The 118650-nt window shown below is 36.0% G+C and overlaps 4 protein-coding genes across 10 annotated transcripts in view; 2 read left to right on the top strand and 2 right to left on the bottom strand.

Annotated features, from left to right (window-relative positions):
* Positions 1-4906: 4906 nt before the first annotated feature.
* LOC138320694 (zinc finger protein 236-like) lies at positions 4907-36760 on the bottom strand. 5 transcript variants are annotated; one of them, XM_069263861.1, is made up of 9 exons: positions 36580-36717; positions 25452-25503; positions 23368-23520; positions 16240-17177; positions 15113-15496; positions 12506-14772; positions 11947-12095; positions 11340-11423; positions 4907-10926 (listed from the first exon to the last, which is right to left on the bottom strand). In XM_069263861.1, the coding sequence occupies exons 3-9, from the start codon at positions 23411-23413 to the stop codon at positions 10673-10675; spliced, it is 4122 nt and encodes a 1373-aa protein (XP_069119962.1). In that variant the 5' UTR covers positions 23414-23520; positions 25452-25503; positions 36580-36717; the 3' UTR covers positions 4907-10672. The 5 variants fall into 5 exon arrangements, with proteins under 5 accessions (XP_069119962.1, XP_069119961.1, XP_069119960.1 ...); XM_069263860.1 differs by lacking the exon at positions 25452-25503 and having other exon boundaries at positions 36580-36716; XM_069263859.1 differs by lacking the exons at positions 23368-23520; positions 25452-25503 and having other exon boundaries at positions 36580-36760.
* On the top strand, positions 36761-80786 carry LOC138320696 (aspartate--tRNA ligase, cytoplasmic-like). Of its 2 annotated transcripts, none has more exons than XM_069263863.1 (15): positions 36761-36942; positions 56603-56708; positions 57781-57943; positions 58602-58704; positions 59582-59684; positions 60068-60145; positions 68730-68898; positions 69131-69265; positions 69589-69736; positions 69850-69918; positions 70238-70358; positions 71421-71501; positions 71882-71993; positions 77988-78059; positions 78979-80786. In XM_069263863.1, exons 1-15 carry the CDS (start codon positions 36914-36916, stop codon positions 79068-79070), a joined length of 1581 nt encoding a protein of 526 aa, XP_069119964.1. In that variant the 5' UTR covers positions 36761-36913; the 3' UTR covers positions 79071-80786. The 2 variants fall into 2 exon arrangements, with proteins under 2 accessions (XP_069119964.1, XP_069119965.1); XM_069263864.1 differs by lacking the exon at positions 36761-36942 and adding an exon at positions 51019-51138.
* A 1964-nt stretch (positions 80787-82750) lies between these two features.
* Positions 82751-104182, bottom strand: LOC138320693 (neurexin-4-like). Its single transcript, XM_069263857.1, has 24 exons — positions 104073-104182; positions 102570-102722; positions 100676-100866; positions 99052-99193; positions 98427-98639; positions 98008-98186; positions 96232-96405; positions 95876-96037; positions 95348-95429; positions 93475-93630; positions 93180-93315; positions 92637-92743; positions 92223-92348; positions 91291-91503; positions 90744-91040; positions 90212-90397; positions 89744-89965; positions 89214-89456; positions 88622-88807; positions 87082-87224; positions 86785-86878; positions 85837-85959; positions 84874-85026; positions 82751-84689 (listed from the first exon to the last, which is right to left on the bottom strand). Exons 1-24 carry the CDS (start codon positions 104143-104145, stop codon positions 84499-84501), a joined length of 3945 nt encoding a protein of 1314 aa, XP_069119958.1. The 5' UTR covers positions 104146-104182; the 3' UTR covers positions 82751-84498.
* Positions 104183-108246: 4064 nt separating this feature from the next.
* LOC138320692 (alkylglycerol monooxygenase-like) overlaps positions 108247-118650 on the top strand; it is a 15541-nt gene continuing 5137 nt past the window's right edge. For both annotated transcript variants that reach the window (XM_069263855.1, XM_069263856.1), the window contains exons 1-7: positions 108247-108429; positions 110745-110872; positions 111947-112098; positions 112431-112534; positions 114893-114988; positions 115390-115522; positions 116991-117070. In XM_069263855.1, the coding sequence (XP_069119956.1) occupies positions 108316-108429; positions 110745-110872; positions 111947-112098; positions 112431-112534; positions 114893-114988; positions 115390-115522; positions 116991-117070 (807 nt within the window). In that variant the 5' untranslated portion in view covers positions 108247-108315. The remainder of the gene's footprint in view (positions 108430-110744; positions 110873-111946; positions 112099-112430; positions 112535-114892; positions 114989-115389; positions 115523-116990; positions 117071-118650) is intronic.

Below are 118650 nucleotides of genomic sequence, written 5' to 3'. Positions count from 1 at the left end.
GTACGTGAATGTACAGTGAAACTGAAGATTCGGCTAGATGGATTCTAGCTACAGCTGGACATCCAAAAGCTGCATAATATGAAGGATCGATCGTTTGCTGACATCGGAGGCAAAATGCCTTGTATCAAACAGCATAGATGCGATACTAAAGGAAACAAAGTGTTTAAAATGCACACTTGTCTGATTTGTGGGTGCTAGAGCCAACGGTGCTTCACATGGGATAGAGATGGTACATATGAAGAGGTAATTTCTATAATTGCGGAGCATTGATGATGAAAAAGCAGAAGGAAAAGGCGAACAGACAGGCGCAGTGACAGTGTCCATGTCAAAACTCGCTTTGGTTCTGGCTTCTGGAAGGATTTCAAGTTGCATTTTTGGAGTAGAGTAGAAATTTGCACGTATCTTGGAAGTTTATATGTGTGGTCAGGCGCACAATTTTCCTTCGTGATTATACAAGAAAGCGTTACAGCGTGCTAATGGAATCATTGGAATAAATGTTTGCGCCACTGAGCCAGGTTGAATTGCATGTACAGAGTTCAGCCGCCAGAGAAGTCAAAGACTACAGCCCCTCAGAAATAGGCAAGGCGAGCCAGACATATCATACAACTTCTAGAGAGATTAAAGACATACTGACTAAAGAACAATTAATTCATCGATTCGCATAAGAACAAAGCAGTCGCTATTCGCCTCACAGTAGGGCTGGGGTATTCTGCAAAGTATAGCAATGGTGTAAAGAAACGTGGTCATTTGAAAGCAGCGAATGCAACGAAAACCTCTAAGATGACACAGATATGCGTTAGACGAATAAAGCTATGCGGGAGATATGCGAAAAGTTAAATCAGTTGCAAAAGGATATGACCCAAATGAAGGTAAACACCGGCTTAGTGAGACTACTAAAAGCACTATGACATGGAAGATAAAGACATCACAAAGAAAACGAGTCATGTGAAAAGGCGGTGTACAACATTGAAGAGGAAAATATCTTTAAGCAGGAACTGTGATAGAAGTTTAGACAATACCAAGCCGATAGCAAATTGTTTGCAAACGTGCGAAGATATGAGAACGCATGTTGCGCCTTCAATTAGTGTAAGCTCGGCTAAGTAGCCAAGGAACCGGGTTGTATGTTAAAGAGAATGTGTTTGAAACTTGCGCGACTTTCCTGATCTACACAGTAGCCTCTTGATCCAAACCTCTCGAGTACATTTATACAAACGCCTACCGTTGGGTAAAAGGCCAGATCTCTCTAAAATCACATACCTGGCGTCAGCAGTCGGAGGTAGTGACATGGTACTTTCGAGAAAAGAACTCTTGCTGTTGCACTCGACGACCAACAGTTCAGATTGGGCATGTTTCACGGGCATATGGTACTGCTATTGATGTAAATTGAGAAATAATAAATAATAGGCCAAACAACACTGCACTTGTCTTCCATGGAGTTGCTTCTGGGCATCATTTGGATGCTTTAGTCTTACTCCTCTTGAGAAAGTTACCGTTTCACCCCGATCAGAATTTATATGTCCTGGACCAGTGTTGGAAACTGAGGGGATAAGGTATCGTTGAACTACCTAGTAAAGAGATTGCACAGGTTAATCGGTTCTTGAATTTGTGCCGCCGGAGTATAATTTGAACAGAGGCTGCAGCACACAACCCTTGACCAGGACTCAGGATGTTTGAAAGTGGAGGTGGATTAGAGCGATAGAAAAAAGACTGTGTTTGCGATAAGAAAAAGAATGTTTCAATTCCGATTGATGCCATTTGGTTTGTGTATCCACAACTTTCTAAAGGCCAATGGAGATGGTCCATGTAGGATAGAAAATGGCAAAGGCTTGTATACGTCGAGCATGTTATCATAATTGGGAAAAACGTTTGAGAATATGACGACGCAACGGTCTTCGACAGACAGCAAGCAGCTGGCTTGAAACTCACAGCGAAAAAGTAATGGCTGTTTGCAAAGCTTGTATACTTCCTGGGTCACATTGTTACCTAAGAAGAAATAGCCACTGACCCGAAAAGGTGAATCATCAACACATAGGCTACAAATGTAAGATCATTCTTTGGACTCTGTAGATATTACAGAAGATCTATCTGTTAGTTTTTGCCATAGCTAAATGCTTTCATTGCATAACTGAAAAGGGTAAGGAATTCATCTAGACAGACGAATATGTTCCCATTCTCACTAACTCAGACTTTACAAAAAATGTCTTGTATAACCTTTCAGGAGATTGACAATAAGGGAAGAATGATATTATATTCTATATGCAAGTTGCACATTGTCTAGAGCGGAGCTATACTGTGCCGTACGGAAAGAACTTTTAGTCATTGTAACTTTCGTGGAGATATTACTCCATAATCTCTACAGGGAAAGTAAAAGGAACATTCCATGGGTTTCTTTCGTTCAAGATTCCAGAAGGAAAATTTGCTAGGAGGAAAGAGATACGAAAAATGATACAAAGCATAGACCCGGGGGATGTTACAGATTTACAACCACCATAACTATTTATCAAAGATGAAGTCAATATTTGTAATTCATTAAATACCTGTAACAGGTTTGAAGGATTTGAGACCAGAATTGGGTTGAAATAACCTACTAGTTAAGATATTGAGAATTGAATATTACATCAATGATTGTGCTTTTAACTCCAGGACAGGATGCCGTGTAGGTTAAGAAACATATTGGACTCTTTTCCACTGCACGTCATCGTCCGGGACTCTAATCCTCTCTTCCGATTGGGTAGCTGTAGTGGTTAAGGTGGACATCCTTCCATGAGGTCTTACACATCAGGTCACTTTGATGGAGTTGTTACATGTAAGGTGGACATCCTTCCACAAGCTCTACATATCAGATCACTTTGGTGGATATCCTTCCACTAGCTCTACACATCAGGTCACTAAGGTGGACTGGTTAAGGTGGACATCCCACCACTAGCTCTACATATCAGGTCACTTTGGTGTAGTGGTTAAGGTGGACATCCCACCACTAGCTCTAGATATCAGGTCACTTTGGTGGAGTGGTTTAGGTGGACATCCTTCCACTAGCTCTACATATCAGGTCACTTTGGTGTAGTGGTTAAGGTGGACATCCCACCACTAGCTCTAGATATCAGGTCACTTTGGTGGAGTGGTTTAGGTGGACATCCTTCCACTAGCTCTACATATCGGCTCACTTTGGTAGAGTGGTTAAGGTGGAAATCTTTACATTCGCTCTACATATCAGGTCACTTTGGTAGAGTGATTATGGTGGACATCCTTCCACTAGATCTACATATCAGGTCACTTTGGTGTAGTGGTTAAGGTGGACATCCCACCACTAGCTCTACATATCAGATCACTTTGGTGTAGTGGTTAAGGTGGATATCCTTCCACTAGCTCTACACATCAGGTCAATTTTCGTAGAGTGATTATGGTGGACATCCTTCCACTAGCTCTACAGATCAGGTCACTTTGGTGGACTGGTTAAGGTGGACATCCCACCACTAGCTCTACATATCAGATCACTTTGGTGGAGTGATTATGGTGGACATCCTTCCACTAGCTCTACATATCAGGTCACTTTGGTGGAGTGGTTTAGGTGGACATCCCACCACTATCTCTACATATCAGATCACTTTGGTGTAGTGGTTAAGGTGGATATCCTTCCACTAGCTCTACACATCAGGTCACTTTGGTGGACTGGTTAAGGTGGACATCCCACCACTAGCTCTACAGATCAGGTCACTTTGGTGGACTGGTTAAGGTGGACATCCCACCACTAGCTCTACATATCAGATCACTTTGGTGGAGTGATTATGGTGGACATCCTTCCACTAGCTCTAGATATCAGGTCACTTTGGTGGAGTGGTTTAGGTGGACATCCCACCACTATCTCTACATATCAGGTCACTTTGGTGGACTGGTTAAGGTGGACATCCCACCACTAGCTCTACATATCAGATCACTTTGGTGGAGTGGTTAAGGTGGACATCCTTACACTAGATCTAAATATCAGGTCACTTTGGTGGACATCCTTCCACTAGCTCTACATATCGGCTCACTTTGGTGGAGTGGTTAAGGTGGAGATCTTTACACTCGCTCTAGATATCAGGTCACTTTGGTTAACTGGTTAAGGTGGACATCCTTCCACTAGCTCTACATATCAGGTCACTTTGGTAGAGTGGTTAAGGTGGAGATCTTTACACTAGCTCTACATATCAGGTCACTTTGGTAGAGTGATTATGGTGGACATCCCACCACTAGCTCTACACATCAGGTCACTTTGGTAGAGTGATTATGGTGGACATCCTTCCACTAGCTCTACAGATCAGGTCACTAAGGTGGACTGGTTAAGGTGGACATCCCACCACTATCTCTACATATCAGGTCACTTTGGTGAAGTGTTTAAGGTGGACATCCTTCCACTAGCTCTACAGATCAGGTCACTTTGGTGGAGTGGTTAAGGTGGACATCCTTTCAATGGCTCTACATATCAGGCCACTTCATTCAGTAATGGAAAAAAATTTGTTTTGAAGTTAAGATAAAAGTTTGATCACAATGACCTGTTTCATACACACTATCTCACCTACATCACGCATCAAGTTCATTATTCAAATAAGAACCAGATTCTTTCCATCCTACAGAAGGATTTGCAATCTATTCCCTGATTATGCCCCACCAATCTGGCCGTTCGACTCCTGGAGGCCCATGGTAAACATATTTCAGACAAAATTAGTTCCCCATTCTCCAAGGATGCTTCAGGTCTTTGGTAACAATCTTCTTCATTATCCATGACTACACACATGAAAGTAGGAAATATGGATGAACAGTGTTCCATGGCATTGCTAGGTGAATTAAAATGTTTTTGAATTTAAAGGACCAACATGTTTTGATAGACACATACTCATATTAATCAAAGAAAACAAAGACTATAGTATTTCTATTGGTTAAAACATTTATTGAAATTAGTGTATAAGCATGATTTGGCTTAACATCATTCATTGATATTCAGAGGTAGAAAAATCTCTTTTTTTTTCAAACTGTTTGAAAATGAATGGACAGAGGTATGTAATAGAATAGAGAGGACAGACTAAACCGTTCATGTGCGGTATCGCCCTCTATAGTGTTATAGACACACTGTCCACATCAGCTAGTTATCTTCATCAAATGATCAACTTAAAACCTACTGGATTTGGATACATGACATGTATAGTACAAACTGTTTTACCCTTGTACCAACTTCTAAATTTTCAAGAGTGGTCAATGATTGGAACTAAATAATGCACACAATTTTCTTAAATAATTTTAAGAAAATTATAAAGTGGAGATCCACAGTTGCTTCCACTGAGCTCAACTCTACACTTGGTAAGTGTAGCATAGTGTAGAGCAACCAACCATGGATCTCCTGTGATGGAGATATTTATGCAAAGGTACACTCCTTTGAAGGTCAAACATGTGGTAAAAGATAATGATTATAGTAGAAGCTAGTTTGTGGACAATGTGACTATACTGTGTACAATTGGATATCCAAGGAATTCCTGACTGTATAACGGACTAAGGTTCTGATCAATGTAAAACCCTGTCTGATGCGAGACAACCAATAAAACTCATGCTAATAAAAATATGTAAAAAAAAAAAAGATGTTAAAATACTAATGGATAATTAATCGTGCAAGATACAGAAATTAATTAAGAAACATTTCAAAAATTTGAAACAAGTTATAAAATCCTCTATAGTACAGCATGCATGTATGCTTTACATTTAGTTTATGGCAAAGGGGAACCAACTATACATTTTAATTAGCAACTTTTCATTTCAAATAGGGAAAACAAAGAGAAAAGAACCATGATTAAAGGTGCACTTTTATCACATGAAAATAAAGGCATTTATGTATATAAAGATAGTATAGTACAATCATATTTCAGGAATGTTTTTTATTTGAGTCAAATCAGTTCTTTACACCATTGTTGATACTTTTTAGGATCCATGATTAGTCAATAGCTAATCAACACTTGCTATTTCTTTTCTTTAAATCTGTTATTTCATTTTTGTACATCTCCTTATACAACAATGGTGTAAAGAATGACATAAGTACTAATAGTTATTCATCACTAGAATATAATATATATACACAGTTCTAACGTACAAATGACCTTTATAAATCTGTATATGTAAACAGGTCACTGACGTCATCCTATTTAGATGTCACAATAAATGTAGAATTATGCTGTCTCTGTACTTAGTAGTGAAGTAGATCTGCAGCAACAAACCAACTAAGGAATTTAGTAAAAACAAGAAGAAAACCAAAATCTATGAAGATCATCATTTCAATTTACCCTCAATAAAAACAATCATGGACTCTTTGCTCAAAAAAGATAGAATTGAAAACCTGGTGTATTTGGTTGTAATCTTTTGTTAGTGTGGTTAATGTTGAAGTGATATAGAAAATGAAATTTCATTGGCGATGATGATGAATTTGATATGATACATACAAACTGTAATCTTCTCAAAATAAACATTCATATTCAATAATATCTTTATATTACAAAATATCATTTTGGAAATGTTTTCTCTTATACCCATTTCAAAACCACATGTACTCAAACTTGTAATAACAGATCATTCCAATGAGAGGACGTCATCCTGCTCCTTTCCAGAACAAAATTCATAATTAATAACTTTGTATTACCTTGCAAATTAATTATAAAGTGAAAACAAAAAATTGATGGACTCAACTATGACAGAACTTAATATTTTTATCACAGCACAACTTCATCATTCAACAGTTTTGTTTATTTACAAAGACCAAATACTAAAACAGTAAGTCTTTGCATCAAAATTCAGCATATGTAATGATTGGTTCAAGATCATAAGAAAAACAAATTAATGTGTTAATAAGTTTTCTGTGCTTTGATTTTTTTATCAAATAATTTCAAATGTTTTCCATTTACACATGCTTCCAAAACATGCTACTGGGTAAGTTCCTGAATCACAGTACAAGAAGGGATCAGAGCTTTCCTGAGAGGTGTCAAGTCTGACTTCATGGTTGAATTGTTTCTGTATATAAACATCTTCTGAAGATTAAACACAACTACACTGTCCTAGTACTATGTAGATATAATACAATAATTTACAGAATAAAACTCAACAATAAAACCTGATAATTACTGAATATTAACTTTTCCATACTATACATACCAATAGTATTAACACAATCTCTTATCTGAACAATACCCGATTAAATACATTCCTTTAGTCACTGTAACCGCAATACTAAGTCCATGGAGGAAGAGAGAGATCCACAGTTTTGCTGGTAACCTTGAACTCTCATTTAACAATTTATTAAGTTTCTTGACAAAAAGTGGAATGGCCTAATTCAACTATCTGTCTACAACCAACTATTCCCTTGGTTCTGTAATATAAATCACTACCCATAACAGTGTTAATCTATTTACAATTATAGACTATATAAACATAACTTGTACAACATGATTTTTTATAACAATATTTGATATACAATTTTTCCCATAACAGCTCTTCATACTTTAATATGTAAAAAGGGCCAATTCATGATCAATTAATTTTGTTCCCTATAGAGAAAATTGGATTGGTTTATTTTGTTTAACATCCTGCTAACAACAATAATCGTCAGTAAGGTTTATTGGGTATTAGAGGCAAAGGAAAGATAGCTAACATTTTTCTTCTCTGTATAATGTATTTTTTTATCAACATTCTTTCAAGTAATTTTTTTATCTCTTACAATGCTTACTTTCTACTGAAGTTTAAGTAATAAACCCTGGAAACTATATATTACTACAATCAATAGAAGTTTATCAAATTTAAATTGGAACTATGGTACAATGTATTTCAATTTCAAAATCCTTATTATCAAATGGCTTATTGTGGCTGCATACAGCTAGAGATTTCTATTATTGTGAAAATGCATTTTTAGAATTTTTAGTTGATTTGCTATTTTGATACAGTCAAACATAAACAAATTCCCAAACTGTGAAAGAGTATCTAAAGTCTAACTACTTGCAATATTTTCAGTCTTAGAAGATACATTTATACATATTCATCAATCACAACTAAATTTAACTACTTTTATGTACAGAAATATACAATTGATTTCATTATCAGGCGTTTTAGCAGTGATGATTATATTCTTTCTCAAAAAAAAAATTAAAAAAAAAATTAACAAAACAAGTTGGTACAACATGATTAATATAGGTATATAAAGAATTTATTGAGAACTACACTAAATCAACGTATTGTATATAGATATATATTGACAGGAATAAACAAAATACAGTTGTGAATGTTTACTCTTTCACAGGAATTACAAACCAACAATTAACAGACATCACATAATCTACATAAACTCTGTGGATAATAAAACAATTCATATAATTCATAATAACACGAGCTGAACGACACAAAAACATTGTTCCCCACCGCATGGTGTGCGAGGTTCATGTCAACAGAAAGGAATAAACTGTAGTGTATTTAATGATTCCCAAATCAAGACTATGGAACCCTTTCATAAACTGGCCTCTTAATTCATAATCTATAATTTATCCCAATATTTCCATCGATTTCTATGAATGCAATATATACATTTCAAATTCTTTGATTCACCAAATATTTCATATGAACATTTTAATTCAGAGTGTTGGAGATTGCTTCCGTTACACAGACAATGTGCTGCAGGCTTCCATACAAAAAATGGATGCTCACTTTCAGGTAATACTATTATTTAGTCTATATTAAATCAGTAATTTAATGTAAGAAATATAATAACTTGACTGCTTTCTCACAAAACACATATTAACAGATATTCAAACAAATGGAATGCTCAAATTACACGAGTTTAAAAAATGGTTCTATGCCAACTCAACGTCTCCTTTCCCCAAATCAGCCTTGGTTCAACAGTGTAAACAATTAACACACAATTAATATAAACAGGAGACAGCCATTTGGAACTGTCATTAGATTTTTCAAAAACTACTGCTAATAACAAAGTAATAAATCAACAAATTTGTAACAAAACTTGGTCCTTCTTTTCACCAATATAGAAATAGTAAGATGGTCCCAGAAAAATTGAAATCACAATGCCCTCAACAAATAATTGTCTTTGAAATAACCAACATCTTTCACAGGAGGAAAAAAAACCAATACAACAACAATGCTGTAATCATACTTATTTTAGTGGTAGTTTTTTAAGCGCTGTGTCTTAAATTTTGTAAAAAGGGCATTTCCAGTATTAACCACCGAATTTCGCTATACTGATATCTGCGCTAATAAACCATAGTCAACATATTTAGCATTTGTGCTAAAATTTGAGCAAGGTAAAATAAGTACCGGTATGCTTTCAGTATTTGGTCCTGTTGATAACTATGTCAGTTTTCTCTTTATATCAGCTATTTCAATAAGGAGAAATTTAATTCATAACTTCAACAAATATTGCAATCAGAATGAATAGCTTTTGGAATATTGTTTTTGACATCTATCAAAGAGGAATGGTGAACATTGGTCCCTCAGGAATAAAAATGAAAATGTTTATCATCTACACAATTGGAGTTTTAAAATTGCATTATATTATCTCCACTGTATTCTTGTGGAAGGTAATGGATGAGTGGGTAAGAAAAAGGGGATACAGAATGACTGAAAAAGTTTAATACAAAGTTTGAAGAAAATTATTTATACAGAATTGATGTGATAGATTTTATGCAGAACATCTAAAAGACTTCAAAAGTTGAAATATCTGTATTTCAATTATTTTTCGTGTAATTAGTTGGGAGAAAAATATAAAATCTACAGAAATCAATTGTTCTACAAAAGGCCCTTGTCTGGAAGAGAGTGATTTTACTGGACAAACAGTTAGGCATATTCCATTGTTTAACATAAAGTACTGCACTTGTCATAATCGTATGTAGCCATAATATTTATGTACATATATATCTTGATATCATCAATTTGTATTTACAAAATATCTGTATAGTATTTAAAAGAATAAATGGTCCACATCATCATATAAAACAATAATATGTCAACAAAAACATAGCAAATTCACAAAATTAAATTGAGCATGCTTTTTTCACATAATATTGGACCCACAATTTTAACCATTGGTCCCAATGAAACAATGCCTCAGTTAAAATATCCCACCGCAGCAACATGCATTGGACAAAAGTCACTCTCTCCACTTCAGTAGCATACATCAGACATTTCAAATAAACATGTCCAATAGTGGTAAAAAATTAATAAAACCTCTTCCAATTCCTCACCTCTGTTAACAAAGCTGTCAATGTTTTATTCAAGAGTCTCTATTCCTCATATTTGGAGTAGTCTTGATTGTATAATATGTTAATCAATCTCATACTCATATGGTTCCGTTTTCAGCAAAAGACATCAACTAAGGAATAGCAAACAATTTTCCGTTATTCCATATCACCAGTTTGTGTGATAGTAATCAGTAATCCATCAACTTTCTGATCCTTACAATGTTCTATTTCACCTTTGCGTATTACAAAGTTACCTCCCTTGTAGGTAACACTTTTGATATCATTATTTTGTTTTCTCTGAAAAGTATCATGTAACGCTAGCACAATCAATAACAACCCACAAGGGCGGATAACTCTGTAATATACAAATACAGACTTCTGCGGAGGTATTTTTGTAAGGATCTGACGGAGGTGAGTGTTTAGGCCTCCAAACCAACATTTTCTAGTTTGGAGGTAGCATAGAAGTCTGAAGTATCCTCTAACTTTGTAACTTTCACGATACAATTTCCATCGAGATGTTTCTCCAGGTTTTTCTGTGTGACAAAGCCCTCGCCACAGTGCCTACACTCATTGCGAGACTTGAGGATGTGAATTTGGGACTTCATGTGACGGTTCAGATCAGACTGGGTTACTCCCTTGTAGTTACATACCTTGCAGCAGAACTCACGTATACCTGTCAAATAGATTCAGTAAATCTGATCTTAAAAAAAAATATCAATGGTGTATATAATTTAATTTTTGATGTCTAAAGTTTTCTAAAAACATTTTTTTAGATTAAACCTTGACACTGAATTGTTCTAGATTGAAAAAAATGTTTTGAGAAATAAGTTACTTTTATCATAGTCATAGATATCATGGTAGATTGCTGTACAATTGTAATGTTGTAATAAGATTTACTGTACAGACAAAATGGTATCAACATGTACTGATCTAAACGCAGACATGAAAGCCTTGTTTGGAACAATCATATCTCAAAGAATTTTCCTGTGTCAGAAGGTTTGAAAGAACTTACATATTGATTACAGGTAAGAGTGTATAACAATTGTCTTATTAATGCAATAAAACCTGGATTCCAACCAAACCTACCTTGATGTCGCATCATATGGACCTTGAGTTGACTGTTGGTACGGGCAAAGTAGTCACAGTATTTACACTTGTATGGTCGGATATCTGTCAACAAAAATATACTTTAAATCAAAAATTAATCAAAACAACTACGTGTTATATATTACAATGTTAGACCCGGGACTAGTATTACTTGTACTTTTGGTAACAGTAAATCTTATTGTAGTCATTTATATCGATGACACTAAGGTTTAAGTCAAAGAAATCTAGGAATACTTTCCTTTCTACTGATTCAGATGAAGAAATTGTATAGAACTTAGTGTTGCTATTAATATTGATCCAATTAATGATTATGTCAGATGATAGAACTTCGCCGTGTTTCATGAACATTCCTTATCTTTAGGAATTCCTTAACTTAAAATTCCCTATAGGAAAGCAATACAGGGGTTAAGAAAAAAGTCTTAATTTAAGGAGCCTTCCTTAAAATCTGTAATGCTTTCCTTAGATTTAGTTAAGAAATTCCTTACATTAAGAAATGCTCATTAAACTGGGCCCTGAGTATCACTAGTATCACTTCTACTTTAACCAAGAAAACAAACTGCTGTTAATACATCAGTAGTGATCATACCTTCATGGAAGTCCATATGTCTGTTGATGTCAGAGTAGGAGAGAAAGTCTTTACTACAGAATGGACATCTATATACTACACGGCCATCTGTCAATGTCATTGGCTTACAAACTTTATCCCTGTTTACCGGTGCATTCACAATTGGCAGTCTAAAAGGAGGAAACCAATGTGTGATTGTAAACATAATTAAACAAGGGAAACCATCAAATGATATCCCTTTGAAGAACATAAAGAATTCAACTTTAAATTTAAAAAAGAAAAAAGAGAAAAAAAAAAGAAAAAAAAGAATTCAACTGATCAGCTGTATGTAAAACCAAATACTTCAGTTTTCTATATGAAGTCGATATTTTCTCTTAAATAACACCATAATCTTTTGTTCAGTGCATTTTTATTTGATTTCATTTATCTATCATTTAATGGGAAAATACATACTCACTAATATTTCTTTTATCTAAAAATGAACTAATTTTACTACATTAATGTCATATATGGTGTTCCATAAGATGAAATTGCAATCTGTTTGTGTATATTGATATTTTCTATATTTATGAAAACATACCTTGAGTGTGTTCGAGAAAGCGAGGTAACTTTACGTCCATCAGCAGATATCTGGCTCCAAGCGTAGCCCGGGACTGAGGTACACGAGGTAGGTGTTTCATTTGGAGACCACTGAACCCGAGGAAATCCAACGAGCGTATCTCTGTCACTACCCTCAGTGTTAGAAGGCGACGGTTCCGATGACATTGGAGTGGAGCTGTCCAAGGGAACAGAGTCCTTGGCTGGAATTTGATTGGGTGAGTTGGCAACTTGCACCATGCCAATAATATTGCCAGGAATTGGAGAAGGGAAGGCAGAGTTAGAGAGAAGCATCATAGGTTGAGGCTGACCGGTGGTAGCTCCACTAGCACTGGTCAGTATCATCTGCTGACCAGGGTTCATCACAAACTGTGCCACAGGGGTATTAGGATTGACAATGTTAGGTGCTGAATTAGTTGTAGGAGGCACATCAGGTTGAGGGGACAATGGTTCCTGTTTGATCTGTACACCACCCGGCAGTTCTACACTTCCAGGTAAGGCTGCTAGATTTGCTCCAGCTGCCTCACCGTTGATGAGGAGTCGGGTAGGAATTGGGATTGGAACATGTGCCACAGTTGATGCAGGGGGAGGAATGGATATTTGTAAAGGTGGTGGTGGTGGGATAGAAGCGTTTTGGAGTTTGACAGGCTGAGATGATTTGCGCTTGGACTTGCTTATTTCCTTTGCTAGTGACCGTTTGGATAATACTGGAGCAACAATTCCATCTTGGCTGTTGGCTTCACTACTCTCTTCTGAGTCTCGTTCGGACCAGACATCCAAAAGACGTGGACCAGCATCAACCTCAGGGTCATCATCTGGTCCACAAGGCATCACAACAGTAACATCTTCTTGTATACCTTCTTTGATGAGTAACTCTCGAGCTCTTTCCTCCTGTGACTGGCGTGGTGTGTTGTCAGCCTCAGGCTTTGAACTTGTCTTTTTACTGAGGAGGTTGGACAGCAGTGAATGTTTGGTAGAGGCTTTGATATGAGGTTTAACAGTATGGCTGTTGTCCTGGAGACCGTGAAACATGGATAAATGTTGACGCAGAGCTGTGAACTCCATAAAGCCCTTCCCACACTCCTGACAATAGCACTGTTTATGTCCACTGTGTATCTTGATATGTTTGAGTAGGGAAATCTCCCGGTGGAATGATTTACGACACACTAGGCATACATACGAACCATTGCTGTTTTTTCGATATTTCAATCCACGCCAGAAGCGACACAACATATCATTATCACGCTCTTCTGAATCTTTCTTGAATATATCCTCATCGTCTATCTTGCTTTCGATGGGCGATGAACTGCCTTCCCTCTCATCACTATTCTCATCATTCCCCTCTGACTTCACCTGAATTCCTGAATCCATGTCTGAGTTAGATGTATCATTGTCCGCATCATTATTCTTACACTGATTCTCTTGTCTCCTACTTGCATGGTCCACCTCTGAGGGATGCTTTTTTCTAATATGCTGCATCACTTGGTTCTTAAACCAAAATGAGGCCTTACATAACTGGCACTGAAAAATCACTATATCTTTTTCAAAATGCATTGACAAGTGGCACTGCACCTTACTCAGGTAGTTAAACACCTTACCACATAAGTAACACTTGTACAGACTCATGTCTTTCCCAGTGGTAAGGTTGACTCCATCCAGCCGCGTGATCAGCACTGTCTCGTTACGGATACTGATTCTATTTTTAGTGAAATGAGACCCGTGAATGATCTCCGCCCCAACCATACTGGATCCATCTTTGATCATCTGTGTAATGTCTGGCGGGTCCAAATTGTCAGTGTCAATAGGCTGGTCCTTACATTCATCCATCATGTCAGAATCACCCTGTTCCATCATCACTTGACTTCCGTTTGCTAACTTATGTTTGAACAATCCTGTTGATTCATCTAACTCTACTTCACCATCTTGGAATGAGTTTGAGTAACCACAACTGTAGAAGACTTTATTTCCGTTCTCTATCGGGTAATTGTCCAAAGTTGGAATGGAGGAGGTTTCATCAGAGTCATCATCTTCATCAGCTTCCACAGAGTTATTGGAACTCGAAGGCTTTGGAGTAACATTGTTGCTAACATTCTGATTAGCCATTTTTGTAGCAATAGTGTGTAGATTTGTTTGTTTTTTCAGACGAAGGAAGCGTTCCTCCAGCCCTGGACTGAGCTCTATGTCAAATCCGTGAGCAGATTTCTTATGGTAGAGCATACTGTTCTTGGCACGAAATGGTTTTCCACAGACCTATAACAAATACATTTTACATTATTTTTACGCTTCTAGTTATCTTAAAATTGGGTAAAAGAAAAATAAAATCAAATAATTTTCATAATTGATCTCCTGGACCTTCTTTATTGAAAAAGAGTAAATACTGAAATGGTGAAGATCTGGTTAATTAAAGCTTACCTTATTTTGTTAATATTGGGAATAATTACAGGTTATGTTAATACCCGGTATGTGAATTTTTTTTGTCTTTTTGTCAAAGTGTCCCACAATATCTTAATTACTTGTCTATTGGTCAAAGTTCTGTTGACCAGTTTTCACTATAAAATACTTATATAACTAATATATATTAATTACTTACATCACACTTGAAGGGTCGTTCCCCGGTGTGGCACATCATGTGTCGTTTAAGGTCGCTGGGCTTCAGACAGAGTTTTCCACATACATAGCAAGTGCGGTCACTCTGACTCTCCACATCAGCTCCACTCTCTGGACTTGTGCTGGAATCCTTCCCATCCTGTCTGGTCATACCATCCATTAGGGTAACATCTGGTGAGTCCTCCGACTTAAATCGCTTCGTTCCATCTGGAGAGATGAGCTCAGCTCGAAGCTGATCCATCTCCAGTTTCCGTTTCCTCATGAGTGAGTACTTTTGAGATATGTTACTGTTTTCACTCTTGATGCCATGATGCATAAACTGGTGGTATTGAAGGCTACGCTTTGCTTTAAACATACGACTGCACATCTGAAATTCAGAAAAACATTCATTACTTTTATAATATTACTTCAATTACTGTTTCTTTATCAAGAATGCTTCAAAATTAATGTTTTCTATAGTTCAAAATGGTTTTAAATTATTCCTAGTAACTTCTACAGTCATGGGTGAGGACGACCTCCCTTGTGTATTCCTTCTTTGCATATTAGAGTTAGCTCCCTTGCTGGTAGGTATCGATTGTTCCTTCATTATTTTATGAGAAAATTCACAAATTTTCTCCGAAAAGTACGACATTACACTCGCAAACACTTGACATCACAATCAATGCCTACCTGCAAGAGCAGATGACTCTGTAATATACAAATACAGAATAAGTTAGGTGAGCGATATTATGTTGGGGAGACATCATGAATCTTTTTGTTTGTGTTCCTATATATAGCACTGAAGATTTGTTGTCTATGTTATAATGCTATCACTGCTCAGCCATATAAGTCAATGTTAAAATGCTATCACTACTCAGCTATATAGTTCAAGCTGACAGAAATATACAGCCACAACATCCACACAGCGGACCTGTAAGAGGAGAGAAAAAAAAGACGGCCTGACATGGGTTTTAACTTGTGACCCTCGGAACAACAGTTGGTTGCTCTACTGATTGGGGTACCAGGTCGCTGGCGATCAACCCGTCCCAGAAAAACACTCCTAGTAAATCAAAGAATCCTGATTACAGGCTATATGATGAAACCACAAGGTTGGGTATAACTAAGACTTACCATGCATTTGAATGGACGTTCCCCAGTGTGTTTACGGATATGTCGCTGAAGATCTGCTGGACTTTTCTTGACCACTGAACAGAAGTTACATGTCCTGTCCTTCAGAGAGGAGCTATATCCTTTACTAAGAGTTTCCTCCCTTTGGCTGTCAACTTCCTTCTTGGTTTCTCCCTCGTCGCTTGCTTCATCAATACACAGTTGTCCTTCGTCCTCCTCTAATTCCATACCTTCACCATCCTCTTTTTCACTTTCATTGTTTTCTGATAGGTTATCATCTTGGTCAGCATGCTGTAGTTCTACACTGGAATCAGTTTTAATATCTTTTTCACTAGCATTGTCCTTCTCTTCCATATCTTCCTCTGTCCTTCTTTTGTCCATACTTTCGACATCTGACCGATCACCTTTACCACTTTCATTGACAGTCTCCTTACCTGAAGTATTTTTAGAACTGTCTATTTCCTTTTTAATTGTTTTGACAATATCTAACTGCTTAGATTCAGTTTCAGAATCCATCCTTTGTTCAGTCATTTGGTCCTCAGACTTCAAATCTTTAACTATGTTATCCGTGGAACCCTCACCATCAGGAATGTTTTCAGTACTATCTACATTTCCATCCTCGGACTCATTTTCATTTTCGTCTGACTCATCACTATCTCTCTCATTCCTTATATCCTCCTCTTCTTCCTTGTCTTCATCTACACTTCTCTCGCTGATTTCATCTTCCACAGAATTTTCTTTCTCTTTCTTTTGTTTCTCTTTCTCAGTCTTCTTTGGGGTGATGTAACCTGGAGTTTTACCCGAAGGAGGAGCACCTTTACTACGAGTTACTCTAGTTGTGCGCAATGGTGTTACAATGTTCCCATTGTCATCCGAAATAGCCTTTTTGTGAATTGAAGATTTTCTTGTAGATTTTGTGGGGCTTTCATCTTCTTCTTCACCTGAAAACCACAAATATAATGTCTTAATGACTTTTCAAACTTGAAAGTAGTATATGTAAAGCCATTTCAATAGCAGAATCAGCATACATTCTTATCATGCACATGTTGCCTCAGTAACACAACTTTGTATTAGTATAAATTTATATAATGCAGACCATGTGTAAACGAGCCAATGGACCAGGTGTTGTACTGCAGTGTACTAGAACAATAGAACAGATGATATTCATGCAAATGCCCACTACCTACAGGCCAAGATGTCCAAGTAGATCGCCATCATGATTTATTGATCAAAATTGGACTTTATAAACAAATCATGCCCACAGCAAGATTCACAACCAGTATAAAGTATTTATAAAATTCTACTATAACAATACTCTATTCAGAAGATTCACTCCCAATATTTAGCTGTGGGTCTTAATTGTGACAAACATCCTTATCTCAACATTAAGTTTTCACTCTAAGTGTCATAATAGTACTACTCTGCAGAACGGTCTAGGTGTCATCATAGCAATACTTTGCAGAACTGAGAAAACATCATACAACATATGTACATAATACTTATAATACTCATTAGGACACTTGTGAGGGTAAATTGTCTTTTATGGCATGTTTTGAAATTCAATTTAAGAAATGACTAGATTATAGAGTTAAAGCATAATACCTCTCTTCACCGATTAAGTTGTTAAAGCTTAATACCTCTCTTCACTGATTAAGTTGTTTAATAACAAATTATCTCTATTTATTGATCCTGATAATCACTTTACAGCTTATATACATTTATATTAGCTACTTATTTACTTGCATACTTCATAGTTTTATAACTTGCCAGTCTTTAGATAACAATAATGGTTTACTTAGTTTTTTATGTGTCATAAATATATCAAAGAATTTTAGCTATTTTATCAATGTTATCTCAAAAAAATAATTTTCTCTGAAAATCAAAGAATCATAATCAAGCCCTATGCCTATTTATATAACAAAGGAGTTAATATAACTTTTGCTTTACCTCCCTTAACCTTCACATAGTCAATTTAAAACAATTTAATCAGCTGACATGATTTTTCTCTATTTTGTTTACCCAAAGTTAGAAAATCATTGGAATTATGTGTCTCACAGTGTAGGTGACAATAATGTTAAAATAGCCAAGAGGCAGAAAGATCCATTAGATGCTTAATAAGCGAGTGTTAATTACTCATTATGTGACCTGCATAATTGATCTGCCCCATTTCCAGCCTCTTATCTCAATGTATTCGTCAATACCGTAACAGTATTATGGCAGTTATTTCCCCAGTAAATTAGCTCCCCCCCTCCCCCTCAACACCCTCCCTTCCAATGCATATATGCATACCAGATCAATTAATCACTGGACCAGGACCTGAACATGTCAGACACACTTGATTGAACACTTAAGTGGCAACTATAAACTCGTAATGAATCAATTAGGGGGAAAACAGTAAAAGGCTTTAACTTTTTTGCTGAAAATTGTGACTTAGTTGGTAAATAATGTTATTCTAGCTGGTATGTTTTTTTTTTTACTTTCTTTGCATAACTTTCATGACAGTATTATAGCATATTTTCATTACTTGTTTCAAAATTGAAAAAGGATAGTTGTATCTGCAAGGGAGCAAATTTGGTCATTAAAAAAAAATAAATAAAAGTACATTGTATATAATTATATATAATGTACCTGGTGGTTTGTCATTATAACCTTAATGAAGGAATATGGTGACAATTAAAATTCCAATATAATTCTTCTAAACTTACATATATAAATCAATTAATACTTAACATTTTAGCATGATAAAACCAATGGATAGTAATGTAATACGTAGTCCTCAGCTGGTACTGTATGTTTTTATTATGTACATACACCAGTACCATCAATTGTTTTACCTTTGATTTTTGAGGTTTGAAGCACATGTCCAAAAATTAGATCATGATTGAGTATTACGTAAAAGTATTACTATTTATAATGTAAAGTTCCATATTTAAACATTAATTCTGTGAGACAAAAACTACCATTAATATTTTTAGTGAGTTAATCCAACATGATCATTTATAAGGTTTCCCTCTACATGTCTCAAGATTGAATACATAAATAACTTGCATACTGCAGGTCATGTACACAGTTGAAAACAGCATTTCTGATACATGTAAAAAACACTTAACAGTATCTGTCACACAGGTAAACACAAGGGAAACACAGGTATTAGTGTACATGTGTATATATAATGTTACAGCTCATATATATAACATAGGTTTACCTGGAGTGGAGACCAGAGATGTGCCATTTTTTCTCCATTGGTCTGATGTAGGTGAAAAGGACATGTTTAGCTGTGGCCAAGTTGTACATACAGAAATGCCTCACGTGTCACATGAAATTCTATATATAACCCAGCATGAGAACAGGTTCTTTTCTGAATGTCTGACCACTGAATGACCAGCTATTGACCAGTCCTGGCTAACATTGTACGTGTAAAACGTTAGACTAGCCTCGGGTCACGCTGTGCGTCTCCACAATCACATGGCCGTGTATAAACACACATACCTGGTCGACCCAAGGCTTAGAATGCATACCTGGTATATACAATATAAACCAACACGTATACCTCGTGGCTAAACCAACTTGAGACTATCTAGGGGGTCATGTGACTTGCATTCCCTGTCAAATTCTCGGCCCCGCAGGCATGACTATAGAGCGCTAGCATGCAAAGACACGCATCATGCACACGGTCAATAGAGCTAGTCCTACCTGTACTGGCTGATCTGCCGTGTGTGTGCGTGTCACCAGGTATGCCTGACGAATACCTGAACCCCAATTACTTGGCCAAACCATGGGAATCCGGCCTGGTCACTCATTCTGATTTTCCACAGATCATGGGAGCTTGAATGGACTGTACTGGTCACTTAGTGGTCACTTAATGGAGAAAAAAGATATTCCCCATCCCTCCAGTATGAAGTATGATAAGTTCATGGATGTGAATAAAACATTTCATTTGACATCAACTTTTAGTAAAATTTGTGTTAGCACACTTCCTGCCTTTTCTTATATCTGAAATCTAACCTCTGCATGCATGCATGCATGTGTATTGTGTGGCGGGTTTATGGTTGTTAAACTATTCGTGTGTATGTGTGTTTACTGACCTTGTGCCCGATTTGAGGGTCGTTTATGTACCTATGGGTCGATTTTAATCTTGTCCTGCTAGCAGGGTACATTGTAAGCCAGTGACTAACTCATGTGTGTATACACGACCATTGTGCGATCAGAGTACAGGTATTTATACATGGGTGTGAGAATACCTATACGGCCCACCTGATTGAGCTAGATCTAGGTTATATACACCCGCCGTACACCACTATACCAGAGATACGGCTTTCAAAACCTGATCATGCATTTCCCATCCTAGAAGGACAGGTTTGCCTGATCAGACAAACATGTGATTTCAGAATTTCACAATATTGCTGTGTTTTAACAGCGGGAATAAAGTTAGCATAGAGGCACAAGAAATCATCATTCAAGTCAAGTTACAATGCACCAATACAAATTTCTCAATCTGATCAGCAGAACTATACTAGTTTAACATCATCATTCAACATTGGATTTAATAATTACAATAGGAACAATTTTTGGACTGATAAACTTCTTATTCAACTCTCGCGTCTTTTCAAACAAAACAGTCTTCAAGTTTGCTTTTTGAACTTATGTTCTTAACAATTTTTTTACTGCTATATGAATGCCAATCCAACATCATACAATTATTGTAATATACCTAAAATATGCGTTGAATACCCTTCCATATCTCATTCATTTGCATGAACTTTTTTTAAATGCAATATAAACTATTGCATCTTCTTAATATCTGTGCCCTTCACTTTGAACTTTAATCAAAATCAGTATCTTTTTAGGCAATATAATATCCACCAATACAAATTTTGTTTATCACAAACAACATACACAAATTAGCCGGTATGATGCCCATGACAAAATTCCCAATATGGGAACCCATTTCATTTCTGTCTCCAAGGACGCACTCTAGTACACTTCTTTTTATGAATGGGATTTGTAGTTTGAGGCCAGCGTTTATAATTAATGGGCGTAACTCTTCAGCCATTCAGCAAAGTTTAACAGTACAATTAACACCTTATTTGGAAGACTGTATGGAGACAGTAAATATTTTTGAAGTCTGAAGGTCAACCTTTCTAGGATAGTTATATAAAGTGTTTTCTAATACACAGTGGTCTCCTTGTAAAATCAATGTCTCTTTTGTGACCTCTTTCAAACATCTTTTGTTGATCTGATGACTATAGGTATCTCAATTTAAAATAAAATAATTTGTTCCTTTTCAAGCTGAAGTATCTTCATGGACCTCCTCAGTTTCATTAATAAATACCAGACATAATAAATAAGCCTAATTTCTACAGCATATATATATATATATATATATATATTCACATAGTCCTTGTACAAATCGCATCCGAAATTAAATATAAATCAATTAAAATAAGAAATGTATTTAAATATTTTTTGTAAACAATAACAGAATCTGACTTAGCAGAGGAAAAGGAAGGACTTTGCTTTATAGCAGTAGCTCACTTGATTGTATTTAGTGAGATACACAGCGGACAGTCATAATGGTCAGTCTTCCTGTTGGTTAGTCTGACCATTAGTACACAAGTTGCCTGTGGCCATCAAACACACACGTCCATTTCACAATCCAGGAAGAAACTGCTGATATGACTAACCATGCATAGCTATTTACTGTATGTAGATATATATATATTTCAACTGTGCTGTAGATATTTCAGACTTGCTGCCTATATTCTGTTATATGTATAAAAGCATTAATTTTCACAATAAATATTCATTTTCTCTCTCTCTATTTTTTATTGTAAATAATGCACTAAAACTAACCGAAGACTTTTTAACTTGATTGAGGCCAACTTTATCCTTATATTTTGACTATAAACAGTATTTTTAAAAAAAAATTAAAATCTCTGTAATACAAGGATTACATTAAAATAATTAAAACCTTGATCTGCTTATATATTCAGAATTCCTAGGAATAATTACTCTTTTTAGCATGCATTTCATTTAAGATAACAAGAATAATTATTGCATTAAATTCTCAAAATATTCCCCTTGCACTTATCATTAATTAAATGATTACATATACATAAATCATTTACAAAATCATAGGTTTATAAACTTACCAGACTTGACCTGCCAATTACTTTGACCACCTGTGTTGGTCATCTGTGGTGATCATCATATAAATAGCTTATTAATTTGTAGATAGGTAGCTCCAGTCCGTTAGTTTTACAGCCTATGTTACCTCCATGCCAAATGGACAGGTCTACATTTAATCTACTTAGGTCAGTGTGTGTGGACACTGGTCAAGCAGGTAGATATCATATTATGTAACATGAAAGGTGTACAGGTAAACCACACACATGTACAGGTGTGAGTATGCTATAGTTCAGGTATATCTACCAGCCAATCCCCAAGGCTATATATAGATCATTACATTTTCCAAGATTTCATCCACAGGACTGGAAAAGATTATCATCTCTACAAATAGATGAAGCCAGAAGGAAGTTTAAATTCGAAGAAAAATTGAACTGAACTAATTATGTCAAAATCATAAAATAACAGTGAAACTTTGTTTGGGAACCTTGTTGAACCTTAGTTGTAGTACATGTAATTTTTTATATTAGTTCTTTAAAATGACTTTTGTAAGTGTCAAAGGAACCAGTTGGGGAATAAGAGATGGTGCAAGGCACTAAATACCTTTAGTAGAATGTTTGAATATCACACTAGTGACATTATTATCTGTTAATTATAAAGTTAATGACCTTCATTATAGACCTTGATGCCCCATCACTTTCAGCTTTACAGGTAACACTGACCACTAACGGACAGGTAAAATTCTCTATGGGGGTGGTTATACACCTGAACACATGTATTGTTCTGCTCTCACGTGTCAACAAGCCTTCAACCTGACATCCCCATAATCCAAATCTGACTCATCCAAATCAAAAGGTAGTTGAGTCCATTGTATGGATGTGGGGGCTAAATGAGCTACACAACACTACTGACGCTGTTGACACATTTCACACAGAGAGAAGGTTCCAAATACTTGATGAAATGGAATGTTTTCAATGACCTAGGGAAACATTTCTTGCAAATTACCTGTTGGTGCCCCATTCTTGCTATGCATGATTGAGGATACCTGCATACCAGAGGGGTCTAAGTCACCTATACTGAACACTGTCAGGTCAACTTCCTATAATGTTGTCAAGAAATGTGTGGGCTTTAAGGACCCTAGATGTTAAGTCTCAAGACCTGTTAAAAGAAAAGGAAATTATTGTAAAATTCACCTAAAGTACTTTATTAATACTGGTGGATTTTAATATTGTTTATTTTTGCTTTAACTAAAAAATATAAATAAATACCGGTAGTTCAAAAATGTCACATATTGTACAAAATTTACTTGACAAGAAACACTGTACCGTTAAGTTTGCAAGAAAATTTAATTTCAATTTACACAAAAAAAAAAAAAAAAAATCTGGATCAAAACCTGTGTACTATTATAAGACTCTTTCATATGTGGATATGAAGGATAGGGATATTCTACCCGAGGGTCACAAAATGTAGTAAAACCCGAGGCTTGCCGAGGGTTTTGCAACATTTTGTGATCCCGAGGGTAGAATATCCCTATCCTTCATATCCACTTATGAAAGAGTATTTTTCTTTCATACCACGACGTTTTACTGCAATTTTACAACTATAATATCCCGCCATTTTGAAATAAATTCGAAGAAATCCACGACTGGAAGTCAATTTCCATACATGAAAAATTACGTGATATTTTCAACACAAATTCCGTTGCTTGCATCTTTTATAGTAAAACCAGTCAATTTTGTGGAAAAAAAGTTAAAATTTTACCGAGGAAATAGAGATTTTGTTGACGCCGTGACGTCACGAGGCTTTATTGCATGGGTAGCCATGCAATACAGCCTCAGGCGACATGAGTGTATTGCCCTAGACCAGCCAGTATTACACGTGTAGGTATGAAAGAAAATAGTTTCTAGTACAACGAAATATATGGAAACTTAAAGACATTCAGAACTATTATCCCTTTTTAATTAGATCTAACATTAATTCAATGCTTATTTTTGTAGTTAAACAAAAACAAAACAACAAACGTAATATAGTTTAAAAGAATGTGGCTTTTCATTTTGTTGTTATATATATCATTTAAATGACACGAAAAAATGTCTTTCAATATATTTTCCCTTGATCACTGAACACTAAAAGCACAAGTTATTATTTATTTCAATACAATTGAGCAGTAATATTGAAGCCAATTCAAGATTTGCACCAGAAATTGAAATGTCGAATCTTCCCTCTTTGTCCAATTTTCTTCCCCTTAAATCCAATAAAGAAACACAATTAAAATTTAACTGATGCATCTTTGCTACACTAAGATTTCACTATGACAGAGAGAACGCTACATAGGAGAAGTGATGTGATGCACTTTTACAGCTTAACCACAATTATGAATCAGTAATACTGGTTATTTCTGAACAAGTTGCCTGAATTTGACACATTATACTAGCTGATTATTTTTTTTCTAATCCTTGCAGTTAATGCACTTTTTTATTGAACAAATATCCTGGACTAGCAAAACATCAACCTAGCTGTCTTTCTTTTGTTGCTACATTTATACCATTCAACAAAATTTTCAAATTCAGTAACCTAGCTGACTTATGGACTCTGAAAATATTTTGCTTGCTGCATGTTCATTGAAGCATCTAAAAATATTTTTTAACCAATCGAGAGTAAAAGAACATGATTGTAAAGCTTATATGGCCACAAATTACACATTTTTGTTGTTTTATATCCTACTTTAAACTTGCTATCCAGAAGTGGAGGGGTAGAGATAGTGATTGATAATGTGAAGGGACACCCTAATCACTCAGACAACGCCTTAAATTACCCCTTTTTAAACAAGAGATCCCAGAGGGATCTTGGCCCCCACCAAAAGAATGATCTAGATTCTCACGCTACCCATTTGCATTTTCGTTATTAACAAATCTATCTTGGTAATTGCGAAAATAAGTTCATTTTTATTCGCAAAAAATGCTAAGTTTTCTTCATTCGCCCAATATCCAATCACACTGACACGAGCTCCAACATCGTTGACATTTGTATGCACAACTTAATTTCAATCCACTTTCCCTCCTGTTGTTTATCGACTACTTTTTCCTTACATGCTTTTGTTGTAGACCCTCTTTTTTCAGTCACGTTGCTTTCGTAGCAAGTCTAAAACAATCGATAAGTAAATCAGTTACGATAACATATATGTTTTAATGTTGAAGGAATGTCAAGTAACACATGATGGAGTGTGGTCTAACGAATAATCAGGATTTGTATGTAATGTGCTTTTTAATTGATGCATACAAGACATTCTTTAGCATTTCGAAGTGATTTAATATTTTTCATTAAGAAATGCTGCGAATGCACATTTTGCTAAAAGAAATTCTTATTTGCAACAGAGAACAAACTCGTTTTCGCAACTTTTGCTAAGCAAACCAGAAAGCAACCGCAAGCCCAGCACCATTATCTACATGTCTAAAAGTCTTTTAAGCTACAATACTGCAGCTAGTCTGACAAATGACAAGAGTGATCTTTTCTCTGCTTTTCAAGCTTCATCGTCGGAGACCCACGGGTGATCGCACTACACTACACTTATCACCCATGGGCAAACTCCAGGTAAAATCGTCGTAGGTAATTTATATGCATGAATAATTTGATTGGTTCCAGTACAGTTTTGCGATGGGAATTCATCCAATCAGAGTAAGGGTTATGTACAGTATACAGCAGCACAACAAAGTTGACCAACACTTGCACCTGGCGAATGTTTGGGTTCACGATACTGTGAGCGCAGGAGCGGTGTATACACGTGTGTGTATGGGCCAGGTAAACTATAAACAAAAGCGTAGTTAGCTTCTTTCATAACAGTTTAGGACTTTATTAGGTATTTCTGTAATAATATCATGCTTTATTTGGGCAGAAATAGGTATTTTCATTGGAGTGTTTTATACTAATAGTCTTATAATGTTATTAGGTATAATGTAATAATTAGGGCATACGTATGTTTTAGCTCAACGTCATGGAGCCAACACCGCCTTGACCTACATATTGTAACCAGATACAGCTGGTTATCACTCACCGTGGTCAACAACTCCATTCTACCCTTGATGTCATACCTCCACACTCACCATACTGCCATGACATATGTGGTCATAAGAGATAGTTTTGGAAGATAGAGATCTGTATGATTTGTCCTTGATCGTTTTTATACAAAACTCACATGTTATTTATGGGCGCCGCCATTTTTTGTTTATCTTTAAGCTAATAAAACAGCCTTCATTCTGAAGAGTTCCGAACTATATATCGAGTATTCTAACTGGTCAATTCTAGTGTGTGAATTAGCATATTTTACGACGATTTTACGAGGAGTTTGCCCACAGGTGATAAGTGTAGCGTAGTGTAGTGCGATCACTCGTGAGTCTGCGACAATGTTTAAGCTTATAAATATCAAAATCTAAGATGGCAGCCTTGTCGATAATATCATCTTGTTGACTAATCGGTCCCAAAATGCAATATGCAAAACTAGAGCCATAGGGGAACCTACATATGAAATTTGAGACAGATCCCTTCTGTACTTTTTGAGAAATAGTGGTAACAAACTTCATGCAACTATCTAAATCCAAGATGGTGGCCAATTGGCCATCTTGTTAACTGATCCATCCAAAAATGAAATATGCACAACTAGTGCCCTTGAGGAAATTTGAGATGGATCCCTTCAGTAATTTTTGAAAAATAACAGTACCAAACTTTTACAAACCATTACAGTATAACATCACTGATGTTGACATGATAACATCAACTAATCACCGTCAAAATGGCTGATATCTACCTTGTGGATTAGATTGTCATTGATAAATGGTTTTCCTGGTCTTACTAAAACAATGTTAATGCATAGACCCCAATGAGTTAATAATGTTAATATAAGAATTAAACTATCTTTGTTATGGAATCTATGGTCTACCAGGTATATTCTATATAGATGTCAGAGCTTTGCAATCATCTAATAAGGCGCTAGTACAAATCCTGAAGATTATCTGCAAAGCTCTTGCAATTATATATAATATATATATATATATACAGTGGACCCTTGATAATCCGGACACCTTCGTTCCCAGCCTAAACCGTCCGGATTACGAGTTCTGTGTTCTTCGTCAATTAAATTGACACGTACGAGTTACTCCCCTTGACCTTGTAATCGATGATAGGCTTTTATGTAATGTATGTGTATTACGATTAATACTTCGTTTGTTATGTTTTATAGGTATTTTTATATTATTACATTAAGAATATTAAATAAACGTATTTCTTTTTCAAAAGACAAAACCTAAAGCCATTGTTAATTGTGTACTATGTATGCATATAGCTAGGTAGCCCACCCTTGATCTGTCGTACGGCAAATTGCCTAACAAAGGATCAATATCATCTACGTTCTTGGCATAAACAAGAGATCCCAGAGGGATCTTGGCGCCCACCAAAGAATGATCTATGTCTGACAATGGAAAGAGGGATCTTTTCCCTGCTTTTCAAACTTTTTCAAACACACTACATATAAAATTTGAAACAGATCGCTATAGTACTTTCTAAGACATAGTGGTAACAAACTTCAACAATGAAATCTAAGATGGCGGCCAGTTGCCATCTTGTTTACTGATCAGTGCCGAAAGGCATTATGGATCAGTCCTTAAATGTACTATGCACAACTAGGGTACAAGGGGAAACTATGCATGGAATTTGAGAAAGATCCCTTCAGTACTTTTTGAGAAATATTGATAACAAACTTTAACTATCAAAATCCAAGATGGCCGTCAGTCGGTCATCTTGTTTCCGATCGGTCCCAAAATGCAATATGCACAATTAGGGTCCTAGGGGAACCTGTATATGAAATTTGAGAAAGATCCCTTAAGCACTTTTTGAGAAATAGTGGTAACAAACTTTAACCATTAAAATCCAAGATGGCCGCCTGTCGACCATCTTGTTGACCAGTCGGTCCCAAAATGCAATATGCACAACTAAGGTCCTAGGGGAACCTATATATGAAATTTGAGAAAGATCCCTTCAGTACTTTTTGAGAAATAGCGGTAACAAACTTTAACTATCAAAATCCAAGATGGCTGCCTGGCGGCCATCTTGTTCACCGATCGGTCCCAAAATGCAACATGCACAACTAGGGCCCTAGGGGAACCTATATATGAAATTTGAGAAAGATCCCTTCAGTACTTTTTGAGAAATAGCGGTAACAAACTTTAACTATCAAATTACAAGATGGCCGCCTGTCGGCCATCTTGTTCACCGATCGGTCCCAAAATGCAACATGCACAACTAGGGTCCTAGGGGAACCTATATATGAAATTTGAGAAAGATCCCTTCAGCACTTTTTGAGAAATAGCGGTAACAAACTTTAACTATCAAAATCAAAGATGGCCGCCTGTCGGCCATCTTGTTGACCGATCGGTCCCAAAATGCAATATGCACAACGAGGGTCCTAAGGGAACCGACATATGAAATTTGAGAAAGATCCCTTCAGTACTTTCTGAGAAATAGCGGTAACAAGAATTGTTAACGGACGGACGGACGGACGGACGGACGGACGGACCACGGACCACGGACGAAAGGCGATTTGAATAGCCCACCATCTGATGATGGTGGGCTAAAAACTATAACAACAAATAGTTGTGAACATTTTATGAACTCATATAATTGTTATTTTGTATATTTTAATGACCATTTCTACAAGTCTTCAATTGCTTTCTGATTTACAAACGTGTATAACAACCACGCGCCCGTTCACGCCTAACTTCATGCACAATGTCACACACGTGTAAATGGCATGTAGCCTTCATATCTTATACCACAGACGATGAATTCGAATATATTCACATACATTTAAAAATCTTATTAATTTTGTGAGTATAATCTCACTATATTGTATTCGATACTCATAGCGATATATTCTGCATGCGAAACAAATAAGGTATCTTTAGCATATGTACCTGTACTCAAGCTCAAAATGCATGTTTAAAAGCGTGTGGCTAAAAACATATTGCGTATCTCAATTATAACACTGAAGTTTGATCTCCTATAGAAAACCAATGAACCGTTACATGACTGCATGTACCCGTGTGAAAGGTGTTCAGGTAAACGCCCGTGGCTATGACCTGGCAGCCGTCGTTATGACAACCCACTCAGTGTCAAGTGATAGTGTGTATTGTACACATGACTGTAGCTGGCCTTGGATTTTTTCCGCATGTGTTGACAACAAATTGTCCGGATTATTGCGGGAATTTACTAACTAAAAATTAAATTCCGTTCCCAAAATGGAGTTCCGGAATCGGAATACGAATTTCCGGACTAGTGAGTATAAATAACGTTACGGAAATTCGTTCCCTGACATTTCGGTTCGGATTGTGAGTTTTCCGGACTATCGGCGTCCGGATTATCCAGCAACCGATACAATGATAAATACCGGTACAAACCACTACATATCCATTATCGGCATACCAATCCAGCCGCAGTGGCCCACATATTACCACAAGCCCTCCCCCTCTGGGATGCGGGTTCGTGGGATGCGGGTTTTAATCCCATGTGGGGCAGTTGCCAGATACTGACCGCTGGCCAGTGGTTTTTCTCCGGGTACTCTGGCTTTCCTCCACCAACAAACCTGGCACGTCCTTACATGACCCTGGCTGTTAATAGGACGTAAAAATAAACAAACCAAACCAAACAAACCCAGCCCTAGTCGTGGCAGCCACCATAAATTTGAGATTAAACCGAAAAAATAACAACACTTGGTTTGGACCACGTCAGTATTGTTTCAGGCAAGTTTATCTCACTGGTAGAATTTGAGTAGAAGAACTTTTGAAATGCGTTTTCAAGGTAGCTGTACAGCTATCATTGATTTCAGGTTAACTCGAAAAAACAACAATACTTAGTCTGGACCATGTCGCAGGCCAGTTTCTTTTGAAAAGATCTTATTAGGCAATATTCTGTGAGGCTGTTTGGATATAACCACTACAATCTGGAACTTGAAAAGAAACCTTGTTTTACAGAAACCATACCTTGCTGTAGTGATTTTTTGAATAAAATGTTGCAAAATAAAGCAACTAAATGGCACTAACTAATGAATGGCAGATATAATGTATAGTGTTGTATATCACCAGCAGGACCATACAAAGTTTTATCTCATCACCTTATCTTTGAGAGCACCTGCATTTCACCTGAGCCTTTCCCACGTGTACAATCTCCACAGATGATAAAACAGTACTATACTCTGTACCACATGCATGCATACGCATACAGCTGGTGCACTTAGCTCCGAAAAGCTAACAGACTTCTGCTTTCATTTTGTGAGATATATATATGTCTTTTGGTTTTTAAACTTGCAGTTTAATAGTTATTTGGAATTTTGAAATACTTTCATGATTATGATTATATTGAAATTGATTGAGCCAAAAATCATTCCTGCTATATATAAAGTGGTACTTCAATCTAATAGTAGCTCAGATAATATTAGTTCCATCAGTAACACTGTTGTTGTAATCATGGCCACGTTTGATGATTTTTTTATTCTATTTTACATCTTATTAACAGCAGCCAGAGGTATTTAAGGGAATAAAGAAAATGCAAGTAAGTCAGTACCTGAAAACTGCCCAATGTGCAATTCAAACTTTAAACTCTGATGTGGAGGGTTCTGGTAATATGTTTAAACTGCCTCTTGTTTGATGGATTCAGTTATAAATATATTTACAATGTACCGTATTTCACCGCAAATAAGACCCCCCTCCCAGAGAAGAAATAAAGGTCAAAAGTGGTGAGGGGTCTTATTTGCGGACAACCCGCCTGATAACATCGATCTATGAGGTCGCCATCTTGGATTTTTTAATGTCCTGTCATCGTTGTAACAGTCGTATGACAGATGGGTAATAGCAAGATGTTCAAGTATTTATAATAATAATGAAGACGCATGAGTAAAATTAAATCAAATGTTATGACAAATTAAAATATAACTTGTTAAACAATATTAGGGCAGTTGTAACGTAAGTCTGAAAGGAACGCACATTTTTGCAAGAGTCACGCGGACATTCACCAATGAATCAAAACGAAGAAACAGCATCATAAGCAATGTCATTTTAATCTAGAAGTTTTAATAATCGTATTGTTATTTTAAAATATTCAAATTAGGTTATTGTTTACGATCACAACTACATCTCCGTCTTAGTAAACAAGTGAATCAATCGCCGTGAATCGGAAGGACGATCGCCGTTCAGACTCAGGCCTAGGCCTATTTAAAATTCACTGCAAAAGTTTACATATCAAATTTGTTTATAGACAGAAGAATTTACGTACATTTGTCTCAGTCAAATGAGCAAACGATCGTGATTTAACTTCAACGTGCCGACATGCACTGATGCAGTTGTTTGTAACATCGTACACACATGTGTAGGAAAATGGCGCCGGGTTGAAGCCATACTTTCACATTTTCACACCGGGTCGTGTTTGGGAATTTGATCGGTATTGCTATTGATACGACGATAGTTTTTGATAATATTTCAGATATTAATCCAAGTATTAACTGCATTAAAACATCGTAGCAAGTATTTTTGTATCCAGAGTAAAAATACGAAACTTTGCGGCTAATCATATTATACTGACTGCGTAAACAAAACATGGCGGCCGAAAAGTAAAGCATGGTTTCTCCAACTGATCGTGAACTACAGGTACGTTACGTTCACAAATAAACATATTTGAAACTGTAAATGCCTTAAGTAGATGTTTTAGGTAATGATTGTATTAAGTTAGAATCCACGAGTGCAGAAACGATCTGCATCAATGACGAATATCTTTGCCGATGCATGTAAAAAATGACAAGCCGTACGAACACTAAAACGTGTTGAAGTGTTCATGGAAACAAATATCGGCGTATTTTGTTGAAAATAGCCTCCGATTAAATATAAGCACTGTTCACATTTCGTAGTTATTGATAATTAAATTAAATCACCCGTGAATTAACTTGAATTAAATGACAAAAATAACAAGCACACAAACAGTTCTTTACTACGTGATTTTTCTATGCCGATAAAATAAACAAAAAAAAAGTTCCGATACAAAGTCATTTTGGTGATATTTTTAATTACTCCATTGCTCAAATCCATCATCCAGTAAACTGAAAAATTGGTGGGGGGTCTTATTTGCAGACATCCCCCCTAAGTCTGAAAATGTGTCAAAATAGGTGGGGGGTCTTATTTGCGGGAGGGGAAAATCTTGTTCGGTCCGGCTTACTCACAGTCCGTGCCGGTCTGAATGTCCGACCATTTTTTTTCAACTTTCGCAATGTCTGCCGAGGGACAAAAAAAAAGGTCTTTATAGCCAGGTGGTGTTACAGCATATAAAATTGGAAGTGTGAACGATCAAACATATAAACATATGTACCGTCTGTTGAGTGAGCAGAATACCTGTATATAACATTTGACCCCGTCAACATCGACTAACAAGCAATCTGATTGGTTGGGGGCAGAGCTACGCTTGTACAGAGAATTCGGCAGTCAAGTTTACACAGAACTTTATAAATAAAGTTACCCATGTGGTATTTTTTTACATTAAAGTAGAACGATGTTCAATCAAATAAAACAATAAATTCTTTCATATTGGGTTGATTTCTTATTATCAATCCAGCATTTTATATTGACTTAAAAGAGTTCTTCTGTTATTCATCAGTTTGATCACAGCCAGTCAATTTCCACATTTAATTACACATATCCACACTGGCTGAAATACTGCGAGGTCTGACGGTTCGGAATGTCGGCAAGGGCATTAATGATGGCCAGTTCGGTGAACACAAGCTTGATATCCAATATGGCCCGTAACATCCTTTCACTCCTGTGGTGGTGAAATCCACAGTTATCAGTATTACAACATCACCTCAGACAAAAACAAGGTTTCCAAAATCATTTCGTTGGCGCAAGGCTTCGTCAAAAAAAAAGTCCACCATCACCAATGCATTAGATGCACCTGAGAGTGAGATAACGTCAAAGTAAATTATCCAAACCTAAATAGCCATTCACCGTAGATACTCATGTGCTCGCTTCCCAACTTCACTGTATCCACGTTCTCTGTTACCGGCTGTTGCCACAACTGACACCTCGTCAAAAATGTGCATTGTTCAGGGCGATAGTTCATTAAAGTTGCCAGAAAATGCATTTCAATATCTCCGTACTTAGGTCGTAATGTTTCTGTTGGAATTCGCGATAAAACTTTGTACGACATGCAGAGATTTTTACAAATTACCGAATTAATACTTGACATATCATACAGGGCACGTTGTCGTTGTTACACACGCCATTTTCGTGCAGTTTATCATGTATTTCACGGCAGTAAATACTTGGTCTCTTATATTTTTGTAATTCAATAAATTTTATGACTTCATCAGTCACTTTCAGCATGGTGGTCAGATCTGCTTGCCATTTTTGCAGCTAGAACATGTGCTCGTCTGTATCACATGCTGCAACTACTTCACACTAGGGCTGAAACGATTAGTCGAATAATCGGAAGCGATTAGATTATTGAAGCTAATCGCTGATAATCGATTAAAGAATTTATTAATCGTTAATCGTAACATGCATAGCCAGTGCATTGTAAGCTGACTAAGCACGTTGACAGATCATGGATTTCTGAGTAAGCCATGCCGACTGGAGTCTTTAGGTACATGTTTTGAACTCAACAAAGCATATATGATGTGAGAAATACTTGTTAAATTAAGTCTCTGTGGAAGTTAAAGTCATTAATCAATGAAAAAGTGGATATCATGAGAAAGCTTGCAACACGCTGTTCGCCAATTTTCACTAGCGATCGACTCCATGTTGTTACGTCACGGAGGCCTAATCGCCGCCGGGACACTCGGGAGTGGAAGGAGCAGTAATCTTGAACATTTTAATTTTACTATTGCATGTGTTTATCATATAAAAGAATGTTTTTGTTCATATTCTAATTGAAGATAAGAGTTGTTGATTTATTTTTTTGATCACGGAAATAAAAAGTTCATTGACGAAAATTTGGTCATGTCGCTCCGTGGCGATCCAGATTTGGTTGATTAGTCATACGTGTGAAGGTCACATCAAAACAGCGGGTTAGCAGACTTGATATAAACAATGTTACGGAAGACGATACAGGAATGGAATTCAGAGCTTATTTGGGATAAAATACGTTTGTTTTGTCAATAAATCTATTCTTATTTGTTGGTAGGCTTATATTATATAAGGCATGTCCTCTGTCATATTGTACAGTAGGTGTTATTATTAGTTGATAACAAAACATGGCGGACGTTTTCAGTAGTCATGCAGTAGCCTAGTTGCCTTCAATTCAAACGATTAATCGATTAGTAATCGATTACATGTGACCGAATAATCGAATACAAAAATTACTAATCGTTTCAGCCCTACTTCACACACATGTGTGATTTATGCAAATTTTTTTTGTCGGGGACCGTGTCAGCCTGTTTACCATCAGCCAATCAAAAAATGCGTATCAAATCAGCATAAGATTGTTTTAGCCGGCGATTGAGTGAAATGATGTGTGGTATACATGTATGATAGTTTGATCGTTCACACTCGAATTTTATTCGCTGTAATACACAGGTAAAATTGTGTTGAATTTGATAGTTGGGACCCCAAAAATATTTTTAACAGGTGGTCATTATACAGAAGTGGTCGCTTAGGCAGGTTTGACTGTAATTAGTATACCAAGGACAGGACAAGTTTTTTCTTTTTGTTTTGGTGATAGGCTTAGTAGATCGTAGAGCTATGAACTTCATTTTTTACAGAAGGTTATAAATTTCAGAAGAAACAAATTGAATATTAAAATAGATGTATAGTCGTGTGCCAAAAGTCTTCGTAATTTTTATTTTTTCCCTATATATTCTATGTATTTTCACATTTTTTCTTAGGTTTTTCCTGATCTCATCTAAGCGTGGATTTTAATCAAATTTGGCAGACTTGTAGAAAATTATCTACACTTTCAGCTAATAATATTTACATAATTTTTACTTTGTGCACTTTTTGAGAAAACCGTATTTCATTACCACGCAATACTTTTTCGTTGCCATTTTGGTAAAACAAAGAAGGAAATGATGTCATAAGTGTAAGTAGTGCACAAAAAAGATATATATTTTGAAAACAAAATATCGAAAAATTATACAAATATATTATGAGCTGAAAGTGTAGATAATTCTCTACAAGTATGCCAAAATTGAGTAAAATCTGCCAATAGACGAGATAAGGAAAAATCAAAGAAAAAATGTAAAAATACATAGAATATATAGGGAAAAATAAAAATTACGAAGACTTTTGGCACGTTACTGTGTCTGTAATATACTTGGAATTTTACCTACTATTAGTTCCCACATTGGTAAAACATCCCTCTTATCAAAAATGTTAAGAAACATGCTAATTACTGAATTAGTTATAATAACAAACTAACTATGTATTCATGCAATCGCTGCTCTTTCTTATTTGTGCATGCTTAGTATCAGGAATATGGAGTGGGACTTATGAAACTTAATTTATCCAATGTTTCACAAAATTATTGGCATATAACAAAGTAAATCAATGGTAAAGGTAATTACCAAAAGAATTGTTTCTAAAACTTTCAAGTTAATTACATTACTTTATTTAAAATTCAAAATTGTAAGAATTAAAAAAATAAACCAATGGGTTTTGCATTTGAAATGATTGCCAAGACATTTTATAGCATACGAAAAGCTATGAACACTTTAGCTAAAATGTTTACTCAAACTCGTTTAAAAATAGATTTGCTTCTGTGATAAAAATCCATAGTATTTAATTAGCATGCCGAGGCGTGCGTATGCACGTTTGTGCGGTTGTCACGTTGGTCTGGTACCATGAAACAGCTAAACACAAGCCTACAGGTAGGTATCACAGCTGACAACCACTGACCTAGCCTAGTGTGTCACCACTGACCTCGTTCACGACGGCGCACTACTAACATGCATGGAGCGGTCTGCGATCGCGCGCATTTAGCAACAATAAAGTGTCAAGCAATGGAAGAAAAATCGATTAAAAAATCAATCTGGAACTATTGAGAACATTTGTTTTGTTTCCAACCACCAGTTTCACCATCACGTCATGCGCGCACGCGTAATCTACATGCATGGCAAAGCAGATCACACCCAACACGAAGCAGACAACTTTAACCACTGACAGAGCGTAAATAGCAAATATCAATAAAAACACTTACTGCAAAGGTGTTGGGGCTTTGATTGTTTTCTTCTCGACGACTTCGGCATTTTGATTTGTTATGATGACAGATCTGAGGTACGGAGCAAGTGTTAAGTCAGGTAAACACACACACAGCTGAGTTGGCCTCGTCTCCCACCACCGTCGTCTTCTCCATGTTGTCAACTGCATGCTGGGATTGTGTTAGCACGTGTGCACGAGACCGGATATTTCACGTATTGTCAGGTGCTTGCGTGAGAGAGTCACGTTTACGGTATATAGTTAACTATCTACCTGTGCTAGGCCTATGTGCTATGTTAAACGCGTAAGCACTTGTCACACACATACACAGCCACATGGAGAATACAGAGGGAAACCAAGCCGGGTGAGCATTTATTCATTACACACGCAAATAGAGTCACGTGCATATCGACTGATCTGTCAGAAAACAAATGTTAAACAGTCGAATATAGCTGTGATAAATACTTAAAAGGTTCATTATCGAGTTGACCTGGTAAGGCCTATATTGAAATTGATGTAGGATGATGAAATAGTTCAACGTGGACAACTTGTTTTGTTTGGAGGAAAGGAGGGGGGGGGGGTGTTAGTTGTTTTGTTTGTTGTGTTATGGTCAGATTGAAATTGTACTAGCAGGACGGACTACCAAATGTGTTGGTTGGCGTGCAGGGTTGTGGGTCTGTAAGGGAAGGAGGTTAGGGGGTATTCCTCTGGTAAGTTTTTGTTAGAGGTGATGGTGGAACCAGAGGTGTAAGTTATGGATACTTACAGAATCTACATACTTATAAAAAAGTTTAGGCATTGTTTTGACTATAATATATATTGCGATCAACAGTATTGATCTGATAACAGAACCGTGATATCTAGATTATCAGTGATATATTGTGAAAATAAAATTAATTTAATTTGGTAGGGTCACTTGCTCAATCGCAAGCGGAAAATTAGTTAAGAATAGAATAGTATACCAGTAACCATATACAGTATGTTTTAACCTTAAACTTGTTGTTTTCTTCAAATAAAAGGAAGAAAAAGATAAACACATTTCAAAGTTCTGAATGTGGCTGTATGTTATTTTCTTTTTAAACAGGGACACTACACTATATTGCACAACTCACTTGTCTGTCAGTAATATATGTCACTAGATCCGATTATAATGACATATATTGACTAACGAGTATATATACCTATGCTTTTGGTTTTAAACATAAAATTTGAGAAATGCATTTAGATATTTGAAATTATCGTGATAATGAGGTAAAACAGTATAAAGATAATATATTAATAATCTGATATAAAAGGCCGAAATAAATTCAAAGTAAGATAAAAAATCATTTCTATGGAATATATATTCAGCCCCTATAGGGCCTTCTTCAGTCCAAAATAACACTTAACACAACGTGTTCGTCTACATGTTTGTTTACATCTATTTTGCGCAGGTATGAAATGTCTCGGCCCGTTTGATGTATATGGCAGGATATTTCGACCCAACATGCTATGTGCACTAAATCAACCCCAGTCTGTTTAAACAACAGTTATAACCACAAGATAATTTATCAGATTGACTCTTGTAGCCATATACATAACACTGACGCATCAAAAGGGATATTATATACAATCACATGCACGGTCATTACCGTCAAAACGTCGGATGTATCAGTTTTTTTGAGGTGGCAATCAAAATTGCAGTCGAAATGTCTGACAATCGACTAAGGGTATGTTATTGTTTTGAGACAACTCGTACCTCACACTTCGCTGTAAACATATTTTCTATCACATCAATCTAATAAAATACAGATTCCCATTATCATTACGTTTGATAAAAGGATCAGAGAAAATCCCACCAGGGTCCATGTGACCCTTGATAACGGCCAAATTAAACAAATTGCTGCCTGCTGAAATATTGACAGTGACAAAGTCATCTCGCCCCAAGAGCACAACATAGCTTACCATATATGTACACTGGGACGAAATGTCGTTTTCACTTGATGCAACAAGAAATAAGAAATATTCATGTAATGATTTGGTTCATTATGATAGTTTGTATCTAGCAACTTACCAGGTACTTGAAATACTAAGCCACAAAAATTACATCAAATTAAAATCAAACGTTAGTGTTTTCTTTTGGTGATGTATGTATATACATCTCATCTAAACAAAAACAAAAATTTAACAACATACAATGTAGATAAAAGTTTGGCATAAAATAACTTAAAATGTGTGATATAAAGTTACAGTAAAATATCAAATGTAATATCAAGTAAGAATCAAATATGTGTATTCTTGATTTTTATGTCTATTATTCTGAAATGGTTATAAGCCTCATTGAAAAATATTTAAACCATATGAACTTCATCATGTGGCTAATATCATAAAGAAAAAATATTTAACTATAAAGAAAAGATAGACTTTATTAAAGATGCTCCACCGCCGACAGAGCATAAATGATATTCATCATTTGAACAATAATAGGTGTTTAATCGTGTATATATATGTCTAATTAACACAAAAAATAATATAAAATAGCTTATTTTGCTTTTGGTGCATGCGCAATCAGTCCTTCATTCCATATAGGATATAGTTCTAAAAAGTCACAAGGAATTTTTTCGGGATGCAATTAATTATTTTTCATATTTTTAACTTAAAGTAAAATTAGAAGCTCAAACTTTTCAATGGTGGTAATGGTGTAAAGTAAGTAACTTTTGTAACTGAAGAAAAATACTAAATAGTCTGCTCCTGTTTTTGATAGTGAAAAAATACCATTTGTCAGCGGTGGAGCATCTTTAAGTTATTTATTTATCATTTAGCTTCTGAGTGAATTCATAATTTAGAGTACAATTCGGACTAAGAGTACATTAAAACTTGCACATATTTTGGAAACAAACCAGTTTTAATGGAAATTAGATTTGTTGGTACTTTTTACTGATATATATGTCAGAAAAGCCCACTGTAGTAAAATGTATGTGAAATGTTCAATCGCCATTACACATAGCCTTGTATGCCGAACCCTGACCCTTGCCTGTTGTGTAGTAAAGATTTTTTTAGTTAGAACTACTCAAATCACTCTTACAGTTGTGTTAACATTATATTATTAGATGCATATTCTTGTCTAAAAATAACTTCATCAACTCCTCAGTGGTTATGCATTGCATTTGTTTAACGTGCGTAACTTTGACTCGGGTAAAGGTACAGCATACATGTTGTACCTGCTTAATCATATTGATCAATGATTTGAAATTTCAATGGTATTAATCAAAATACTTAACAATGGTGTGGAATTTGTCACTATTTCTGGTCATTTGTTTCATAAGGAATGTAGAACAATACATTTATGTTATATTTTGCTTTGTGGTTACGTAATGAATTAGCCTCACTGAATTGTCCCTTTAAGAACTATGCATTTAATTTGAAAAGGCATTATCTGTTTGTAAAAGCAACAGAAAATTATGTCAACTGTCCTAGGACATTTAAAAAGTTACCTGATTAATCATTAAAGATATATTGCTATTTGTTATACATTTATATATCTTACAAGTAATTTTATAGTGATTTGTGTGCTAAAAATCTTATAGCACTTCAGCTTATGATGCCAGTATTCATTGCATACATCCTACGTACATACATGTAAATGTAAGCCAGTAAGGAGTGAAAATTAAACATTCATGTTCATGGATGAGTTGTTGTTGAGTCATACAGAACAGTTTTATAGACATCTTAAATATAGAGGGTCCTTGTGTACATTTGAAAATGAAATGGTTCCTAGGTTAGGGTAAAGAGTCTACACGCTTTTAGAGTGTTTTACACTGATCACAACTAACTCAACTGTAACACAATTTATGATTCTTCTCAGCATGTCTCACAAGGCTTAACATATTTGACCAAAAATGGGTGTCTTTAATAAGGGGGCCCCTGCCATTTTTTTAGGGTGCTCCCACCATAGGTCATAGTGACCTATTGCAATAAGCCTTTTGTCTGCCGTCGTCCATTGTGCGACGTCTGTCTGTAAACAATTAACATTTTTGACTTCTTGAAAACCGCTGAAGCAATTTCAAATAAAATTTTGCTCAAACCTTCTAAGGCATCAGCTTGATTTGATTGTAACTGACTGAGTTTTTGCTCTTTGCACAAATTATAATTATTGGACCTTGTGAACATGATAACTTCAGTAAATATGCACTCAGCTTCATGAAACTTTGTATTTAGACTAAAAGTAGAAAGATCTTGGACAAATTAGAAATTCGGCTTGATTCGATTGTAACTTAAAGAATTATTTCCCTTTGCAATAATAATTATTGAACCTTGTGAACGTGATAACTTGAGTAAATATTAACCAATTTACATTAAACTTTGTATGTAGACTATATATTTATGTAAAGATCTGAGAAAAGTTGGAAAATCATCTTGATTCGATTTTTAGCTGTTACAGAGTTATTGCCCTTTGCATTAATAATTATTATTGGACTTTGTGAACATGGTAACTTTAGTAAATATGTACCAAGCTGGATGAAATTTGGCATGAATAGACTATCATTGGAAATATCTCGGCCAATTTCAAAAATCAGTTTGCACAGAGTTATTACCTTTTGCACTAATAATTATTATTGGACCTTGTGAATACAATAACGTGAGTAAATATGCACCAAGCTTAATGAAACTTTGTATGTACCAAGATAGACTAACATTGGAAATATCTTGGACAAGTTTGAAAATCATCTTGATTTGTTTGTAACTTACAGAGTTATTGCCCTTTGCACTAATAATTATTGAACCTTATGAAATATGCTCTAAGCTTAATGACACTTTGTATGTAGACCTATTAGATCTATATTCCTATTTCCTGAAAATAGACATCAGTTGGCTAGTAAATAACATAACTAATTTGTATCAAATATCAGGTGACCGTTAAGGCCCATGGGCCTCTTGTTCCAATAAAATTTCTTGGTTGAGATTATGAAAAGATGTTCCTAGTTCATTAAGTTCATAAGACACCGTAAAACATGCTTCTGTATCTTTGACATCACATTGACATTTTGTGACTTTTTAGAACTATAAATATGATTCAGCTACTGCAGCATTCATATTACTTACCAGTTTGTCATTGTCATACATGAAAGATTGACTAGTTTTTAGCTCACCTGGTCCGAAGGACCGAGGTGAGCTTATGGGATACCGCAGCGTCCGGCGTCCGGCATCCAGCGTCCGGCGTCCGTCAACAATCGACTTCTTCTCCATAACCGCTGGTCGTATTTCAACAAAATTTGACTGGTAGCATCCTTATGGGCTACTTACTGAAAATTGTACAAATGATGGGGCTGATCCCCCGGGGGCCTGAGGGGCGGGGCCAAAAGGTGTCAATTTGGCTATTTCCGTATAAACGACTTCTTTTCTGAAACCAAGCATGGGATAGCACCCATAATGCAATGGTAGCATCCTTATAGGGTGGGGATTCAAAATTGTACAAATGATGGGGCTGACCCCCCAGGGGCCTGAGGGGCGGGGTCAAATGGGGTCAATTTGGCTATTTCCATAAAAACGACTTCTTTTCTGAAACTAAGCAAGAGATAGCACTCATAATGCAATGGTAGTAACGTTATAGGGTGGGGATTCAAAATTGTAAAAATGATGGGGCTGACCCCCGGGGGGCCTGATGGGCGGGGTCAAAAGGGGTCAATTTGGCTATTTCCATATAAACGACTTCTTCTCTGAAACCAAGCATGGTTTAGCACCCATAATGCAATGGTAGCATCCTTATAAGGTGGGGATTCAAAATTGTACAAATGATGGGGATGACCTCCCGGGGGCCTGAGGGGCGGGGCCAAAAGGGGTCAATTTGGCTATTTCCGTATAAACGACTTCTTCTCTGAAACCAAGCATGGGATAGCACCCATAATGCAATGGTAGCATCCTTATAGGGTGGGGATTCAAAATTGTACAAATGATGGGGCTGACCCCCGGGGGGCCTGAGGGGCGGGGCCAAAAGGGGTCAATTTGGCTAATTCCGTATAAACGACTTCTTCTCTGAAACCAAGCATAGGATAGCACTCATAATGCAATGGTAGTATCATTATAGGGTGGGGATTCAAAATTGTACAAATGATGGGGCTGACCCCCGGGGGGCCTGATGGGCGGGGTCAAAAGGGGTCAATTTGGCTATTTCCATATAAACGACTTCTTCTCTGAAACCAAGCGATGGGGCTGACCCCCCCGGGGGCTTGAGGGGCGGGGTCAAAAGGGGTCAATTTGGCTTTTTCCATATAAATGACTTCTTCTCTGCAACCAAGCATGGTATAGCACCCATAATGCAATGGTAGCATCCTTATAGGGTGGGGATTCAAAATTGTACAAATGATGGGGCTGACCCCCCAGGGGCCTGAGGGGCGGGGTCAAATGGGGTCAATTTGGCTATTTCCATAAAAACGACTTCTTTTCTGAAACTAAGCAAGAGATAGCACTCATAATGCAATGGTAGTAACGTTATAGGGTGGGGATTCAAAATTGTAAAAATGATGGGGCTGACCCCCGGGGGGCCTGATGGGCGGGGTCAAAAGGGGTCAATTTCGCTATTTCCATATAAACGACTTCTTCTCTGAAACCAAGCATGGTTTAGCACCCATAATGCAATGGTAGCATCCTTATAAGGTGGGGATTCAAAATTGTACAAATGATGGGGATGACCTCCCGGGGGCCTGAGGGGCGGGGCCAAAAGGGGTCAATTTGGCTATTTCCGTATAAACGACTTCTTCTCTGAAACCAAGCATGGGATAGCACCCATAATGCAATGGTAGCATCCTTATAGGGTGGGGATTCAAAATTGTACAAATGATGGGGCTGACCCCCGGGGGGCCTGAGGGGCGGGGCCAAAAGGGGTCAATTTGGCTATTTCCGTATAAACAACTTCTTCTCTGAAACCAAGCATAGGATAGCACTCATAATGCAATGGTAGTATCATTATAGGGTGGGGATTCAAAATTGTACAAATGATGGGGCTGACCCCCGGGGGGCCTGATGGGCGGGGTCAAAAGGGGTCAATTTGGCTATTTCCATATAAACGACTTCTTCTCTGAAACCAAGCGATGGGGCTGACCCCCCCGGGGGCTTGAGGGGCGGGGTCAAAAGGGGTCAATTTGGCTTTTTCCATATAAATGACTTCTTCTCTGCAACTAAGCATGGTATAGCACCCATAATGCAATGGTAGCATCCTTATAGGGTGGGTATTCCAAATTGTGCAAATGAAGGGGCTGACCCCCTGAGGGCCTGAGGGTCGGGGTCAAAAGGGGCCAATTTGGCTATTTCCATATAAACGTCTTCTTATCTGAAAATAAGCATGGTATAGCACCCATAATACAATGGTTGCTCCTTATAGTGTGGGGATTCAAAATTGTGCAAATGATAGGGCTGACCCCCCGGGGGCCTGAGGGGCGGGGTCAAAAGGGGTCAATTTGGCTATTTCCATATAAATGACTTCTTCTCTGCAACTAAGCATGGTATAGCACCCATAATGCAATGGTAGCATCCTTATAGGGTGGGGATTCCAAATTGTGCAAATGATAGGGCTGACCCCCGGGGGCCTGAGGGGCGGGGTCAAAAGTGGTCAATTTCCATATAAATGACTTTTTCTCTGCAACTTAACATGGGATTACGCTCATAATGCAATGGTTACATCCTTATAGGGTTTGGATTCAAAATTTTGCAAATGATGGGGCTGACCCCCAGGGGCCTGAAGGGTGGGGTCAAAAGGGGCTAATTTAGCTATTTCCATATAAAAGACTTCTTCTCTGCAACTAAGAATGGAAGAGAACTTATAATGCAATGGTAGCATCCTTATAGGGTTGGGATTTGAAATTGTACAAATGATAGGGCTGACCCCCTGGGGCCTTAGACGGCAATAGATGCGAGGTCAAAAAGGTCAAATAGGCTACTACTTTCATATAAATTACTTTGTCTCTGAACCTATGTATTGGATAGCATATTTGTATGGTATCAATAGTATCATTGTATGGTTGTGATTCAAAATTAAACTTTGGGAGTCAATTTTGCTTATTTTTCTAATTGTCAGAGTCTTGTGATAATTACTAACAAAAAAACAGGTGAGCGATACAGGCCCTCTGGGCCTCTTGTTACATTTTCACTTCGCTCCGCATCAATGAAATGAGTAAACTCCATGCAAACACTTCATTTCCCATTGAAGATGCTTGGTCACACCCTGACCACCGATCGGTGTGAGAATACATTTCAACATTGTTAATATTGTGTCATAGTTTTATGCCGCTTCAGCTTTGTATGAACTTTTTGAGATGAGGCCTACAGTAATATCTATCATAACACATTTTATTCTCTGATTGCATCATGTCGTTGTCCAGGAAACGGTTTCCGTGCGATAACTTATTTATTTATGAAAAGATTTCAACCAAATTTAGTATATTGCTTTATATTAGCAAGATCTCGGATGAGCTCGATAATTGTCAAAATCTGTCGATATTTGCAAGAGATACAGGACTTTAAAATCGTGAAAACAGATATATCCATGGTTTCTGCTCGATGACTTAAAAACTTATCGTCCCATTTCAACCAAATTTGGTATATTGCTCTATATCAATGAGATCTTTAATGGGTTCAATACTGGTCGAAATCCGTCAATATTTGCAAAAGTTGCAGGACTTAAAAATTGTCAAAACATGGTGTCCGCTCGATAACTTTATTTTCCGATTTCAACGAAATTTTATAAATTGCTTTATATCGGTGGGATCTCAAATGCTTTCGATAATGGTCAAAATCTGTTAATATATGCAAGAGTTACGGGACTTTAAATCGTCAAAACCGATAAATCCATGGTTTCCACTTGATAACTTAATTGATTATTTATTGTCCAATTTCAACCAAATTTGGTGTTTTACTTTTATTCAATGAGATCTTAGATTGGTTTGATACTGGTCAAAATAAGTCAATATTTGCAAGAGTTATGAGACTTTAAAATCATTAAATCATGGTTTCCGCTCGATAACTTTGGTGTTTATTGTCCGATTTCAACCAAATTTGGTGTATTGCTTTAATTCAATGGGATCTTACAGCAGTGCTACCCCAACTGAGAACGAGGCTTGTATATAAACCCTTACCGCTCTACCGCTGACTTGTATCTATGTATTGAATGAGTGTTCTGTAGCCGTGTTATTTATAGACTCGAGTACTGTCGCCAAATCCACAGGTAAATTGGTACTGGATGCTACGCTCCGGCCTCTCATCCAGCTTAACGAAACTGAATGGCTAGTTAGCTTAACCGATTTATATATCATCAACAATGCGTCGGTATCTTCTTAAAAACAAAACAAATATTCTTCAAAATGCATCAACATTCACTTGACTAGTATTTCTTTAAATTAAATATTTTAACAAATATTCATATTTCTAGTAAAATTGCATATGAAACTCCTTATAGGTCTAGCAATGCTCATTATGTAGGGAACTGCCATAACATGTTCCGGCTGCATTCCGTGTGCAAAAAGTCAAAACACACGTGGGATTTATAAAATGAGTCCTAAACTGTCCTATATTTAGGATCTTCAATAAGTGGTTTGTAATATTATTACAGCAAAACTGACGGTGGCCAATAAAAGAAAACAAACACAGTGCAATTATACTATGTTATTTGAAATCAGAACAAAACTTTTTGTGCAAGTTGTCAAGCATTTATTGTGAATGTGTGGTTCCCCGTACATCGCTTTCCCCAAAATTTGAAAAGGCAAAATATACCGATACTGAGTAGATTTTTTTCAGCATTTCAAGCCCTAAGAAAAAATTATATGTGCAAAGTACACTGGTGTTTAAGTAACACAAGTTTAAATGGTATTTGTAGCAATTACGATTGTGTTTGGTACAGCTAATGTAGCAAGAGCTCGCGATTTACCTGTGGATTGGCGACAGTACTCGAGTCTATAAATAACTAACTTCACTCAATCAATACACCGATACAAGTCAGCGGTTAGAGCGGTAGGGGTTTATAAACACGCGTCGTTCTCAGCTGGGGTTTAGCACGGCTGTAAATGGGTTCGATACTGGTCAAAATCCATCAATATTTGCAAGAGTGATGTAACTTGATAACTTCATTTCATTATTAACAATATTTTCAACTGTAAATAACTATTTTTTGTGATGATGTGCAGGCGACACATCCACTTCCGTGGAATTCTTGTTTAGCTCACCTTGCTCGAAGTACTGATAAGCTTATGTAGTGGTGCGGCATCCGTTGTCCATCCCTCCATCAGTCAACATTTCCTTTTAATCGTTACTAGTCATAGAGTTCTTCATGGATTGTAACCAAATTTGGCCAGAAACATCCTTGTGGGAAGGAGAATAGAGTATGTATAAATTTTGGCCCTGACCCCTGGGGACTGGAGGGGTGGCTGGGCTCACACTAACTTTCCAGTTTGCTTAGCAAAAGTTGCGAAAGTGATTTTTTTCTCTTTAGCAAATAAGAATTTCATTTAGCAAATTGTGCATTCACAGCATTTCATAATGAAAAACATTAAATTACTAAGAACCATTAAATCATTATTTTATGCATCAGTTGAAAAATACATACATACAAAAGATTCTGACTTGGTTCTGACCCCCTGTGGCTGGAGGAGCAGAAACTAATAGGGATATAGAGGTAAATCCTTTAAATCGCTACAAGTCATATAGTTCTGCTTCAGGATTCAGTGTTCCTGGTCATTTTTTCAAATGGGGGTTTGTGTACCCCCATAGCTCGCAAAATGGGGGTACAGTGCCATATTTAAGGGGTACACTATATTTGCATATTTTCCCCAAGTGTATTCTTTTGTAGAAAATAAAGACAAAGTGTAATGTTTATTTGGCCAAAGGGGAAAAAAAACACAATTACCGTATTCAACCCAATAAGCACTCAGGGCACTTGAAAAATTGATAAAAATGAAAAGGTGCTAATAAGTCGAAATTATTGCAAATCTATACCGTTTTATGTAATTTTGGTCCTTATTTATGCATGGGCAATTGAAATTGAGGCCTCAAAAAGGGGGAGGGGCGCTTATAGGGACATGGGCGCTTATTGGGTCGAATACGATAAAAACAGTTTTAGATATATATGTATCTCTTTGTTTGATTTATTTTAAACAACATTGTCACTTCTTAAATTTGTCTGCAAGTTATTCAATCAGAATTAAAATATAAACAGACGTACGGTACATGTCAGCTGTGTTGTGTCAATTTCTTCACTTAAAAATCATGTTCTCAATATGCATAAAGTCCATCTTACAATGCAATCAATTTACAAATTCATTTTGAAAAGCAATTTTCAAAATATTTTGAACAGATCTTTACAGATTTTTCACCCTACCAATCCATGAATGTGCCAATCCTAAAAAAGCATGTAAAATGTATCGCTGTCTTATAGCCGATTTCTGTAATGATTGGTATCACAAACAATTTTCTTGCTCAGAGAACCATGTGGATTTGAAGATTGATTTCATACTCTATGATAGCGCTGGACAGACACAACTCTAGTTGTTATTGCACGATTAAAATTGCTTCCCGTAACACATGCTCTTTGAGCGATATAAGGATCAGTCCCTGGACTACCGATGGTCATGGGTATGGTCTCAGATTTTATCATAGGACAATGCAGATAAGTAGTTAACAACATCTGCTGCTTGGTGCGCTGCAGTTAATGTTTACTGAAAGGAATACTTCCGGTATGGCAAAAAAAACGTTTTAACACACTTATGATTTCTTCAATGAAAATGAGAGATAATAGAAACATTAATCACCAAATAATGGAAAATATTTAAGCAACAAAAACTTATTTCCCAAAATACCTTGAAAAATCGCTGAATTAATGCCTGCAATAACACAAATTGTACGTACGCGTGATTCATGCATGTTTCTGCGTGATCGGGAACACTGAGGATTGTAACCAAATTTGGCACAGAAACATCCTTGACTTGGAAGAGTAACAGAATTTGTACAAATTAAGGATTTGACCCCCTGGATCAGAAAAAGTGGGGTCCAATAGGGGAATTTGAGGTAACTATTCAAATTCCTGCAGAAATGAAACGATGAACCTGTATTCAGAACATTACTTGGCATTATAAACCAGGTGAGCAATACAGGCCCTCTGAGGCCTCTTGTTAATATAAGTTAATACCCACCAGTGTCAAGGTAGTTCTAGCATCCCAGAAGAGATTGCAGTGGCTGTCAAAGAAGTTTAGCATTACTTAGCATTAAAAACCAGTTCAGTGATACAGACCCTCTGGGCCTCTTATTCTTTGGGTACTCTGGGTTTCCTTTTCTTCTTCGTTTGATTGTAAGGCCTCTTGTTAATATGAGTTAATACCCACCAGTGTCAATGTAGTTCTAGCATCCCAGAACAGATTGCAGTGGCTGTCAAAGAAGTTTAGCATTACTTAGCATTAAAAACCAGTTCAGTGATACAGGCCCTCTGGGCCTCTTGTTCTTTGGGTACTCTGGGTTTCCTTTTCTTCTTCGTTTGAAGATCAGACCGTCAATTATGACGATTAGTGATCTTAATACAAGACCAAAATGATCCAGGATTCAAACCATTATTTCCACAAATATCAATCATATGAAATTCCAAGATGGCCTCCGTATTTTGAACTTCTCAATGTCTACCTGTACGATTTAGCTGAGACTGGCCTTATTAAATGATCCTGACATCGCCACACCAAGGGTTGTTATATTTTGGGTCAATCTAAAATCCAAGATGCCCATCATGATGGCTTCCTTGAAAGCACATTTAGAACTTCTGAGTTCTATTGGTGCGATTTACTGAAAGTTGCTTAAAATGATTCTCATATGGTCCTGACCAAGTGTTGTTATTTTTTGAGTTGATCCATCTTTAAAACTTTTTATGTTCTATCGGTGGAATTTGGCTTAAATGATCGTGACACAGTCCTGACCAAGTGTTATTAATTTTCGGGTCAATCTAAAATTCAAGATGGCCACCACAGTTGCAATCTTGAAAGCACATTTTGAACTTCTACTGAAATTTCACTTATGGGATTGAGCTAATGATACTGACAATGTGCCAACCTGATCGCTGTTATTTGTTGGGCCAATCTCATATCTGAAATCCAAGATGACTTGGGCTTCTTGGTTTCATACATGTTAATAACATAATAATGGGTATGTGGCTATCTTGAAAGTTTGCAGTCAATGCTTTATAGTGTAGCAGGTTTTGAATGTGAATATTAGAATACGGTTGCCTTTTAGTTTCATGGTAAGGGGAATTTTCCTTTTGCTCAGCCAGTAGAGTGGCAGAGCGTTAAGTCCAAAACAAACAAAACAACCATTCTTAATATCTACCATACCGCTCACAGGACATCAAGTTCACAATATGTAGCAGGTTTTGAATGTGAATATTAGGATACAGTTGCCTTTTAGTTTCACGGTAAGGAGAATTTCCCTTTTGCTCAGCCAGTGGAGTGGCAGAGTGTTAAGTCTAGAGTTGCAGCTGGTTCAAGCCCGGCTGGCAACACACTACTCTCACCCTGATATTATTAAAAAAGATCTTAGAGAGAAAAGCAGATAAAGGATCCATCTTTCTGTTGACTTGTATATAACATTCATTGATGGGCATTAAGATTCCTCTGGTATCCTTTAGTTTTGATTTTTGACCACTGTGACATTGAACGAAGGTCAAGGTCAACAAATTTAAACAGTGACTATTTTTGGGGCAATCATACATGTTTTAACCTTGTGGCAAAATTAAAGTGTGAATTTATATAGCAATAATAGAGCTAAATATTTGTACATTCATTTTCCTGGAATTTTGAATTTTGGTGGAAACACAGTCTTCAAAGGACTATGTCAGTAAACAGATCATCTAATATTTTACAATGAATAAAAATACCCATTTTTCACCTGAAACTGATTGTTATTTTGTATATTGTCAATATTCTGGGTAGCAAAGCTATGTTATAATAATGATTGATGATTTAAATTGTTAATTTATTTTCTCAGTTATCTGATATTTAGTTTGCATTATTACGGAGCCATAACCACACTGAGTGTATAGGTTCTGATGGATGAGTGAAAATATACCATGTGACAAGGAGACAGCACAGCTGAAATATATTATCATGATAATTATTGTAAATTTATTTTTATCTTAATCTTTTTATGATTTAAAGTCCACGTTTTTCTTGAACGTGCGTCGTCTTGTGAGAAGAAACATTCGATGATTTTTAACGACAGTGAAAAATTGGATTATAATCTTGTAGTGCCTGATGAGTATTAATATATAGCCAGTGCAGGTGATTTTCTCATTCAGTATGAGATCAGATTTTACACAAGGACGTGCTGCCGTTTATGTGCGTAGGACAAGGCAGAGTTTCGTATGTCAGACGGTAAACAACTGCACATACATTTCAGTACGTGGTATCTAGATAAGAGGTGAAAAAAGCGCGCCTCTGTGAACATCAGGCTGCTATTTAAAGTGTTTATAGCCACCTGGTAGAGACCTCCACATGGCTATGGTTGCAGGTGAGAAGCCCCCAGGTGGTATCCTACCTGTCGGGTAGACCATGAACAATAGCAGGTACATTGCATTTTGCATTTTTATAGTCGCACGGCCGGGTCCATGTGTTTTGATTGGTAGATTGGATGAACTGGTGTGACTTAATGATACATGTAACACAAGTTTTCGTCAGACGTGCTTTTGTCACGTGGGCTTCCTAAGATGTTTTTACGAATTTCCGCCATCTATGTACATACAATTTTCTTTTGAAAATGTCTCGCTGACTGGAGGCACGTTAGGTCATATATTTAATACCTGTTGCGGTGGGCCTGTTGAATGTTGTGTCCCTACACAGACTTTTAAACTTTAAAATGGTGTTTCATTGTCAAATCTAACTGGTTCCGGGTGGTTAGTGATACGGGTCTACATTCACTACTTGATAAATTCTCTCCATAGCTGGCTTCGTCAGGCTACCAGTCTGTATTACGGGGGTTTGTTATGTAGGACCATGATTTGGATCATTGTACGTAGTAACTAAGTACCCATACAGAAGTGATTAACAAACTAATGATACCAGGTGGGAATATGTTTCAGTACATCAAAGGCATGTACATAATGATAAACCAGTAGGCATAATTAATTCTTATAGAGTAAATTTTATATAAAGCACAGTGCTTGACTTATGGCGGGAAATGCCCAGGGTTGAGAAATCTCTTATTGTAAATTATCAAACTGAATCGTCATTATCAGACACATATTATCAGAAACATTTCAGCATTGTTATACTATAATAGATAAAGGATCTGAAGTTTATTAACATCATTTAATTTTTTTTTTTAAGTACCAAAATACACTGTTTTCCCTTTGAATAATCACCAGGCAAACAAATATTATTAAATCATTAAAAATACCAAATCAATACAAATTTCATGCACAGAATATACTACACTATTGTAGCGGGATTGGACTGGATCGAGGATCAGTGACCAGGTAGCTCGGTCAGCAGAGTATTCCAGTTGAGTGTTCAGAGGTCCCGTATTTGAATCGCGGTCTGGCCGCTTCATTTTCTCCTCTACTGTTACACTATTATTAGTCTAATATTAGTGTTGAAGTAATAAGTCCTTTATTTTGATCTTTGGTCCTCTCCCTCATATCCTGTTTCTTTCTATTGGCTGTTCTGATATACATGTACTGTAAACAACTTATTTTTGTGTGCGATTCAATTTAAAGAGCAATAAAAAAAGAAATAAGAAAAAAAATCTGATCAAAAATGGTTAAAGATATACGTTTATATTATAAAATAGCTCCAAAGAAGTCTTCATCGCGAAATTAAATTCTTGTGAAAAGTTGTTCAGTGTGAAAATGCAAAATTTAAATTTACCACCAAATTAAGTTGGTTTTATCGAATATGTAAACAGGTTTATAAGTGTAACTTATGAAACTGTCATTTAATGATTAATGGTAATATATTATAACAATTATCGACCTATTTTTCAGGCTGGATACGGTGAAGTTTAACAACACCCGAGTAAGTGATATATCCCGAGGCCGGGATGTCCGATGGTATATCATTTTCAGAAAGAGGGTTGATAACTCACCGTATCCACTTAAAATAGGTCTATAACTGTTTTATTATATGACCACTTGATATTTAAGCCGGGCTCTTCAAAAAGACATATTAAAACTAACAAAAAACAAGATGATATTTGCAAACTATCTGTTTACAAAAGCAATTACATGTAGTATATGGTAAATATCCAAATGCATTGTCTTGAACGGTTTAGACTGTAGTACTGTAATATTGTATCAACTCTGCAGCCCGTTCAGGCATTCTTGAACGTTTTCCATAAATTTGAATTTGCAGTGTCACCGTTGAACGCAGTTGAATCTTGCTGCCTTCCGCCATGTATGTTGCCGAACTATAATATTTGACGTACACAATAGATTATCCCGACGTCATTTAATGAGTGAAACTCCTGTTACGCTGTATTTGGGTACGACTTGACGTCAAAAGTGATTATGACGTCACATTTCAAGGGAGTTTTCCCTCGATCTATTTTTGTACCCATGTTACTGACTCAGCTAGAAGGTATCTGGACTGAGTCCAGTAACCCTCGCGTGCATTTTGCCGCCGATTTCGGGGTTGATATCGCAGTTGATGATACTTACTTCTGAGAAACTTATTGGCCAATCAAAATACAGCAAAAGCAGCAGTCATATAATAAGATATTTTATTGTATAACTCCCCTTTTTTCATCCCTCACATAACACACTTGCGGAGGATATTAAATAGAGCTCTATCCATTCATCTGTCTATCTGAGATGCTTTTCAGGCTTATAACTGTAAAAGTGTTCAACTTCACTCCTTGAAACTTTCTGTATATTGAAAACTTAATAAAAACTAAAATTACCTTTCTTTTCTGGGTTATAATTCCAAATTTATATGTGATAACTTGAGGCTTAAAATGTCCTAGTTGTGGAGGTAAATCCATTTCTTTCTAATAGATCTATTTATTGTGCATCACCATGTGTAGAGAAAAATAGATTTGGAAGTGCTTATATTCTTTACCATTAATATCAGAATTACAGTATATTATATACAAATATATATTTCTATAAAATCTTAGAAAAACATAATAATTTAACTCTATACATATGATATAGCTATCAATGACATGTTAAAGGTATAGAAGTGTTCTGTTGCTGAACTTGATGTACAACTGTAGGTCCAGTCAAGCGTAATAGACTGGTTGGTTGTGTCCAGCCATCCGTAACGGTAACAGGTCATTGTTGATATGGAAAAGCTACCGACTTAAGTGGATATAATGACTTCATTTAATTTAGAGACCATTTTCAAGTAATAGATATTTTTTCAATTTTACTGAAAAGAAAAATTAAATGTCAAATGGCACATTTGATTCTTGACGGATTTGATCCTTTAATCTTGATCTTGTTATCGTAGTGAAAACTGATATCATTGAATTGATTGGCTTTTAATTTGAAATCAGATGGTTAAAATTAATAACTAATGCAGACTGACATGTGTAAAAATGTTGCTATGGCTGTTAAATCTGTTAATAGATCGGTGATAACGAAGGCAGGCCTACAGCAGCTTGTACAGTTTGACTTATAGTGATTTAGGTGTAGTTGTTCTTTAATAAAATCAAACTATTTTGTAGTTTGTTACACAGCTGTAAGTGGGAGAAATTAAATTACAATGTCTATAAAGCTTAAGTGGAGATTATAGTCAACTGCACATGAACATTTCACAAAAAATACTATAACTTTATATTTCATATTAGAAATGTGGCGGGATTGGACTGGGTTGATCATGGTTGACCGGGTAATTCAGCGGTAGAGCAATCGGCTGGTGTTCAGAGGTCCAGGGTTCAAATCCCAGTCTGGCTGTTTGATTAATAAATATCTAGACATGACAAAAAATGTTTGTATCCATTTAAGGAAAGTTCAAATTGCTTTAAGTTTGTTTAAGTCACATTATCTGTGTAAAATATTCCATTCAAAAATAGTTTTTTCCTGTTTTGAAATATGAACCAGTATCTATGGTGTTTTTAGCGTTGTTGGGCAACTTTTTTTGTTTCCTGGAGTTTTTCATAGTTTCATTATTTTCAGGAAAGATAAAAACAAATTTAATATTGACACAGTTTAATATTATTCAGCACCTTATTTTTTGTTCTAAAGGACAGTTATTGTTAGTTTAGATTGTAAACTGAAAACCTTTTTAGGTCACCTGAGACGAAGTCTCAAGTGACCTATTCTAATCGCCTTTTGTCCGTCGTCGTCCGTCGTCCGTCGTGCGTCGTCGGTCGTGCGTCGTCCGTCGTGCGTCGTCCGTCGTGCGTCGTATGTCCGTAAACAATTTACATTTTCGACTTCTTCTCCAAAACTGCTGAAGCAATTTCAATGAAATTTTGCACAAACCTTCTAAGGCATAAGGCCAATCAAAATTGTGAATTATATGGTCCCCACCACCCAGGGGGCTGTGGGAGGGGCCAAAAGGGGTAAAATTGAGTAAAATTTCAAAAATCTTCTTCTCTACTCACAGATGTGGTAGAATCAAATACTCTTCATAGATAGAAAGGTCTTAAGGTTCTTTACAAAAATTGTGAATTATATGACCCTGGGGTCTCTAGTTTCCCCCTGGGGAGGGGGTTAAGTTTACTATACTTTATATTGAGAAAACACTTTTCTGCGCATTATTTGGTCATTTGTAATAGGAAATGAGTCAAATGTTGTCAGAATTATCAGTATGAGATGGCCATTTAATCCTATTAACAAATTTTCTATGACTGACCCCCCAGGGGCCTTAAGGGCGGGGTCAAAAGGGGTCAAATAGGCTAAAACTTCAAAAATCTTCTTCTGAAATTCTGGAAATGGTAGAATCAAATACTTTTCATAAATAGAAAGGTCTTAAGGTCCTTTACAAAAATTGTGAATTATATGACCCTGGGGTCTCACGTTTCCCCCTGGGGAGGGGGTCAAGTTTACTATAGTTTATATAGGGAAAACACATTTATGAGCATTTTTTGCTCAATTTTCATTGGAAACGAGTCAAACTTGGTTAAAATTATTAACCTGAGATAGCATTTTAATATCATATCCATATTGGTCCAGGCCGACCCCTGGGGGCAGAGGAGCGGGGCCAAAAAAAGGGCCAAATAGGCTAAAACTTCAAAAATATTCTTTTAAAATTCTGGAAATGGTAGAATCAAATACACTTTATAGATGAAAAGGTCTTAAAGTTTGTTTATAAAAATTGTGAATTATATGACCCTGGGATCTCCTGTTTCCCCTTAGGGAGGGGGTCAAGTTTACTGTAGTTTATATAGGAAAAACACATTAATGAGCATTTTTTGCTGAATTTTCATAGGAAATGAGTCAAACTTGGTTAGAATTATTAGCCTGAGATAGCATTTTAATATCATATCCACATTGGTCCTGGCCGACCCCCTGGGGGTAGAGGGGCGGGCTAAAAAAGGGTCAAATAGGCTAAAACTTCAAAAATCTTCTAAGATTCTGGATATAGTAGAATCAAATAATTATAGATGGAAAGGTCTTCAGGTGTTTTATAAAAACTGTGAATTATATGACCTTGGGGTCTTACGTTACCCCCATGGGGAGGGGTCAAGTTTGCTTTAGTTTATATAGGAAAAACATATTTGTGAACATTATTTGCCCAATTTTCGTAGGAAATTAGTCAAACTTGATTAGAATTATTAGCCTAAGATATAGCATTTTAACATCCATATCCGTCCTCGATGACCCCCTGGGGGACCAGAGGGGCAGGACCAAATAGGGTCAAATTGATTAAAATTTCAAAAAATACCTCTCCCTAAGTTCACAGGTTTGATGGAAGCAAATACTCTTCATAGTCTAAAAAGGTCAAATTTATAAATCACTGACCAACTTCAAGGCCCAGCAATAGAGCATATAGTGTTTTTATGTCTTTCATTTGTTTTATTATTTGTTTTATTATATATTCTAACTCAGGTGACCGTTAAGGCCCATGGGCCTCTTGTTATTGTAGGCCTTCTAAGAAGGCACTGAAGAAAGCCCAGAAGGAGGCTGAGAAGGCCGCCAAAAAGGCCGAGTTTAAACAACAGAAACAGCAACAGCAGCAACAACAGGATGAGGTAAGGCTGAACACATGTAAGGTGGCTTCATTGTATTCTTTAAGTTTGCTAACAAATAAAGTGATATTCTAAACTTAATTAAACCTCGGAAACGTGGTTGAGTAGCTGATTTTGTTGGAAAGTTCTTTTGATCACCGTAGTTACTGTTTTAGTGTTGTTTTGATCACCGTAGTAACTGTTTTGGTGTTGTTCTGGCATCATTATTTAGTCATTGGTTGAAATTGTAGAATCAAATACTTTTCATAGATGGAAAGTTCTTAAGGTCCTTTACAAAATTGTGAATTTTATGACTCTGGGGTTTTACGTTTCCTCCTTGGGAAGGGGTCAAGTTTACTATAGTTTATATAAGGAAAACAAATCTATGAGCATTTTTTGCTGAATTTTCATAGGAAATGAGTCAAACTTGATTAGAATTATTATCCTGAGATAGCATTTTAATGTCAAATTTATTTTGGTCCTGGCCGACCCCCTCGGGCAGAGGGGAGGAGCCAAAAAAGGTCAAATAGGCTAAAACTTCAAAAATCTTCTAAAATTCTTGAAATGGTAGAATCAAATACTTTTCATAGATCTATGGAAAGGTCTTAAGGTGTTTTATATAAATTGTGAATTATATGACCCTTAAGGGTGCCACGTTTCCACCTGGGAGGGCGTCAAGTTTACTTTAGTTTATATAGGGAAAACATATTCATGAGATTTTCTTGCTCAATTTTCATAGGAAATGAGTCAAACTTGATTAGAATTATTAACCTGAGATAGCATTTTAACATTCATATTGGTACTCACTGATTCCCTGGGGGACGAGAGGGTTGGCCTGAGTGACTAAAGGGTTGGGGCCGAACAGGGTCAAAATGACTAAAATTTTAAAACATCTTCTTCTGAGTTCACAGGTTTGATGGAAGCAAATACTCTTTATAGATAAAAAGTCAAATTTATAAAATCACTGACCAACTTCAAGGGCCAGTTTTATATGTCTTTGTTTCATTCTATATCCGAATTCAGGTGACCATTAAGGCCCAAGGGCCTCTTGTTTGAATAAAGAAAAATATGTAATTCATGTTGTTGTGGTTGCCAGGAAGAGGGAGAGGACATGTCTAAGGGCCAATATGGGGTGATGGAAATGATCCAGTCACAGAGTAAACCTGACCGCCGCATTGTCGACCTTAAAGAGCTGACCCCTGAACTTGGTGACCAGAAAGTGTGGGTCAGAGCTCGACTACAGACTAGTAGAAGTAAAGGTGAGGTGTCTTCCATGAGATTTCCTCAATTTGTTCCCATCGATATTTGTATGCTGAGTCATTATCATGTTTTAAATTGCTTTATATATTATGTTAAAAAATATTCTGTTGAAATCTTGCATATTGTTATCTAATTTCTTTTTGTAATATTTTGAATCTTCATTATTTTCAATATATTTGTGAATGTGTAAATTCGCGATCCAGGGATCTTATCCTGACTATTACAGACTTATCTCATTAAGGTGTCATTATTCTGTGAGAAAAACTCCTGAAAATGATGTTACGCTCGCAAACACATGATGTCATTATTAAGTCCTACCCACAAGGGCAGGTAACTCAGTATTATGCTAATATGGAATTGATAAATTTGTATTCATACATACATTTTATACAATTATCCGCAAAACACCTTCAAGCTCTCTCATAGAGATACGCGAAAATTTGCATCTTGTGAAAATGGTTTACAATATGATATGTAATCTTAGCATCTATGCATTATAATTAATGCTTCTTAATGTCAAAACATTTAGTACATGTTTTTAAGCTGGTTTATTTTTTGTGTTAGTTTGTTTTGAGACCATTCATACAATATAATATTTATTTACTTGGTTTCTATTATATTAGATTCTTATAGATCTATTTTGATACAATACTACAGGCAAACAGTGCTTCTTTGTGCTGAGACAGAGCAAATGGACAGTCCAGGCTCTTGTTTGTGTCGGGGACAAGGTCAGCAAGCAGATGGTCAAGTTCACTGCAGGGTAAGTTCACTAGATCTCTCTGGGTAAGTTCAAAGTTGATCAGTTCACTATAGGCAAAATTCACATCGTCAGTGCTGTTACACCATTTCTTTTTCAGATTGATAAGGACGTAGATGCAGTACAATTAATTTTGATCTGATTCATTTAGGGAGACAATTCACATTGCAATTTCATTTTCACTTTCACAAGAAAATAGATGGAGTACAATTAAATTTGAATTGAAGGGAGACAACTCAAATTGTGATCTCATTTTCACTTTCACAAGATAATATTAGGTAGATGGCCTACAGTTTAATTTAAATTAAGGGAGACCATTCAGATTATTCCGGCTAGAGTAGTCTTATGTTATGTTTCATTATGTTAACTATGATTATTTAAGCTATACCATGACAGAGCTCTGACTGGCGGCCCTAACAACCACAGGATTAATAGAGTCTTACATGGGCCTGTCAAATGGACAGGGATATCTCAACCCAAGTGAAAGATTTTGGCTAATCAACCCAAGGCCTACCGAAGGTTGATGGTCAAAATCTTTCATGAGGGTTGAGATATCCCAGTCCACCTGACAACCCATGTAAAATTTTTTTTCACCCATACTTTAACGAGAAATGGTGAAAATTCAGTCGACATGTACATTGCTGTGCGTAAAAATGGTTGCTGCATGTATTGATGACGTCACTGTCTACCTTAGTGCGTGCGAGCTCTCTTTTCCCTACCCTGGTAAAAGACAGATTTTTCTTTTCCTTACCAACTGCGGGATAATGCTGTAAAGTATGGCAGAAAACTGTGAGAAGTATGGGGGAAAGAATGTACTGTATCATTTGAAATCTATATAGTTTAGGATAAAAACAATTATGGTGTTGTTATTGTTTTGTAGAATAACAAAAGAGTCTATCATCGACGTGGAAGCATATGTACGGACTGTTTCTCAGAAAGTCACTTCCTGTTCCCAACAGGAAGTAGAATTGCACTGTGAACAGGTAAGCTGTAAATCTCTAATACATGCATCATATTGGAATTGTAAGTGGAGATTACATGAATCATTGAATGACTTTGATACAATAGTAATTTAATCAGGGCTTCTAGCTTAATTGGGAAGGGGCCTTTTTACTTTGTTTTTGATGGGGGGGGGGGGAGCTTTTTAATATGTTATGAATAGGGGGCGGGAGGTTAATTTACAGAAGCAAGTTATATTTTTTGGAATTTAGCTAAAATTAATGAGACCACTTGTAGGCAACATTAATTATTTTTTTAAATTTCGAGAATCAAGATGAACTCACTGATGAAAGTTGATAAGATAAAGATGATATGTTCTAATCACTAGGTAATCCCCTGTATGGTAGAATATATATTTGTGTTACAGGTATGGGTAGTGAGTGCTGCGTTACCACGACTTCCACTACTGGTAGAAGACGCCACGCGACAAGACAACCCAGATGACGTGAGTACATAATGGATCACTTTTAAATCTACCCAATACATCTTTAAATTAAATAATTTCTATGTAGATTTATTGTTAGTTTGGATACGTAAACTTCAACTATTGGTGTAATTTCTTTCTTAAATTTCCTTAAAAATGCTGCACCGTCGACAGAGCATTAATTGATACCCATCATTTAAACTATAACTGATGTATAATTGTGTTTATAAGTGTCAAATTAACACAAAAATGCATATGAAATATTCATATTGCTTTTGGTGTGTCCACAATCAGTACTTTTAATTCCATATATGACATAGTGCCATGGATTTTTTTCGTGTCACAATTAATTATTTCTAATATTTTATCTTGAATTATAATTAGAAGCTCAAACTTGTCAATGGTGGTATTGGTGTAAAGTAAGTAACTTTTGTAGCTGAAGAAAAACATTTACTTGTCTGCTGCTGCTTTTGATTGAGAAAAAATACCATGCTGCGGCAGTGGAGCATCTTTAAATATTAGTGACCAAAATAATTACCTTCAGCTATATACGTTTACCTTCACTTTTACACAATGTTTCTATGTTTATTATCATCAGCTGATATAGACACTAGTAAAATGCTTATGCAGCAAGTAACAAACAGAAAACAGTTTATTATAAAACCTACTGAAATGAAAGCTATGTCTGTATTAAATTACCAGTATAACAGGCAGATATTTTACAAAATAGGATTCAATTTCAAAACTTCCAGTTTTTGAACATTTCCTCTGAGCATGTTACAAATGTGTTCATTATGCGAACATTGTATTCATGTGTATTCAGATGGTTACGTTTTAAGACATAATGAACAATATCTGAATGGAATCATAATTGATTGTGTCATTGTGTAATACAGGAGTTAGCTACAGTAAAACAGGACACTCGCCTAGATAACGGTATAATTGATTGTGTCATTATGTAATACAGGAGTTAGCTACAGTAAAACAGGACACTCGCCTAGATAACCGTATAATTAATTGTGTCATTATGTAATACAGGAGTTAGCTACAGTAAAACAGGACACTCGCCTAGATAACCTTATAATTGATGTGTCATTGTGTAATACAGGAGTTAGCTACAGTAAAACAGGACACTCGCCTAGATAACCGTATAATTAATTGTGTCATTATGTAATACAGGAGTTAGCTACAGTAAAACAGGACACTCGCCTAGATAACGTATAATTGATTGTGTCATTGTGTAATACAGGAGTTAGCTACAGTAAAACAGGACACTCGCCAGGATAACCGTATAATTGATTGTGTCATTCTGTAATACAAGAGTTAGCTACAGTAAAACAGGACACTCGCCAGGATAACCGTATAATTGATTGTGTCATTCTGTAATACAGGAGTTAGCTACAGTAAAACAGGACACTTGCCTAGATAACCGTATAATTGATTGTGTCATTGTGTAATACAGGAGTTAGCTACAGTAAAACAGGACACTAGCCTAGATAACCGTATAATTGATTGTGTCATTGTGTAATACAGGAGTTAGCTACAGTAAAACAGGACACTCGCCAGGATAACCGTATAATTGATTGTGTCATTGTGTAATACAGGAGTTAGCTACAGTAAAACAGGACACTCGCCTAGATAACCGTATAATTGATTGTGTCATTGTGTAATACAGGAGTTAGCTACAGTAAAACAGGACACTCGCCTAGATAACCGTATAATTGATTGTGTCATTGTGTAATACAGGAGTTAGCTACAGTAAAACAGGACACTCGCCTAGATAACCGTATAATTGATTGTGTCATTGTGTAATACAGGAGTTAGCTACAGTAAAACAGGACACTCGCCTAGATAACCGTATAATTAATTGTGTCATTCTGTAATACAGGAGTTAGCTACAGTAAAACAGGACACTCGCCTAGATAACCGTATAATTGATTGTGTCATTCTGTAATACAGGAGTTAGCTACAGTAAAACAGGACACTCGCCAGGATAACCGTATACCGTATTTTTGCGCGTATAGTGCGCACTTTTTTTCATAAATTATCAATTGAAAAGTTGGGGTGCGCACTATACGCAAGCACAGGCATTGGGTCATGATGACCGACCGTCAGGTCCATAGGTACCTGTGGTCAGGTCCAAGCTAAAATGTGCAGTAGCCTAACATTTTGTACATGTTGAAAGTTATGATTAAATACATGATACTTTAAGTCAATATTCAATGCAATCTTTAATTTCTTGAAAGTCCGTTTTGGGAGCACATGTGTTCATGACCGGACACATGTTACGATCGTGAATCTTCAGTAAGGTATCTCCAAATCTAAATGGCTAAATGAATACAGTCTGGAGCTTGAAACGATGTATAAGTGTGTAATTGATTCGTCACATTAAACTGATTACCTTATAAATATGTTTCGCCAGTTAATTTTAATGAACAGAAGGTTGTTTTAGGCACAGATAAACAATAGGAAGAGTTTGATTTTGTTCGTTATGAGTGTTTAGAGCCTATCCAAACGTGTTGAATGAAGATGTAAAAATTATATAATTTTTTTTAAATTTTTTTTTTGTAAAAATAAAACTCAAAAACGTACCTGCGCACTATACGCGGGTGCGCACTATACGCGCAAAAATACGGTAATTGATTGTGTCATTCTGTAATACAGGAGTTAGCTACAGTAAAACAGGACACTCGCCTAGATAACCGTATAATTGATTGTGTCATTCTGTAATACAGGAGTTAGCTACAGTAAAACAGGACACTCGCCTAGATAACCGTATAATTGATTGTGTCATTCTGTAATACAGGAGTTAGCTACAGTAAAACAGGACACTCGCCAGGATAACCGTATAATTGATTGTGTCATTCTGTAATACCGGAGTTAGCTACAGTAAAACAGGACACTCGCCAGGATAACCGTATAATTAATTGTGTCATTGTGTAATACAGGAGTTAGCTACAGTAAAACAGGACACTCGCCTAGATAACGGTATAATTGATTGTGTCATTCTGTAATACAGGAGTTAGCTACAGTAAAACAGGACACTCGCCAGGATAACCGTATAATTAATTGTGTCATTGTGTAATACAGGAGTTAGCTACAGTAAAACAGGACACTCGCCTAGATAACCGTATAATTGATTGTGTCATTCTGTAATACAGGAGTTAGCTACAGTAAAACAGGACACTCGCCAGGATAACCTTATAATTGATTGTGTCATTGTGTAATACAGGAGTTAGCTACAGTAAAACAGGACACTCGCCTAGATAACCGTATGATTGATTGTGACAATCTGTAATACAGGAGTTAGCTACAATAAAACAGGACACTCGCCTAGATAACCGTATAATTGATTGTGTCATTCTGTAATACAGGAGTTAGCTACAGAAAAACAGGACACTCGCCAGGATAACCGTATAATTAATAGTGTCATTGTGTAATACAGGAGTTAGCTACAGTAAAACAGGACACTTGCCTAGATAACCGTATAATTGATTGTGTCATTCTGTAATACAAGAGTTAGCTACAGTAAAACAGGACACTCGCCTAGATAACCGTATAATTGATTGTGTCATTCTGTAATACAGGAGTTAGCTACAGTAAAACAGGACACTCGCCTGGATAACCGTATAATTGATTGTGTCATTGTGTAATACAGGAGTTAGCTACAGTAAAACAGGACACTCGCCTAGATAACCGTATAATTGATTGTGTCATTATGTAATACAGGAGTTAGCTACAGTAAAACAGGACACTCGCCTAGATAACCGTATAATTGATTGTGTCATTATGTAATACAGGAGTTAGCTACAGTAAAACAGGACACTCGCCTAGATAACCGTATAATTGATTGTGTCATTATGTAATACAGGAGTTAGCTACAGTAAAACAGGACACTCGCCTAGATAACCGTATAATTGATTGTGTCATTATGTAATACAGGAGTTAGCTACAGTAAAACAGGACACTCGCCTGGATAACCGTATAATTGATTGTGTCATTCTGTAATACAGGAGTTAGCTACAGTAAAACAGGACACTCGCCTAGATAACGTATAATTGATTGTGTCATTGTGTAATACAGGAGTTAGCTACAGTAAAACAGGACACTCGCCTAGATAACCGTATAATTGATTGTGTCATTGTGTAATACAGGAGTTAGCTACAGTAAAACAGGACACTCGCCAGGATAACCGTATAATTAATTGTGTCATTGTGTAATACAGGAGTTAGCTACAGTAAAACAGGACACTCGCCTAGATAACCGTATAATTGATTGTGTCATTATGTAATACAGGAGTTAGCTACAGTAAAACAGGACACTCGCCTAGATAACCGTATAATTGATTGTGTCATTATGTAATACAGGAGTTAGCTACAGTAAAACAGGACACTCGCCTAGGATAACCGTATAATTGATTGTGTCATTGTGTAATACAGGAGTTAGCTACAGTAAAACAGAACACTCGCCTAGATAACCGTATAATTGATTGTGTCATTGTGTAATACAGGAGTTAGCTACAGTAAAACAGTAGAAACGTATAATTGATTGTGTCATTGGTAATACAGGACTACAGTAAAACAGGACACTCGCCTAGATAACCGTATAATTGATTGTGTCATTCTGTAATACAGGAGTTAGCTACAGTAAAACAGGACACTCGCCAGGATAACCGTATAATTGATTGTGTCATTCTGTAATACAGGAGTTAGCTACAGTAAAACAGGACACTCGCCTAGATAACCGTATAATTAATTGTGTCATTGTGTAATACAGGAGTTAGCTACAGTAAAACAGGACACTCGCCTAGATAACCGTATAATTGATTGTGTCATTCTGTAATACAGGAGTTAGCTACAGTAAAACAGGACACTCGCCAGGATAACCGTATACCGTATTTTTGCGCGTATAGTGCGCACTTTTTTTCATAAATTATCAATTGAAAAGTTGGGGTGCGCACTATACGCAAGCACAGGCATTGGGTCATGATGACCGACCGTCAGGTCCATAGGTACCTGTGGTCAGGTCCAAGCTAAAATGTGCAGTAGCCTAACATTTTGTACATGTTGAAAGTTATGATTAAATACATGATACTTTAAGTCAATATTCAATGCAATCTTTAATTTCTTGAAAGTCCGTTTTGGGAGCACATGTGTTCATGACCGGACACATGTTACGATCGTGAATCTTCAGTAAGGTATCTCCAAATCTAAATGGCTAAATGAATACAGTCTGGAGCTTGAAACGATGTATAAGTGTGTAATTGATTCGTCACATTAAACTGATTACCTTATAAATATGTTTCGCCAGTTAATTTTAATGAACAGAAGGTTGTTTTAGGCACAGATAAACAATAGGAAGAGTTTGATTTTGTTCGTTATGAGTGTTTAGAGCCTATCCAAACGTGTTGAATGAAGATGTAAAAATTATATAATTTTTTTTTAATTTTTTTTTTGTAAAAATAAAACTCAAAAACGTACCTGCGCACTATACGCGGGTGCGCACTATACGCGCAAAAATACGGTAATTGATTGTGTCATTCTGTAATACAGGAGTTAGCTACAGTAAAACAGGACACTCGCCTAGATAACCGTATAATTGATTGTGTCATTCTGTAATACAGGAGTTAGCTACAGTAAAACAGGACACTCGCCTAGATAACCGTATAATTGATTGTGTCATTCTGTAATACAGGAGTTAGCTACAGTAAAACAGGACACTCGCCAGGATAACCGTATAATTGATTGTGTCATTCTGTAATACAGGAGTTAGCTACAGTAAAACAGGACACTCGTTAGGATAACCGTATAATTAATTGTGTCATTGTGTAATACAGGAGTTAGCTACAGTAAAACAGGACACTCGCCTAGATAACGGTATAATTGATTGTGTCATTCTGTAATACAGGAGTTAGCTACAGTAAAACAGGACACTCGCCAGGATAACCGTATAATTAATTGTGTCATTGTGTAATACAGGAGTTAGCTACAGTAAAACAGGACACTCGCCTAGATAACCGTATAATTGATTGTGTCATTCTGTAATACAGGAGTTAGCTACAGTAAAACAGGACACTCGCCAGGATAACCTTATAATTGATTGTGTCATTGTGTAATACAGGAGTTAGCTACAGTAAAACAGGACACTCGCCTAGATAACCGTATGATTGATTGTGTCAATCTGTAATACAGGAGTTAGCTACAATAAAACAGGACACTCGCCTAGATAACCGTATAATTGATTGTGTCATTCTGTAATACAGGAGTTAGCTACAGAAAAACAGGACACTCGCCAGGATAACCGTATAATAAATAGTGTCATTGTGTAATACAGGAGTTAGCTACAGTAAAACAGGACACTTGCCTAGATAACCGTATAATTGATTGTGTCATTCTGTAATACAAGAGTTAGCTACAGTAAAACAGGACACTCGCCTAGATAACCGTATAATTGATTGTGTCATTATGTAATACAGGAGTTAGCTACAGTAAAACAGGACACTCGCCTAGATAACCGTATAATTGATTGTGTCATTATGTAATACAGGAGTTAGCTACAGTAAAACAGGACACTCGCCTGGATAACCGTATAATTGATTGTGTCATTCTGTAATACAGGAGTTAGCTACAGTAAAACAGGACACTCGCCTAGATAACCGTATAATTGATTGTGTCATTCTGTAATACAGGAGTTAGCTACAGTAAAACAGGACACTCGCCTAGATAACCGTATAATTGATTGTGTCATTGTGTAATACAGGAGTTAGCTACAGTAAAACAGGACACTCGCCTAGATAACCGTATAATTGATTGTGTCATTGTGTAATACAGGAGTTAGCTACAGTAAAACAGGACACTCGCCTAGATAACCGTATAATTGATTGTGTCATTGTGTAATACAGGAGTTAGCTACAGTAAAACAGGACACTCGCCTAGATAACCGTATAATTGATTGTGTCATTCTGTAATACAGGAGTTAGCTACAGTAAAACAGGACACTCGCCTAGATAACCGTATAATTGATTGTGTCATTATGTAATACAGGAGTTAGCTACAGTAAAACAGGACACTCGCCTAGATAACCGTATAATTGATTGTGTCATTCTGTAATACAGGAGTTAGCTACAGTAAAACAGGACACTCGCCTAGATAACCGTATAATTGATTGTGTCATTATGTAATACAGGAGTTAGCTACAGTAAAACAGGACACTCGCCTGGATAATCGTATAATTGATTGTGTCATTGTGTAATACAGGAGTTAGCTACAGTAAAACAGGACACTCGCCTAGATAACCGTATAATTAATTGTGTCATTATGTAATACAGGAGTTAGCTACAGTAAAACAGGACACTCGCCTGGATAACCGTATAATTGATTGTGTCATTCTGTAATACAGGAGTTAGCTACAGTAAAACAGGACACTCGCCTGGATAACCGTATAATTGATTGTGTCATTCTGTAATACAGGAGTTAGCTACAGTAAAACAGGACACTCGCCTAGATAACCGTATAATTGATTGTGTCATTGTGTAATACAGGAGTTAGCTACAGTAAAACAGGACACTCGCCAGGATAACCGTATAATTGATTGTGTCATTGTGTAATACAGGAGTTAGCTACAGTAAAACAGGACACTCGCCTAGATAACCGTATAATTGATTGTGTCATTCTGTAATACAGGAGTTAGCTACAGTAAAACAGGACACTCGCCTAGATAACCGTATAATTGATTGTGTCATTCTGTAATACAGGAGTTAGCTACAGTAAAACAGGACACTCGCCTAGATAACCGTATAATTGATTGTGTCATTCTGTAATACAAGAGTTAGCTACAGTTAAACAGGACACTTGCCTAGATAACCATATAATTGATTGTGTCATTCTGTAATACAGGAGTTAGCTACAGTAAAACAGGACACTCGCCTGGATAACCGTATAATTGATTGTGTCATTCTGTAATACAGGAGTTAGCTACAGTAAAACAGGACACTCGCCTAGATAACCGTATAATTGATTGTGTCATTCTGTAATACAGGAGTTAGCTACAGTAAAACAGGACACTCGCCTAGATAACCGTATAATTGATTGTGTCATTCTGTAATACAGGAGTTAGCTACAGTAAAACAGGACACTCGCCTAGATAACCGTATAATTGATTGTGTCATTCTGTAATACAGGAGTTAGCTACAGTAAAACAGGACACTCGCCTAGATAACCGTATAATTGATTGTGTCATTCTGTAATACAGGAGTTAGCTACAGTAAAACAGGACACTCGCCTAGATAACCGTATAATTAATTGTGTCATTATGTAATACAGGAGTTAGCTACAGTAAAACAGGACACTCGCCTGGATAACCGTATAATTGATTGTGTCATTCTGTAATACAGGAGTTAGCTACAGTAAAACAGGACACTCGCCTAGATAACCGTATAATTGATTGTGTCATTGTGTAATACAGGAGTTAGCTACAGTAAAACAGGACACTTGCCTAGATAACCGTATAATTGATTGTGTCATTGTGTAATACAGGAGTTAGCTACAGTAAAACAGGACACTCGCCAGGATAACCGTATAATTGATTGTGTCATTCTGTAATACAGGAGTTAGCTACAGTTAAACAGGACACTCGCCTAGATAACCGTATAATTGACCTGCGTACCACAACCAACCAGGCCATCTTCAGGGTGGAGGCTGGAATCTGTAAATTCTTCAGGGACTCACTGACAAAGCAGGGCTTTGTGGAAATTCACACTCCTAAAATTATATCTGGTAAAATATCATGTTGTTTACAAACATTTCAAGTTTTATCAAATGACAATTTTTTACAATTAAGAATAATTAAATAGGTAGATAAGTATTGAATGTTGAATAAATGAACATTTTAAGGTACAGACATCATTGAATATCTTCATGCTCTATGAAATATAGATATTTGGTTATTTGGTAACTAGTAATTTGGTTACTATGTAATTTCTAACATTCCTTTGTCTTGTGTCTACAGCTGCATCAGAAGGTGGCGCCAATGTCTTCACCGTCTCGTACTTTAAGAACAATGCCTACCTTGCTCAGTCCCCACAGCTCTACAAACAGATGGCGCTGTGTGCTGACTTTGACAGGGTCTTCACTGTAGGAGCAGGTAACTCTACATTCATCACATTGTTAGATATAACATTTCCTCATTGTTACTAAGGTAGTAGGGTGTCATAGTTATACATTCTAAACCTAGCTTTTACTACCTAGATAATGTATAATCCAAGGGGTAAAATAAATTGATCTGATCTAATTCATGTATTGACTTTAAAACACCTATTAAACATATTCGATACCTACTCCTAGGGGAGCTAACTCTGTAATATGCTAAGACAAAATAGTCAAGTTAGTATCAAGAAAAGTGAATTTTGTAAAGCAAATTAAGTTTGCTATCTGCTGATAATAATGTTAAAATTTGTTTTGCTGCAGTTTTCCGAGCAGAGGACTCCAACACCCACCGTCACTTGACTGAGTTTGTAGGTCTTGATATGGAGATGACCTTCAGATACCATTACCATGAAGTCCTTGATGTTCTAGGCAATGTGTTTGTCTCCATCTTCAAAGGTCTCCGTGACAAGTAAGTCTTCTACTGTATCAACATTATAGTGCTGTTTCATTGAACTGAAGAAAAAGCAAAATAAACAAGCATAAAAACTGTTGCACACCATAATATTTTCCTTTTGATTTTAGTTTTCAGGAAGAAATAGCAACAATTAACAAGCAGTTTCCGTCCGAACCATTTAAATTCCTTGAGCCAAGGTGTGTATTCCAGTTATGGTAGTACTTTATAGGGGAATTTTGATGGAAAGGTTGAAACTTATTTTGATGGAAAGACTTAAAACTTTTACTAGATTCTACTGGACTTCTATTTAAAAATGTGTTCTGTCTTATAATCTTGAGGATCAATATTTTTATAAAAACCTTTCAGTACAATAATAGAAGCATTATTAAAAACAAAATTTCCCTTTGGAAATCTCATTCAGTTTGATCTAGAAATCTGTATTTTGAATTTAAACAACATAGTAAAAAATGAATAACTGTGCTGTATTAATTTGATGACAAATTTGTTCACTTGTAGTCTGCGTCTTGAGTATGTGGAGGCAGTCCAGATGTTGAGAGATAATGGCGTGGAGATGGATGAAGAGGATGATCTTAGTACACCCAACGAAAAATTCCTGGGCCGACTCGTGAAAGCAAAAGTAATATTATACACCAGTACAAAGAAAATGATTTTTGGCAAAATCTTTCATATTTTTTTTCAAGCATTTTTTTTAAAGTAGAAAAACAATAAACAGAATAGTATGTAAATATAGGTTTTTACACTTTGATTTGGTTTTAGAAATAAAAATGATAACTGTGCATAGAAACCCTGCCGTCAATAGAAACCCTTCTGTCAATAGAAACCCTGCCGTCAATAGAAACCCTGCCGTCAATAGAAACCCTTCTGTCAATAGAAACCCTGCCGTCAATAGAAACCCTTCTGTCAATAGAAACCCTGTCGTCAATAGAAACCCTGCCGTCAATAAAAACCCTTCTGTCAATAGAAACCCTGCTGTCAATAGAAACCCTGCCGTCAATAGAAACCCTGCTGTCAATAGAAACCCTGCAGAAACCCTGCCGTCAATAGAAACCCTGCCATCAATAGAAACCCTGCCGTCAATAAAAACCCTTCTGTCAATAGAAACCCTGCCGTCAATAGAAACACTGCCGTCAATAGAAACCTTGCTGTCAATAGAAACCCTACCATCAATAGAAACCCTGTCGTCAATAAAAACCCTGCCGTCAATAGAAACCCTGCTGTCAATAAAAACCCTTCTGTCAATAGAAACCCTGCTGTCAATAAAAACCCTTCTGTGAATAGAAACCCTGCTGTCAATAAAAACCCTGCCGTCAATAGAAACCCTGCCATCAATAGAAACCCTGCCGCCAATAGAAACCCTGCAGAAACCCTTCTGTCAATAGAAACCCTGTTGTCAATAGAAACCCTACTGTCAATAGAAACCCTGCCGTCAATAGAAACCCTAACGTCAATAGAAACCCTGCTGTCAATAATTGTGAAACTGACTATTTACATATGTAACTTTCAGAGCATGTTCTGTGGTAGCTATCGGGCCATTAAAATCACCAAACTGGAGAACAAAGGTTCTGTCCAGTTACCTCTTGTAACAGAGTTTCTGTCATTTAATAGAACAAAGACTTGTGATATTTTTGCCAGCAAAACAATTCAGTTTAATGCAGGTATTGCTGTTCTTTTGTTGCAGTACGACACCGATTTCTACATCCTAGACAAGTTCCCACTGGCAGTACGACCATTCTACACAATGCCAGACCCCCATAGCAAGGTATAGTATGGAGCAGGAGTGAAAGTTCAAATATTGTTTAAATATATTTAAAACTTTGAAAGTCTGTCATAACAGGTCCCATTAAAAGTCCCGTCAATAAAAAGACAAGAATCTGTTTCACAAAGGATAATGCTAAAATTTCACAAAAATAGTGATATAAAAGTTGTTTTAACATAACTGGTCCTGTTTAGTTTATCACAACACAATCATAAATATCTACAATATCATCTTCTCCATTTATGGTACTACTTATAGGAACAAGGTCACTTTTTACACTGAATACCATTTCTACTGGTAATGAATATAAGTACTTTTTGGGTGTGATGTGTAAGTTTATTAATCATTAGCAATGTTTCCTAATACTATTCCGTATTTACCAGAAATGGTCCAACTCATACGACATGTTCATGCGAGGAGAGGAGATCCTGTCCGGAGCCCAGCGAGTTCATGATCCTAATTTCCTGATAGAGAGGGCGTCACATCATGGAATAGGTATGATTGAACTAACCGTGATACCCTAACTGAAAATGACGCGTGTATATAAACCCCTTCTGCTCTACCGCTGACTTTTATCGAAGTATTGAATGAGTGTAGCTAGTTATTTATAGACTCGAGTACTGTCGCCAATCCACAGGTAAATTGCTGGCGCTCTGGCTACATTAGCTGTACCAAACACAATCGTAATTGTTACAAATACTGTAAAAACTTCTGTAACTTACACACCAGTGTACTTTGCACATGTATTTTTCTTAGAGCTGAAAATGCTGAAAAAAATCTACTATCGGTTTATTTTGCACATTCAGAATTTTTTAGCTCGCCTATTCGAAGAATAGGGGGAGCTAATGTCACTCCGGTGTCGGCGTCAGCGTTGGCGTCCCATTTCACGTTAAAGTTTTTGAGCAAGTTTCTGTTTCGTCAATTGTTTAAGCATAAGTCATCATAAATGTTTATGATTTTATTTTCCTAATGTGTATGTATGCTAAACGTGATAATACAACCAATTTGGGGCCCTTTAGGGTTTTTTTTTGAGTCTGTTAATTTGTCATATTTCCATGTTAAAGTTTTTGAGCAAGTTTCTATTTTGTCTATTGTTTAAGCTTAAGTCATCATAAATATTTATGATTTTATTTTCCTAATGTGTATGGATGCTGAACGTGATAATACAACCAATTTGGGGCCCTTTAGGGGGTTTTTGAGTCTGTTAATTTGTCATATTTCCATGTTAAAGTTTTTGAGCAAGTTTCTATTTTGTCAATTGTTTAAGCATAAGTCATCATAAATGTTTATGATTTTATTTTCCTAATGTGTATGGATGCTGAACGTGATAACACAACCAATTTGGGGCCCTTTAGGTTTTTTTTGAGTCTGTTAATTTGTCATATTTCCATGTTTAAATAGTAAATACTTGAACATCAACTTCTTCTGAATAGGCGAGCTTTGCTGTTCTCCAACAGCTCTTGTTTGGGAAAACAATGTCCGGGGAACCACAAATTCAATGTTATAAAGGTTGTTAATTTCATTGCAAAACATTCACAGTAAATGCTTGACAACTTGCACAAAGAAGCGTTGTAATTAGAAGAAATAACATAATAAAATTGCATTGTGTTTGTTTTCTTTTATTGGCCACAGTTACTGAAAGAGCGACATATATCTTGCAGAACATGTCAAAAACATTGGCAGTCCGTCGTACTCCGTACACATGTCAATGTCTGGAGATATTACACAGGAATAGTTATCAGAACTATTTGAGAATATTATAATCTAGTTACTTAAAATTACCACAATAGGTTATAGTGTGTTTGAGATTATTAGCAAACTATATAGAACAATTGGATAGCAGATACGTTGGCTTGCAATAATCACATATTATTGTGAGTGAACTCACTACGGTACCAGATCCAAGCTGATGGCTAATTATATATAACAGTACGGTTAAAATGCCACTAACCTTCTAGCTTGTCAGTTTTGCTGTAATAATATTACAAACCACTTATTGAAAATCCTAAATATAGGACAGTTTAGGACTCGTCTTATAAATCCCATGTGTGTTTTGACTTTTTGCACACGGCCTGCAGTCGGGACACATGGCGGTTCCCTACGTAATGAGCATTACTAATATATAAGGAGTTTCATATGCAATTTTACTAGAAATATGAAGATTGTTAAAATATCTAAAGTAAAGACATATTAGTCAAGTAAATGTTGATGCAATTTGGAGAATATTTGTTTTGTTTTTAAGTAGATACAGACACGTTGTTGATAATATATAGATCGGTTGAGCTAACTAGCCATTCAGTTTAGTTAAGCTGGATGAGAGGCCGGAGCGTAGCATCCAGTATCAATTTACCTGTGGATTTGGCGACAGATTTATAGTCTATAAAGAACACAGCTACAGTACACTCATTCAATACATCGATAAAAGTCAGCGGTAGAGCGGTAGGGGTTTATATACCCGTGTCGTTCTCAGTTAGGGTAGCACGGCTAATGATCTACTCTCCTTCCTAACATATGATCAATGAAATCTCTGTATTTGTTTAGCTATGATTTAAATGATGTATAAATGAGACTTGATTCATACTTGACCTGTTTTAGACAAAGTTGACAATATTTGAATTCTGTTGATTAACCCAACTGTCAATTAAGTGTTAAGACTATTGATTCTGAGATGGTTCTTTAGCCCACCATCATCAGATGGTGGGCTATTCAAATAGCTTTTCGTCCGTGGTCCGTAGTTTGTCCTTCCGTCCGTCTGGCTGTCCTTCCGTCCGTCCTTCAGTCCGTTAACATTTCTTGTTACCGTTATTTCTCAGAATGGTCTGAAGTATCTTTCTCAAATTTCATATGTAGGTTCCCCTAGAGCCCTAGTTGTGCATATTGCATTTTGGGACCGATCGGTCAACAAGATGGCCGCCAGACCTCCATCTTGGATTTTGATAGTTAAAGTTTGTTACCGCTATTTCTCAGAAAGTACTGAAGGGATTTCTCTGAAATTTTATATGTAGGTTCCCTTGGGGCCTTAGTTGTGCATATTGCATTTTGGGACCGATCGGTCAACAAGATGGCTGTCAGGCCGCCATCTTGGATTTTGATAGTTGAAGTTTGTTACCGCTATTTCTCAGAAAGTACTGGAGGGGTAGCTCTCAAATTTCATATGTAGGTTCCCCTGGGGCCCTAGTTGTGCTTATTGCATTTTGCGACCGATTGGTCAACAAGATGGCCGCCAGGCAGCCACCTTTGATTTTGATAGTTAAAGTTTGTTACCGCCATTTCTCAGAAAGTACTGAAGGGATCTCTCTCAAATTTCATATGTAGGTTCCCCTGGGGCCTTAGTTGTGCATATTGCATTTTCATACTGATCAGACAGCAAGATTGCCGCCAGGCAGCCATCTTGGATTTTGACAGTTGAAGTTTGTTACAGCTATTTCTCAGAAAGTACTGGAGGGATCTCTCTGAAATTTCATATGTAGGTTCCCTTGTGGCCTTAGTTGTGCATATTGCATTTTGGGACAGATCGGTCAACAAGATGGCGGCCAGGCCACCATCTTGGATTTTGATAGTTAAAGTTTGTTACCGCTATTTCTCAGAAAGTACTGAAGGGATCTCTCTCAAATTTCATATGTAGGTTCCCCTGGGGCCTTAGTTGTGTATATTGCATTTTGGGACCGATCAGTCAACAAGATGGCCGCCAGGCAGCCATCTTGGATTTTGATAGTTAAAGTTTGTTAATGCTATTTCTCATAAAGTACTGGAGGGATCACTCTGAAATTTTATATGTAGGTTCCCCTGGGGCGTTAGTTGTGCATATTGCATTTTGGGACTGATCAGACAACAAGATTGCCGCCAGGCAGCCATCTTGGATTTTGATAGTTAAAGTTTGTTACCACTATTTCTCATAAAGTACTGAAGGGATCTCTCTCAAATTTCACATGTATGTTCCCCTAGGGCCTTTGTTGTTGATATTGCATTTTGGGATTGCTCAGTCAACAAGATTGCCCCAGGCAGCCATCTTGGATTTTGACAGTTAAAGTTTGTTACCACTATTTCTCATAAAGTACTGAAGGGATCTTTCTCAAATTTCACATGTAGGTTCCCCTAGGGCTTTTGTTGTGCTTATTGCATTTTGGGATTGCTCTGTCAACAAGATGGCCGCCAGGCCACTATCTTGGAGTTTGACAATTGAAGTTTGATACCGCTATTTCTCAGAATTAAAGTACTGAATAGATATATCTCAAATTTTATATGTAAGTTCCCCTAGGACCTTAGTTGTGCATATTGCATTTTTCGGCCTTATCTGTCAACAAGATGGCCGACAGGTGACCATCTTGGATTTTAATAATTGAAGTTTGTTATATATCTCAGAATATAGGATCTTTCTCAAATTTCATATGTAGTTATATGTAGTAAAAGTTTGAAAAGCAGAGAAAAGATCCCTCTTTCCATTGTCAGACGTAGTTCATTCTTTGGTGGGCGCCAAGATCCCTCTGGGATCTCTTGTTTATTACTGTAAACCAACTTTCATTTGTGGCTACTAAATTTCACTGAATTCTGCTTCAAAACAAGTTCGCGAAGATTAACTTTCGCGGATCAGACTAATGTATCGTTCTACTTTCATTACTTTTCCTGACATATCAAAGTATATATATAAGGTATTACAGGTCTGTTTTTTGTGAAACAGACTAGCCGTTTACCTGCGTTTGTATAAGGTATTCTCATTCGTAATAGGCCTAAGTGTTAATCCCTATACAAACACGTACAGTACGAGAGAATAGAACTCATGATCACACACAGATAAACAATGGAATCTGCCAGTAAAGGAGACAACCAGTATGCCTTGAGTTGTCTTTGGGTAAACATTATATAAACATCTATTAGATAGCTAAAAAGGATACCATAACTCAAAATTCTGAGACATGAGATCGAAATACTCCGGAACTGAAGTAACCCCTATTGTTCCCTCACTGAAACGAATTGAATGTGCCGATAATGATTGCCGCCTGGAATGTCATGGCGGCTGACATAAACACCATCTCCTGCAGATGGTAGCGTTCTGGGATTCGTTTTACTAAACTGTGAATTGTTTATTAGATCATCTGACCCGAAGGGTCTGGATGACCAATAGTCGTCATGTTTTGTCCGTCGTCGTCCGCCATGTGCCGTGCATTGACTTTTCACATTTTGAACTTCTTCTCAAGTTTTACCAGTGCGATTTGGCTGAAAATTGCATGAAATGATCCTGACATGGTCTCGAATAAATTGTTATTTTTTCTGTTGATCCAAAATCCAAGATGGCTGTCATAGCTGCCATCTTCAAAACACATTTTGAACTTCTTTTTCAAATTTTACCGGTACTATTTGGCTGAAACTTGCATGAAATGAAGCTGACATAGTCCCGACAAAGTGTTGTTACATCTCTGGTTGATCCCATCATCAGATGGTGGGCTATTCAAATCGCATTTCGTCCGTTGTCTGTCGTCCGTCCGTCCTTCCTTCCGTCAGTCCGTTAACAATTTTTGTAACCGCTCGTTCGTTAACAATTCTTGTTACCGCTATTTCTCAGAAAGGACTGAAGGGAACTTTTTCCAATTTCAAATGTAGGTTCCCCTATGCCCCTAGTTATGCATAGTGGATTTTGGGACAGATCGTTCAACAAGATGGTCGACCGGTGGCCATCTATGGATTTTGATAGTTAAAGTTTGTTACTGCTATTTCTCAGAAAGTATCGAAGGAATGTTTCTCAAATTCCATATGTAGGTTCAAATAGGACCCTAGTTGTGCATATTTCATTTTGGGACTGATCGGTGAACACAATTGGCAGCTATCTTGGATTTTGATAGTTAAAGTTTGTTATCGCTATTTCTCAGAAAGTACTAAAGGAATCTTTCTCAAATTTCATATTTAGGTTCCCCTTTGGCCCTAGTTGTGCATATTGCATTTTGGGACCGATCGGTCAGCTGCCATCTTGAATTTTCATAGTTATCGCTATTTATCAGAAATTACTGAAGGGATATCTCTTATATTCCATGCATAGGTTCCCCTTGAGATTTAGTTGTGCATAGTACCTTTGGGACTGATCAGTCAACAAGATGGCCAACCACCGGCCATCTTGGATTTCACAGCTGTTTCTCAGAAGGTAATGAAGCGATCTGTCTTAAATTCCATATGTTGTATGTTTGGGAAAGTTTGAAAAACAGGGAAAAGATCCCTCTTTCCATTGGCAGACATAGATCATTCTTTGGTGGGTGCTAAGATCCCTCTTGGATCTCTTGTTGAACAGATGTATGATAATAATTAGCGGAGATAAACTTTTGTGATTTTTTGTCAATCACGAAATTCGCGAAAGTAAATCGCACACGAATAAAAGTTGGTTTACAGTATATGTTCTTTTAACACTCTATAGTCCCGAGTTAAGGTGATAAAAACAATTCACTTGCACTGATTTATACTGTTATTATATTTTATTGCCTAAAATCTCCTTTTGTTTTTCAGATCTAGAGAAAATAAAGGCTTACATTGATTCGTTTAAATATGGAGCACCGCCCCACGCTGGAGGTGGAATAGGTATGTAGCAGTGTAGTAACCCCATACACATGTTTGATCCTTAACTTAAGTTTGTCATAACATTTTGATGGAAAAATCTGTAGATTTACATAACATTGGTTGAGAGGTTATTTTAAAGAATATGAGGTCTGTTATCTGACTGTTCTTTATATGCTGATGTTGGATTTCTGGTTGTCTGATGTCTGAAGTACAAACTGGCTTCTTTACATTGTCATATTTAATCTGTTCCTTATTTAAAAAATTGAAGACTCCTTTCAGAAAATTCAATACAATGTCAATTGAGAACGACAAGCTTAAAATCTTTTTAATAAAACCTAAATAAACTTAGACAAGGATCAAAACTGAAGATAAAACTTAAAGCCACACTATACGTAACTATCAACAAAAATTCAAGATAAATTTGACTCCGATATTGTTAGTATTTGTAGATGTAGTTAAAATTAAGATATATTAATATTCATAATGTTTTTTTAATAACTTTGGTACAGCAGTTGTTGAAAGTCGATACATGTAAACATGCCTTTATTTTAAACTGGTCGCCATAGAAGTTACGAGTATTGCCGAACGGAAATCGGAAAGTTCATGACCCGTTTTAGGAAGAGTTCGGACAGACGTTACGTAGTTACGGTAGTCACATGACGTTCTCGGCAAAGACGTTACATTGTCGGCTAACTTCGGCTTGTTTGACTAGGTGGGACCCACCTAGCGATAGTTAATATTTATTTGATTTTTTAAAAAATATTACGAATCATTATCGCTCATCTTGACTTCGATTTAGTCCTGTCTCTCTATGATTTACAACAGGATTTTTTTTTCAACATTCTTCTTAATCACGAAAAAAATAAGAAAGATACGGATATTGGGCCTTTAATCATATGTATGTAATTTTTAAATTGATACCCGATATTTATAACTTCAGGTATGGAGAGGGTATGTATGTTGTACCTTGGCCTTGACAACATCAGGAAGACATCCATGTTCCCCCGCGACCCCAAGAGACTCACCCCATAAGAAATACATCCTCAACCAATCATCAGCTGTTGTTGCTTCTTATGCTGTCAACCAATCAGCAACCGATAGTGACAATGGTCGACCAATCAGCAACTGTTACAGTTACTTTGTGACCAATGAGCAGCTGTTTTGCATTTAATGTCCTCGATCAGCTGCTGTTTTTTCAGTTAATGTTTTAGTTAACTACTTGTTTCTATTAAGTGCTAATATAAGAGAGAAATTACTGAACGAATATTTATTTATATAAAAAACAAAGTTTTAGGAATGGTTTACACCGAGGTTAGTATTTGAAAAAAATTTCTGGTTTCTTTAAACCTAGTTAACTTGATATGGGCTGTAAAATCCTTTAAATTGTGAAGATCTGCAGTGTGACTTGAAAGATAATGGTAGACTTCCACTCTGAAAATAAAAAAAAAATAGACATCGTGAGTTGCATCACAATAATCCAAATCTGCCCTAAGGCTGGTATCATATCTTTGTTGGTGATTGGGTAAAAGAGACTTTGGTGTCAGTGTGGTACTGTGTGAACCAAGTGGTGAATATCCCTTGTGCTAACTACCGTCATGTTTGTCGATACTTTGAATACCTATGTATGATTTGTTAACAGTCCTTCATGTTTCTTCATCAACCACTCATAAATGTCAGACAGATGTTTTGTTCATATTATCAAAACCTGTAAAAAAGATTATTGAACTAGGTGCTGTTTTCCATCTTTGTTTTTGCTCAATGACAGAAATTTTTGACTCGAACCATACGTGCAATCTATTTGTGTTGATGAGGGGACATTGTAGCTTTATAGGCATGTTTTTTACTGACATGAAGTAGGTTAATATAGATTTGTTTTTAGTTATATATTATATTATTATATTCTCAATTATACCTCACATTAAACCCACAAGGGGCCTAGCCCCAATAAGTTTTTTTCTGATTTTTGAAACACTTGACAATATTCATTTGAGTTTGTTTTTTTTTTCTTTAAAATATGTCTCCAAATGATCCATCACCAATGAAGCAAATTTTCTTATAGAAGTATATTTGAAATGTTGTAGATCCTTTTATGCTGATACTATGCAGAGTTCATCATACACAGTTGGTTGTAGGAGACACCTATATTTAGTTGATGATATATTTTCAATTGAATTCATAGTACACAGTTTGATCATGAAAGGAAATGTATCCATCATCAAAAACATGAAATAAAATTTTAATAATATATACTAACAGCTGTATTCTTTTTTAGTTACGATATATTTGAAATTCACAATGTTTCATGACCTGTGCAGTAACCATGTTTAAAGATGGTTTACAATGTTTTGGTTTTTTTTTTAAATTTTTGCTCGTAGTTATTTTATATTTGGTACTAAAACTTGAATTTTTCTCTATAACGCTGGATACCCTGACTGCGGTATGGACTGTGGTATGGCTGCTTCATATTCTACAACACGAAATTCAATGTGTTCAGCAGATTAATTGTAGATTCTACAAATAGATTTAAGATTTTCTGCAATCATGGAATGAAGAAAATAATGAACTATTAAAATTAAAAATTAGATGTTACAGATAGACCTCAGCTTACCAGAGTGAAAGATCTGGCATTTGGAATCTTAAGTTTTATAAATATTGATCTCCAAATATGTAGATTGCTTCTTTTGTTTGTATAATGAAGATATAGAGAGAAAACCTTACTACTATTTTATATAAAGCATTGTAAGATTACTCAGATGTTTTGTTGTCATTTCTACAGTTTTGTGTCATATTACATCATTAAACCATTTTGGTCCATTTCTTAACTTTATAAAGGAAATATTTCCCCATTCAGTATGGAATTCAATGTGGTCCTCGGAAAATATTTAAACTAGAAATATGTCTGTTAGACAATAGACATTAAGTGCTCGCTAACTACTTCTTAAATTTAATTTCCAGTATGAAATCATCCTCAGGTGTACGTAGCACTTTAGCTCATTATCCTTTGGACTATTGCAAGGAGATGGTTTACGCCCTTCGTGCATTGTAATAAATACTTTCCTTTACTTCATCAGAACTTTAAATGTGAAATTGCTTTGAACTTTGTTAAGTGTGTTCTTTGTTATATAGAAGTTTGTTTATTATCATATTGATAGTGATATGATAGACTTGTTTTGCTGTTCAAAATAGTGGTCCGCTAGAACACTGTCCAGTCTCTTTGCACATGGTGACTTACCTGAGCCTTTCTGTGGTACATTAGATCTAGAGCTCAGATACTTAGAATGATATTTTATAATGTTGTTTTTTTTATTCTGTTTCTCTTACGCAAGACTGTGTAATTTTATAAATATTTATAAGAACTGCAGCCAATATGGTCTGTGGTCACAGGGTGCAATGTACATCTAGGACCTAGGGTGATGTAATTTAAATATGTGACCAGTACTAAAAGTTATTCGTTTCGTCACTTCCTTTTATTGACTATATAAACCTGATTTGCATTGTATTTTTCCGAAAGTTTCCAAAGTCCATCAAATGCTTAGAATATCGTGACCGATGCAAGAATTTGTATGATACGCCGTTTGACGTTTACACAAAACAAATGCGTTAGCACTGTGTAAGGTCACTGTTGTTAATTTATAGTTATTTATCGCTGACAAGTATATCTTAGTATATGTTTTTGAAAGGTTGGTGTCACTAAATCACGGTGAAATCTATTAAACGGTATAAGACACTGACTTCCGGTATCGCATGCGCAGTTGGAATCTGCGCATAGCAGATGTACAGACTACATGTCTACACCCTACAAGGAAAATAATAGTGTGAGTACGCTCGCACTAAAAACTGCTGTTCTTCAGTTCTTCAGCACTTTAATTTGATTAAAATGATTTCTCAGAGGGTATTACTAATTCTGAGGTCATCACAATATCCTTAAGACAAGAATTGTCAGCAAGACAAAAGGCCCTTACCTACATTTGTTCCTTGAACAGGACAGCATGGACACAAGTATAGCAATTTATGACCTGTTTTTGGCAAGCCTTGTTGTAGGTTTTTTGTATATTTCGATCCAATAAAGCGTAGACTGGAAGACCCACGTTGTTGTTAATTACACACCCCGTCTACATCAATATAAAATTTCAGCTTGAAGGCGCTCTCCATTTTTATTGGTGCCTTTGTCTTTTATGTTGGTATGGTTGTGAGGAAGGAGACAATCCTGTTAGAGCCGACACGACAGCCATGTTAGGCTTATTTCATGACTAGATTTTCTGAAATATTCCAGTTCCACCTTTGGACTACTATAAACCACGCAAGATACAAATTTTCACGTAATTATGCAAATTCAAATGTTTCGTGAATAATTGTAAAACTTTATAAATTAACGAACGATTCTCAGTAAGAGCCCTTAATGGAAATTTATGTGGTTTAAAGTGGTTTATGGTAATACGTGTATACGTAGGCCTGCAGTAAATGATCCTGATGAACTGCTTTCTTTACCTATTCTTCACATGTTACAGAGTGATCTTCCCCTTGTCAGTAAGTATGGATTGTGAATTTGAGAGTAATGCCATATTTTTCAGAGATGACACCATTTTGGTACACAAACTTGTGATATAACAATTAATACCTACCCTAAAGGGCAGATAACTCTGTAATATGTAGTTAAGACGACTAATAGGCTGCCTACTTGACTGGGTGGACATTTTAAGAATGACATCAACATTTGTTTGTTAGTACATCTGATTTATTTCATTTATTGCATCAATACTACACATTTTTTATCAATTATAAATTGTGTATAAAAATAATTCATTTCGATACTTGAGCACTTTCACACCTCCTCCATCTAACACACATTCTTCAACCTCTCACCCATGGCTCTGTTGTCCTGAATAACGCTCCAGATACAGTTTTATAATAATAGCTTAGTTCTGCATGTAATATATAGTTAGATATATTAGTTGTTCTGAAATGAGTTTCTTCTCCAATACAAAGTCAGTTTCACTAACATACTAAGCCTTAGGTATTTCTATACTGAATGAAAAGAAAACTCCAGAGAAGTCAATTCATTTCCCGAAAACATATGGAATTATTACATTGCTGAGTCAAAAGGTATTGAATAGTCAATTGTCTCTAAATAGCACAATTATCTAGATTTATTTAACCTGTGATTGTAATTATCTCCCCGTTTTTTTTTGTTTTTTTTTTTATTTTTCCAAATTTGGTGCCTCCATACTATCACATAAAGCTTGAAATTGTTGTATTTATCCACATTTCAGATTGACGGTTGACATTAATTGCTAGATATTAACAAGCATACTCTTTTCTTTCTCTCTCATATAAATCTCAGTCTTGTCCATACCTAGACAAACACGAACTGCTATTGATCATGGCAATTAAAACAGATGACTTAGGTACTCAGCTTTGGATTAATTTGGAAGGCATTCAATTTCAACATGAGAATTTTCTCACAAAAAAATATGTATATTAAACAGTGAAATACGAAAACAAGGACTAGATTTTCTTTACCTAATATGTGCAATATTGACCAATTCTGTTGTAATTTGTTCTAATTCCTGCATTTTACGAAAATCAAAGGTAAAAGAATAAAGCAAAACTTTTAATATATAAAAATTGCTGTAAATCACCTCTTTTGGAATGTAAATAGTAGAATTGAACTGAGCTACTTTTTGACACACATATATATAAATGATAACATATAGGAAAAAAAGATGGGAGACAATCTAACGGACATGGATGATTATATTACAATGAAGGAGCTTGTATAAAAAGTTTTCTATTTACAAAATATACAAATTATTATTTTACAATGTACAAATTATCTACACAATCCGTTTCTTTGATTATGATAATGATATGTAATCTTAAATCAAATTTATCACAATAAAATATGGCCTCTCACTTCAGACTAACCTACATATCAATTTTATCCTTAAAAGACAGAAAAAAAATACAAAAGTATAATTTGAGATTTCTTGACATAAACTGAATAAAGACAAACTTGAAAGTGATATCAAAATTCAAACAAGAATTTATGTGGATAAAGACTACATCATGACCAGCTATACACAAATGTGTTTCAAGGCATAGTGTATCTTTTACAAATGAAACATACTGATGAAAACAAGTTGTGAATAACATCAGGAGCAGTTAGCCTTTTGTTACAATTGCAATCTTCAATTCTTCAGAAATACTAACTGTTGACATATTGTGTCATGTTCTGTATGACAGATTACATACTTCAAAACTTCATATGCAACACCTAAATGCCTAACTGTTGATAGGAAATTCTACATTTTGCCAAACAGTTGATATGTAAAACTTCTAATTTGCTAATTGCTGATATGTAAGATGTATATTTTGCCTAACTGTTGATATGTAAGACGTATATTTTGCCTAACTGTTGATATGTAAGACATATATTTTTGTAACTTTTGACACAAAGTATCTATATAAACCATTCTCGTCGCTTGGCAATGTCTGGTACACCTGTCTGGTTGTAGACAACAGCAGTGTCTGGATTATCAGCAAGATCTTGACCTTTAGCCTCTTTTGTGCTATAATCGCCCTTTTCGCGGAAGTAGATGAAACCGATGATGGCAAGGATGATGATAATGAGAAAGACCAGAGCAACGACACCTGAAATGGGAACATAACATCACGATTGATACGGCAACATAGAATGATAATACATTTAGACACCAAAATATTTTCATTTGAATCTACAGCTAGAATAAATTCAGTGTGATAGGATTAGGTTTATTGTTCATTTAAGAGTTAAAATCATCCTAAATTGTAGACTGACCAGGACATACAGTCTTACCTCCAATGATGCCCCGCTCTGTGGTGGTGAGTCCATCGTCGCTGTATGGGAACGTGATGTTTGTGTAGGGACCTCCAGCAATGGGCCGGGTCTCGATTGGATCTGGTGGCTGTGTGACCTCTTCAAAACCACACATATCCTCTCGTACCTTCCCTGTCAGAGTCAACATATCTCTTATTAATCATACAGTATTCATTATCACAATATAATAAAGTTAAAGATGCTCCACCGCTGACAAATGGTATTTTTTCACTATCGAAAACAGGGGCAGACGATTTAGTATTTTTCTTCATTTATAAAAGTTGCTTTCTTTACACCATTACCACCATTGAAAAGTTTGAGCTTCTAATTTTCCTTCAAGTTAAAAATATGAAAAATAATTAATTGCATCCCAAAAAAAATTCATGGCGCGATATCCTTTACAGAATTAAGTACTGATTGTGCTCAACTAAAGGCAAAATAAATTATTTTATACTATTTTTTGTGTTAGTTAGACATATATGTACACGATTAAACACCAAGTACTGTTCAAATGATGAATATCATTTAAGCTCTGTCGGCGTAGGAGCATCTTTAACATTTGATTTTGAATTCCATCATTCTAGACTCAATTTGTACAATTAGAATTTTATCTTGATTTCTTTTTTTGAGATGCGTCAGTAATCACATCAACTGAATGTATGGGCAATCCAGGTGCAGGTAATTTTTTTCATTTCAATGTCATTCGAGACTTGTCCATCTTAATCTGCACTTGTGAGGGCTCACTTCATGACCTAAAGTGAGGTGGTATGTAATGAGACAATAGGAAGAAAAAGTCAGGATTAAAAATGCAAAATCCTAAATTTAGTCACCTTTTATGATCATGCCTTGAGGACAGCAGGTAAATCATAATGCCTGTTGGACAATGACAAACCTGTTGGGTTGAGCTCTAAAAGAGAGTGAAGGTTGGAAAATATTACTAACCTGATGGGTTGAGCTCTACAAATGAGGGTCTAGGATCCTGGAAGGCTCGTTTGAGTGGGTAAATGTTGTCCACCTGCATACGGTAAATACAGCCTTCAAATCCTTTAGCGCTGTTTGCGGTGTCTGAATATGGAAAAAAAAACACTTCTGCTTATCATACAAAGTCATAATGCCCCTGTTGCAACTCAATACAAGTTTCAATGACCCTGCTTAACTCTTTCAATACTTGATATTCTTTCTGGATTCTATGCTGGAAGTATTTAAAAGTCAAGGGAGACAAACAAGAATATCTGATTGGTTTGATGACCTTCTTACAACAGGGTCAATTAATATGTGCCAGATTTATTTGGATAGAAGCCACGGTTCTTAGAGTAGAAACACCGACTGCCAGATTTATTTGGATAGAAGCCATGGTTCTTAGAGTAGAAACACCGACTGCCAGATTTATTTGGATAAAAGCCAGGGTTCTTGGAGTAGATACACCGACTGCCAGATTTATTTGGATAGAAGCCAGGGTTCTTGGAGTAGATACACCGACTGCCAGATCTATTTGGATAGAAGCCAGGGTTCTTAGAGTAGAAACACCGACTGCCAGATTTATTCGGATAGAAGCCAGGGTTCTTAGAGTAGAAACACCGACCTAAGGTGGAGGGCTTGCATATGTGGATATCTTTACCACTTAATTGGCCACCGTAGACACTCGGACAAAACGTATATCCCACCAGCATCAGAGAAACACTTTAATGCATCAAAATTGATGGTGTCAATGACAATGTAAGCAGCATATATCATATAATTGTGTAGGTTGTCACACACACCCCTGTATTAAGCATTATATATCATATGATTTTGTGGGTATAAAAGATGAAGTTTCCTAGCAACCACAGGATATCATGCTCCTGTGAAGAATGGGAGAAATGATATTCTAGATATTGAATTAATACCTACCGTTACTTCCTACAAAGAGATATTTCGGGTTGTTGAGGATGCTGTCACTGAGAGAAGCTCCAAGTGTATCAATGGCCTCAGGATAGTTGTCCACCTTCATAAGAATAATGAATTTTTATTGATATTAACAAGTGGGTACAAAAATAATAAAATCAACATCAACCAGAAACTTAAGTTATTGTAGATTATCATATTTAAGGATAAGACATTAAAATATCATTCAAAATCAAATACATCCAAAACTTTTGACTGCTTAATTCAGTAAGAATAAAACCTCTAGACCAAAATATACCTCACCTGTAAATGTACTATTCTTCCTCCAGGTCCCTCTCTCTTCATTTTGGCTTCATGTTGCTGTCCATTGGTGTAGTCTATTCCGTGATTAGGAGTGTTCAACTCCCAACGTTCAGAACCAACGTCTACTACAAACTTTATGCCCCCTGATAAAATAAAATGATGCAATATGAAGAAATGGTGATAAGGATTGATGTTCGTCAGTAATTCTTATATCCAGGTATACAGTAGGCCAAACAGATCAAACTACATGTCAAACTAAATGATAAAGGAATGCTGATTAATTAATTAAAAAACTTTAAGAATGAAATCAAAATGAAAATTGAAAGTCCCAAATGAATCATTTTTATGTATTCAACAATTGTATTTTATTGTGTTCATCAAGGATTTATAAGTGAGAAGGATTCATGACTGTCTCTTTACATTACTAAACACCACGCGAGACGCCTATGAACCGGGAATAAAAACCGTTTTTCTCAACAAATACTTGTCTTATCGAGTCAAACGAAACACCAATGTAAAGTTTATTAAATATCACAACGTTTATAACTTGATTTAAGGACAGAAGATTTAGAGGATATGTCTTAAATTTTCGTTAAAAAAATACGACAGCTCATGAAATGACGGCCCGCTTCAGAAAGTAAGACGGTAACCCTCGCACCCGCAAGCTACATCAAAGGCTGCGCCGGCGGATATCAAAGGAAAATCACCCGTCGACCAACGTCACGGTCAGTGCACAAACACAAAAGCTCCTGTCTTGTACTCCCCCAAAACCCAGTGTGACTTATCCTTCTCATATACGTCCTTGTGTTCATAAACATTTCAGAACTTAAGACCCACCAGCAGTGTCTACCATCTAAAATCACAAATAGTTTTACAAAAAGACTGAAAACATCCCAACCTTATCAACGAATGATATATTGTAGATGTAATGCTTTAATGAACCTAGTACTGTGAAATCATTCATTTTCGTTGGGCTCAATTTTCGTGGATTCTAAAATTTTACAATTTCGTTGGCACTTAAATTCATGGAGAAGACCTTACACATTACCGTTAAAATATACAAAGTCGACACTGTCACCTGTATTGTTTGATCTCTCAAGCGGAACTAAGCTCTACCACACAACACAGTTACAATCACAATCTAGAGTCGGTACTCAGCCAGTGTTTTTACAGATGTGTCCAACAAACAATTATCGTGTCACATTGATAGTGTCATGATATACTCAATCTATTATTTGTTGGTACATGTAGATGAAGTCTATGAAATTCTGAAAACTATCTTTGTTTGAACAATATTTTCCAACTTTGAACTTGTCATACTTGTCCTCGAAATAGACCTATGTAGTGAGGTAATAATCATCCTACAATGTATGAACGCATAAACTTACATGACATTGGTATAGGTATATATATTTTCGTGGGGATGTAAATTCGTTGATTTTGGTCAAAAAACGAAATCCACGAAAATTAAACCCCCACGAAAATTAATGTTTTCACAGTAATAAACAGTCTATGGAGTTTACTGTACCTGATTACTTACCACTGTTGTTAATTTCCAACGACACATACTCTGTGTTTTCAGCGTCGCGGAGCTGTACCAGAATACCCTGCTTTAACTTGGTTGTGAAACCTACGCGTATGTTCATGAAGTCTGTGGCAGACAATCCCTGATTCTTGTCAAATGTGTACTTCACTTGGAAGTTGGTCTGAAGGTTCACACCCACCTCTGTAAGCACCAAACAATCTTGTATTACATTTTATATTGTATTTTATTGGCATTTGCAACTGTCGTAATATTTAAGAGAAAATGTTCTTGATGTTTTTCTCATTTATCATTTTTCATTTACCCAGTGGCAGGTTGGTATTGGTTGTGACATCATTAGTTGGTGAGTGAAAGTTTTGTTGTTTTCTCGTAATATATGACCTTATCTCACAAAATCTTATGTAAGGGCAGATAACTGTAAAATGCAAATTGATACACAATACGGTGGTGACAAAAAGTTAGAATGAATATACATGCCTTCCAAAAATACTGTTTTCTAAAGACAACATTGTTTTTGGGTAGGAAGTGTAAAGACCTAGAGATATTGCAACTAGAGAAAAGTGTGATATTAGTGATATCAGTTACTGACCTCGTCCACACATCCAGCCTCTCCATGGTGTATAGGCACAGTCACAGGTGTAGCCAGAGTAACCCTCTATACAGGTACCTCCATTCATGCATGGATTGCTGTTGCACTTTCCGTTACAGTTGACCGACACACCATAGTAGAAGTCGCCACGCTCCACGAGACCTCGGAGGTCCTGCAACACTCCGTTCACACGAAGCCCTCTTATACAGCCAACAAAGCCATTCTTGTCTTCCACTGTGGCACCTGATAGGACATCAAATTTTACAGTTATAAAATTTACTCTCTTCTGTCTATTTTGTATACATAATTCAAATACATTGTGTCAAAAACAATTGAGATTAGAAAGAGATTTGGAGGTGTTTTTTTAATAGTAATTTTAAGAGTTGCGTATCATAATATCCTTTGCCTTCATCGAGGGTAGCTCAAAGTTCAGCAACTTTTACGGTAATATGGTGTTCTGACAACATATGTTTCCACAATATGGATGGGTTTTGTGACTACATTTTATTATAATATTCATCCATTCTTACCAACAACCAGAAATCCCATGAGATCAAGTGTACGTGTCACCTCATCTTGACCTTCGTCGAGATATTTCTCTGGGAAGTTGTCGACACGGAGCCAGGCCTGTTTTCTATTCCTCTCTACATGAACGGTATGCCAAAAGTTGTTATTGAGGGCATTGGTAGATTTGTACTCCAGCACCTTGATGCCGTTACCATTGTTATAACTGAACCCAATCGTATCACCGTCTGAAATTTAAAATACAAATTCGTTTGAAATTCAATGAAATCTTTACGAAACATCTGTACTTCTTTATGTGAAATGAATCATAAAATACATCATGTAACAATAAAGAACTCTTGAAAAGGCTTTAAAAGATTGTTTTGTGCAAAATTCTATTTGTGTAAGGTTTTTCTTTAAGTAAATAGTATGGGTATAAGTAAGTTTTTCAATAAATCAACAGCAGCTAGACCACAAAAGTTTCCTATACATACTAAATAGTCGGACTTGAATAAAGTCAGGGCTGCCATCTAGGGAGTTTCCGATGTTGTGAATGATAACACCATCCATGGCAGTCGTCTTGAATTGGAACCAGATGTCACCAGACGGCTCAGCTTCAAAGGTGGCTAGTTTGATGGTGGCATCTGCCTTACGGAACGTTATCACATTGTCAAGCAGATCTGAAAGAAATTGGCGGGAAACATTTAGATAAGTTTGTTTCTAATTCATCCACATATTTATGGATCTCTTGTGTGGAATATTAGCTGCAATAACCTCTTCACAACAGATTTCCGCTTTATAATTAACACTTATCAATAAGGCAATACAGTATTTTACACCAATTTAACCATCTAAAGTCAGGATTTTCAGCTTTGTTTTACAGCTACAAAAGCATCCATGATCTTGAAGAAATAAAATCTAATGGGTTAATTGTTATGAACAAATAAATTTCCAATGATATAAGAGTTTTTCTGAAGCTGTGTCTAAAATCAGTAGTCTGCTCCAGTCCTATACAACTGTACTTACTGTCCCCCTGACAGATGAGAGGTCCAACTTTATGGAACCCAAGTCTACTGTCTGTCGTTGTTCCTGTGTCACCAAAGTGAAGTTCCATCACCGGCAGATAGTCCTTGTGGACTAACTGACCGCTGTCCGAGGTAGAGAGTCCAGAATCACAATTACATGTTGAAACTCCCCCAGTACAGCCTTTTTCGGTCAGTCCACAGTAACATTTGTCTGAGCCTGGGGCTGCCCCTCCCCAGTAGTACATGGGCTGGAATGTTCTCCCCACCCACCAGGCATAGTGCAACTCAGGGGAATCATCTGTACCAACACAAATCATTGTATTGAACATTTTATCATTTATAACTTAACAGATTCAATATTTTAAACACGTAAAGCAGGATACTTCTAGCTCTATTTCTGTTTAAATAGAAGCTGAAAATCAGATGATCATCCTATTTGTACTAAAGAGCCAGATACCAGGTAAAATAGCATTTCAATTACCCGATGTCCATTGTTATGTCAATGAGACATTACTGTGTTCAGTAACTGTAGTAAGACTTTGACTTACTTGGATTGGCTAGTAGACGAGAGTTGTTGCATTTGTACTCAATAGTCTGATGGCAGTTGACCGCTCTCTCAATGACTTCAGTCAGTTCCTCAATAGATGATGCAGTGTAACCGATCTTACGGACATAGAAGTTGGGAGCTTGGTAGCCGTCTACACGGATATCTTCTTCACTGTCATGGCCGACCCAGGTCTCTACAGGTTTACCCACCTCATCTGTAACCATAGCAACACCGCTGTTATATCTACTGTATACTTGTTAATTATCACGGGTGTAAAAATTAGCTCACAGGTGTAAAAATTAGCTCTCAGGTGTAAAAATTAGCTCACAAGTGTACAAATTAGCTCACATGTGTACAAATTAGCAATTTCTTGTTTGGAGGGGGTTATTTCCGTAAATCACCATAAATCCTTTGAAAGTATCAGTGTGTGTAATATAAATCCACAACTTTTGAAAAATTTCGAAAATTTCATACAATGTGATGGAATTCCCAAATTTATAGCTCAATTAAAACCCACAGTACACAGCCCCATGACAGCTACTTGTAGTCACTCAGTAAACAAGTTTTTTTAAAGATATTTTCAACTGCTTTTGAAGCAAATTTAGAATGTAAATTTTTGTGAAACATTTTTTCCATCACAATGAAACATAACTGTTGAAACACGTTTTACCTTATTCTCCAGGAAAATTACTTATAGGCACGAAAGTAACATTTATGATGGCAGAAATATCAAACTATATTATACAACATTTAACTCTCTTAAATTTCACTCAAAAACAGCTGTTATACAATATCTCCTACAATACAACTCCACATGCATTTTAACAGGAATATATGGCTATGTACAAGCAGTTAACCAATTGGAAGTATTATTTGGTCTAGATTTCCATCTAAGCCTATATCTGTTTAAATGTGAGATGTCTGTCAACTTACTTTTGCCATTACACTTGACCTTGAATGGTTTAAGGGGACCCGAACCGTCCGGGTCAATTATAGCTGGTTCTAGGCCGTCATTTTTCGTGTACATCTTGTACATTTCACAGGACAGGTAGTAGGCAGCTGAATTGTAAAGCAAATACATTATACAGGGTAAAGGACACAACTTGTGCTCCTAAAATACTGAAACCTGACTTAACAAAAAACTTTATATGTCCTCAATCTGTAATATCTGACATAACAACTGTGATAGAATAGTGGTAAGACATCAGGAAAAATGGCTGCCTACACTGGAATTTTCACAATACTTTTCAACATTGAAATTCTTTCAAATGATATTTGACTTGTTCCATGAGAAACTCGTGAAATAAATGCTTTTTTTATGATATTTAGTGTGTTATAATAACTTACAGATGTGGCAAACCTCTCCTGTATAGCCTGACTGTTGACAGTCACAGTTGAAATTGTTCCAATCTTGTGTACATTTGCCTTCATGTTCACATGGATTGGGAGTACACCTGCATATATGAAATATATTAATATTACATTTCCACTGAATATTGTCATCATTTTGGTTTTTATAAAAAAAAAAATATATCTTAAGAAATGAATTTTTTTTCGGGGAATTTGTCCGAGTGTTATCCTGCTTTTAAACATAAGACAACAGGTCAGTTGACTTCAGATCAGTCAGATTGTTGGTGTTCTGAGCACTTGACGAGGCAACAGTGATGATTTCAGCATTTTTTCCCCCCTAAGATTAGCGGACTCTATAAATTTGACACAACAACTGAAACTATAAAAAATATCAACATAACAAAAGAACCACCGGTGTAGTCAACAGAATCAACATGACAATAAAATCTAGGAAGACAACATGACTGAGGTTAATATAACAGCTAATCTCAGAGGTTTATTATCAAAGTCAATATGACAAAAGAAGACAACAACACCAACCTGTCTATAAGTCCACATGTGCCAATCTCGACATCCTTCAAGTCAGACTCAGAAATACTGTTCAAATCTACTGGTGTCACATCAATTTCGACTGACCGCATACATCCACGGAAACTTATTCCAAGCGTGTAACCTCCTAATTACCAAATAAAGAAAGAAGACATATTAAAAAAAACATCACAACAAATTAAGAATAATTCATATAACATTTTAAAAATTTCGTTTCTTTGCAGTAAAGATCCACAATTAACAATAAATTATTTCAAAATGCTCATTTGAATAATTTGTCATTTACCAAGAAAGTATGTAGAACCAGCCGATATTGTGAGACTTCTCCTTGAGACTTTGGCGTTTCTGTCAACAGTGATGTTTAACATTTGCTGGTTGGCATGGAGAAAGAAAGAGTGCCAGAGGCCATCAGCAAATCCTTCAGACTTGGCATCGAGGGCAGCTGAAGGAAAAACAGACAATATTTTATAACACAGACATATATGATTGACTTTATATTGTTCATTATGTATTAATTAGTCAGGGTCATTTACAGTTGACATTTTTCCTCACATTCTTAACATCCTTTCTATCAATCAATCTTTTATTAAAAAAAATAAGATTGATTAATAGAAAGGATGTTAAGAATGTGGAAAACAACCCACCAAACTATGATCAGTATTTGTCCATTGTTCAGCCCCACTTGAGTTTCTACCTTGCAATGGTTAGTGGTAATATTACGTAACAATCACTCGGTCACTCAATCACCCACACACATATATCTTAATGCTAAGGCCCAATTATCTGATGTATGTGACTTCTGTACATTAAGGATTGAGTTTAAAAGCCAGATTCACAAAAAAACTATTCACATCTTCAAATACAGTCAAACCTCGATGATTCGAACTTCGATGAATCGAATTTCTCGCTGTATCGAACTTTTTGTCCGGTCCCGAATTTCTTCCCTATATAACATTACTAACTAACCCATGTATGAATCGAAGTTTTATGAATCGAAGTTCTCGATGTATCGAACTTTTTTCATGGACCATTTGTTATAGAATCATAGGTAACTGACACTCGATGATTCGAACAAAAATTTACCTGTACAGATCAGGTGTTCGCCGATACCCCGCGGCATGCTGTCACACCTAGATGTCTCGCGACGGCCATTCGCCGGACAATAGGGATTATGACAGCTTGTGTTGCTAGCTTGATATCATAATTAATACCATTAATATCACTAATCAGACCGATACCCGGTGCTTTGTTTTTACAAGCTGCGTTATTATATCATTAGTACGGCAAAGATACAGTTAGTCGTTATTGATGTTTGCCGCCGCCATTGGTAGCGGTTTGTAGGATTTACGGAACGGTAAATAGCGAGCCACATTATTAGTAACTCATACTCAAAACTGTTACATTGCACAACTTTGGCATAAATACTGGAGCAAATCGATCATATCGAAGTATTTTGTAGGTGTTGTAGCGCTTTCGGTTCCTCTTTTTTAGTTTCGTTTTTACAACGTGTTTTCGTTTAAATATTCATTCCGTAATATTAACCATTGTTTAAATATATAGTCGCCAAACGAACACTTGTACATGGGTTAGGCCTAGTACACGCAAGTCTTGTTTATAATATACATATGTATTGCTAACGATAAGCAATACATGTGATTAATTGCATACTTCGTTTTTATTTTGTTTTGCTTGTGGTAAATACAATGATTATAAAGTTTACGGAACGGAGACGACATGTACACAACTACCACAGTTGGTCATGGTAAAAAAAACATCGGTCTAATTTCAACCACGAATAATTCGAAGTCTCGATGTTTCGAAGTTTTTCTGGCGGTCCCTTGAACTTCGATACATCGAGGTTTGACTGTATTTCTGAATCACAATTTCTATTGTGTAATATTTAGGGTGAAGATGTAGGCTGCTTAACTGAAAACAGCTTAAAGTTCGACTGGTGACATTGAGGTAAACATCATACTTGTATGACATTGAAGACTATTCATGCACCATCAACCCCTCACACCATCACATTTGAGATAACTTGATCATAATATGCGAAATATCTTTTCACAACTTAAGTTTCAACACCTATCTTACAAGGCCCATTTTGCTATCTGAACTTGCTATATGTATGTCCAGTATCAGAGTGGCTCTTAACTTACTGTTGCGGACCATATCCTCAATAATCTGGTTGTCCTTAGTGACAAGTTTGTAGGTCACAAAACCTATGTCATCTAGCTTCACCTGTCAAAACAAAACAAGGTCAGTCAGACAACAGGCATCCTTAAACATCAAACAAATAATTACATCATATAATCATAAAGTGTGTGTCATAAAGTTTTTACCACTGACTTCACAGTTAAAAAAAAACAATCTATGGAGTGCTGACATTACAGGGAAATATACATATATTTAAAAGTAATTATCTGTACAATTGTCACATAAATCACTGTTATTATATTTGACCTTTGAATTGAAAGCAAGATCAATAAGATCTGATAGCAGAAAATTGCATAGTTGCTTTATATAAAAAAAATGATCTAATTTTACAATATGTTTGGTAGTTTTCAATGTTTAGTAAAGCTAAGACAAGAAAAGACAAAGAAGAATTAGCAGTTAATATATCTCAAAATGAGTTTCACCCCTTGCATAGGTTAGAACCTTCTGGCTAATATAAGACCATATTTTACCTCTATTGAGCCTCCGTCTTCCATGTCATGATGAAGGAGAATGCCATCTTCATCGTGGGTACGGAAATCAAACTGTAGACGAATTGCACCACCAGCATCAAATCCCTTCAGTACTGCATACGAGTCAAATGTAAAGAAGGTCATGGGGATAGGAGCTGTGAACTGTAAAATAAATCCTAACAAGTCAGAAAAATCATCTCATTGAAAGAGCTGGAATTATTTAAAGCCACCTGAAAAGATTGTATTCTAGACCCAAGTAATGTTACACCAAATACACAACAGTCCTTATAATTTATCATTACTTGACCAATGATAAAATATTGAACGACAATTTTATCCTTTGACCTCTAACTGACCTTGCAGTTCCAGGGGTCAGGTACAGATCCGACCATCTGGTATCCACTTTGTCCAGCTTGAGCATCACGTATCATCTTCAGACTGTTAAATACAACATTTTCCAGACAACCAGCAAAGTTAGTCTTCACAGTCAAACCTTTCTGGTCAAAACTTGGTACACCTCCAATGTAGATCTGATGATAAAAATATCATAAACATCATAAGTACTTAATCAGACATTCATTACTAGTCATACAATTTACTCTGTTTACATGACCATGTCTGTAGCTATTATCTGGGGCAACTTTTCAACTTTTCTCCTTCAAATTCATTTTATTTTATAATCTTTTTATATTTTTTTATGTCAAAAACGTTTGTAGCTCAATATATCTTGGTTTTTTTCATAAATAAAGTGTTTTCTGCACAATGTTGTCATTTTGATTTAGATTTGTCAGTACTAAATCTACACCAATTGTTATTTTAAAATCATTATCTGATTTTTTTTATCAACAAGGTAGTGTTTTTAACAGGAGAAAAAAGGGCATGGTGCTGGGTTTTGAAAAGGGCACCTTGACCGTGATAAATAACTATCAAAGGGGCACAAAAGTTATATTGACGACTTCCAATAAAAGGGAATACCTTTAAAATTGTCTTGTTATTTATTTAATTCTGGTTCAACTTAATATCATTTAAATGCTTTAAACTCTCTGAGTTGCTAAGTAATATCAGGATATCTATTTAATTATTCTGGGTAAAATTATAATTTTGGAAATTGGAATCTGCTGATCATATGATCATGACTACAAATGATTCAAAAGAAAGATCTAAATTTCAAAAAAATAAAAATTAAAGAATGTGGAAAATGCGAAATATACCTTAATTTCAATCCAATAACCTTTATTTTAATATATTGTTATTGAAATATTAAAAATACTGTATTAAATTGAATAAGTTTAACATGTTTCACAATAATGGATAATTAATTAATATAATGTTCTTTAGTTTACAAGCACTAAATTAAGAAAATACATAATTTTTACTGTAGTATTCAAAATATAATTTAATCTGAGAGAGAAAAAAAGTAGATTTCTTTTTAATTTGATTTATTTTAATTAAATTGCTTTTAATATTTTTTCTATTATTAATATATTTTTTCTAAAAATAAATTCACTCCAAAATTCTAAAAAAATTTATACCGTTTTCATTTTAAAAAACGTGAATATTAGTTATATACCAATCCAGACCCACTTTTACAATACACCCAAAATTGCGGCCATTACGATTGCAAAGCTTGCGACATCCATCAGATATAGGAAGGCCTATTATACATTAAAAACGTGAGTAAATCATATACGGTTGTAAGCAGTATTTGTTTTTGTAGTAATGCTCACTAGCTGTAGTCATAAAACTTATTGAAATACCAGCTGATTGTTTTCTAGGCTGCCGATTAGCTGCTTGACTTCAGCTTACGTAATACACAGACGTGAAAGTGACACCACAACCCAAGGTGGAATTAGCCCAAGGCTGCTAATTAGGGCCACTGGGGTGTTGGTCAGGGGGTCAGGGAGTGGTCACACCTCCTTTGTTTAAATGATTATCAAGCCATTGCCTGGTATTTTGGTAGTTTAGTAAACGTGTACTGGGGGCAAACAGGGCAGGGAGCTAGGTTATAGGGGCATGGTGTCGGGTAAAAAGGGCACGGCACGGCACCATGCTAATCTGGGCTATGAGAAACACTACAAGGTTATTTATCAATCTCCCCTTCAGAGGATAGCTTTACATTTCCAGCTTAATACCTTCTTGTCAACATTGAGTCGGTAAAATGCTCCATTGGTTTCAAATCGGGTCTCCATTCTGTCGACAATCAACATGATATTAGTGCGATTCCGTCTGATGATGATGTCATGCCATTGGCTATCGTCAAGCATATTACCACCCAACTCATTGGTAGCACCATTCACTTTCATGGTGGAGCCTGGAAAACAATAAGAAATAATGTTATATTTGTAAAGAAGTGTTAATCAATTTCTATGTCACAAAATCACAACAGAGATTTTGATAGTGACATTGATCTACAGTCAAAAGACTTTGATTTTCTTGGTATCTATCAAATTTGATACTGCAATGGAATTAATTTCTTTACAAAAATGAATCTCAAAAAAGAAATAGTTTTGATGTGAAGGTTAATCTTTATCTGTTAAAAACATAGATTTACCTAAATCTACGTGGAAAAACAAGGTTCCTCCAACCAGCTCCAATGACATGTAATCGCCTTGGTTTCCATCTGCAAACATGATGACGCCATCTTGTTTGTTGGTTTTGAAGCGGAGTTTGATGTTGTCCTCGATACTGCTTGGTGGGGGGACTTGATTACTTAGGTCATAGCTAATGTAACTGGTACCACCGTCAAATCTCACGGTTTGTGAATCTGATAAAATATATATACATGTATATATTATAGGAAGAGCATAATCTTAACAGGTACTACCAACAAACTTTCGCCTGAAATTTGTTTTCAAATACAAATATCAATTACCAAGAACAAAAGAATATGTAATTGAAATAGTGGTTAATATAAACTCTTTTGGATATACAGATAAACCTGTCAATAAAGACCACACGAGGGACTTAGAAAAATGGTCTTTATTGCTAAGTGGTTTTGATACACATGTTATAAAGGTTTATATAAATATTGTGTTGAAATTGGCCATATTAGACAGTACTAAAGTGGTCTTCATGAGATGCTCTTTATATGGAGGTGGTGGCTATAGTGGGTTTTATTGTTGTATAATATTCCATAATGTGTTTGATCATTTCATCTACTATGTCCCCAAACTCACTGTATGGACAGCCTTGTACTTCCACTCTCATGGAGATGACCATGTTCCAGCGTGATGGATGGAAGCGGACGTAGCGTGCCACAACTGGGTACTTCAGTGTGTTTGTCTTCACCATGTCTCCATTACTGTTACCGATAAACATCTACAAAACCAAAATACTTAGGGGTAAACAAAACGTCCATTCAACAAAATATACCAATAATCATCTACAAAACCAAAGTACTAAGGGGTAAACAAAACGTCCATTCAACAAAATATACCAATAATCATCTACAAAACCAAAATACTTAGGGGTAAACAAAACGTCCATTCAACAAAATATACCAATAAACATCTACAAAACCAAAATACTTAGGGGTAAACAAAACGTCCATTCAACAAAATATACCAATAATCATCTACAAAACCAAAATACTTAGGGGTAAACAAAACGTCCATTCAACAAAATATACCAATAATCATCTACAAAACCAAAATACTTAGGGGTAAACAAAACGTCCATTCAACAAAATATACCAATAAACATCTACAAAACTAAAATACTTAGAGGTAAACAAAACATCCATTCAACAAAATATACCAATTAACATCTACAAAACCAAAGTACTAAGGGGGTATACAAAACGTCCATTCAACAAAATATACCAATAATCATCTACAAAACCAAAATACTTAGGGGTAAACAAAACGTCCATTCAACAAAATATACCAATAATCATCTACAAAACCAAAATACTTAGGGGTAAACAAAACGTCCATTCAACAAAATATACCAATAAACATCTACAAAACCAAAATACTTAGGGGTAAACAAAACGTCTAATTCAACAAAATATACCAATAAACATCTACAAAACCAAAACACTTAGGGGTAAACAAAACGTCCATTCAACAAAATATACCAATAAACATCTACAAAACCAAAATACTAAGGGGTAAATAAAACGTCCATTCAACAAAATATACCAATAAACATCTACCAAACCAAAATACTTAGGGGTAAACAAAACGTCCATTCAACAAAATATACCAATAAACATCTACAAAACCAAAATACTAAGGGGTAAACAAAACGTCCATTCAACAAAATATACCAATAAACATCTACCAAACCAAAATACTTAGGGGTAAACAAAACGTCCATTCAACAAAATATACCAATAAACATCTACAAAACCAAAATACTTAGGGGTAAACAAAACGTCTAATTCAACAAAATATACCAATAAACATCTACAAAACCAAAATACTTAGGGGTAAACAAAACGTCCATTCAACAAAATATACCAATAGACATCTACAAAACCAAAATACTAAGGGGTAAACAAAACGTCCTTTCAACAAAATATACCTATAATCATCTACAAAACCAAAATACTTAGGGGTAAACAAAACGTCCATTCAACAAAATATACTAATTAACATCTACAAAACTAAAATACTTAGTGGTAAACAAAACGTCTAATTCAACAAAATATCTCAATAATTCTCGAAAAAATGTAATAAGAGAGACACCTATTAAGCAAAACATGTAGTTCAAGTAAGAAAATTAATGGCTGTATTGAAAAACTGAGAATATATGTTCAGTACAGTAAGAAGCAGATTAATCTCTACAGTAACATACCTCTCTGATACCAAACTCGTTAGAGTAGAACCGCCATGTCTTTCTGTCAACAGAGAATGACAGCATGAACTCTGTGACGTACTCGTCTGTGCCCTGTCGTCCCTGGGTCTGGAGGCGAGTCAGGAGGTATTCCCGTCCCAGGTCTACCCCCAAGTATTGTGCTGAGTTCTGTACCCTAGAGGTCCAGGATCCTGTAGAGGTCAAAGTAACTAAGGTCAATAAAACTGTAATCTGTTTTAGTGGTGTTCCGATTAATCGATATTCAGACTTTAAGCACTAATCCAATGTCCACGACAAGTAATTTTACAGCCGGACTAGTGCCAATTGAATTGAACCAGTCCAATTGGACTAGTGGCTCTCCAGCCGATTAAAATCGGTAAACATACTTTATTTACATGAACGGTGGTCAATTGCATTTTTCAACACATTGCATAGTGTGTCCAATTATTTCAATCCGGATGTATCATTTTGTGAAAATTTGTGTTCATGAAAGCATCCAGGCTATAATTTGTGTCAAAAATTGTTAACTTATCAAGACTGAAGTGCTGAAGCAAAACAGCAGTATATTTCATTTGGACTAGTGATTAAATAGTCGGATTATTAAAATTTTGGGGTTTACTAGTCCAAATGACTTGCAGTGAAAAAAGTCCCCCCCGTCACAGACTGAATTCGGTTTGTCAAGTATTGTTGGTTTGAGGTGTTTGATCAATTAATCGAATAAGAAATCTGTAATCGAGTTTCGTCAAAATTTTCCAACACCATGATAAACGAAAGGATAAAGTTAGCCGATCACTAAAACATGCAAAAAAAATCATAGCCAACTTGTTGAAATCATTCCCTTGAGTGTGGTTGTCACTCATATCATTTCAAATTTTAAGCGTCTAGACAAATTGAAGAGCGCATAAGCACTACGTAGTAATGTAAACGTTCAGATGATCATGATTTGTGAAGAAAATAAGCAACATGAAAACATGATAGCACAGAGAGGCCTTGCGATTGTAAGCCCTTGAAGGATTTTTTTTTACGAGACTTGTTTATACATCAAGGAAAAAAATAATTGATTTTAATCGATCATTGATTGGTTAAATAAAACTGATGATCGACCATGAAATTTCAACCGATTCCCGACACTAATCTATTGGCAGTATGTTGAATTTATTCAGCATGTAAGTCATTAACCATGAATATAATCTTACTGATCACTTATTTAAACATATACAATTTTTATGTTTGGATGGAGATTTTTCATGTCTTGTGTCTGTATTTAAAGGAAGGAAAAGAACTAAATGTGGGGAAAAAGAAAGCAAATGTCTAAGGTGTGCACTGTTTTCACCTGAAGTATGAACAATTAATGCAAAGTTAATAAAAATTTTGTGTATACAATGTATAGGACTTCCATTAGGCCAAAAAAAAAATGTCTGTTTAGAGTTACCTGACCGACCCTAATTTTTTAACCCCCCCGACCCTAAGGATTTCCATCTCAGAGATTTCCATCTCAGACTCCGGTTCTTGCCATCATTTTAGAGTGAAAGACACTAAAAAAAGGGGGAAAAAATCCTCCCAACAGCCCGACCCTATTTTTTTTGCCAATGTAACCCTAAACAGACATTTTTTTTGGCCTTATCTGCCTGCATCTTTAGGATACATGAAAATAGTGGAAAATAAGTTTGATTAAATTCTCGAAAAGATTCATGAAAGCCTCAGTCAAGATCATGATACAAAGTCAATAATTAAAACAATTTAAGTTTTGAATTCTGATGCCACAAATAAAATGTTACGTTGTTGGTTAGCTTAAGCAAAAATACAAGACTCTTACAAGGCCCTTATAAGACCATTTTAGTTCAAAAATTATACTGATGTTATTTCAGTGTCTGAGTAAATGCAAGCTTTATACCTGCAGTTTCCATAAGTCTGCCTCGGGATGGCATCCTGATACTACTGGCCGATGACGACGCCCACATGCTGGCATCGGGTATCCTCGACCCACTATCCACACCAATACCAACAGCAGAGCCATCTAGACAGTCCGTGTCACGAAAAGGGGTCTCTGTAAAAACAATTCATAAAAAATGACATGATTTGAACAGAATATTCTAATGCAAATATTTAAAGCTGTTTATGATTATTATCCACTGTTTCCGGGAGATATTATTGTGTTGCAACTACTCAACCAAAGGGCCATAACTCTAACAAATATGTCTGACTACAATCATCAAACTTATTCAAACATAATCATTGCCAAATTTCATAATAAAATAAGTTAATATTAGTAAATTATTTTCTGTCAATTCCGAGCTATAACTTAATTATGATTTCTATTTCAATATAAAAGCTCTGAAATGACGGAAAATCATTTGTTTCAGTGGCCATATAACTCTATAACCAATGTCTGCAGCTGTGTCAATGGTCCTATAAGACAGACCTGACACATATCCAAGCAATGAATATATATATAAATCAAAGTACTGTACCAGTCTGATACTGAATATACTTACTTATTAACCAGTATTTAAGGTGCGTTTTGGGCCAAATAAAGGTCTCCAATCCCCCTAATGACATTTTGCTGTATTTTCCCAATTTAATGTAAATATTTTCGAAAATAGAGAAAATCTCTTTAAAATATAAATGTTTCAAGAAAAATGTAATGTATTGTGTTCCCAATTTAAAAGGGTCTGGACCCTGAAATTACACAATAAGCTATGGTGTAGCTATAACCCTAATTTACATATGTAATATGGCATATATTCAATCATAATATTGAAGAAATATCCTTTATCAATCGTAATGGAAATATGGTAAAATTTCCTAGTTTCCTATCACCATAAGTATTTCACATTGAAGTTAGGTAACGATCTCTCTATACTAGCTTAGTCTAAAGCTACTGGCGTCAGTAAATATAAAATATTGTAAAATTAAACCATACTTAACAGAATCGTTCGTGCGTTTGTACTCTATGACTTGACAATAAACGGGCATGTGCTGTATTCGCATCTACAATACTTAATTGAATATATAAAATAGATAACAATGGTTTAACTACGGCTAAATTGCATGTGTATATCCTGTGATTTTGGCTAATTTGAACATCAGACACGATGCAAAATATTGCTGTCACACACATTTATATACATCATTCGGATCTATATGGATAATATTCCAAATCTGCATTCTGTATTTATTGCGTTCAGTTATTTAAATACACTGTTTTTGTAAAACATCGTAGAAAATGACTAAAATGCATTCACTTCCGCCATAACAGCATATCAAAACACTTTCCGCCATTTTGAACTAAGTTGAATTAGGGTCAACACCCAGGTGTGTTTTTACCTGCAACAGGTAAAGAATTTTACGATTAATCAAAAAGTTGTTTAAATAATACTGTATTATGAATACTTACTGTCTCTTTCGTATCCGTAGCATATTTGGCAGAAAATTGCCAGAATTAAAATCAAGCTTTTCATACGCGCCATGACCAGCGCAGGTGTGCGTGGATTCTGTCCCTTTACCTGTATCACGTGACATTAGGTAGGATTTTGATTGGATTGGTAAAATGAGTCATTCAACATATTTCTAGTATTCATCAGTCTTGTCATCGACGATACAGTCTTGTATATCTTGACAGTTTCAAAGATATCATAATTAGAATAATTTTACTATAAAGTAATTGTTATGCAATTGTTAAAAATTAACAATAATTGATTAGTGAAATCAGAGATTTAAATATTTAAATCTCTGGTGAAATGTATATAATTTATATGTTTCCCTTCTAAGTGTTTGTTATTACACGTATGTATTTGTAGTATGTTGTACACTCATTTATAAGTGGATCGGCCAAATTCATTATATGTTAGTTAATCGAAGATTCATAATATATATAATTTAGCCGATCCCACTTAGACTTAGAACTAAAGGGAGCATTTGTAATAAATATTAAATGTTAAATATATAGCATGGATATAAGTCCTTCATATATAGTGACTAAATTAAAGAAGGCTTATGATTTGGCAACCAATGTGTTAAAACCCTTGGCTAATTACTTTTAAGTAACTGTTAATCAGTTAAATAAACATGCTATTACATTGTATTGTGATCTGATATGGCCAGTTTTTCCGAGCTTTGAATGATTTTTGCAAGCCAATTAACCTGTATTTCTTCGAAAAAAAATCGAGCAATCCAGATAACCTATGTCTTAATTTGGAATGAAGTATCTTAAGTTTTCAATTCCATGTAGATAGTAGCTGGGCACAGGAAGAGGGAAGTTAGAGAAGGGAGTCGTTTTAAAAGATGCGAAAGGCATTGATCTGATACCATAATCAAGAGAGTTCCAAATTTTTAAAGACGAAGGTTAGTGATTGAAAGCCTGAAATTAGGAGCTATGTAGTTGATATTATTTCTGAGGCCTTGGTGTCTATTTGCACCAACAGAAATAAAAAGTAAGTTTCGCTAAGTAAAATTTGGAGTTTGTTGGTGTCTATCTATTTTATAAATCAACTGCAATTCTTCAAGATGAAAGAAATCCAAGACCTGTTTTTATTTATGAATCGTTCCTAGCACATAACATATGAGAACACCATATCATATATAGATTCAGGTACCGTACCATACCATCAGACTGGAAAGTGGCTCATGCCTCTCCAAAAAGGTTCTAGCCTAAAATAAAACCCGGAAAATTATCGACCAATCTCACTAACATGTAGATATTTGTAGTAAAATCTTAGAACATGTTATCGTAAACAACATCATGCCCCATGCTGATGAACACAACCCCCTTTATCTTAAAGCATGGTTTTCGACAATCCAGATCCTGTTAGATACAACTTAAAGAATTTATTGAAGATGTTTCCCAAACTGTTGATGCAAACAAACAAACAGATGTCATACTTGATTTTTCTAAGGCCTTTGATAAAGCTAGCAACAATCTTTTACTACATATATTGAATAGTTATGGTATCAGGGGAAATATTCTAAATTGGATAAAAAAAATTTTTAGTGATAGAATACAATCAGTCATTGTCAACGGTGAACTGTCATCTTATGTTCCAGTCGAGTCAGGGGTCCCCCAGGGATCGGTCCTTGGGCCGAATTTATTTTTGTATTACATTAATGTATCCCCCTGAATATGAAAGGCCGTTCATATCAGAAACGAGATAATTTAACGCGTTAATATTTAATGCGTTAAACACACTTTTAACGCGTTAAAACTGCATTTTACGCGTTAAATGCTAACGCGTTAAATGTTAACGTGATAAAATAATTATTGACGTGATAAAAAACATTTAACGTGTTACATTTAACGCGTTAAATATTTTTTATCACGTCAATAATTATTTTGTCACGTTGACATTTAATGCGTTAAACTTTACAACCAATCAGAAAGGTCGTTATGTTGGCACATAGGTAACTGTGCTTTTCGCCTTTCCCATATGGTCGAAAACACACAGCCGCTTGTGAACAGCACAGGGATCTGAAAATTAGTTATAGATTATATACATGGACCTACCAGAGTGCCCTAAGACCATTTTTAGATAGTTTTAGAGGTCTAGATAAAAAAAAAAAAAAAAAAAAAACGATAAAAATCATATTATAAACTCTACAAAGTACTAGTACTCTGGTGGGTCCATGATTATATAATCTGTAACTAATTCTCAATCAGATCTCTGTGGTGAACACTACAACTATATCGACGGTTCATGGGTTCCCGACGATGCGTCATTCTGGCATTATTTTCTTCGTGCACCCGAAAAAAAAACTTCTTTTTTTTTGAGGAGAGAAGAAATTGGCTACACTAAAGTCATTTTATTAATTTGGGCAATTTTCGTCTCCGTATGATTTATTGGCCTCGTAATTCTTTCTCTACTGATAAAACCAAAATCGAAATTCTTCAGAAGCAGGATTTAAATATGGAAATGAGATAGAGATTGATAATGGTGGTAATTTTTTTTAGTAAATTACAGGTATTTAGGAATATCGTGGACCGGTTTTTTGTTGTTGTTGTTGTTCATGTATCAATAAACTAAGAACTGGGAACATTATTGTAGCTCAAGTTGGTTCAAGGAAAGGTTTACGTACCAAATCTGAATTATTTGTCTATGACACATTCGTTTAAGTATATTATTTGTCTATGACACATTCGTTTAAGTATATTATTTGTCTATGACACATTCGTTTAAGTATATTATTTGTCTATGACACATTCGTTTAAGTATATTATTTGTCTATGACACATTCGTTTAAGTATATTATTTGTTTTAACGTATATCTTATCTGTAATGGGGACTCTGTTGTTATGAAAGAGATATTAGTTACCTAATAGTCATTATCTACATAAATACATCACTTCGACGATTATAACGGCCATATTTTTCAAAATCAATGTTCTCATTTTGAGAAAGTCCGTGCCTTCAAAAGATCTTAATGGTTGACTTTGAAATGCTGTACGAAAACAAAACGAAAAAAAAACAAACTAAGCAAAACGTTGGGAGGAAGACACTATATAACTTCACAGTTTTCGTCTCATGACAAATTTGATGTAAATTTATACAATTCAGATAATGAATATTACAGTATTGGAAATACGTACATTATATTTCTTATATCACAACACCTAAAGTGTCAGTAACATGCTACAACATCTTCATTGCCCAAACTTATTATCTTGTAGACGTAGGGATGCTCGTCCAATCACGATGTATAATTAGATCACCCATGGGCTTGTTGCTATAAACAAAGAACAATATTCAAAACCACAAACTCGCCCAATGAGACACTCTCACCTTTCTCCTATCAAACTAATTATTGTAGAACAGATCTAGATTGTCGAATATATGCATTCTTTCCAAGAACAATTTTAGACTGGATCAAACTCTCTTCTGACACGGTCACAACTACGACCTTAGAACAATTAAAAAAACACCCAAATCAAATTTAACATTAAAATAAATATCAACTTCAATATCAACATAATCTTTGACACGATGAAGGAGGTTGATAGCCTGGTAGATGTTAGTAGTAGATGATTAATTCCATTGTTAGGTCACAGGCGTTTGGGTCTGTAGAATAGAGTTAACGTTTTAACTTTCACAGCGCTACAGCTAATGTATTGGGGAAATAGCTCTAATGTAGTCTGTGAACAAGGATAATCCAAAGATGATATTTTCTATATATTGTGATTTATTACAGTCGGGTGCGGAGCGGAGAAATATCCAACTCTACACTTCTAAACCTAGGCCTAAAGTGAATATACAAAATATACAGGAACAAACATGTAAACAGCACTTAGTCTAAGCGTGATATACAATAGTCGCTAATTAACTGACGCAAGCGTTACCGGTATTGAGAACTGCTGAGAAGGATTAGCCAAGGATTTATAAGTACGTCCTTGGCTAAAAGAAACACATTTAAATACGTAAAAGCAATACATCACAATAAAGAAACGGCTATTATTTTCAAAATGAAGCTTTATATTTTACTTCTAAACATAGAATATTAAGTATGTTCGAGTAGAATAAAACAAATAAATAACATCACAAATGTCCGAATAGGAACCTGTCATAAACCGCGTGACATCGAGTTATAGTTTGTGGTTAGGTCAAAGTTCAGCTTATCATGTGACTTATACAACACACACACACTTGGACAAAATGGAGGACGTGTTGACAGCATCGTCCGCTGGACTGAGACGGATGTTCTATCTTGTTACTCCTAATGAATCATCTTTCAAAGATGTGGAGGACGTTCCAAAATATGTCGATGAGGTAAAATGTCTTTAATGTAACTTCCAAAGACTTGCAAGTCCTTGGTAAAATCACACCACAGTAGGCCTTCTGTAAATTACGTATAAACAGATAAACGTTTATAGTTTGTTTGTTTGTTTGTTTGATTAATTAACGTCCTATTAACAGCTATGGTCATGTTTATAGAAATAGAAGAGTAAGATAGTAACTTACGGAATGATTAAGTAAATAAATCAAATTAACTGCAAATGAAATCATCATCCGTGTTTCCGTCAAACCGTGTCAAAACCCCATTGAAGGTTTCTATGTTTATAAAATTAAGTTATATAACGTTGTTGGTGTCAAAAATAAGCTCCAAATTTCATACATGTAAAAGCTTATATATTTTTTTAATTTGTAATGCAATGTGCATTGGAACCAGATCACATTAATGTGGTAACATATTATACAATATGTAACAAATTTTATATAGATCTGTCACAATTAGACAACAAATGTATGTCAGTCAAGGATTTCATTGATTTGACCTCAATGTCAGACAGACCAGATATAACAGATTATATGACTCTTTCATATGTACATATGTAGGATAGAACTACTCCACCCGAGGGTACAGAATTTTGGGTCAGAATTGAGGCTTGCCGAGGTTTCTGACCCAAAATTCTGTACCCGAGGGTGGAATAGTTCTATCCTACATAATTTACATATGAAAGAGTTATTTTCTCACATTGCTTGTCGAATTACTTGCACGAAAGGTGAGGCAGCCATTTTGTGACAAAATCTTAACTTCTTAAATAATCGATCGATTTTAAAAATAAGAACGCCATTCGAAAGAGCTCATCAAAGTTTGGTGTATATCGAAAATATAAACAAGAAATCTTAGGTAAAACGGGTTTAAATGCAAATTAAACAAAGGAAATGGTAAATAAATCCGACAAATCAATCGAAATAGAAGAAAAATGACGTCAACTTTGGCTGACATGACGTCATCTCATTGTTTTTTCAATTGTGACGTCACAGCTATGTAAGATAGATTTATCTTAAGATAGATTTTTCTCGCACATCGGACAGGGAAATCTCACATGATACCCGGTGCTAGATTTTTCTATCTCGTCCGATCTGTCTGGTACCTTTACGCGAATTTTGGCGGAATTTTACGCCATTCATGTAACAGTCCGCGCATGTGACGTCAAACTCTTGAACCGGTGACGTCACAAGCGTCAGCTAGTCAATATTATTAGAAATATGTGCATTCAGTGATTTACCATGCATTGTTTGGTTGTTGTTTTTAATTATGAAACAGTATGTACCGATTGATCATCGTTTGTTTTTGATATAACCGAACTATAGTTTTATGCGGAATGACTGAAATCGAAGCACAGATGTAATGGTTAATCGGCTTTGAACAAGGAGGCCCATGACGGGATAGTTTTACATTCGGAACGCGTATATAGATGGGTTTTGTTATATCTTAGAGGCGCGAGAAAAAAAATCTATTACCTTTAAGTGATCGAGATCGGGCTAACGCCTCGGTTATTATTTTGTAAGTGATCGAGATCGGGCTAACGCCTCGGTTGGGATTATGTTACAAAATCTTAGCCCTCAACTGAGATAACCCGATCTGGTTCACTTACAGGTAACAGATTTTATTAATCTTACATAGCTGTCTTTCATGGGACAACTTTATCTTACATGGCTAGCTATGTGAGAATAGGGATATACAACACATTAAGTACATTGCGATATGAATAAGTGAAAACATCAACTCCATATAAATTAAGCAGAAATATATTCTTTATCTATTTATAATATAATTGATTATAATACAGTAATTACATGATCCAATCTTCATGTTAAATAGCTTATTTTATTGAAATACAAAGTAGGTTGCTTTGATGGCTTGAAGTCATTATCATAATCAAAATAATGTCTATATAGATCCAGTGTTCAAATTCAAGGATCAAGGGAATAGATCAACTAACAATATTAAGTTTATAATTATATAAATGATAAATTTCTTAAATATGTCTCATGAAGTTATTTAATGCCTGAACAGTATATATGTATATTTTTTGATTTTGGAACAAAATGTATTAACAAATTTACTTTTTTTCATGAATCAGTTTATTTCACATAGATTTTTATATGATGTCCAGTAAACATATAATTAAAACAACATGGTTGGTATAAATATCATGAAGTGGAGTGTGTGTGTTAGGTTATCAAACGGAAAAGACCAATTCATATAGGATTATTCTACTTTATATTGTTTTTATAACACATAGATATAACTTTTATTTATTCATAATGAAATAATTTTGAAATCCTATTTTCAGGCCCTTCCTGTATTTATGGTGATGGCCTTAATCGAGATGCCGATTCTCTTCCTTCAGGGGAGGCCACTCCCAAGGTTCAATGATACTTTTAGTTCTTTAGCAGCGGGTGTGATATCGCAGTTTCACAGGTATGATGGTTGTTGATGTTTTTATTATGGATACCAAGTTGACTCAAATTTTTTTGATTGAATTGAGATTTACCAGTATAAGTCTCATTATTAAAGGAACAATTCACTCAGGCTAATTCTTTTACATAACAAAGAAGCAAAATATAACATAAACATATTGTTCTACATTTCTTATGAAACATACAACATAAAATATTGACAAATTCCACGTCATAGTTTAGTATTTTAATTTATAACGTTGAAATTACAAATCGTTGATCTATCCTATTAAGCAGGTACAATATGTTCACTGTACCCATACCCGAGCAAAAGTCACGCATGTTAAACAAATGAACTACATAACCACTAAGGAGGTGATAAAATGATTTTTAGGTAAGACAATTCACCATAATAAGGTAAACACACTACTGTCAGAGCGATTTGAGCAGTTCTAGACAAAAGTAACACTACTCTACGAGCAAGGGACAGGGTTCGGCATACCAGAAGTTCGACCACAAAGTGTAATGGCGGACGGCGAGCGAGTTTGAACATTTCACACGCATTTCACCACCATGGGATTTTCTGGCATATCACAGTAAAACCGACTAATCTAATTTCCATCAGAGCTAGTTTTTGTCCGATATATGTACAAATTTTAATGTTCTCTTGGACTGAAATGTCCCTTTAACCAGACATGAAAGATGTTAGTGCAGTAGTCCTGCTATGTATATGATTATGATGACTCTTATAAACAACTATATTCCTTCTAAATGACCTATTTGCTTAGGTATTAATGTAACAGTAAACTGCCCCCTCTCAGTGACCACCCCTCCATAATTTGACCGACAACTGCTACAAATAACCTCAATATAACAGTCCTCTCACCAGCGACTATTACTTTCTGATATCTACCCATGTATCACATGCCAATTCAGCAGAAAGGAGAATGTACCTAAAGAATATGTTTTAAAGAAATTGTTAACATTAAAAATATTAGGCAATGATATTTTCCTAGGAGTGGCCAATATCTGTTTTGGACTTCTTGTTTCCCACAACACCTACAGTTAAACCTGTCCATACTCTTTACATTTACAGTCTGCTTTTCCGTGGAATGGAAATAGCGACCTATATTTGGGTATACAATCGATGGAACATCATATCTCTGCCCTGGGATAGCCCTTGGACTTGGCTGTTTGGTCTAGTTTTTGTAGATTTTGGCTATTATGTGGTACATAGAACAGGGCATGGTAAGTTTTTTTTTCTGTTTTTTTTAGCTAACCTGGCCTGGCCCAAATGGCGCGGTGAGCTATGCTATGGTGAGGTGTCCATCATCTGTCAGTCCGTTGGTCTATATTTTCTTAAAATCTTTACTAAGAATTCTGCTAAGACAGCCTTTTGCCGGAAATATCTTCGGGGAAAGGGGAAAAGGAAACGTAAAAATCTTGGTTCAGACCTGAATAGGAGAAATGAAGGAAGCACAGTTTGTGTACAATACATCTTATTATCATTCTGTTTTAAAATCCTGTGCTTCAAGATATCAATATTTCTCTGAGTAATGTCAGCTTGATCTATTTGACAGAAATGAACATAATGTGGGCGGGCCATCAGACTCATCACAGTTCGGAGGACTACAACTTGGGTACAGCGTTACGTCAGTCAGCTGTTCACAGATACTTCAACTGGGTAAGGTAGAAGGCTGGTGGAGATAGCTATATAGGGTCTTAAAATTTTTCATTTGAGAAGTCATGAAATAAGTCTAAGACTAGAACGGTTATAGACATTCACTTTCCTAGCTAGGACGGTTATAGACATTCCCTTTCCTAGCTAGGACATTAACAGCCATTCCCTTTCCTAGCTAAAACATTAAAGTGTAACAGCCATTCTTCTTCCTAGCTAGGACATTAACAGCCATTCTCCTTCCTAGCTAGGACATTAACAGCTATTCCTTTTCCTAGCTAGGACATTAACAGCCATTTCCTTTCCTAGCTAGGACATTAACAGCTATTCTCCTTCCTAGCTAGGACATTAACAGCCATTCTCCTTCCTAGCTAGGTCATTAAAGTCATTCTCTTTCCTAGCTAGGACATTAACAGCCATTCTACTTCCTAGCTAGGACATTAACAGCCATTCTCCTTCCTAGCTAGGTCATTAAAGTCATTCTCCTTCCTAGCTAGGTCATTAAAGTCATTCTCCTTCCTAGCTAGGACATTAACAGCCATTTTCCTTCCTAGCTAGGACATTAACAGCCATTCTCTTTCCTAGCTAGGACATTAACAGCCATTCTGCTTCCTAGCTAGGACATTAACAGCCATTCCCTTTCCTAGCTAGGACATTAACAGCCATTCCCTTTCCATGTTAGGATGACAATCATCTGTACATGTCAGAAATTTCTGTTCTGTCGTTCAAAGCTACATTATATGGTAGTTATGGCATTCACAGTCATTCTGTGTCCAAATAAGTACATTTACTGATATGGTTTTCATAGTTATGACATCTTTTTATTCACAGCTAAGCATTAATGGTTAGTTTTGATTGGCTAGTAGTGAAGATAATTTAGTTTTAAAAGATTAGTTGTGAAGGTAAAATCATAAAAGGAGATTATCTGGATTATTTGGCTAGATCTGAATAGTTTAAAAGATTTGTTAAGTACAATTTGTTTTTTAGCCCACCAACATCAGATGGTGGGCTATTCAAATTGCCTTTCGTCCGTGGTCTGTCCGTCCGTCCTTCTGTCCTTTAACAATGCTTGTTACCACTCAATTTCGCTAGCCACGGGTATAATCCAATTCTCTTTCTACTACCCTTGGCATATCTCACTTCAGAACGGATGGTCCCGCACTGCGCCACCTGCTGGATCACCGCAGTTGCACCCTTCCATTTTCGTAATAAGCAACCAATTAAAAAGCTCGTATCATTGTTGTATGGTTGAAAAAATGGCAGCGCCCTATGAAACACATGTGTTATTTGCGACAGATTCAAAATACCAAAGATGAACATGTGTGTGAGTCATTTGTTTATTAGTAAGTTCGTACAGTAGTTTTTGTGTTTCATGCAGAAGTTCTGCAATGTCCTATTTTGTAACAAGATCGCTGTATATCTTTTAATTGTTCAATTTGTGAAACATAAACCACACATGTATTTTCCAATCTGTTTGGAGAGCAACGTCTCCAAGACGTTCATTTAGCTGGTATAAAACATATTATTTATTAAATAGATAGTAATATAACTTTGCAAGGAGTTGATGTTGACAGGCATGACATGCCTAATGCCTCATTATACAAATGTAGGTCACTATACTATCGCTTCAGTTCAGTTTTGTTGACATATCGAAGCTGCGTTTTCATTGGTTGCCTGAACCGAGCCGCATCCAATCAGAATTTGAGCAAAAACACCTGTTCTGAAATGAGATATGCCAAGGGTAGTAGGAAGAGAATTGGACTTAATACCCTTGGCTAGCAAAGTTGGTTACCACTATTTCTCAGGAAGTACTCAAGGAATCTGTCCCAAATTTCATGTGCAGGTTCCCTTAGGTTCCTAGTTGTGAATATTGCATCGTTTGACCGATCAGTCAACAATATTGCTGACAGGCCGCCATCTTGGATTTTGATAATTGAAGTTTGTTACCACTATTTCTCAGAAAGTACATAAGGGATCTGTCTCAAATTCATGTGCAGGTTCCCCTAGGGGTCTGGTTGTGCATATTGCATTTGGTACAGATCGGTCAACAAGATTGCTGGCTGGCCACCATCATGGATTTTGATAATTGCTGCTATATATCTCAGAAAGTACAAAAAGGATCTCACTCATATTTCATATGTAGTGTAAAGTTATAGTTTGAAAAGCAGAGAAAAGATCCCTCTTACCTTTGTCAGACGTAGATCATTCTTTGGTGGGCACCAAGATCTTTCTGGGATCTCTTTTTATCAGATTTATAATTTCAAACTCATTCTTTTTGTGCATACATGTATATATCATAATCCTTAGGGTGATTGGTTTAATGACTGATGTGGTTAAAACAAATTTCATTGGTTACTCTGACAGATATTCTACCTACCACTGGCCTTGTTCATGCCTCCATCAGTGTTCTTGGTCCACATCCAGTTCAACTTACTTTACCAGTTTTGGATCCACACAGAGGTATACTGAGATGTAATCAAACTATACTGAATAAACTGTAGTTAAAGATACCTTTGTAATCATTTGTCATTAAGATTAATATCCATGTATCTCATACTAATCTCTTTATATGTCATATACATCGTTCCTTGATTTGTGTTTTATATCTTACAGACTTAACGTTATACGAGCTCCAGTTGACAAGGTTCAACTATATACAATTATACAGTCAGGTTTAGAAATATATATGTCATTCTAAACCCGACTTTTTCTGTTACAATGTTATTCAAATCTAGGACTTTTCTCTTAATCACATCAGACTGTATAGTTTCCCTATAAACAGTATTTACTTTTAAGTCAGGTTGTGTTATTATCTACCGGTATAAGATATTCTAAGCCAGTTTGTATTTTCATTCTATCAGACTGTAAGAAGTATTGGACCACTGGAATGGATATTGAACACGCCAAGTCATCACAGAGTCCATCATGGTCGAAACCCTTACTGCATCGACAAAAACTACGGCGGTGTACTCATCATTTTTGATCGATTGTTTGGTAAATGTGAAATCATTGGCTGGTTATAAGGATTAACCATCAGGCATTTCTGATATAATTCAATAGATTGACATAATTGATCAAGTGAATATATGTACAGTCCATTAATTTCTTGACAAAAGCAGAAGCTATTTCTTTTTATTGCGAGCATACTCTCGCAGTACATGTATTATTTTCCTTGTCGGATGTGGAGTCTGTGTACATCTGCTATGCGCAGAATCCAACAGCGCACGTGATATGGAAGTCAGAGACTTAAACAGTTTGATAGATAGTGACACAAACCTTTCAATAACATATACTAAGATAAACTTATCAGTGATGTCCTACTACAAATTAAAAACATTGGCATTAACAGTGCTGAACACATTCGTATTATGTGTAAAACTTCAAGCGGGGTATCATGCAAACTCTAACGTAGGTCACGATATTCAAAGCATCTGGTCTACTTTGCAAACTTTCGGAAAAATAAAATGCAAATCAGGTATATAGTCAATGAAATAAAGTGATGAAATAGATACCTTTTAGTACCTGCCAAAGGCATTTACAGCATTATTAAGCAGCTAGATCATATTTACTTTATTTCACGTCATCCTAGGTCCTAGGTTGCATTATCGCTTGCTAACTCCTGTGACCATAAACCGCATTTAACTGCTTCAATTCAATTAATATTTATAAAATTTCCTAGCCTTGGGTAAGAGAAACAGAATAAAAAAAATCATTATACAATATCAGTCTGTGTGCCTCAGCTCTAGATCTGATGTACCCAGAAAGGCATTCAGGCATGACACAGGTAAGTCATCACATGCACAGAGACTTGACAGTGTTCTAGGGGACAACTATTTTGAACAGCGAAACAAGTCTATCATATTAATATCAATAACTTAAAGATAATAAACACACTTCTATTTAACAAAGAACACAATTACCAAAGTTCAAAGTAATTTTACATTTTATATATAACGTTCTGATGAAGTAAAGGAAAGTACTGTACATGTGTTTATTACAACACAGCAAGGACGTAAACCATCTTCTTGTAATAGTCCAAATTTAGTGAGTGAAAGTGCTACGTACACCTGTTGCCGAGGATGATTTCATATAGGATTGTGGGTATATATCTGCAGGTATTTCATCTATAATTATTTGTTACATTTTTGTATTTGCAAAACATCTCAGAGCAGTTGCCTTTTAGATGCATATTGTACTGGTTAGGAAATAGTTAGCATGCACTTCATGTCTAACAGACATATTACTAGTTTAAAATATTGATTATTTTGCTGTGGATTTTCTCTTGTTATTTTCAGACTATTAATTTTGAAAAAATGTCCTATGAAATGATATTATCTATAAACTATTTATCAGAGAAATCAATGGTTCTCTTTCTAATTCTCCATAGGAATGGAGCTTATTACTGTTATAACTTGTCATTTAAATAACAATGAGTACTTCCATGTGTATATTATCTGTGTAGGAACATTTCAAGCTGAGGAGGAGAAAGTGATTTATGGACTTGTACATCCACTACAGACATGGGACCCTATCAATGCACAGGTAAGTACATATTACATGTTTTCTGGATTATAAGTCACATCTGAGTAAAAGCCACTGAAGCCTTTTTTGTACACTTTTGCTGTGATTATTACGATGCAATTTAATTTCATATGTTGCACTAATTTTTGTTGCTTATAAGTTTGAGATTAATTTTGCGTAGACTAAAAGATTCTCATGTCAAGTATGATGGCATCAAACATGTCATAGAATTCTGCATTTAATGTAACCAAATTTGGCCAGAAACATTGGGGGAAGGAAAGCAGAGTTCGTATAAATTTTGGCTCTGACCCCTGGGGGCAGGAGGAGTGGGGCTCAAGAGGGGAAATAGAAGTTAATCCTTTAAATCACTACTAGTCATAGAGTTCTGCATGGAATGTGACCTAATTTGGGCAGAAACATCCTTCGGTGAAAGGGAACAGAGTTTGTATAAATTTTGGCTCTGACTACCTGAGAATAGTAAGGGCAGGGCCTAAAAGGAGAAATAGAGGTTAATTCTTTAAATCGCTACTAGTCATAGAGTTCTGTATGGATTGTTATCAAATTTGGCTAGAAACATCCATGGGGGAAGGTGAAAAGAATGTGTGTAAAACTTGGCTCTGACCCCCAGGGTACAGGAGGAATGGGGCCCAATACAGGAAATAGAGGTAAATTCTGTATATAGCTACTATAGTCATAGAGTTCTGCATGGGTTGTAACCAAATTTGGCCAGAAGCATCCTCTGTGGAAGGGGAACAGAGTTTGTATAAATTTTGGCTCCAACCCCCTGGAGTAGAATGATTGAGGCCCAATAGGTAAATTAGAGGTTAATATTTAATAAATTTCTTCAGAAAAAAAAAACCCAAAAACCCTTTATTCAAAACATAACTTGGCATTACAAACCAGGTGAGCAATACAGGTCCTCTGGGCCTCTTGTTTTAGCTCACCTGGCCCAAAGGGCCGATGAGCTTATGTCATGGCGCGTCATCCGCTGCTGTTCATCAACATTTCCTTTAAATTGCTACTAGTCCTAGAGTTCTGCCTGGATTGCATCCAAATTTGGCCAATATGAATTTTGTCTCTGACCCCCGGGGGCAGGACAGGCAGAGCCCAATAGAGGAAATAGAGGTAAATCTAATAAATCACTACCAGTGCGTTCCATTTGCATATTCGTACCAGTTACACTAAAGTGATACGGCACCGCCAAATGGAACGCGTTTGGATTTTTCCATGATGGCGGCACACATAAGAAAGATACGCTTCGAATATAAAAGCTATGTATTTTCGGTGCAAATAATGAAATGGATATAAAAATGATACCTAAATTGAAATAAACGATCCATGTAATTTTATCGGATATAAATACGATCTGCCTTGTTTTCAACAAAGAAAACATTCCGGTGACAAATGAAGAATCTCGGGTCGCCATCTTGGATACAAGTGGTACGCTTCTAAAAACGAACCACTTGTACCGGTTCAGTTTGTATGGTACTGCCTGTACCCCCCCCACCTTGGTATTACAAACCAGGTGAGTGGGCCTCTTATCTTCTGTCTTCTGGGTACAAAATAACAGTGCATACTTTTGAAGTTTTAGTAACATAGTG

This window comes from Argopecten irradians, chromosome 4, assembly GCF_041381155.1.
Source record: "Argopecten irradians isolate NY chromosome 4, Ai_NY, whole genome shotgun sequence".
NCBI classification, from domain to species: domain Eukaryota; kingdom Metazoa; phylum Mollusca; class Bivalvia; order Pectinida; family Pectinidae; genus Argopecten; species Argopecten irradians.
The sequence above is the reverse complement of the archived record's forward strand: the minus strand, read 5'-3'. Positions and strand labels throughout refer to the sequence as shown.

Excerpts from the sequence above, each read along its gene's own strand:
- LOC138320693 (XM_069263857.1), bottom strand. The coding sequence starts at position 104,145 with ATGGCGCGTATGAAAAGCTTGATTTTAATTCTGGCAATTTTCTGCCAA. Across the intron at positions 98,640-99,051 it reads AGTACAAGGCTGTCCATACA|ATTCACAAACCGTGAGATTT; the intron begins GTGAGTTTGGGG and ends ATATTTTATCAG. Across the intron at positions 86,879-87,081 it reads GAAGAATAGTACATTTACAG|GTGGACAACTATCCTGAGGC; the intron begins GTGAGGTATATT and ends ATTCTTATGAAG.
- LOC138320694 (XM_069263858.1), bottom strand. The coding sequence starts at position 19,505 with ATGTCCTTTTCACCTACATCAGACCAATGGAGAAAAAATGGCACATCT. Across the intron at positions 12,096-12,505 it reads CTTTCTCGAACACACTCAAG|ACTGCCAATTGTGAATGCAC; the intron begins GTATGTTTTCAT and ends TCCTCCTTTTAG. Across the intron at positions 11,424-11,946 it reads ACATATGGACTTCCATGAAG|ATATCCGACCATACAAGTGT; the intron begins GTATGATCACTA and ends TTTTGTTGACAG.
- LOC138320696 (XM_069263863.1), top strand. The coding sequence starts at position 36,914 with ATGGAGAATACAGAGGGAAACCAAGCCGG. Across the intron at positions 68,899-69,130 it reads CACTCCTAAAATTATATCTG|CTGCATCAGAAGGTGGCGCC; the intron begins GTAAAATATCAT and ends TTGTGTCTACAG. Across the intron at positions 69,919-70,237 it reads TTTAAATTCCTTGAGCCAAG|TCTGCGTCTTGAGTATGTGG; the intron begins GTGTGTATTCCA and ends GTTCACTTGTAG.